Below are 144,179 nucleotides of genomic sequence, written 5' to 3' on the forward strand. Positions count from 1 at the left end.
CATCTATCGAGATATAGACAACTTTCATCGTGAAAAGGCATCCATTACATTTAGTGTCCATTGTCTGATATGAGCACAATATGCCTGTTCACTTTTGTGCTAAAGACAAATAAATGATTGCCCAGGTCTATTTGCTGGCGCTAGTTTATTTGCATTGTGTGATTTATCTAGTTAATAATAGTAAGTGAAAGTGACTGAGGAGAAATTGACCAAAAGCTGCCTTGATCAGTCCAATTATATTTCATTGTTCTGTCATGCACTGGCAATTTTTGAGTGCTTTATTGATTAAACACTTCAAGATTTTTCAAAGCCAACGTTATTAATAAATGGTGTGTTTATGCTAAGAATGTTAACAGTACAGTTGCGAAGCTTCAAGAGACAAGATGCTTTAAGTGTAAACTTCGCCAAAGCCTGCCAGTTTTTTGAGAAGTAGAACCGAGTCATACAACACGCGGCAAAAAAAGCATCTGGGAGATGAGGGGCACGATTCTCCCATCCCGCTGCACTAAAAAATTAGCGCAGTGGGCCAGGAGAATCCCATGGCGGCCGATTCGCAGGGTTTGCACGAGAGCTTGCTTCTTCCAGCGCCGGATTTCCGGTGGCATCTACTCCGCGCTGGAAATTGATGGGGAGGTACACAGACCATTTAAATGGTCATTTTAATATTATTTCAATATCATTAGCGGGCCCGGGACTGAAGTCGCCGGGCACGCTAGCGTCTTCTACCCTGCCAGAGTATTTCGCTCCAGTGGAGATTACACTAGCTCCCCATTTTCGAGGAGTTAGCAGCCCGACTCTGCTAAATTGAGGCCCGTCATGATGTGGAGATGCCAGCGTTGGACTGGGGTAAACACAGTAAGAGTTTTAACAACACCAGGTTAAAGTCCAACAGGTTTATTTGGTAGCAAATGTCATTAGCTTTCGGAGCGCTGCTCCTTCGTCAGATGGAATGGATATCTGCTCTCATGCCCTGTTTGAGAGCAGATATCCACTCCATCTGACGAAGGAGCAGCGCTCCGAAAGCTAATGGCATTTGCTACCAAATAAACCTGTTGGACTTTAACCTGTGTTGTTAAAACTCTTACTGAATTGAGGCCCCCCAAGGATCGGGCAGTGGGGGCTGGTGCCTCTTGGGCATTGGCACCCTGGCAGTGCTAGCCTGGGCCCCTGGCACTGACCAAGGGGCAAAGTGCTAATGTCCAGGAGGCACCTTGGCACTGCCCACTGGACATGGGGCTATGCCAAGGTGGCGGGGCATATGGGAGCAGGGCCTAGGGGGCAATCGGTGAGGGGTGGTAGTCCCGCTGCCACTCTGCAGTCAGGATTGGTGGGGAAAGGAGGAAGGCCAGTGATTGGGGCGGACTGGGGTCAGCCAGGGGGTAATGTGATAGATTATATATGGACATTTTGAAAGAATTCAACCCAGCGCCATATAAAAGGCTGATTAAGCAGATGGAAACTCATGGTATTAAGGGGAAAGTGGTAATAAGGATAAAAATAATCAGTTCAGTGATGTGTGTTGTATATTGATATAGAGACATAAATCACCCATAAGGGATTGGGTAAACATGCCATGGGTTCATTTATTTAGACTAGGCACATGAGCAGATAGATATGGATGGAAAAATTGAAGACATTAAAGCTGCAGAGTTGTGTATGTCCTGCTGAAGGCAAAAGCAAAACTAAAACTGGATCGCATGATAAACTTCCTTGCCAGTGATATCATGCCGCAATCTCTTAAAGGCAAATGATAACAAGTGACAGGAAGCAAAAGATGGATGGATGCATTACCAACTGGAAGGAAGTTTGAAGCGGTATTCCCCAACGATCTGTTTTTGGCCCCATTACTCTTTCTAATGTTTATAAATGACTTAGATTCGGGTTCAGGGAGCAGCATTATCAAGTTTCCAGATAAAACTTGGCAAAGCATAGAACCATAGAAAATTACAGCTCAGAAACAGGCCTTTTGGCCCTTCTTGTCTGTGCCGAACCATTTTATGCCTAGTCCCACTGACCTGTACTTGGACCATATCCCTCCACACCCCTCTCACCCATGAACCCGTCCAAGTTTTTCTTAAATGTTAAAAGTGACCCCACATTTACCACTTTATCCGGCAGCTCATTCCACACTCCCACCACTCTCTGCGTGAAGAAGCCCCCCCTAATATTCCCTTTAAACTTTTCTCCTTTCACCCTTAACCCATGCCCTCTGGTTTTTTTCTCCCCTAGCCTCAGCGGAAAAAGCCTGCTTGCATTCACTCTATCTATACCCATCAAAATCTTATACACCTCTACCAAATCTCCCCTCAATCTTCTACGCTCCAGGGAATAAAGTCCTAACCTATTCAATCTCTCTCTGTAACTCAGCTTCTCAAGTCCCAGCAACATCCTTGCGAACCTTCTCTGCACTCTTTCAATCTTATTTACATCCTTCCTGTAACTAGGTGACCAAAACTGTACACAATACTCCAAATTCGGCCTCACCAATGCCTTATATAACCTTGTAAGAAGTTTAACAACACCAGGTTAAAGTCCAACAGGTTTATTTGGTAGCAAAAGCCACACAACCTGTTGGACTTTAACCTGGTGTTGCTAAACTTCTTACTGTGTTTACCCCAGTCCAACGCCGGCATCTCCACATTATATAACCTTACCATAACACTCCAACTTTTATACTCGATACTCCGATTTATAAAGGCCAATGTACCAAAGGCACTCTTTACGACCCTATCCACCTGTGACATCACTTTTAGGGAATCCTGTACCTGTATTCCCAGATCCCTCTGTTCAACTGCACTCTTCAGAGTCCTACCATTTACCCTGTACGTTCTACTTTGATTTGTCCTTCCAAAGTGCAATATCTCACACTTGTCTGCGTTAAATTCCATTTGCCATTTTTCTAGTTGGTCCAAATCCCTCTGCAAGCTTTGAAAACCTTCCTCACTGTCCACTACACCTCCAATCTTTGTATCATCAGCAAACTTGCTGATCCAATTGATCCATAGATCATGATGAGGATAGGTACAGGCTTCAGAATGACACAGATAAGATGGTGAAATGGGCAGAAACATAGAAGATGGAAATCATTGCAGGGAAGTGTGAAGTGAAGGACTTTGGAAAGATTAATAAGAGACAATACACATCTCTTTAACCTGTGCTTAATGCTCCCTCCACTCACATTGACTGTATCTTTAAGACCTGGTTGGCTGTAGAGATTTGCATTCTAATCAGTATTCTGTAACTTGATTTTGCGTCTCTGTGCCCTGTTTGAGAGCAGATTTCCACTCCATCTGACCGAGGAGCAGCGCTCCGAAAGCTAATGGCATTTGCTACCAAATAAACCTGTTGGACTTTAACCTGGTGTTGTTAAAACTCTTATTGTGTTTACCCCAGTCCAACACCGGCATCTCCACATCAAGATTAATTATGGACAGACAGTATATAGGCAGGCAACTTTACAAAATTTGAGGTACAACAAATGGTACTTATGACGTTTAAAAATTGATACCGTTTTGGTGGCACAGTGGTTAGCACTGCTGCCTCACAGCTCCAGGGACCCGGGTTCAATTCCCGGCTTGGGTCACTGTCTGTTTGGAGTCTGCACGAGTTCTCCTCGTGTCTGCGTGGGTTTCCTCCGGGTGCTCCAGTTTCCTCCCACAGTCTGAAAGACGTGCTGGTTAGGGTGCATTGTAAGATGTTTAACAACACCAAGTTAAAGTCCAACAGGTTTATTTGGTAGCAAAAGCCACACAAGCTTTCGGAGCTCCAAGCCCCTTCTTCAGGTGAGTGGGAATTCTGTTCACAAACAGGGCATATAAAGCCACAGACTCAATTTACATGAATAATGGTTGGAATGCGAATATTTACAGCTAATCAAGTCTTTAAGATACAAACAACGTGAGTGGAGAGAGCATCAAGACAGGCTAAAAAGATGTGTATTGTCTCCAGACAGGACAGCCAGTGAAACGCTGCAGGTCCAGGCAGGCTGTGGGGATTACAAATGGTGTGACATGAACCCAATATCCGGGTTGAGGCCGTCCTCATGTGTGCGGAACTTGGCTATCAGTTTCTGCTCAGCGACTCTGCGCCGTTGTGTGTCGTGAAGGCCGCCTTGGAGAACGCTTACCCGAATATCAGAGGCTGAATGAACCGTGACCGCAGAAGTGCTCCCCAACAGGAAGAGAACAGTCTTGCTTGGTGATTGTCGAGCGGTGTTCATTCATCCGTTGTCGCAGCGTCTGCTATAACGGATGAATGAACACCGCTCAACAATCACCAGACAAGACTGTTCTCTTCCTGTTGGGGAGCACTTCAGCGGTCACGGTTCATTCGGCCTCTGATATTCGGGTAAGCGTTCTCCAAGGCGGCCTTCACGACACATGATGGCACAGAGTCGCTGAGCAGAAACTGATAGCCAAGTTCCGCACACATGAGGACGGCCTCAACCCGGATATTGGGTTCATGTCACACTATTTGTAATCCCCACAGCCTGCCTGGAACTGCAGCGTTTCACTGGCTGTCCTGTCTGGAGACAATACACATCTTTTTAGCCTGTCTTGATGCTCTCTCCACTCACGTTGTTTGTATCTTAAAGACTTGATTAGCTGTAAATATTCGCATTCCAACCATTATTCATGTAAATTGAATCTGTGTCTTTATATGCCCTGTTTGTGAACAGAATTCCCACTCACCTGAAGAAGGGGCTTGGAGCTCCGAAAGCTTGTGTGGCTTTTGCTACCAAATAAACCTGTTGGACTTTAACCTGGTGTTGTTAAACTTCTTACTGTGTTTACCCCAGTGCAACGCCGGCATCTCCACATCATAGGGTGCATTGGCCATGCTAAATTCTCCCTCAGTGTACCCGAACAGGCACCGGAGTGTGGCGACTAGGGGATTTTCACAGTAAATTCATTGCAGTGTTAATGTAAGCCTACTTATGACTAATAAATAAACTTAAACTTAGAATGTCGGTTTTGACTTTACAATGCTACGCAAACCCATCTTTTACATTTTTATATATATGATTCATAAATTTGATATATTTTGAACAATCCCAGGGGAGTTATGAAACTTCCTGCCAAAATGCCAGGCCTCCAGCACCCTGCACTCACTGTAACTCCAGACCCAGAGGTCGCTATGGGGAACAGTCACCGTGGCCCACCAGCAGCGTGCTGTCCAGCTAAGCCAGAGCCAGAAACCAGAAAACAGTTTCTGAAAACCGGGAAATGAGGCTGCAATTTGCCAGTAAAAATCCTGCCTCATCCCACTGGCTGATCTTCAGTTGATTACAATAGGATATTGCCTGAAGCCTTTTGCTCAGCCTTTTATGGGAACAGTCGCTGTGGCCCAACAGCAGAGGTCCGAAGCATCAGGACAAATATCTAAAGCCCACGCGGAATTAGGTCGCAATATGCTGGTAAAAATGCTTCCCAGTCCCGCTTACAGAACTAATTTTCCATTTTTAACATTGTTAAAATTGGGCGGCACGGTAGCACAGTGGTTAGCACTGCTGCTTCACAGCTCCAGGGTCCCGGGTTCGATTCCCGGCTCGGGTCACTGTCTGTGTGGAGTTTGCACATTCTCCTCGTGTCTGCGTGGGTTTCCTCCGGGTGCTCCAGTTTCCTCCCACAGTCCAAAGATGTGCGGGTTAGGTTGATTGGCCAGGTTAAAAATTGTCCCTTAGAGTCCTGGGATGCGTAGGTTAGAGGGATTAGCGGGTAAAAATATGTGGGGGTAGGGCCTGGGTGGGATTGTGGTCGGTGCAGACTCGATGGGCCGAATGGCCTCCTTCTGCACTGTAGGGTTTCTATGTTTCCTTTGGGGAAATTGGTTCTGAACCAGTTGTGTTGCAAGCCCATGGACTGCCTGTGCTATATTGGTACCATTTTGGAAGAATGCAGATGAGTAAAGAGAGACCTTGATATCCATATACACATATCAGTAAAGGTAGCAAGGCAAGCTGTTAAGGGGATTTAAAATTAAACATATGGGCTACTTGTATGTGTAAATAGACAAACAGAATATTATGATCGTGCACAAGACCCCCCCCCCCCCAAAGTTCACGACACGTCTGGTTAGGGTCCAGTGACTTTCTGTTTGAAATAGAGAAAGTTTGAGATCCAAGGTAGCTTCTCCATGGATAAAGCCACAAGATTCCTGAATAAACAAAATAAACTTTCTATAAAAAGTTTTAAAAATTACAATATCTATCTGATACCCTCACATTCAAAATTAACATGTGGTGAATCAACAGGCAAACTGTGGTCAAACATTCCACACTGCACAATAAATGGCAAATGCAACCAAGGCGGATCCCACAAATCTCTCAGCAACTCATCTGAAAGTGAATAAACACAAGGAGTCAACAAATCTCATTGAAACGAGGGATTCCAGATCGAACTTCGGAATTCTCTCCAAATGTTGCTCTGAGTCAGATACCTCAACAACTGTGAGGTTTCAATCTTTTCTCCCAAGACTCCGTTCCCCTGGATTCCCTGGTCTGCACTCCAGCCCCAACTCACAGGCACAATTCCAGCTTTTCAGCCATGCTGAGCAGAACCCCACTGCTCAAAAGGGTTGCCCCAACAGACCGCAGCATGGATTACTCAGGTCTCCAGGATTTCTCCTGAGCCTTCACTACTTGAAGCCCTCCAACGACAATCATTTTACCTTTAGGAACTTCTTTCTTTGCTCGTCTCCCTGGTTGTTCCTGCCAGTGGGCCCCTCCTTCCAATGTGTCCTTCACCAGTCTCTCTCCATGGATTCCCTCTTTGGGACCTTCCCCCTGTCCCAGGACTGCTCATTTATGGTCCCCCACTTCTGGATCTCATGGTGCAGTTTTCACGCCATTTCTCCCGACACAAGCTCAAAGGGCATTAATCCTGGCCTCAAGATCTCCAAACGTTGGAGTACACATGCACCAACCACTCCTGATCCACACACGTGCGAATTGCCCCCCTCCCCAAACATGCTGGGAATTGTAGTTCCCAGCAAATGCTCCGGAATCCAGTAGGGTGGGATTTAATGTGAAAACAAAGAGATGCTAAAACTGAGGCCTAGGCCTCAGTAGGAGCATTGTAGACAATCCTCAGCCCCACATCCAGAAATATGTAAAGGCCTTAGGAAGGGCACAGAGGAGATTTACCAGTGATGTAGAACTTAATAAGACATAAGTACTAGGAGCAGGAATAGGCCATTCAGCCTCTCAAGTCGGCTCTGCTATTCAATACGATCATGGCTGATCTCATCTTGGCCTCAACTCTTCCTGCCCATTCACCATAACCCTTCAACTTATTAATAATCTGTCTATCTCCTCCAATTTACTCAGTGTCCCAGCATCCACCGCACTCTGGGGTAGTGAATTCCACAGATTCACGGCCCTTTGGGAGAAGGAATTTCTCCTCATTTCTGTTTTAGATCTTCTACACCATATCCTAAAACTATGATCTCTCATTCTAGATTGCCCCGCAAGAGGAAATATTCTCTCTGCATCTATCCTGTCAAGCCCCTTTATCGTCTTATACACCTCAATTAGACCTCCCCTCATTCTTCTAAACTCTAAGAGAGGATAAGGCTAAACTGCTCAATTTCTCTTCATAAGTCAAACCCGTCATCTCTGGAATCAATCTAGTGAACCTCCTCTGAACCGCCTTCAATGCAACTACATCTTTCCTCAAATAAGAGGACCAAGCTTGTGCATAGTACTCCTGGTGTGATACAGTTGGAGCAACACTTCCCTACTTTTTAGAATCCCAGTATAAAAGGGTTATGAATCTGTGTAGCAATAAATGCCAAAATTCCATTTGCCTTCCTTGTTACCTGCTATACCTGCAAACTAGCTTTCTGCAAACTAACCTTGTGTATTAACCTTTTGTGTGGCACCTTATCAAATGCCTTCTGGAAGTCCAGATATACTACATCTACAGGATCCTCATTATCTACTTTGCTTGTTACATCTTCGAAGAACCCTAGCAAATTAGTCAAACACAATTTACCCTTCAGAAAACCATGCCATGATGAATTGCATTTTGACTTTCCAAATCTTCCATAATAATGGATTCTAACAATTTCCCAACACGGATGTTAAACTAACAGGTCTATAGTTTCCTACTTTCTGCCTCCCTCCCTTTTGGAATTGGGGCATTAAGTTAGCATTTTTCCAGTCTACTGGAACCGTAGCCACATCCAAGGAATTTTGGAATATTATAACAGTGGATCCATTATCTCCAATGCCACTTCCTTTAAGACCCAAGGATTTAGGCCATCAGGTCCTGGAGACTTGTCTGCCTTCAATCTTAATAATTTGCTCAGCATTTCCCCCACCCCCACCCCCACCCCACCTCACCCATCCCCACCCCATTGACGGCGATTGTTCTAAGTTCCTCCCTTTCTATAACCTCTGCATTACCTGTCACTATTGGGATGGTCCTGATGTCCTCCACTGTGAACACTGAGGCAAAATACTGATTGTGTCTCTGTCATTTCTGTGTTCTCCACTATTAACTCCCCAGTCTCATCCTCCAAAGGTCCAATATTCACTTTAGCTTCTCTCTTCCCTTTTATATACTTACGGAAGCATTTACTATCCTTTTTTAAATATATTGTGCTAGTTTTCTTTCATAATTTATCTTTGCTCTCTTTATTACTTTTTGATAACCCTTTATTGATCTTTAAAAGTTTCCCAATCTTCCTTAATTGGAGAGGTTGGAAAAAATAGGACTGTTCTCCTTGTAACAGAGAAGGTTAAGAGATGACTTAATGGAGGTTTTCAAGCCACAGAGAGATCTTGATAAATTGGATGGAGCAAACCTATTTCCTCTAGCAAGTAGACCAAAACTATTGGCAAAATGAACGAGAGAGGTAAGTTTTTCCTTGTGTTACTCAGAGAGCTATCAGCATCTGGAATGCTGAACGTGAATATGTGGTGGAAGCTGATTCCATGAATAATTTTGAGAAGAAGTTGGACCCATACTTGAAGATGAGAAACTTACAGGGCTACGGAGAAAAAGGTGTGTGGGACAAAGCGTTCGTGGGACATGGGTGTCGCTGGCTGGCCAGCATTTATGTGGAGATGCTGGCGCTAGACTGGGGTAAGCACAGTAAGTCTCACAACACCAGGTTAAAGTCCAATAGGTTAATCTGGTAGCACAAGCCACACATTTTCGGAGACCTGCCCTTTCATCAGATGAGTGGGAGTTCTGTTCACAAACAGGGCATTCCAACTATTATTTTGTAAATTGAGTTTGTGTCTTTATACGCCCTGTTTGTGAACAGAACTCCCACTCACCTGATGAAGAGGCAGCTCTCCGAAAGCTTGTGGCATGTGCTACCAAATAAACCTGTTGGACTTTAACCTGGCGTTGTGAGACTTCTTACAGCATTTATTGCCCATCCCCAGTTGCCCAAGGGCAGTTGAGAGTCAATCACATTGCTATGGCTGTGGAATCACATGTAGGCCAGACCGGGTAAGGATAGCAGATTTCCTTCCCTAAACGACATTAGTGAACCAGAGGGGTTTTTACAACAGTCGACAATGATTTCATGGTCATCAGTAGATACTTAATTCCATTTTTGTTTTATATGGAATTCAAATTCCACCATCTGCCTTGGCTGGATTCGAACTCAGGTCCCCAGAACATTAGGTGAGTTTCTGGGTTAATAGCCTGGCGATAATACCACGAGGCCATCACCTCCCAAAACACAATGAGTCAAATGGCCTCCTATATAAGTCTGTGTGATTTGGAGCAAAATCTTAGAAATACCGCTGGAATATTTATCCATAACTTTCAAAAGAGAAATGGTTCCATAAGAGAGGGTGAATGAGAGTAATGCAGTTGATGTAGCATTTATGGACTTTCAGATGACACTTGATAAAGTGTCACACAACAGGTTGGTCTGTAAAGTTAAAGCCCATAGGATAAAAGGAACATTAGCGGCATGGACCCAAAACAGAGGCTCGTGGTAAACAATTGTTATTGGGACAGGAAGAATAAATATTGTGGTGCTCCTCACAGGCAGCTGCTTTTCTTGATATGTATTACCGACCTAGACTTGGATGTGCAGGGTGTATTTGCAAAATTAGAGCATAACACAAAGTGTGAGTTGTGAGGAGGATAGTGGTAAACTCCACGAGGACTTAGAAAGGCTAGTGGAATGGGCGGACACATGACAAAAAAAATGTATACAGGATCCTGGGCTTTATAAATAGAGTAAGAAGTCTCACAACACCAGGTTAAAGTCCAACAGGTTTATTTGGTAGCAAATACCATAAGCTTTCGGAGCGCTGCTCCTTCATCAGATGGAGTGGATATCTGTTCTCCAACAGATTTATATCTATTTATAAATAGATGCACAGAGTATAAAAGCAAGGAAATGATAAGAATTTTTTTATCAAATCCTGGTTCAGCCTTGACTGGAGTAATGCACCCAATTCTAGGCACCACACTTTAGGAAGGGTGTGGAATCATTGGAGAGAGTGCAAGAAAGATTCATGAGAATGCTTCCAGGAATGAGGCACTCCAGTTCTGTGCAACAATTTGAGAAGTTGGAGTTGTTTGTTTTGGAGGAAGTTGAGAGGTGATTAGATCAGTGATTCCCAACCTTTTGATGTCATGGCACACCTTTATACTGTAAAAGAAAATCATGGCATACCTCCTATTTTCTGTCTTCCTCCCTTACTGGAACTTTGTTTTTAACTTCTCCCTGTTTCTCTCGTTTCTCCCAAGGGTTTTGTGCCTTTTTGTTTTTGCTGTTTGTTGGGTACATGGGCCCTTTGTCTTCAGCCCCGTGTCCCGCTGGTCATGCGCATAGGCCAAAAAATCTAAATCACGCTGTGTGGCTATTTCCCATGAGCGGGAAGCCCAAGATTCATCAGGTCTTGGAGATGCCAATCACAAAGCTGAAGACGAAGGTTAGTTTTAGTTTAATGACATGAACTTTGAATCTTTTTTTGCAGCACACTTGGAGGAGGGGGCTTTATGGCACACTAGTGCGCCATAAAAAGCAGCACAAGGAAATCCTTTTCCACACAGCAACTGGCTAGAATCTAGAATGCACTGCCAGACAGGCTGCTTATGGGTGATTCAATCATGGATTTCGAAAGGGTAATGGATAATTATCTGAAGAGAAAAAGATGTACAGGAGATTGGGACTAGCTAAATTGCTCTGGCATTAGCTTACAGGCAAATGGGCTCCTTCTACTTAATGATTGTACAATTCTATATACTTGAAGAGGAGAAAATTGCATAGAGAGAAAGAACAATGAAATAGGATAAATTTGGTCACTCTTTCAAAGGGCTGGCACAGGCAAAATGGAATCAATGGCCATCTGAGTTGTACAATTCCATGAATAATACCAATTCTCTGATTAGGCTACAGTGAATTTGCTGATATCTCAAGAGCTTCCAATTTAAATGGATTATTGTTTGAAGAAACCAGTTTGTCTCACTGAAATGCACTGAATAAATGATATTGTTTGTGAATGTCCCTCGAAGTTAATCTAACTGTTTGGGACTAGAGGAAACACAAACTTTCAGAGGTTGAAAGACATGGAAAAGCAAACACATGAGAGTAGAGATTGTACATTAATCACCATTATTTTTCTAGTTTTGTACTATCGGCTTGCTACTTCAAGTTGATATCCTGAATATAAACTTGAATCACTGCAAAGTTGTTTTGCCTATAAATCTGCCATTTACTCAAGCATTGCTTTAAGTACGTACTCCCTGCAGACAATACATTCATATCCAACTACCCACTTCGTTTATGCAGATTTTAGACACTGAACATTTTAAGTATTTTCTTTTTTTAATGCTTATCTCTGTAAGAAACAAAGTTTTAATTTAATTGCTGTGTTTCTGAGGCAGCTCTCAATTCACATGAACCTCCTACTCATTTTATATCAATTGAAATACAGCTTGAAAACACACTTCTAATTGGTCAGTAAGGCAATGTGGAGCAGTGGTTTCCAGCCAGTATCCTGTGGCACACTGTGAGCCGTGAAGACCCCAAGTGTGCTGCAAAGATAGATTCAAAATTCATGTAATTAAACTAAAACCTTCATCTTGAGCTCTGTGGTTGGCATCTCCAAGGCAGGATGAATCTTGAGCCTACGGCACATGCACGGCTGGAAAAGAGCCACACACGTGCAGTTTAGATTTTTTATGTTGGTCAGGCCCAACTTGGGACTTGGAGTTGAAGACAAAGGTCCCCACGCACCCACTCAAAAAGAGCACAAAATCCCTGGGGGGTGGGGGGGGGGGGGGGGGTGGTGGAAGTGAGAGATGATGTGGAGATACTGGCGTTGGACTGGGGTAAGCACAGTAAGAAGTCTCACAACACCAGGTTAAAGTCCAACAGGTTTATTTGGTAGCACAAGCCACATGCTTTTGGAGCGCTGCTCATCATGAAGGAGCAGCACTCCGAAAGCTTGTGGCTTGTGCTACCAAATAAACCTGTTGGACTTTAACCTGGTGTTGTGAGACTTCTTACTGGGAGTGAGAGAGACAGTTAACTAAACAGGCGACAGGACAGAGCGAAGGTAAAAATAGAGTTCCCAGTAAGGGAAGAAAACAGAAAAAATAGGAGGCGTGCCTCAAATTTTTTTTTTAAAGTATAGAGGTGTGCCAATGACATGTAAATAACTGGGAAACAGTGATTATAGACCAGCTCTCCCCCACCTCCCCTTTGATATTCATGTGTGTGTGAACAGAGCAGAACATGAGGATGATTCCTTCTTGCCAGACACTAAGACATTGCATCTTTTCTTAATTTTTATTTAATGTGGATAAAAGAAGCTTGCCAGACATTTTTTTTGCTGTTGTCATATCTTCTGACCACATATCTGCACTATTAAACTGTCCATTTCCACCTCCATTACATCATCCAACTCCATCTCAGCTCATCTGCTACTGAAATGTTCATTCATGGCTTCATTAATTCTAGAGTTCATTATTTCAATTTACTCCTGGCTGGCCTCCCCATGTTATATCCTCTATATACTCGACACAATTCTTCCTCAGTCTCAGGAAGTCTTCCTCAGTTCCAGAAAACTGGAGGATTGAAATTGTTCCATAAGGTGGGATCGTTGTCAGTGTGGACTCGATTGGCCAAATGGCCTCCTTTTGCTCTGTAGGGCTTCTATGAAGACAAGACCTGCAATGACAGGCCAGTCAGTTAATCTTTGGCCTCTTTAAAGGAGTAGGAAAACTTTTTGAAACAATAATTTAGGACAAAATTAATAGCCACATGGACAAACGCGGATAGCTAGCACAAATTTGGCCAGTGAAACAAGGTTTGATGAGGGCAATCCTGTACTTCCAAAAGATGCAACAGACTTGTGAGCAAAGTTAGAGCTCATGGAATAAACAAGAAAGTAGCAACATGGATACAAATTTGGCTGAGTGAAACAGAATAGTGATAAATGGATGTTGGAAAAAGGTTTGAGGATCCCCACTACAGGAGTCAGTGTTGGGATCCTTGCTCTTCCTGATATACATCACCACTGTAATGACCTAGGACTTGATGTCTAGGGCATAATTTCAAAATTTACAAATGATATGAAACTTGAAAGCATTGTGAACTGTGAAGAGGATAGTGTAGAACTTCAAAAGGACAAAAACAAGTTGGTGAAGGGGCAGACAAGTGGCAAACAAAATTCAATGCAGAGGAGTGAAACATTATTCATTTTGGTAGGAAGAACATATAAAATAAAGGGCATAATTCATAAGTGGCTGCAGGAACAAGTTGAGTGTGAGCCAATGTTGGGTTTGCACCCACATCCCCGTCCATTCTAGGGAAGGAATACCTCTCCAATCCCTCCCATTCCTTATAGAAGAGACAGTTGAATGGATTCTATGTCAAAACCGAACAGGGTCGGGTGGGGGGGGGGGGGGGGGGGGAGACATGAGAGACTGGAAATCGGCTGGCTATGAAATGACTAGGTTTTCGGCTTGGTACCAGCCTGCTTATAATCATGCCTTGCTTCCACCCTCCCTTACCGTCCCCTCGGATGATGTGCGAGGTTCCCTATGTTTTAGTAAATCAGGGAAAGGAAAGTTGATGGGAGAAAGTAAATGCAACCTTACAGCTGAGTGACAAGGACCAGTAGCAAACCTATCCAACCAGGGTATGTTTATTCTTGATTTGTCCGGAGTATGGAATATAACCTCTAACAGTTCGTGGGCACATACTTCCCCAATACCCTGGATGGCATTGGCTGATGATATTACGGCCTATAATGGAACATATTTTATATGTGGTACTAAAGCATACTCGTGGCTTCCTACCAATTGGATAAGATCCTGTTATCTGGGTTATGTCGTACCCTACATGCACCACCTAACCTCCCTTCAGCATCACCCCTCGCGAGCCAAAAGGACCATTAGCGGAACCGAACGGTTCCTTGTGATGGCCTTTCCACTGTATGGAAGGGGCAGGGCAGACAACGAACTGATTCTTATGGCCTCAGCATTGGAACAACTGACAAACGTAACAGCGGCAGAAGCCAGGGCAACTGGACAGGCACTGGCCAAGGTCTCGGCTGAGCTAGTGGCTGTCCGGACTGTGGCATTACAAAATCGACTGGCTTTGGACTACCTGTTAGCCTCACGGGAGGAACGTGCGCCATCGTAGGTCAGGAATGCTGTACTTATATCCCAGACGCCTCTGAAAATATCACCAACCTGGCCGACCATATTAAGAGACATGCTGATCAAATTCAAGAGGTTGGCCACGAATTTCATGATGGTTAGGATGGCTGGGTCACGGATTATTTAATTGGATCTTTAAGGCCTTCATGCTACTACTACTACTACTGCTATTGGGAATAGGATTGCTTGTGGTTGCTTGTGTAAATGCATCATTAATCAGGTCCTGGATATACCTATTTAATTAGTTGTCATGATATGACAAAAGGAGGGAATGTAGAATTGTACGAACTAAGCAGTAGCATGCTGGGAAAATTGGTCAACTCTCTGGTATAATGTAAGAACGCAGACCTAACTATTTCAAAAAGCCAGACCCCTGTAAGATCTGATAAAGCTGACTCCACATAACTTAAAGACATGAATAAGACCAGAGAAGGTCAAGCTTCCTGACCTCAAGCCCTGATAAGATTAACTAGGCCAGTACGACCAAGACCAGATAAGGTCAGAGATGAAGGAGTCACCGTCCTTCTTCTGTTACATCAAAGGACAAGATAAGGGTATGAATAATGGGACAACGTGTTCTGGGAGGTCAGCAAGTTAAAACCTGATTAATGATATTGCTCACGATTCTATTACTAATCGAATTCCTGAATATGCTCTGGTCACGAAAACTGATAATGATTATGTATAAATACTGAACTGTTTCTCTGTGTAATTGCAGACTTGTGGAAGAATCAGCAGTTGAACCAACTGCTCTCTGACCTCATGTTTCAGCCATATACTGCATGCAGTTATTCGTAAATAAATGCTTGTTATATTGACGAAACAAATTTTGTAGAGTCCATCTTTCACAGTCAAGAAGCAGGAAAAGTTTCCACTTCAACACTGGGTATATATGTGTACAAGCCACTGAAGGCGACAGAAAAGGTTGAGAAAGCAGTCAATAAAGCATACGGTATCCTAGGCTTTATTAATGGAGCATAAAGTACAAAAATAAGAAGGTTATGTTGAATTTGGATAAGACTCTAGTTTAGCTTCAACTAGCTACACTTTAGGGCAGATGTGAAGGCAAACAGTGTAGAGAAGATTTGGGAGATTATTCTAGGAATGAGGAACTCCAGTTACAAAGATAGATTGGAGAAGTTGAGACTGTTCTCCTTCGAGAAGACTGAGAGGAGTTTTGATAGAGGTGTTCAAAATCATGAGGGGTTTGGGCAGAGTTGATGGTGAGAAACTGTTCTCACTCGTGAAAGGATCATGAGGGTAGAGGTTTAAATTGTTAAAAGCAGCTCAGTGGTTGTGGTCGGGACTGCACTGCGAATGTAGCCAAGGCAGGTTCAATTGAGTTGAGTGGGGAATTAGACTGTTAATTGAAAGGAAGGATGTGCAGGGTTATGGGGGGAGGTGGAGAAATCGCACTAGGTGAATTGCTCAAAGAGCTGCAGCAGACAACATTCCGTGCTGTTACAATTCTATGATTGCTTCAGTCCTTTTCATCCATCAGGCCTCCGCTTGCTTGCTACACTGGCACCCAGATAAGCAACTCAAATTTAAAACACCCAACTTTGCTTTCAACTTCCTCCACAGCCCTTGCCTCTTCTTATTTCTGTCACCTTTTCCAGGTCCACAAACTTCTGTGATATCTGTGTTCCTTTAATTCTGTTCTCTTCAGCATCCCCAATTTTAATCACTCCACCATTGGTGGCTGTGCCTTCAGCTGCCGAGGACCTAAGCTCTGGAAGATCATTTGCAATTCTAATGTTGTTTGACTCTAAGTTTGTTTTTAAATCTCCTCTTGCCCCTTCCAATTTTGGTAACCTCCTTCAGCCCTGTACTCCTTCTGGATCTCAGCACTACCCCAATCCCAATCTTGTGCGTTCTAATTGCCTCACCACTGACCTTCCTAAATCTCTCTCTCCTCTTTGGTCATTAAAGGTTACTTCTTTGACCCCGTGTCCTAAAGGTTATTTTAGGTGGCTTAATGTCGATTTTTGTTTGATAGCCCTCCTCTGGTGGCTGAGTAGAGTTTACAGTGATGGAGGTGTGTGAAATAAATGTAAATTGTTGCTTGTTGAGAGCTGATTAATTAAAATTTCAGAGTGTAATGAGTGATTCCTGAGGTAGCTTCACTGAATTTTACATTGGGGAAGGGAGTATTCGGCCCATCGTGCACGCACTGGTCCTCCAATAGGTTTCCCCATGTCACACTTTTCTCAGATTCAGTTCACTGACATTTCAAAACAGAACCTGTAACAAATCTATCACATTTTCAAACAATCAATGCAATCGTTTGAGATCTTTGGAGTTTTTTTTTTAAACATCACTTAATAGTATCAGAGAGTCGTGGCTTCCACTTTAGAACAGAGACTTGCGAGTCAGAATCTCATTGACACCCAGAACATTCATATACAATGTCAAAAAATCCAAGAGGCAGAACTGGTACTGTGACAGAAAGATCAGCTGCCAGATCAATACAAAGTGGAAGTCTTGCCTCACTTGCATGAGAAGCAAGTTGAGTGGGTCACGGTTGACTGATCAGGCAGAAATAAAATGTAAAACACAGTTAGAAACTTCATGATACTAGATGTTCTGGTGCACAGTCACAGATTCCAAGGGATTTTGTCCGTGCTCAAGGAAGTTTTGGGCTCACCCTAAGCATTGTGAAAACTATGACAGTACATTAGCAGAATTTGTGAATACATCTGTAACTACTTATCTGTATTGTACAGCACAGACTGAATAAAATTCGAAGGTCTCAGCTGTTGGTGTCCAGACTGCTTGGTATAGTGGGCATTGTTTCCTGATGTAACACAAAGCCTAAGCAGCAGCATGATCAAGTAAATATGACGATTCTCTTCAATTAATAGCTTCCATAATAGCTGCATCAATAATTCCTGGGTCCAAGAGATGACAAACTCAAGTTGCACTGCATTGTTTACAGAAAATTTATTAGTAATTCCATTTTTGCCAAATATACAGCTATGTGATTTATCTAAATATCTTTTCATCATATTAAATTACAAAAGTAAGCAATCTTCATCAGTTAGTACTTTTGATTCCTCTGTAAAACAAGTAGCACCCATTACATATCAGCAGTTACCCCTGCACTCCATTCACAGCAAAACAAGTTATGCATACAAATTCATCACAATCAAAAGAAAGGTAACAATGCATTGTATGTTAGAAGACAGATAAGTCAGGCTATACCGAGATATGTTATGGATGATCGATTATAAATAACCACAGTAAATGAATGTGCATTTGCTGCTTTTCTGATATTTTCATACCAATTCCAGCATAATTTCCCATTATACTAAAGTGTCTGTGTGCACGCTCAATAACAAAAGGGGTAATGGTCCTCACTTGTTCCCAGCCAGGCTGCAGTTAAAATTGTACTTTATCCAAAATTAAGAGGACACATTTTCAAAATGCCCCTGTTAAAAGCAAGCCATGGTTTATCCAAAGTGCAGCCAGAATATGAGCGCTTTATAAATGAACTGTAAATTAAGGTGACTGATGAATTTTGCATTAACTTGTACCAAACTCTGTGTGCAGTGTTTTTAAAAATAGTCCAAAACTTATTCAAAAACCGATCCACCTAACAGGAATGACGAGTAGGTTGCTCTGTGTTCAAATTTAATACCCAACTTTTATAGGCCAGGGTTATATAAAAGGATGCTGACTCACTGTAAAAAAATAAGGAAAAGTAGGTTCATTTTGTGTGGCAGTAAATTTCTCACTTTGTTAGAAGTGCAGGGAGAATTGAAGCTTCTCGCAACTTGGCTCTCAATCCCACAGATCCCACCAAGGCCGCACACTGAATGCTGGACTCTTGTCGTTTGATTTGAATCAAAGCAATTTAAATTAACAATCTCGTTTCACAGCTCATTCTCGGGAACATGACAGCAAGCTTCCATCTGGGAGAAGTCAAGCTGAAATTAGATTGAGGTCTGGTGCATGCACCATTCTCTACTTGATGCCATGCTTCACCACAAACGACAACTGTGTGCTGATGCGAGGAGAGGCAACCCTTCTTCACCTCACTCCCCTTTCAATATAATGAATAGTGAACATGGTTTCAATCAATGTAAAACCCGTCACTGCTATAAAGTCAAGTTTGTACTCGGCATTGATTTAGGAAAATGAAAGGAAAAGTATTCGGTGCCACTTACATGGAACACTGCAATCTGTATTGAATAGTGACTAATTTAATCAAGATTACATCTGTGAAAATGTGGCCTATTGATAATTTTAGGTTAGTTTCAAAGTAAAAGGCAAGAAATTTGAAGGTACTTTTAATAGGAAACTGATCAATTTAAATATTCTGTAGTTTAGCCAGTCAGAACAAGCCATATATAAAATACATACACTGCATTAAAGGTATTCTTCACCTTTTTATACAGAGCATTTCAAAAGAGCAAATTTACATAACAGCATATATTATCCTTTTTACAAAACAAATGTATTTCATAATTGTAATTTATCAATAGCTCTGCCTGAAGGAATGCTGAATAATCTCACTCTGGGGGCATCACATTGAAAGACTCTTAAGGCCAGTCTGAGGGGGTTAATGCAGAAGCTTACACTTGATACTGAGGTGTAAAACTTCTGCCGTTTCACCAACTGGAGGTGATTTACGTCAAATGCAGAATTCCCGGTACCGTAGAAGACCACAGGTGGGCATAACTGGTCAAATGAAACTTATTCCAAATGCCTTTCAACGCATAAGCTCCAAAATGGGGACAGTCTGATAAATGGATGCTTTGCTCACCCATGGATTGATTCCAATAAGGAGGACTCTACTGTATCGAACCAATGTCTTTGACCTTGTAATAAAATGGGAGTCCAATGGACGTTCAAATGCTAACAAGTTTGTTCAGTGAAAGTATACCCAAATCTCTTCAGGCACGCGCTCACTAACCAATGTAGAACTGCAATGAAATCCTAATGAGGAGCCGCAACTGAATAATCTTCAAGAACGTTTTTGAAAGAATTAAGAACTAATACAGTTTACAGAACCTGCATCCATGTAAAATATATTCAGCAACACAGTAAAATTCCAGCAGTTGTTTGGTGGAATGAATCGTAATGGAGTTTTATAAAAATAATTTGAGGTTCCATTGTGTACATTGTTTTGCCAAAATTTACAGCACAAACAGCAAGGACTGAGAACAAAACAAATCTAATCCAAATTAGTGATTGCTGCGACTTCTCTTGCCAGCACTTGAATGCATATTTCCTATGTTAATGTAACTTGCATTAAACAGTGCGACCCTGAACAGCACAACACAAATACAGTGATATTACTTGTGTAATAGACATATGAGATGATATAAGATGAGATCTGAAATCCTCAAATAAATGGAATATATTCAAAAAGATGCAACGATAAAACAGAATGCCCAACTCCAACAGCTGACACGGGATAAGTCAACCATCCATTCAACCAGCCATCTCCTCAGTAATGTTAACATAAACAGCTGTAAATTCACTGCAAACCAAGACTCAATTTTGGATGACTGTAATTGGAAATGCCAAAGAAAGCTGCGGCCAGCACAATGATCAAATTTTAAACCTCTGAGGCTACTAAATGAAGGAATTTTGGCTCCTTTAAAATGGAAGTGAAAAGGCATTTTAAAATGTTTTGTTTTTAAAACCGCCCAGGCCTGTTTGACAGTCATTGAGAGTGGGACATCTTCACAACTTGCCAAGCTCTAGTCAAGCTTGCATCCAGCAAGAGGATCGACTTTCAACTCCAACATGGTGGATGAATTGGTTAGAACTGTGCAAATAGGGCAGTCTTAGGGGGAGAAATCGATTCAAAATTGGTAGACGAACGGGCAAAATTAAGTGAAACGGACAAGTAACAATAAGTAACATGCAAACTAAAGCCTGCTGGTATTCCCGATGTCAGTGGTTATTTAGCAGCATAATTTCTTTAGAATCCAACTGTTTAGGTAAAAGGCCAATTGAAATCTTGTTCTGTTTTTAATTAAAGCCATTCCCATCTGTCCCTTATGGTGCATGTAGCTGATCAGAGGAGACAAACTCTGACAGGTGACCAGGTAGAAAGTCATCAAGACCAAATCATCCTGATTTTTCAAGGATCAAAACAAGCAAATTTAAGTCATCACGAATAGTCAGTAGTACTGAGGGACAGGACGTGTGACGAACAGGTCGGGCCTATGAGGAATGTACAGCTGCACAATGTAAACCTCTGTTAACAAACATACAAAAAAGCATAGTTTACAATTAAAAAATATTTCAGAAATAACTTTTTTCTTTTTTTTTTAGAAAAAGCACACATTTGGTAAATACATTTAAACGACTAACAATCTTCACATGCATTGTTCACCAGAACTACTAGTTACTGCTCCATAACAGTTCCTGCCACAAAATTCACCTCTGAAGCCTGACAAAGTGATAGCAATGTGGAAATCATTTAAAACGCTATCAAAACATCAAAAGTACATTGATTTGTGCAAATGTAAACTGTAATGAAAGGAACCCAATATTCTGAAATCTAGTGCATTTTAAGAACAGCAAAAAAGGTTTTTGTATTAGTGCTTGCATGTCATTGTCAAATACACAACGTGACCAGTGCCAAGAATTTGGCCACTCTTTTGATACGAGGGTAAATAATGAAAATGAAAACAGCTACACAACTAGCAACAATAGGGGTTATCTTGCTGAAGTCACAAGTCAGTTATGGTGATATAAACATACTGTGCCAAGTGCAGATGCTTGTTTCACTCAGTATTCTAATAGTGAAGCCTACAAGGCCATTAGTAGTTGGTCTGAGAAGTTAGTTAGTGTTCAAGTACAGAGTATTCTTAGACATGGCCGTTCGAACACAGCAACAATTGTTTTTAGTGTGCCAGTCTTGTAAAGGCAAACCCAAACACATATCAGTCCAGAGGATAATGAGAGCAAATCAAATCGCCAACTTGTTGAAACTGGGTGTGCAAAAATTAACTTTGGAAGTTGTTACACAAGATATCACTACTAGTAGATGACCAAATGAGACATGTGAACAAATTAAAATCTCTGCAATTTTGGAAGTAAGCCAGTGTTAGGAAAGAATTTGCTTAAAGATTAATTAAAATCTAATGGAACATTTCAGTTGGAGGCTTCCTCCCCTCTCACCTCAGCTGCTGCAGATTCCAGCATACTCAAAAATTGAAGGAAAAAATAAAGTTTTTAAAAACGTGATGAGATGCATTTGTTGCCCTATCCTGTGGAAACTCTTCACCAGAAGGGCTCCAGGTGATGTGATGGCGATCTAATGCATTAGCTTTCATTAGGCTGATCAATGAACAAGCTATCGCGGGACTGAAATTCTCCCGGGGTTCTAGCTGAATGCATCAAAACATAGACAACCGACTACTTCTATTTTACAGTTGGGAGCAAACATTTCACACAAATTGCAGCAATTCAACTGTAAGTAAAGGCAAATAAAATACATGTGTCCAGAAAAGTGGCAGCAACATCCCCAAAACAATCTAAAGTCTGACTAACCTGGTCTTCACTGAAGATAGCATTAGTCCATAGGCACAAGTTCCATGCCTAGGATTGGCAGGCAGTTGGTTACATATCTGAAAAACCAATTACCATCATTGAAGTCTGCGGGTTTGTTACGAACAGTGGGAGCTCATAAATTTCCTTGTCAGCAGTTGTTAAGCTTCAGCTGCCCTCTGTAGGTTTTTGGAACTGTTTCAGTGGCTGTCAATGATGAGTTGGTAAATTTTCCTGAGCTATTATAAATATCAAATCAATCACCAGAGGTACCATACAATGAAAAGCACATACAATACACCTGGAATCACATTAGAAACACAAAATGATGCATCAGAACTTGTGCAGAAATCAATAAAATTGCTCCTTATTTATTTCCTTGCTCTCGATATCCCCAAAATTAAAAAAAATTAATCATCCAGCATATTTCGTAACACACTGATTAAATGTCTCAGCCCATAAATGTACTCCTCATCTTTTGTGTTGCTCGGGAACACATGTGCAAAGTCTATCATTCTTACATCAACCTCTGGAGGCTCCTGCAGCATGCTCGAGGTATGCACCAAATCCTTCTCCAATTGTTTTATTTCATTGCCATTTGGCTGTCCAGGTGAAACAAGAGTTAAGCATTTGCATATGCTGTGGTCTTGCTCTGCATTCTTCAGCTGTAGTGGGACCACGCTTTGGTGTGCCCTGGAACACCCCTTCCGGTGAAGTGCGTACATATTGGAGAGGCTCTGGCCAACTGAGGCCTCCATCATCCCATTCTCGCTGGAGCTCAATACGTGTACGTTATTGTTGTATTCCACTACTTCTCCAGTTCGCTTTATTCCCTTTGGTGCTACTGGTTTGTGGGATTCATCGCCGACGCCCATCGCTGTCAGCTGAGGCAATCCCTCATAAACAAACAGTAAGGAGCTTGCATAGAAACAGAGCTTGCTTTGATTCTCAAACCACTGCAGTATATTCTCAACCTCTCGAATACTCGAGGCGACAGCGTCCTTTCTCAAACAGCTTCCGTCATGGAAGAATCGAGACAGACCTGCAAAATAGAATCCTAATGAGAAAAACCATTGACCATCCACATCGGGACCTGATTTTACATTTAAAAAAAAATCTGTTTCTCTACTGAACAGCCCTGAAGACATTGTGACAGCACTGCAAACAGAAGAAAAATGTGTTACACATGGAGTGGGGAGACTGAGTAAACTTTTCAAAAGAATAACACTGTGTGTTTTTCAAGTGCCCTTCACAATCACAGGACCTCCCGGGGTGCTTTACAACCAATGAAGTACCTTTGTAATTTGGGAAACACAATAGCCAACTTGTGTACAGAAAGTCCCACATATAACAACCTGAAAATGAACAGTGAAACTGTTCAGTGACCTTGACGGAGGGATAAATATTGGCGAGGGTATTGGGCAGAACTCCCCTACTCTTCTTCAAATAGTGCCATGGGATCTCTACGTCCACTTGAGGGGGCAGATCCAGGGCCGTGGTTTAACATCTCTGAAAGGTGGCACCGCTGAAGGTGCAGCACTTCCCTCAGCACTGCACTGAAGTGTCAACCTCGATTACTTTCTCAAGTCTCCAGAGTAGGATTTAAACCTGCAACTTTCTCACTCGGGTGAGAATGGCTGAGCCACAGCTGACACCTACGGATAAGACCGAGGTTCCCTACGACGCAACTGGGTAGTGTAACCGCAGCAGCATGGCTCGATCCATTTAAAGTAAAGTAAAGTTTATTTATTAGTTACAAGTAAGACTTACATTAACACTGCAATGAAGTTACTGTGAAAATCCCCTAGCCGCCACACTCCAGCGCCTGTTCGGGTCAATGCACCTAGCCACCCTGTCACTTTTTACCCAGCTTCCGTGGCAGGAAACCGGAGCACCCAGAGGAAACCCATGCAGACACGGGGAGAACGTGCAAACTCCACACAGACAGTGACCCAAGCCGGGAATCGAACCCGGGTCCCTGGTGCTGTGAGGCAGCAGTGCTAACCACTGTGCCACCAAAGAGTCTGGACAAAGCAGAGGCGCAAATTAAACACAACACTTCCACGACTGCTCTGTCAAAGTATCAGTTTTGGAAAATGCAATGGAATATGCTGCCAGCTCGTTTAGGACCTATATAGCCTCCTATCAGCACTCACAAATAAATGTCTCCAGGCTGCCACTCAACGTACAGCAAATTAGTTAAACTTTGTTCACAGTAGAGTTCACAGCCAGATGTTTCTCAAGCTAAACAGTCCGCTTTTATTACCATCCTCATTATCAGTATCACTTTGGTTTAAGTTGTAAAGAGCATTTGCCAATGACAGTTAAAGCTGCATGCAAAAATTTATTGCTAGAAAAAGATATTAAATTCACTGCCTGTATATATTTAATTGCTCCATTTCACCACACAGATTAACTCTCATATAGTCACATTATGCAGTTTATAGAATACATCTCTAATACTTGATTTCCAGAACAAAAAGTGCCAATCTCTGTAATTATAACACTGAAGTTATTAAATGCAATAGGAAATTTACTAAACACATTCAAATCACTGAGCAATCTAAGTACAAAGCTAATATAATCGCAGGGTTAAATGCCTCCCCCTCAGGGAATGTGCATCTCATTACACCAATACAGAGGCACTTGTCCATATGCAGTTTTACTTCAGTTCGATAAGGGAAATGGTATTTTTATGGTTCCAGTTTCTCTGCATCTGTTTACAGTCGTTAACTTCGGTAAATCTGTTGTGTGGCTCATTGAGTGCCATTTGGCTTCTTACAATGCAGCATCACAGGAGGCCATTCGACCCATCGTGCCTTTAGCAGTTCATTGGTAGTGTTTTCTGATTAGTTCCACATTCTTGCTCTTTGACCATAACCCTGTCACTTTTTATCCTTTTGCATATCTGTCCAGTTGCCTTTTGCAAGTTCCTGTTGAATCTGCTTCAACCAACCTTTCAGGCAGTGCATAACAACTCACCATGTACCATATGGATGTTTCTTCACATTACCACTGGTTGCTTTGGCATACACCTTGCATTTGTGTCTGGTAACTGACTTTTCTGAACTTGAAATCGAGTAAATGAGAAGAAACCATCTAAACCGCTCCATAATGTTGAACATCTCGATTAAATCTCTTAAACGTTGCTATTCTAAGAAAAAACACAACTACCCCAATCTCTCCACTAATTTGATTTTATTCTTCATGGGATGCGGCATCATTAGCAAGGCCAGCAATTATTGCCAACCGAGAAATGCCCTTGAGGAAGTGATGGTGTGCCATCTTCTTCCATCGCCACAGTCAGTGTGCCATAGACACACTTCAGTGCTGTCAGCTAGGGAATTCTGAAATTTTAACCCAGCAACAATGAAGGAATGACAATATATTTCAAGTTAGAATGGTGCATGAGTTGGAGGGGAAGCTGCAAGTGTTCCCATACACTCTGCTGCCCTTGTCCTTCCAAGCAGCAAAGGCCATGGGCTTGAAAGGTACTGTTGAAGGAACTTTGATGAGCTGCTGCAGTGCATCTTGCAGAGGATATATACCAGCCACCGTGTGCCAGTGATGGAGGGAGTGAATGTGGTAGAAAGGGTACCAATCAAGCAGGCTGCTGTGCCCTGGGTGGTGCTGAGTTCTTTTGAGTGTTGAAGCAGCAGTCATCCAGGCAGCTGGAGAGCATGCTATCACACTCCCAACCCCGTGCCTTGTAGAAAGGCTGTGGGGAGTGAGTTATTCACCACAAAATACCCAGCCTCAGACCTGTTCCTTTAACCACAGTATTTATGCCACTGGTCCAGTTAAGTTTCTGGTCAACCTCCCCTCAAGTTGATGGTGGGTCATTCAGTGACAGAAATCTTGTTGAATGTCAAAGGGAATTGGCTGGATGGTTACCACCTGGCACTTATGTGGCACCAAGGCTCCTTATCATTTATCAAGTCTGAATGTTGTCCAAGTCTTGCCATAAGTAGGCAGCGACTGTTTAACTATCTGAGGAGTTGCGAGTGGAACTGAACACTGTGCAACCATAGAATCCCCACAGTGCAGAAGGAGGCCATTCGGCCCATCGAGTCTGCACTGACCACAATCCCAATCAAGGCCCTATTCCCACATATTTATCCTGCTAATCCCCCTGACACCAGGGTCAATTTAGAATGACCAATCCACCTAACCCGCACATCTTTGGACTGTGGGAGGAAACCGGAGCACCCGGAGGAAACCCACGCAGACAATGGGGAGAATGTGTGAACTCCACACAGACAGTGATCCAAGCCGGGAATCGAACCCGGGTCCCTGGTGCGGTGAGGCAGCAATGCTAACCACTGTGCTACCGTGCCGCCCATCAGCGAACATCCCCACTTCTGACCTTATGATAGACGGAAGGTCGTTGAAGATTCTTGGGCCTAGGACACAACACTGAGCGACTCCTGCAGTAATTATCTCGAGACATATTTCTACAGCGGGGAAAGGAAGGGCATCAGATATACAGCTCCCTGGATGATTAAAGATACTGAGATGAAATCATGATAAAAAAAGACAACAAATATGAGGTTCATTGGTTAGGTGAAAAATCACTGAAGGAGTGAACAGTGTACAACAGAGTTCATATCGTGCCTGCAGCAATACAGTTTAAGTTTTAAAGTTCATTATTGTCACAAGTAGGCTTACATTAACACTGTAATGAAGTTTCTGTGAAAAACCCCTCGTCGCACACCCTAGCGCCTGTTCGGGTAAACTGAGGGAGAATTTAGCATGGCCAATGCACCTAAGCAGCACATCTTTCGGGCTGTGCGAGGAAACCGGAGCACCCAGAGGAAACTCACACAGACACGGGGAGAATGTGCAGACTCCACACAGACAGTAAGAAGCACTCATTCATTAAAATGGGCAAATAGCAAGTTATCCTCTACTTGTAAATGAAATACCAAAATGTTTTATTACTAGATTTTGTTTTCATTCTCAGGATGCAGGTTCACCTGGCAAAGCTATATTTACTGCTCATTTTCTGTTGCCATGCCAGGTTGCAGGAGGGCATATTAGAGTTACCCAGAGTGTGGGATTAAGAGTCATATGGCTGGAACAGGCAGGGGTGCAAAGTTTCCTGCCGAACATTAATGAAGCTGTTGAATTTTTACAAAGATCCAGCAGCGTTCCATGACTAATTACCAAACATGTTGAGTTCAAGTTCACAACTTGTCGTGGTGGGGTTTAAACTCACATCCTGTAGGCTATTACTCCAGTAACATATGCACGGGAGCTACCATTCCAAAATCATATCAGGTTAAAGTCCAACAGGTTTATTTGGAATCAGGTGAGTGGAGAGGTAAGTTTCACAAACACGGCATATATAGACAAAGACACAATTGCAAGATAATGGTTTTAATGCGAGTCTTTACAGGTACAGACAGTGTGAGTGGAGAGAGGGATAATCACAGGTTAAAGAGGTGTGAATTGCCAGGACAGTTAGGAGGATTTTGCAAGCTCAGGCAGTATAGTGGGGATGACATGTAGTGTGACATGAGCCCAAGATCCAGGCTGAGGCCATCCTCATGCATGCGGAACTTGGCTATCAGCTTCTGCTCGGCGATTCTGCATTGTCGTGTGTCTTGCAATTGTGCCTTTATCTATATATACCGTGTTTGTGAAACCTACCTCTCCACTCACCGGATGAAGGAGCAGCGCTCCGAAAACTCGTGATTCCAAATAAACCTGTTGGTCCTTAACCTGGTGATGTGAGACTTCTTACTGTGCCCATCCCAGTCCAACGCCAGCATCTCCACATCAAAATCAAATCAGCCAAGGAAATGTCCAGGGTGCTCTCATTGGTCGCCATGTTCCTTGGCTGAGAACAAAATCTAAAAGCAGCGATAGTCCCCAATCCGGCTGAAAAATGAAAATGTGTGATCAGGTAGGAAGGATAAGGCTCCTTTGCAATGTTTCTCATAATCAAATGTCCTACAAACAAATCATCATCTAGGGTCAGCCTGGTCACTTGAGCTGAAGGTCCTTAGAAAGAAAGCCCTCAGGAATGGACAAGATTGGGAGAGGCGGGAAGACCCTTGCTCAAAAAACGCAAAAGACAATTTGGACAGTATTAGATTGAGTCTTGTACGTATATATCTTAAAGTGATTCAATTAGAAATAAGTGTGAGGGATAAATTGGAGCTTCGGAGAAATCCGTGTGCAGGCAGGGAACCCTGGGATTGCAGAGTACCCATGGTTTCTTCAAGCTTCACAATCTAGTCCGTTGCTACAGCACCCGCTGCTTTCACTGAAGCCGCTCCAGGATGCTCCATGCTGGCAAAACTTTGCAAGGCACTGATCCGAATTTGAATCTGACTTTGGCAAAAAAAAAACAGGAATTGATTTTGACTTATCAAGTTTTCTGATCATGGGCACCATCGGGAAAATGCAAAAAATCTTCAAGATTTAATCAACAACCAAGGCTCTGCGGCTTCTGAATATCGGTCAAAACAGCCAGAAGAAGATTTATAAGAGTCTTCCTCACTCTTGGGCGAGTTGAGAAATCTACCCTATTTATTGGGATAAGGTAGCGTGCATGTGTGCGTGTCTGCGCACACGTGTGGCTTGTGTGTGCAGTGTGGGCACAGTTTGTGTGTGTGTGGACGAGGGGAGGGGGTATGTGCATGAGGGGAGGGGAGGAGAGGGTGCTGTTGTGGCAATCTTCCCTTCTAAAAACAGAAGGATCAGGTTCTGAAGACTTGGAGCAATATTGTGTGATACAATGAACTTTCACCAGAAGCAATTTCACCTGCAAGAATCCTGCGCAGAGAGCAGAGAAGTCAGCGAATTAATAAAATATTAATGAGTACTACACTGATGAGACAACTAGAATGTTTCTGATGAGCAGGTTGGCCATCAAAGACAATGTTACTAAACTCAATCAGCTCCAAATCCCATTTAAATTCCACATGTCTTCAGGCCATTATTCAACTATAACCCCACATCTAAAAAAGATCTCTTATCCTAAAATGGTTTATATTCCACTCATATTTTCAGGTAAAAATGTATTCAGTTAACTTAGAGGAAAGAGAGACAAAGTAAATTATATTAGTTCAATCCACCCCTCCCCCCGCCCATTTAGAATCATAGAATCACAGAATCTCTACAGTGAAGGAGGCCATATGCGGGTTAGGTTGATTGGCCATGTAAAATTGCCCCTCCGTGTCCTAAGATGTGTAGGTTAGGGGGATTGGCCATTCTAAATTGCCCCTTAGTGTCCCAAGATATATAGGTTAGGGGGATTAGCGGGCTAAATACGTTGGGTTACGGGGTAAGCCTGGATGTGAGTCATGCAGATTTGATGGGCCAAATGGCCTCCTTCTGCACTGTAGGGGTTCTATGAAGTGCAGCTGCTCCTTTGAAACTAGGATTCAACACATTGTAGGTTAAACACAGAAGGGATTTCACATCACATCTTGCAATTGCGTAGTGACGTGGTAGGCAAAGACTCATTAATTTCTGAGAAGTTACATCCTTCACTTCAATGAACATTTTACAAGATCAACTCTCTGAGGCAATTGGCTGTGCCATCTGTATTCTGCACCATCCCCAGCTTTGTGCACTGTCTTGCACACATGACTCTTTGCCCATTGCAGTGTCTGATCACTTTAGTGTTGCAGGTTCAAACAAGGAGTGGGCTTTGAAAGATCTTAAAACCTCCCAAAATACTCACAACTCCAGCTTCTTCATACAGCAGCTAGCAATAAGTGGTAGCTAAGTGTCTTGACACATAGGTAGGCACAAAAAAATACCAATTATCCTTTGTTCTCTCCCTAGAAGACACTGCAGAAGCTACGAGGGAAATGTAATGATACATCGCAATGTAGGAATTAGAACTGGAGGACACTGTGCCCTGGTCAGTTGAAGTGGATGTTAAACACAGCTTGACAATGGTAACCATCATTGAAGCAGGAATTCAAACTGGGCAGCAGTTGAGAATCCATTTCAGGACAGCAAACGTCAGACACGCAAGCATAAATCCTCAGATTTTGCCTCAAACAGTAAAACATTAAGACTAAGTACCAGCAGCCACTGTTGGTTTCTATATGTTTCTATATGGTACAAAGCAAGTGAAGAATACCCCAAGTGTTGTACCCTGCAAGTTACCCTCTACAACAGATTTGGGGCAGATTGCTGCATTGTACCAAGTGACCTTGTACTCGATCCTCATTTGCTCCAAGTCCTTAAGACCTTTTTAGATGCAGAGTAGAATGTCAGTAATGTGCATTGTTCCATTTCGCTTGTCTCACTGAATACCTTAAAATAACCAGAAAATTTTGACAGAAGTCATTTATCAGAAACATTAGAATGGTTGGTATTAATATGTTACATTATAAAATTATATATATATATCTGTTTAATGTCTGGCATCCCGAATCACCCAGCAACTCTATACAAAGTGGGCCCTGCAGAGTTCATGTTAGAACCCATAGCTCATAGATATTTCTAAAGGTTATGGGAATGCTTCTTAAATGAACCTGGAAAATGCAAACTTATTTCTTCCTTGAAGTTATTGCCCTTTTAGATTAGAGAGGTGTAAGGGGCGACTTAATAGATGCATGCAAAATTGAAGGTTTTCGACAAGAGTAGATAGGGAGAAAATGGCTCCATGAGCTCAAGTACCAGTAACCAGGGAACACAGATCTAAGATCATCGGCAAGATGTCGGAGAAGGAACTGGAGATGTTTTTACGCTGCAAACTCTACTGACCTGGAATGCACTGCCTGAAAGGATGGCAAAAGTAGATTCAAAAATAACGTCCAGAAGAAAATTGAAGAACTGTTTGAAAAGGAAACAAATTGTGGGGGTTATGGGGAAAGAGCACAGGAATGAAACTAATTGGACAGCCCTTTCAGTAGCGAGCCAGCACAAATAGGATGAATCAAATTACCACCTCCTGTATCAGATGATTCATTTCTATGGAGGCATTGTCAGCAGATGCTAATTAAAAAGGCAAGATATTTATAACGTAATAAAGTGTCCCAAGTCGCCTTGAAGGAGCATTATAAAAGAAAATGACAACAAGGCACAGGAGGAGATATCAGGGAAGACAAAGAGGTAGCCTTTAAGGGTGGTCTCAAAGGTGGAAAGCAAGGTGGAGAGATGCTGGATTATAGGAAGGAATTCGAGATTTTATTGCCTTGGCAATAGAATCATAGAATCCCTACAGTGCAGAAGGAGGTCATTCGGTCTAAATGGGAAATGCAAACTTATTTCTTCCTTGAAGTTATTGCCCCTTTAGGGCATGACCACCAATGGCGGATTAATTAAAATTGGGGTGCTCAGGACGCCAGAGTTAGAGGAGCGCCAATATCTGAGAAGGTCACGGGGTTGGAGGAGATTACAGAGATAGTGAGGTCATGGAGAGATTCCAAAACAAGGACATGGTTCGACCGGGAGCCAATATAGGTCAGTCAGCACAGGAGAAATAGGTGAATGGGACTTGGTGCGAGTTAAGACACAAATAGTAGAGTTTTGGATACCTCAGAAATGTGAAAGACCAACCAGGAATAGAACCATAGAACATTACAGCACAGAAACAGGCCTTTTGGCCCTTCTTGGCTGTGCCGAACCATTTTTCTGCCTAGTCCCACTGACCTGCACCTGGACCATATCCCTCCACATCCCTCTCATCCATGTACCTGTCCAAGTTTTTCTTAAATGTTAAAAGTGAGTTCGCATTCACCACTCCATCTGTCAGCTCATTCCACACTCCCACCACACTCTGTGTGAAGAAGCCCCCCCCCAATATTCCCTTTAAACTTTTCCCCCTTCACCCTTAACCCAAGTCCTCTAGTTTTTTTCTCCCCTAGCCTCAGTGGAAAATGCATGCTTGCATTCACTCTATCTATACATAGAAACATAGAAAACTACAGCACAAAACAGGCCCTTCGGCCCCACAAGTTGTGCCGAACATATCCCTACCTTTTAGGCCTACCTATAACCCTCCATCCTATTAAGTCCCATGTACTCATCCAGGAGTCTCTTAAAAGACCCTATTGAGTTTGCCTCCACCACCACTGACGGCAGCCGATTCCACTCGCCCACCACCCTCTGTGTGAAAAACTTCCCCCTAACATTTCCCCTCTACCTACCCCCCAGCACCTTAAACCTGGGTCCTCTCGTGGCAGCCATTTCCACCCTGGGAAAAAGCCTCAGAGTCCACCCGATCTATGCCTCTCAACATCTTATATACCTCTATTAGGTCTCCTCTCATCCTACGTCTCTCCAAGGAGAAAAGACCAAGCTCCCTCAGCCTATCCTCATAAGGCATGCCACTTAATCCAGGCAACATCCTTGTAAATCTCCTCTGCACCCTTTCAATATTTTCCACATCCTTCCTGTAATGAGGCGACCAGAACTGAGCACAGAACTCCAAGTGGGGTCTGATGAGGGTCTTATATAGCTGCATCATTATCCCCGGACTCCTAAACTCAATCCCTCGATTGATAAAGGCCAGCACACCATACGCCTTCTTAACCACCTCCTCCACCTGCGGGGCCGATTTTTGAGTCCTATGGACCCGGACCCCAAGGTCCTTCTGATCCTCTACAGTACTAAGAGTCTTTCCCTTTATATTGTACTCCTTCATCCCATTCGACCCGCCAAAATGGAACACGACGCATTTATCTGGGTTGAAGTCCATCTGCCACTTCTTCGCCCAGTCTTGCATCCTATCTATGTCCCTCTGTAACTTCTGACATCCCTCCAGACTATCCACAACCCCACCAACCTTTGTGTCGTCAGCAAACTTACCAACCCATCCCTCCACTTCCTCATCCAGGTCATTTATGAAAATGACAAACAGCAAGGGTCCCAGAACAGATCCCTGGGGCACACCACTGGTGACCGACCTCCAATTAGAAAAAGACCCATCTATACCCACTCTCTGCCTCCTTTGGGCAAGCCAGTTCTGGATCCACCGGGCAGCAGCCCCTTGGATCCCATGCCCTCTCACTTTTTCGAGAAGCCTTGCATGGGAGACCTTATCGAACGCCTTGCTAAAATCCATATAAACCACATCTACCGCATTCCCTTCGTCAATGTGTTTAGTCACATTTTCGAAGAACTCCACCAGGCTCGTAAGGCACGATCTGCCTTTGACAAAGCCATGCTGAGTATTCTTGAGCATACTAAACCTCTCTAAATGCCCATAAATCTTGTCCCTCAGGATCTTCTCCATCAGCTTACCAACCACTAAGGTTAGAGTCACCGGTCGGTAATTTCCTGGGCTATCTCTATTCCCCTTCTTGAAAATAGGAACCACATCCGCAATCCTCCCATCCTCCGACACCCATCATAATTTTATACACCTCTGTCAAATCTCCCCTCATTCTTCTACGCTCCAAGGAATAAAGTCCTAACCTATTCAACCTTTCTCTGCAACTCAGTTTCTCAAGTCCCGGCAACATCCTTGTAAATCTTCTCTGCATTCTTTCAACCTTATTAATATCCTTCCTGTAATTAGGTGACCAAAACTGCACACAATACTCTAAATTCGGCCTCACCAATGTCTAATACAACCTCACCATAACATTCCAACTCTTATACTCAATACTTTGATTTATAAAAGCCAATGTACCAAAAGCACTCTTTACGACCCTATCTACCTGTGACGCCACTTTTAGGGAATTATGTATCTGTATTCCCAGGTCCCTCTGTTCTACTGCACTCTTCAGTGTCCTACCATTTACCTTGTTTCTACCTTGGTTTGTCCTTCCAAAGTGCAATACCTCACACTTGTCTGCATTAAACTTCATCTGCCATTTTTCAGCCCATTTTTCTAGTTGGTCCAAATCCCTCTGCAAGCTTTGAAAACCTTCCTCACTGTCCACTACACCTCTAATCTTTGTATCATCAGCAAATTTGCTGATCCAATTTACCACATCATCATCCAGATCATTGATATAGATGGCAAACAACAATGGACCCAGCACTGACCCCTGTGGCACACCACTAGTCACAGGCCTCCACTCAGAGAAGCAATCCTCCACTACCACTCTCTGGCTTCTTGCATTGAAAGAAGTTTAACAACACCAGGTTAAAGTCCAACAGGTTTATTTGGTAGCAAAAGCCACACAAGCTTTCGGAGCTGCAAGCCCCTTCTTCAGGTGAGTGAGTTTAACCTGGTGTTGTTAAACTTCTTACTGTGTTTACCCCAGTCCAACGCCGGCATCTCCACATCATTGAGCCAATGTCTAATCCAATTTACTACCTCTCCATGTATACCTAGCGACTGAACCTTCCTAACTAACCTCCAATGCGGAACCTTGTCAAAGGCCTTACTGAAGTCCATGTAGACAACATCCACTGCCTTCCCTGGTAACCTCCTCGAAAAACTCTAATAGATTGGTTAAACATGACCTACCATGCACAAAGCCATGTTGACTCTCCCTAATAAGTCCCTGTCTATCCAAATATTTGTAGATCCTATCTCTTAGTACTCCTTCCAATAATTTACCTACTACTGACGTCAAACTTACCGGCCTAAAATTTCCCGCATTACTTTTTGAGCCTTTTTTAAACAACAGAACAACATGAGCTATCCTCCAATCATCCGGCACCTCACCCGTGGATACCCACATTTTAAATATATCTGCCAGGGCCCCTGCAATTTCAACACTAGTCTCCTTCAAGGTCCGAGGGAATACCCTGTCTGGTCCTGGGGATTTATCTACTGATTTGCCTCAAGACAGCAAGCACCTCCTCCCCTTTAATCTGTATAGGTTCCATGACCTCCCTACTTGTTTGTCTTATTTCCATAGACTCCATGCCAGTTTCCTTAGTAAATACGGATGCAAAAAACCCATTTAATATCTCCCCCATTTCTTTTGGTTCCATACATAGCCGACCACTCTGATCTTCAAGAGGACCAATTTTATCCCTTACTATCCTTTTGCTCTTAATATACCTGTAGAGGCTCTTAGGATTATCCTTCACCTTGTCTGCCAAAGCAACCTCATGTCTTCTTTTAGCCCTCCTGATTTCTTTCTTAAGTAGTTTCTTGCACTTTTTATACTCCTCAAGCATCTTATTTGCTCCCTGTTGCCTATACATGTCATACATCTCTCTCTTCTTCTTTATCAGAGTTCCAATATCCCTCCATAACAGCACTGTGCGTGTGGTTTAAGTTTTAAAGTCTATTTATTAGTGTCACAAGTAGGCTTATATTAACACTGCAATGAAGTTACTGTGAAAATCCCCTATATCCACACCTCAGGGGCTGCAGTGGCTCAAGAAGTCAGCTCGTCACCACCTTTTCAAGGGCAACTAGGGATGGACAATAAATGCTGGCCTAGTCAGTGACACCCACATCCTGCAAAAAAATTCTCCTGCAAAAGAATTACAAAAATGGCTGCCTCAGTTCTACAATGGACTACACTTAAAACAAAATATACAAAAGCAAAATAATGCAGATTCTTTGAAACCGAAATAAAAACAGAAAATGTTGGAAATAAGCAACAAGTCGAACAGCATCTGAAGGGAGAAACAATCAAAGTTTCAGACCAATGAACCTTTGCAGAACGGGATAAGAGCAGAGACATACCATCATCCTCTTTGTCACTTAATCGCTTCTGACTTCCACTTTATCTCAGAACTCTAATTCCCATCTTTTCCCACCTCAGTAGTTGTTTAAAAACATCTCAAACCAATGGTCACCCATCAGAATCGTTAACTCAGCTTTCTCCCTCTACAGTTGAATTTGATGGAAAATAAAGTACTTTATTGGTTGTAAAGAGCTTTGCGAACATCCTTGGGTCATGGAAGGTGCAATATAAACACAAGTCATTCTTTACTTTTGTCCCTCTTCTCATGGTAATCTGCATGTAAAACAAATTGAGGATTTTTCAGGAGCTAAAATTAGGAACAGAATGTTTCGGCTGGTTGTGAAAACTCGAAAGATTCCACTCATTCCTGAGTTAAATCTAAGCAAACACTGTATTCTTTGGGCGCAGCGGTCACGTTATTTTGCAAGTCTCTCAGAAAGACATCTCTGCTTTGTGGAATGTTAGTCTGCATTAGACTGCCACCAGGACACTATGTCTGTCTGGAAAATACATCAAGCATCTGGGTACTAAATGCCAGCAATCCAGGCTCAATCTGCTTGGTAGATATGATTGATTTTAAAAAAAGTTTTTTTTGCTGTTAGATTCTGGGACTTCTTCAAAGGGAATTGACTAATGAGCCAGTTGTATGGCTCAAATCCAACTGTGAGGGGGGCTTGGTACCTTCAGTTCACGTGGAAGCCACAGGGCACCGTGGACAAGGAGCAACTCCTTGGTACATGCAGCCAATGCCCTGCTTTATCTGAAATTCTGGAGGCAGGGTGGCAATGAGAAAGGAATTTTAGAAATATTTCAAATTATAAAGCAAGAGAAAGGATTAGGTATTGAAAGTCAGCCACCAACTTAACTCGCTCCCGTGTCCATCCCCAGCTGGACAGGCTGACACTGTGACCCTAACCACCTACCCCCAGACAATGGCATTAGCAGTACAGCTACAACTTGCATTTTAAAGCACCTTTATTGTAACATTCCATGATGCTGCACAGGAGCTTTATCACACAACACGTCACACCGAGTAACACAAGGCGATATTAGGGCAGGTGCCCACAAGTCTGGTCAATGAGGCAGGTTTTAAGAAGCACCTTTAAGGAGCAGAGAGGGATGAGGAAGTGGAGGAGGTTTGTTGGGGAGGGAATTCCAGAACTTAGGGCCCCGAGGACTGAGGGAATGACCACCCTGGAATGGAGTGATTAAAACTTGGGGTGCTCAAGAGGCCAGAAATCTGATCCCATAGAATGACATGTGCTTCTGTTCATGAGAGCTGACAGCTGAAGTGGGCAACAGTGAGACAGTATTGGCAAAGCTGTCTGAATTGGAACAGAGATTATTCTCTTTGAAATGGTCATGAAAAATTCCCATTGTTATTTTATGTCTACTGCCCTTTAATAGGTTGCACTTGATCGGCTACTGCCCAAATTAGTCTGCATTCAACATCCACTTAGCAACATGGAGCAGTAAAGTTTAGGCAGTTAATAGCTTAAACGAGGAGCATTGTTCGCTGAATTGTCCCCATTATAAATGCCATAAAGGAAATAATATCCACAGTTACCAGCCTGAACTCTTTTCAGTGTCGACATTCCATCGTGTAGCTTGCTGATATTCAGCGGCCGTGCTATTCAGTCATTCACTTACAGCACTGATTAGAATATAAGCGTTGCAGTCTCCTATTTATCATGGGAACACAATATCTGCCTCCTCATCCTTTTCCATTTCAGGAAATGCAACAATTTTGAAAACAAATTCGACAACAGAGGTTGGCATTGGGAGCGGGTGGTGAAGAGGGTGTCTGGAGGGTTCTCAAACAAACTGGGGTGAAGCAGGCAGGAGAAAGAGAGAGAAACCCATCTTCAGATTGAAACCAAGCAATTAAAGAAATCTGCAGCTGCAGAACTTGTGGGGTATGAATATCCAACTTGCACAAATCCAGAAAGATCATGCGCATGGCTAAGGAACCTCCACAGGACTACTGCTGGAATGAGATCAGCTAAAAGCACAGTTGTAAAGAGCACTGATAATCTTTCTGCTGTTTGCCTAACTGCTGTTTGGTGGCACGATGGGACAATGGTTAGCACTGCTGCCTCACAGCGCCAGGGACCCGGGTTCGATTTTGGCCTTGGGTCACTGTTCGTGTGTAGTTTGCTCATTCTCCCTGTGTCTGTGTGGGTTTCCTCCGGGTGCTCCGGTTTCCTGCCATTGTCCAAAGATATGCTGGTTAGGTGGATTGGCCATGCTAAATTGACCCTTAGTGTCAGGGGGATTAGCAGAGTGAATACGTGGGGTTATGGAAATAGTGCTTGGGTGGAATTGTGGTTGGCGAAGACTTGATGGGCTGAATGGCCTCTTTCTGCACTGTAGGGATTCTATGATTCTAACTGGATCCATTGTTTAAAGCATTAGCTTGCAGGGCTATCAGGAACTGGGTAGAAAGAATCAGGGTTCCATTTGAACCAGAAAGACTGGGCAATCACCAACAGTCCCTTGTAGGATTACTAAGTCTGCTAAAAAGTGTTGATCGCAATGTTCCCTTGAAAGTTTCTTTGGACCAAACGGGTTACCGACTCTGAGCATTCCATTTTCTTGTCCGTGGGCGGATTGCAATCTAACAGTCACTGAACTTTCACGACTTTGTAAGCAGCCTGTTTAGTGGGTGGTACATTCCAGGTCACTACACAGCCATGCATGCTCACACCTTAGAGAGAACATTGACTCACTCAACTTTAAACTCCCTTCATCAGGCAAATCAACTTCAAGTCAGCTCAACTCCAAAAGGATCATTTTTACTTTTCTTTTTCCCTTCATTATACCCTCTCCTCAAAGACGGTTACTAATTCAACATTAGGCAGCTTACCAGTAGGGGGATCTTTAAAGCTAATAAGAAATGTTCCAGGCACATCTATATGCCAATATTTGAAATATATATTATACCCTTAAGTCTCTCCTGGCTAGACTGGGAAAGGAAAGGCACTCTCTTTTTACTATACATAGCTCTCTCTGGTCTCGGCTGCGCTCCCTCCCATCCATTTATAGCTATCTCCAGTCTCGCTGTCTCTCTCCCAACCGTTCATTTATAACTCTTAGTGCCTTGCTATCACTCTCCCTCCCAGCCCATTCCTTTATAACTCTCTCTCGTCCTGCTGTCTCTTTCCCATCTCGCTCCTTTTTGCCTCTCTTCAATCTCACTGTCTTTCTCCCTTTCCATTCCTTTATGACTCTCTCCCGTCTAACTGCCTCTCTCCCATCTTTCTAATTAACAATGGTCATTTTTCTGCTACCTGACGCAGAAAGTTAGAATTAATTTGCAAGTTAATCTCATATTGAAATGTAACATGTAACCAAGCTAAGTGAGTCTCGATTTCATTTGTTCATTGTCTTCACTTTTTCTTTGCTGCTTTTGGGTTGTGTTTTCCATTTACTTAGTCAACAAACCAACCAAACACCAATTTAATAGACCATTAGTGGCAGTCCCAATGCTAGACGAAGTAACACAGATGTAAACAACTTGATGTAAAAAAATCAGTATCTGCTGCACACTGGGAAAGCAGTGACTTGCAAACTAGTTGGAGTTGAACTTCATTTTTGCTTCTGAGCAGTCGTGTCTCACACTGTCGGTTACAGACAGCACAGAATTAGTTATTGACACAATCAAGCTAATCCGTCTCCTCCCAGGGCAGTGCTGGATTCTCTTTTAATATCTTTTTAATATGTCAACATTAAACCTCATTTTTCTTAATTTGATGCTTTATCTTTTTGCTGTGGGCAAGAACATTCACTCTGAAAATCAGATCAAAGAAACCAGGAAATGGGGGGGGGGGGGTGTAAATGGTGAAGGAATTACGCTTGAAATCATTTGGCTTCCAATTTATAGACACAACTGGTTTTAAATAAAATATATTCTCATATGTCAACAGATTTTATTTTTCACATTGTTCAGAGCAAGGTGGCAGGCAACACATTAAATATTAAGCTTGGAAGCCTGCGAAAACCCTTGCAAATTGCGCATTTACAAAGTTAGACCACAGCACCACCTGATGGTTAATATAACCAAAAGCAGCCCTTTAAAATTGCAGCTTGCAGCAATCTGGAGTAAACAAATCTCTTCCAGAAAGGACAAGCCTCAATTTCTGTCATACTTTGTATTAGGATAATAGATGGGCGATTACTTGTCTCGGCCCCACCAGTCCTAAGCAGAGATTTTAAGAGTTTCTCTCACTTTCGCTATAACGGAGTTCCAATGATGTGTTGATACTTTGGTTTGACTTATTGTCACATGTGAGCGCTATACGGACAAAACATACCATTCATAGAGAAGGAAACGAGAGAGTGCAGAATATAGTGTTACAGTCATAGCTCGGATGTAGAGAAAGATCAACTTAATGTAAGGCAAATCCATTCAAAAGTCTGACAGCAGCAGGGAAGCTGCTGTTCTTGAGTCGGTTGGTACGTGACCTCAGGCTTTTGTATCTTTTTCCTGAAGGAAGAAGGTGGAAGAGAGAATGTCCCGGGTGCATGGGGTCCTTAATTATGCTGGCTGCTTTGCCAAGACAGTGGGAAGTGTAGACAGAGTCAATGGATGGGAGGCTGGTTTGCGTGATGGATTGGGCTACATTCACGACCTTTCATAATTCCTTGTGGTCTTGGGCAGAGCAGGAGCCATACCAAGCTGTGATACAACCAGAAAGAATGCTTTCTGTGGTGCATCTGTAAAAGTTGGTGAGAGTTGTAGCTGACATGCCAAATTTCCTAAGTCTTCTGAGAAAGTAGAGGCGTTGGTAGGCATTCTTAACTATAGTGTCAGCATGGGTGGGGGGGGGGGACCAGGGCAGGTTGTTGGTGATTTGGACACTTAAAAATTTGAAGCTCTCGACCCTTTCTATACTTCGACCCCGTTGATGTAGACAGGGGCATGTTCTCCTTTACGCTTCCTGATGTCAATGACAAACTCCTTCATTTTGTTGACATTGAGGGAGAGATTATTGTTGCCGCACCAGTTCACCACATTCTCTATCTCATTCCTGTACTCTGTCTCGTCATTGTTTGAGATCCAACTCACTATGGTGGTGTCATCAGCAAACTTGAAAATCGAATTGGAGGGGAATTTGGCCACACAGTCATAAGGAGTATAGTAGGGGGCTGAGAACACAGCCTTGTGGGGCACTGGTGTTAAGGATGATCGTGGAGAAGGTGTTGTTGCTTATCCTTACTGATTGTGGTCTGAGAGTTAGGAAGTTCAGGATTCAGTCACAGATGGAGGTGCCAAGGCCCAGGAGTTTGGAGATGGGTTTCGTGGAAATAATGGTGTTGAAAGCTGAGCTGTGGTCAACAAATAGGAGTCTGACATAGGTGTCCTTGTTATCTAGGTGTTCCACAGTTGAGTGCAGGGCCAGGGAAATGGTGTCTGCTGTGGACCTGTTGCGGCGATAGGCAAACTGTAGTGGATCCAGGTAGTCCGGGAGGCTGGAATTGATTCATGCCACGACTAGCCTTTCGAAGCACTTCATAATGGTGGATGTCAGAGCCACCAGCCGATAGTCATTAAGGCACGCTAGTTGGCTTTTCTTAGGTACCGGGCTGATGGTCATCTTCTTGAAGCAGATAGGGGCCTCAGATTGTTGTAAAGAGAGGTTGAAGATGTCTGCGAATACCTCTGCCAGCTGATCCGTGCAGGATCTGATTGCACGTCCGGGTACCCCATCCGGGCCAGTTGTTTTCTATGGGTTGACCTTCAAGAAAGCTGCTCTGACATCTGCAATGGTGATCCCAGATACAGGTTCATCCAGGGCTTCCAGGGTGGAGGGCATGCTCTCACTGACCTCTTGCTCAAAACAGGCATAGAATGCATTGAGCTCATCAGGGAGGGGTGCGTTGGAGCTGGCGATTTTACATGCCTTCATCTTGTAGCCTATTATGTCTTGCAGACCTTGCCATAGTTGGCGGGGGTCGGTATGGCTAGCCTGGGACTCTAGCTTGGTACAACAGGAAGGAGACGGAATCAGATGCTGAGGAGAAAATCCTCCTTTGCAAGAATTTCCGATTGAAGAGGTTCTCAGTAAAGATCTCCAGTGTCATAATTTATACAGGGTTCTCAGTAAACCCTCAGCAAAGGGTGGCACAGTAGCATAGTGGTTAGCAGTGCTGCCTCACAGAGCAGGGACCTGGGTTCAATTCTGACTTGGGTCATTGGCTGTGTGGAGTTTGCACTTTCTCCCCGTGTCAGCATGGGTTTCCTCCAGGTGCTCCAGTTTCCTCCCACAGTCTAAAGATGTGCGAGTTAAGTTGATTAAATTAACCCTAGTGTCAGGGGATTAGCTGGATAAATATATGGGGTTACGGGAACAGGGCCTAGGTGGGATTGTGGTCAGTGTAGACTCAATGGGTAAATGGCCTCCTTCTGCACTGTAGCGATTCTATGATAAACATTTCCAGGGTCATCCTTTAAATAGGATTCTCAGTAAACATCTCCTGAGTCATGATTTGTATTTTGTTAAAACCACCAATAATGGCTCGGAGACACAGCGCCTTTTCATCCCTCTGGCAGTTTGAGTGTTTATCGAGGCATGCAGCAGGAAACTACTCAAAGTATGGCACAAGTCAGCAGTCTTGGAAAGGTCAATTGGTGAGTTGAGTTGGGAGGATTCATCCAAGGTGGGAGAAACTCATGATCCAGTTATGAAAAGAGGGTTGTGGAGTTGAATTAGTTTGCACTGGAACAAAGGTTTATTGCTGGAGGATGGGACATGATCTTCAAAATGCAACAGGCAAATGTTATGTCACTTTAAGGGCTTTCGGACTTGTGCTCCTTTCATATTTTGCATAGAATCCCTACTGTTCAGAAAGAGGTTATTCAGTACATCAATGTCTGCACCGACTTCCCGAAAGAGCATCTCACCCAGGCCCTCCCCTTTGCATCATCCCCATAACCCCACACATTTACCATGGCTAATCCACCTAACATACCATTTTTGGACACTGAGGGGCAATTTAGCATGGCCAATGCAACTAACCTTTGGACTGTGGGAGGAAATCAGAGTAAATTCACGCGGACACGAGGAGAACGTGCAAACTCTGCACAGACAGTCACTGAAGGCCTGAATCAAACCCGGGTGCCTGCTGTGAGGCAGCAGTGCTAACCACTGCATCACTGTGCCACTCCTGCTCTGCCACCCCATTCTATGTTTAAGTTTGGATGAAGTGGTCTCGATGAGCCAGCTCCCAGTGTTCATGCCATGGGCTCCTATAACCCAATATCAGACTGACTGACCGATGAACAATTAGTTATCCACCAGGTTAGGAAAGTCAGAAGCCAGATGTAGCAGTACGTAAACAGTGGGAGACCCCGATTCAATGCAAATCTCATGAAATTGTAACAAAAAGAGCAACTTGCGTGGAGGATAGACAGGTATAACATTTATAAAAATGCCCTGGTAGACTTCGGTCAGGAGAAATGCTCCAGGTCTCCCTATTCCCAAGCAGTCAATGCATGGAACTCATTCCCAACAAAACCCATTGATGCCACTTGGATTAACGCATTTACAAAGATAAATATTGGACTGTGGAATGTAGCGATTATATAATGGGTGTAGGTGGGAATGTGAAATTGAGACACAATCAGATCAGTCATGAACTAACCGAATGGCAGAGCAGGCTCAAGTGGCTAAAATGGTTTACTCTTGCTCCTAATACATACGTTCATATGTAAATTAACTGGGGATTTCAACAGCAACTTACATTTATATAACTCCTTTAGAATTGCAAAATGTCCTAAGGCACTTGACAACAGTGTGATCAATAAATACTTAATACCAAGCTACTGAACGAGGTATCAAGACAGATGACCAAAAGCTTGAATAGAGAAGTAGGATAAAAGGTGGAGGAGAGAAGGATAGAGGCAGAGAGGTTTAGGGAAGGAATTCCAGAGCACAGGTCCTAGACAGCTGACATCACAGTCGCCAATGGCAGAACGACCAAAATTGGGGGATGGACAAGATGCCAGAATTGCAAGAGCACTGGGATCTTGAAGGAGGAGGTTATAAAGATTAAGAGGAGCAAGGTCGCTGAAGGGTTTGAAAACCAGGAAGGATTTAAAATTGATGTCTGTTGCCAGACTGGGAGCCAGCTGCAAGTCAACAAGCAAAAAGGTAATGGTTGAGTGGGACTGAGTATGAAAAAGAGATAGATACTCACTTCAAAAGTTAATATTACAGGATAAAGAAAAAGTGCAGAAGAAATTGAGATTAAACAGATAGAGCTGCCATGGCTAATAAAATGATTCAATAGGCTTGAGAATTCTATTCCTGTCACTTCTCAGAAGCACTGACATTGGGGGTGGGGAAGATAAAAACACTTAAAAGGAGCACAACAGATAGTCAGTAAAAAAAAGAGCTTACACTGACATCCATGTTCCCCTATCAGATTAATTCCCAGGGTTCACATACTTCACTCTGTTACATCAACAGGATGCACAAAATCAAAAGTGAGGAGGAGCAAGGCCATGGAGTGATTTGGAAACAAGAATAGGGAATTTAAAAGTCAATCATTGAAAAACAATTGCCTTTCCATAGATGTTGCCAAGCCCTTGAATATTTCCAGCACTTTTCATTTTTATTTCAATGTCTAGCAACCATAGAATTGTGATTTTATAAGACGCGCACAAACACTAGTTAGGGAACATGCTCAAGAACCCACATTAGAGCCTTAGGAGTTAATTGGGAAAAATTTACATTGGATAATGAGTAGCTACTAGCTAATTCAGACAAGTACCGCAGGTCACACATTTCTTTTTCAAGGTTTTGTGCAACTTCAAATAAATCTCAAAGTATTATACTAATGAATTAACCATCCAAGCAAATGTTGGAGTTTGTATCATTTGTGTAAGAATTTAGCAAGGCAAAGCAGTTTCCCTCCTCTATAAGTACAAGAAACTGCATTTACTTCTGCAACTAATGTTGCATTGTTTCCATGGGGAATGGTCCTCCGGCATCTCCTGAAAGCAGCACTAAGGTTTCTTTGTTGAACCAGCATAGATACAATATTCTGTATTCAAAGCAAATCATCAGATTAACAGGTACAATTAATTAGGAGTAAATCAAAATATCCATAAACCATTATACAACACCTTTGCCTTCTTACCATTGTGCTTCCATTCAGAAGAAGCTTACCGTTGTGACACTGATAAAAGCTCTTCACAAAAATTCAATAGAAAGTAGATTACTCTATTTGCTGTATTTTGCTTTTGTATTGGTTGTTCAGCAGATAGGTTTCAACCATTGTTTGCATACATTTCATAAACGGCAGACCCTCAGAACCACCGGCATCGGAAACACATCTAGCTGATAATCCACTGTGAACTGTTGTGTGAACTAGTCGAAGGACAACATGCCACAGACTATCGGGGTTTTCTCTCAGGTAATCGGTGAAATAGGATTCAGCAGAGCAGACAAAAAAAGAACTGAAGCGAAACATGGGCAGTTCTGCCTGTCAACAAGTCTTTCAGATTGCATTCAATGCCGCATTGGTAAGATATTTATAATGATTAATAATTCGATAACCACATTCTGACGGGTGGTGGTGGGGGGGGGGGGGGGGCGGTGGTGGGAAGGTTAAATAAATTAGACTATTCGCAATTATGTGCAATGACTTTACAAGCCGTTTGATGTTGCTTGAGGACATGACTGGGCTCTGCTATCATGTGGATCAATTTGCCATCTGCACTCACCGCGTAGGCTTATGCTTGAAAGATGATCAAATGAGTGAGGTCATGTAGGGTGAGTGTGTGAGCTACCAGAGGGGGGGGGTTTCTAGATGTCCATGGTATTTTCTGACACTTTCGGAGACATAACTATAGCTTCTTTGTTGGGGGTTGAACGGCGAGCACAGATTTGAAAAATATGAACTCTTCCTTGGCTGTCTTTTGCCTTTTTTACGTACGTACATATTGCTCTCATGGGCAGGAGATTTTTGACCACCTATCACTTTTCAGTAATGAATGCTAAGCATGAGAATGGGAGGCAATAGCATCAGAGTTAAATATGGCTTCCATTGTAGTCCCAGATTACATGACGGAATATCAGAACAACATGCAATCTTGTAAGAATTTAATCTCACCGTCTTTCAAAGTTTCCTTTGTTAAACCTCTTCCGTAGCGCTGATCATATGTCATGTAGCTATCAGATGAGAACTGGTAGACCTGGGTAGAAAAATTTTCATTAGAATCAAGCGTCAGCATTCCTTTCATTTAAAATATCTGCTGGATACTACCATTCATTGAGAATAGCTAAACACAATTAAAAGTTTTTAAAGTTTATTTATTAGTGTCACAAGTAGGTTTATGTTAACACTGCAATGAAGTTACTGTGAAAATCAGTTAAATGGAATGAGCAGAATTTATCTGCAGAAAATATCCCAAAGTTCAAATGCCCACACAAAAAGATGGGAGAGGAGGAAAGTTGGTGGTGGGGGATGTGTTTAGAAATCCTTCAGTGTGCAATAGATCAATGCGGATATGGTGTCAGTGCAATCAGAACCTTACATTATTACCCAATTAGTTGCACAGTTATGCAACATAGGCAATCATAAAAATCCATTGCTTTGGAGCATTGTTAGGGCCCCACCGAGTCTCTTGGACCATTCTGATTCCGATGCTACTCACTGGGTGTCATTTAAACCTGGGCCCCTTGCCTGGGACACACATCTTAGTGCAATGAAAATAGCTGGTCCGCTCCATTGCTCCAAATTCACTTGCAGGGAGACAATCACAGCTCCAGACAAAATCCCGTCCGTTCCAAAAAACCCTGCAAATGAACGTTATTGAAGGGGGGGGGGAACGGCGGGACGGGACGGAGAGATGGCGGGGGGGACTGGATGGTGGGAGGGGGGGGGGGGAGATGGCGGGGGAGGGGGAACGGCGGGGGGGGGGGGGGGGGTGGGGGGACGAAGTGGACAAAGAACAAAGAACAGTACAGCACAGGAAACAGGCCCTTCGGCCCTCCAAGCCTGTGCCGCTCATTGATCCAACTAGACCATTCATTTGTATCCCTCGATTCCCAGACTGCTCATGTGACTATCCAGGTAAGTCTCAAACGATGCCAGCGTGTCTGCCTCCACCACCCTACTTGGCAGCGCATTCCAGGCCCCCACCACTCTCTGTGTAAGAAACGTCCCTCTGATATCTGAGTTATACCTCGCTCCTCTCACCTTGAGCCCGTGACCCCTCGTGATCGTCACCTCCGACCTGGGAAAACGCTTCCCACTGTTCATCCTATCTATACCCTTCATAATTTTGTACACCTCTATTGGGTCTCCCCTCATTCTCTGTCTTTCCAGGGAGAACAAGCCCAGTTTACCCAATCTCTCCTCATAGCTAAGACCCTCCATACCAGGCAACATCCTGGTAAACCTTCTCTGCACTCTCTCCAAAGCCTCCACGTCCTTCTGGTAGTGCGGCGACCAGAACTGGACGCAGTACTCCAAATGTGGCCTGACCAGCGTTCTATACAGCTGCAACATCAGACTCCAGCTTTTATACTCTATACCCCGTCCTATAATGACAAGCATACCATATGCCTTCTTCACCACCTTCTCCATCTGTGCTGCCACCTTCAAGGATTTGTGGACTTGCACACCTAGGTCCCTCTGTGTTTCTATACTCTTGATGGCTCTGCCATTTATTGTATAACTCCCCCCTACATTAGTTCTTCCAAAATGCATCACTTCGCATTTATCTGGATTAAATTCCATCTGCCATTTCTCCGCCCAATTTTCCAGCCTATCTATATCCTACTGTATTGTCCGACAATGTTCATCGCTATCCGCAAGTCCAGCCATCTTCGTGTCATCCGCAAACTTGCTGATAACACCAGTTACACCTTCTTCCAAATCATTTATATATATCACAAATAGCAGAGGTCCCAGTACAGAGCCCTGCGGAACACCACTGGTCACAGACCTCCAGCCGGAAAAAGACCCTTCGACTGCTACCCTCTGTCTCCTGTGGCCAAGCCAGTTTTCTCCCCATCTAGCCACCTCTCCTGTATCCCATGAGCCTTAACCTTCTTAACCAACCTGCCATGAGGGACTTTGTCAAATGCCTTACTGAAATCCATATAGACGACATCCACGGCCCTTCCTTCGTCAACCGTTTTTGTCACTTCCTCAAAAAACTCCACCAAATTTGTAAGGCACGACCTCCCTCTTACAAAGCCATGCTGTCTGTCACTAATGAGATTGTTCCATTCCAAATGCGCATACATCCTGTCTCTAAGAATCCTCTCCAACAACTTCCCTACCACGGATGTCAAGCTCACTGGCCTATAATTATCCGGGTTATCCCTGCTACCCTTCTTAAATAATGGTACCACATTTGCTATCCTCCAATCCTCAGGGACCTCACCTGTGTCCAATGAAGAGACAAAGATTTCCGTCAGAGGCCCAGCAATTACATCTCTTGTCTCCCTGAGCAGTCTAGGATAGATGCCATCAGGCCCTGGGGATTTGTCAGTTTTAATGTTCCCTAAAAAACCTAACACTTCCTCCCTTGTAATGGAGATTCGCTCTAACGGGTCAACACCTCCCTCTGAGACACTCCCAGTCAACAAGTCCCTCTCCTTTGTGAATGCCGATGCAAAGTATTCATTTAGGATCTCCCCTATTCCCTTGGGTTCTAAGCATAATTTCCCTCCTTTGTCCCCGAGAGGTCCGACTTTTTCCCTGACAACTCTTTTGTTCCTAACATATGAATAAAATGCCTTAGGATTCTCCTTAATCCTGTCTGCCAAGAACATTTCGTGACCTCTTTTTGCCCTTCTAACTCCCCGTTTGAGTTATTTCCTACTCTCTCTGTATTCCTCCAGAGCTCCATCTGTTTTCAGTTGCCCAGACCTAACGTACGCCTCTCTTTTCTTTTTGATCAGATCATCAATTTCCCTGGTTATCCATGGCTCTCGAATCCGAACGGGACGGTGGGGGGGGGGGACGATGGGGAATGGTGGGGGGACACAAGGGGGGACACGAGGGGGGGGGGGGACGACGAGGGGGGGGGACGACGAGGGGGGGGGGACGACGACGGGGGGGGGGGGGGGGACGGGGGGGGGGACGACGGGGGGGGGGGGACGACGGGGGGGGGGACGACGGGGGGGACGACGACGAGGGGGGGGGACGACGAGGGGGGGGACGACGAGGGGGGGGACGACGAGGGGGGGGACGACGAGGGGGGGGACGACGAGGGGGGGACGACGAGGGGGGGGACGACGAGGGGGGGGACGACGAGGGGGGGGACGACGAGGGGGGGGACGACGAGGGGGGGGACGACGAGGGGGGGGACGACGAGGGGGGGGACGACGAGGGGGGACACGAGGGGGGGGACGAGAGGGGGGAACGACGAGGGGGGGAACGACGAGGGGGGGGACGACGACGGGGGGACGACGACGGGGGGACGACGACGAGGGGGGGACGACGAGGGGGGGACGACGAGGGGGGGACGACGAGGGGGGGGACGACGAGGGGGGGGACGACGAGGGGGGGGACGACGAGGGGGGGGACGACGGGGGGGGGACGACGGGGGGGGGGGACGACGGGGGGGGGGGACGACGAGGGGGGGACGGCGAGGGGGGGACGGCGAGGGGGGGACGGCGAGGGGGGGACGGCGAGGGGGGGACGGCGAGGGGGGGACGGCGAGGGGGGGACGGCGAGGGGGGGACGGCGAGGGGGGGACGGCGAGGGGGGGACGGCGAGGGGGGGACGGCGAGGGGGGGACGGCGAGGGGGGGACGGCGAGGGGGGGACGGCGAGGGGGGGACGGCGAGGGGGGGACGGCGAGGGGGGGACGGCGAGGGGGGGACGGCGAGGGGGGGACGACGAGGGGGGGACGACGAGGGGGGGACGACGAGGGGGGGACGACGAGGGGGGGACGACGAGGGGGGGACGACGAGGGGGGGACGACGAGGGGGGGACGACGAGGGGGGGACGACGAGGGGGGGACGACGAGGGGGGGACGACGAGGGGGGGACGACGAGGGGGGGACGACGAGGGGGGGACGACGAGGGGGGGACGACGAGGGGGGGACGACGAGGGGGGGACGACGAGGGGGGGACGACGAGGGGGGGACGACGAGGGGGGGACGACGAGGGGGGGACGACGAGGGGGGGACGACGAGGGGGGACGACGAGGGGGGGACGACGAGGGGGGGACGACGAGGGGGGGACGACGAGGGGGGGGACGACGAGGGGGGGGACGACGAGGGGGGGGACGACGAGGGGGACGACGACGAGGGGGACGACGACGAGGGGGGGACGACGAGGGGGGGACGACGAGGGGGGGACGACGAGGGGGGGACGACGAGGGGGACGACGACGAGGGGGGGGACGACGACGAGGGGGGGACGACGAGGGGGGGGACGACGAGGGGGGAGGGGGACGACGAGGGGGGAGGGGGACGACGAGGGGGGAGGGGGACGACGAAGGGGGGGGGACGACGAGGGGGGAGGGGGACGACGAGGGGGGAGGGGACGACGAGGAGGGAGGGGGACGACGAGGGGGGGAGGGGGACGACGAGGGGGGGAGGGGGACGAGGGGGGAGGGGGACGAGGGGGGAGGGGGACGAGGGGGGAGGGGGACGAGGGGGGAGGGGGACGAGGGGGGAGGGGGACGAGGGGGGAGGGGGACGAGGGGGGAGGGGGACGAGGGGGGAGGGGGACGAGGGGGGAGGGGGACGAGGGGGGAGGGGGACGAGGGGGGAGGGGGACGAGGGGGGAGGGGGACGAGGGGGGAGGGGGACGAGGGGGAGGGGGACGAGGGGGACGAGGGGGGAGGGGGACGAGGGGGGAGGGGGAGGAGGGGACGAGGGGACGAGGGGGGAGGGGACGAGGGGGGAGGGGACGAGGGGGGAGGGGACGAGGGGGGAGGGGACGAGGGGGGAGGGGACGAGGGGGGAGGGGGACGAGGGGGGAGGGGGACGAGGGGGGAGGGGGACGAGGGGGGAGGGGGACGAGGGGGGAGGGGGACGAGGGGGGAGGGGGACGAGGGGGGAGGGGGACGAGGGGGGAGGGGGACGAGGGGGGAGGGGGACGAGGGGGGAGGGGGACGAGGGGGGAGGGGGACGAGGGGGGAGGGGGACGAGGGGGGAGGGGGACGAGGGGGGAGGGGGACGAGGGGGGAGGGGGACGAGGGGGGAGGGGGACGAGGGGGGAGGGGGACGAGGGGGGAGGGGGACGAGGGGGGAGGGGGACGAGGGGGGAGGGGGACGAGGGGGGAGGGGGACGAGGGGGGAGGGGGACGAGGGGGGAGGGACGGGGGACGAGGGGGGAGGGGGACGAGGGACGAGGGGGACGAGGGACGAGGGGGACGAGGGGGACGAAGGACGAGGGGGACGAGGGGGGAGGGGGACGAGGGGGGAGGGGGACGAGGGGGGAGGGGGACGAGGGGGGAGGGGGACGAGGGGGAAGGGGGACGATGGGGGAGGGGGACGAGGGGGGAGGGGGACGAGGGGGGAGGGGGACGAGGTGGGGGACGACGAGGGGGGGACGACGAGGGGGGGGACGACGAGGGGGGGGACGACGAGGGGGGACGACGAGGGGGGGGACGACGAGGGGGGGACGACGAGGGGGGGACGACGAGGGGGGGGGACGACGAGGGGGGGGACGACGAGGGGGGGACGACGAGGGGGGGGACGACGAGGGGGGGGGACGACGAGGGGGGGGGACGACGAGGGGGGGGACGACGAGGGGGGGGACGACGAGGGGGGGGACGACGAGGGGGGGGACGACGAGGGGGGGGGGGACGAGGGGGGGGACGACGAGGGGGGGACGACGAGGGGCGGGACGACGAGGGGGGGGACGACGAGGGGGGGGAAGACGAGGGGGGGGACGACGAGGGGGGGGACGACGAAGGGGGGGACGACGAGGGGGGGGACGACGAGGGGGGGGACGACGAGGGGGGGGACGACGAGGGGGGGGACGACGAGGGGGGGACGACGAGGGGGGGGACGACGAGGGGGGGACGACGAGGGGGGGGACGACGAGGGGGGGGACGACGAGGGGGGGGACGACGAGGGGGGGGACGACGAGGGGGGGACGACGAGGGCGGGACGACGAGGGGGGGACGACGAGGGGGACGACGAGGGGGGACGAGGGGGGGACGACGAGGGGGGGGACGACGAGGGGGGAGGGGGACGACGAAGGGGGGGGACGACGAGGGGGGAGGGGGACGACGAGGGGGGAGGGGGACGACGAGGGGGGAGGGGGACGACGAGGGGGGGAGGGGGACGACGAGGGGGGGAGGGGGACGACGAGGGGGGGAGGGGGACGACGAGGGGGGGAGGGGGACGAGGGGGGAGGGGGACGAGGGGGGAGGGGGACGAGGGGGGAGGGGGACGAGGGGGGAGGGGGACGAGGGGGGAGGGGGACGAGGGGGGAGGGGGACGAGGGGGAGGGGGACGAGGGGGAGGGGGACGAGGGGGGAGGGGGACGAGGGGGGAGGGGGACGAGGGGGGAGGGGGACGAGGGGGAAGGGGGACGAGGGGGGAGGGGGACGAGGGGGACGAGGGGGGAGGGGGACGAGGGGGGAGGGGGAGGGGGGGACGAGGGGGGAGGGGGAGGAGGGGACGAGGGGACGAGGGGACGAGGGGGGAGGGGACGAGGGGGGAGGGGACGAGGGGGGTGGGGACGAGGGGGGAGGGGACGAGGGGGGAGGGGGAGGAGGGGACGAGGGGACGAGGGGACGAGGGGGGAGGGGACGAGGGGGGAGGGGACGAGGGGGGAGGGGACGAGGGGGGAGGGGACGAGGGGGGAGGGGACGAGGGGGGAGGGGACGAGGGGGGAGGGGACGAGGGGGGAGGGGACGAGGGGGACGAGGGGGGAGGGGGACGAGGGGGGAGGGGGACGAGGGGGGAGGGGGACGAGGGGGGAGGGGGACGAGGGGGGAGGGGGACGAGGGGGGAGGGGACGAGGGGGGAGGGGGACGAGGGGGGAGGGGGACGAGGGGGGAGGGGGACGAGGGGGGAGGGGGACGAGGGGGGAGGGGGACGAGGGGGGAGGGGGACGAGGGGGGAGGGGGACGAGGGGGGAGGGGGACGAGGGGGGAGGGGGACGAGGGGGGAGGGGGACGAGGGGGGAGGGGGACGAGGGGGACGAGGGGGGAGGGGGACGAGGGGGGAGGGGGACGAGGGGGGAGGGGGACGAGGGGGGAGGGGGACGAGGGGGGAGGGGGACGAGGGGGGAGGGGGACGAGGGGGGAGGGGGACGAGGGGGGAGGGGGACGAGGGGGGAGGGGGACGAGGGACGAGGGACGAGGGGGACGGGGGACGAGGGGGACGAAGGACGAGGGGGACGAGGGGGGAGGGGGACGAGGGGGGAGGGGGACGAGGGGGGAGGGGGACGAGGGGGGAGGGGGACGAGGGGGGAGGGGGACGAGGGGGGAGGGGGACGAGGGGGGAGGGGGACGAGGGGGGAGGGGGACGAGGGGGGAGGGGGACGAGGGGGGAGGGGGACGAGGGGGGAGGGGGACGAGGGGGGAGGGGGACGAGGGGGGAGGGGGACGAGGGGGGAGGGGGACGAGGGGGGAGGGGGACGAGGGGGGAGGGGGACGAGGGGGGAGGGGGACGAGGGGGGAGGGGGACGAGGGGGGAGGGGGACGAGGGGACGAGGGACGAGGGGGACGAGGGACGAGGGGGACGAGGGGGACGAGGGACGAGGGGGACGAGGGACGAGGGGGACGAGGGACGAGGGGGACGAGGGACGAGGGGGACGAGGGACGAGGGACGAGGGGGACGAGGGACGAGGGGGACGAGGGACGAGGGGGACGAGGGGGGAGGGGGACGAGGGGGGAGGGGGACGAGGGGGGAGGGGGACGAGGGGGGAGGGGGACGAGGGGGGGAGGGGGACGAGGGGGGAGGGGGACGAGGGGGGAGGGGGACGAGGGGGGAGGGGGACGAGGGGGGAGGGGGACGAGGGGGGAGGGGGACGAGGGGGGAGTGGGACGAGGTGGGAGGGGGACGAGGGGGGAGGGGGACGAGGGGGGAGGGGGACGAGGGAGGGGGGGGAGGGGGGGAGGGGAGAGGGGACGAAGGGGCGGACACGAGGAGGGGGGGACGAGGGGGGGGCGAGGGGACGACACGAGGGAGGGACGAGGGGGGGACGACGATGGGGGGGGGACGAGGGGGGGGACGAGGGGGATGACGACGAGGGGAGGGACGACGAGGGGGGGACGAGGGGGGGTGACGGGGGGGATGGGGGGGAACGGTGGGGGGGACGAGGGGGGGTGAATGAAGAAATTTGGGGATGGAATGCTAGATAAAAGGATGGGTTGAAAATGTTACAGGAACATGAAAAGATATGTATAGCATGCGGATTTGTGGTGACTATTCTGTACACAACAGAGTTATGAAAGGAAGCATTACAAGAGGAACAAACAAGATCCCTACAGGGAGAAATAACGAGAACCTTCTGGAGTTTGAGTGACCGTGAACCACACTGCGGAATGATCATGGAATTAAGAATTACATTGAGCCATGTCTAAGAGCAACTGACAAACCCGTCCTTCTGCTCAGCCTGAAGTCCAACAGGTTTATTTGGTAGCACAAGCCGCAAGCTTTCGGAGTGCTGCCCCTTCATCAGGTGACTCACCAAATAAACCTGTTGGACTTTAACCTGGTGTTGTGAGACTTCTTACTGTGCTTCTGGCCAGGGTACACATTTAGACAGGGAAATAATGAGCAAGTAAATCAGTAACATGCTCAGTCTGAGGAGAGGACAGGTTTCAAACTGCGATCCGTTGTCACACTGTGCCAGAGGAATCCATTTTCTGCTCTTGCAAATCTGAGGCTGTTAAATCTATAATAAAAATACCTCAGCTGGATACCGACAACGGAACAAATAATCACAAAAAACACTGCAACATTTGTAGTATCAGTACAATTACAAAAATAAATTGACCTGACAAACCTACAGAACTACATGTAAACCTGTGGTAAACACTGGCATTAATTACAATCTTTACAACTTCGGGCTAGGAAACACACTCAAATCTGGATCCTTAAAGCCATGCATGATTAACTTCAGTCCTTTGCAATGCAATAGAGTCAGTCAACAATGGCTACTGAAATGTCAGTGTATCATATTGGCCAAATCTTCAAAGCTGCTGAATGTTATTTGCAGAACTTACCAACTAAAGGAATTATTTCCATCCATCAGCATTCGTAAATACTTTTGTCTCAGTTATCCGTGTTGAAATAAATGTCAGAAATACTGGACAGCGAGTAGATCCTCCTATCCAGTGTATCTCAGTTACCCGGACACCATTTTAATAGATGAGCGGTTATAAACCAGGTCATCTACTAGCCGTCTAATCAGGTGCAAATTTCACTCCAAGAGATTAGCGTGTCATCTCATCTAACACTTCAGTACAGTACTGAGGGAGTGCCGCACTGTTTTTCAAACAAGATGTTAAATCGGGATTTTTAAAACCCATGGTACTATTCTATGAGAATCAGGGGGAAGTTCTACTGGTCTTGGCCAACATTCATCCTTCAACCGACATCATGAGAAAGGATCAGCTGTACTTCATTGTCGTTTGTAAGATTTTACTGTGTACCGACTGACAGGCACACTCTGATAAATTACAACAGCAACGGCACATAGGCTGGGAAGTGCTTCAAGGCATCCTGAGATCATGCAATATACAAGTCTTCCTTTTTTTAAATTTTCAAACATTTTTGGGAATCTAATGTACCTTTCAGATGTGCATTAAGTCAGGAACTCCCCTACCGCTCTTCCTCAGTTGAGGAATCAGTGCTCCTCCATTTTGAACATAAATTATTAGAAGTACTATTCCCCACATCATCAAGAGATGACTGAGCATGCTGAATACAGCCGAGGTTGCAGCGTCCGACAACATCCCAGCTATAGTGCTAAAAACCTGCGTTCCAAAACTGGCCATTGATCTAGCCAAGCTGTTCTCATACAGCAGTGGTTCCCAAACTTTTTTCACTGGGCTGCAGTTTCGGAATAAAAATTTGCTCGCGCCACACCGAATTTTTTATTGATAAGAAATACACTCAAAAACAAAAAAAAACAACTCCTAGCAGTGTTTGATTCATAACATAGAACACGACTACTTTATAATATGATCATGGGACATCCAGAAAGTATAAAACAATCACTTCGGAAAAATATCTAATCCATGTTTAAATGTTTCTTTGATTGTCCTTGAATCTTTCCGCCACACTTGCCATCCTCTCTCGCCGCACCAGCGTGGCGCGCCGCACCCTTTGGGAACCACTGTCATACAGTAACAACACTGGCACCTACCAATGTGGAAAATTGCCCAGGTTCAGCTGCTTCTCAAGGGCAATTAGGGATGGGCAATAAATCCTGGTTTGCCAGCTTGGCCCACATCCCATAACTCAAACAAAAACTCACTATAAAATCTTCAGTTGCCTGCTGCTAATTATTGCTGTGCTGGTTTAAATATTCCATCAACTTCAAATGCAACATGTCCCTTGGGAGGTAAGCAAGCCAGTAGTTCAAACTGATCGTTTTCATGCACAAAAATATGCTTTACAGAAGTCAGCAGAACCAATGGCAGGCTGAAGTGAATTGTATGAGAAGATGGATGTGGATGCAGCAGCACAAAACAAGAAATCACTGCGAAGAGCCTTGTGTAATTCAATGGTCACAGGTTCCAAATCTCAAAGGAAGGCTTACCTTATCGACCATAATAGGAAAGAGCCAAATGTAAATTTGTTAACAGATTTCTTCAGAAGTTGAGTCGGCAAGATCCACGCTTTATAAATTGGTTGAAATTATTGATGTATATGCTTTATTTGCTAAAGTTTTATGCTGTAAAAACTTTTGCTGCCTAAAGTGATTTGTGAATTCAAGGACGATGTCTGGTGTGCATACTAATCGCTCCCCCGCACCTTCTGGTACTCGGGGTGCTTCTCTCGGACAGAATCATTTGGGAAATTTTGGAGACTCTCAGTGAAAAATCAAAACACGAAAACATCTTCCAAAAATGATAATCATGCACGCCAGCATCTTGCTAACTGACAGCTCTTGATAATTTATCAATTCTGAAAAGGTTTGTGTCTAAATTGTGCAGCAATTTCGTGCGACAGTAGCTCTACCCTTAGGCTGTCAGACTATTCCTGGGACTAATCTGATTTGCATGAATGAATCTCATACTAATTTCTTGTGGGTCAGACCTTTTGAGTCACAAGCTTGCTGTGTATACAACTTCTTTTGAGAGGAGGATCCACAATGGGTCATTTCGCTAATGTTTGCATAAGACTTCTTTTGCAAAATTAATACCTGGGGGGTGCTCCAGCAGCTTTGTAAATCATTCCAAATCTAAACAGATCATCAGGGCAATATACCAGACTTAAACAGTGGTGTTGTCAAAGTGAAAGAGGTATTAGATCAGTAAAATAATTTTACAAAACTACTTTAAAAAACTGCTAAAAAGATTGTCTAAACATCTTATTGACTGACATGTTAGAGTACAACACGTTTAAAATGTCTGCAATTTAAAAAAAAAAGAAAACTTCAAATCAGATATTGCATTTTATAAGCACTCAGTATTCACTAATTCAACACTACAATTTGCACATTGACAGCCTTAGTGATAAAGCAAGCAGAAATCATTACAATCCTGTAAGCCATACCTTAATGTCCATTTTAACCCTTAATGTTTAGACGAATAAAACAGCACAATCTACAAATATATATAAAAGTCTGCAAGAGGTTCTTTTAAAAAAAACTAAAAATGTAGCCAGAGCAAAGTTGTGACATCTTACGTTGTGTGAAAGGCATTACATAAAGGGTGGTACAGCTGTGAGGTAGGTGTAGTGGTCAGACACACTTGAAGCCTCTTGTGTTAAGCACAGACTAAACCTTAGACAACATTCATTGCTAAACAGGAACTACACATGCCAAGTGATGCATCTTCTGGTGTTTGTATGTGAAGTGGCACTTTTGGATTAGCATTACTTGTAAGTGGATACATGGTAATCTTAACATACCTGGCATTTATTGGTCAGAAATGCATTTTACCCATAAAAACAATACTTTCCTTTACTGCCTTTATCGATAGGAAGATGCAACCTAGAGAAGGATGAAGCAAACTAACTGTCAAAATGTTACCTACAGCCTTTCATACTTACCCAGACATCCTGCGGTAGGCTTTAGTTTGCTTTCAAACTAAGCAACAAATGAAAATCTGGTTTAACAAGCAGTATACATTCTAAGTTCCACAATTTTAATTTCATTATTCTGAACATAATATTTTTATGTGTAAAGCACTTAAGCCACAGCTTAAAAAAAATGGTTTATATATAAAAATAGGACTGAGAATGAAAGCCTTCCACACAGTGCCATGTCCCTGCTCCTTTTCCCTTCTAAACTCATTAGCATGGCTCATGGAACGGAGTTTATAAACAAGCCTTCCGGACGGAACTGTCCTATGTTGTATCACTAGCTTGCATGCAAGTAAGGTCACATTAACCATGACTGGGGACAGATTGTTGGAATTGGCGTCAGCGTCCTGGGTTAGGGAGGGGAAGACTGGCCAGGAGCCCAGCTCCCATTTAGGATCCTTTTCCAAAGGACACCAGTGTGGACCAATGAATGTGACTTGACTGTAGTACTCTCCATTGACTCATCAGTCTGTCAACTCCGTCAAGCTTATGTAGGAACAATGGCTACCTGGGTGAGATACCCCAGAACACCTGGCAACCTGTGAAACCACATACTAGCCTTCCAGGTAAGTCTGAGGGGGAAAAAAAAGCAACTCCAGATTAATTATTCCAGTTAAACGTTGCAAAATATTGGGAGTCTCATTATATATAAAACTTCACTTAACCTTTATCCTTTTAAAATACCTTGGTTGATAAAAAATAACTATTAGATAGATAAAAAGGAATTATTAACCACACCAAGTCCTAAGAAAAGAGACTCTGAAACCAAGACAGTTCAGTATTGTTTTAGAGTTTCTATGTTGAGGATCTGCAAAAACATAAAACTTGCTTAAACTGTGCAAATTAAATAAAATATAGTCAATACTGGTCACTATTCGACACGAATATATCACCGATGGGAAAAAAATTCCAATACTGGATTCAGACTATTATATTCACTACCTCGACTCCAACGTTTTTTAGTCTGTAATTTCATGGGGGTTTTTTTGTACATCAGTGCTTAAGGACGTTAACCTCAAATACCCATGAATCTGGACTGTTACAGCAAATCTGAAGTAAAGATTCAGAAAAACAAAGGGTGGCAAATGAAATGCCTCCCGCTTGAAGTGCCACTTAAAACTGGTCACCTATTAATCACCATGTCATCAGTTCACCATGACCTGTAAATGTTCAAACCTTGACATTAACATCACTCATCTTGGTTGTCGAAAGGTTATCTATGATACCAAGGTACGGCCAGGGAAACCATTGATTTTCAGCGCTGATTATTCCAAAGGCAATCAGGGCTGTAATTTTCCACATGCAACACACACTGAAGTTTGCTCCCACTTTGTATTATAGATGTGTGAGAAATACAGCAGAATTTTATAGTGGCCACTGATAACACTACCCCACAATGTAAACAAAAGCTGCTCAAAAATTTAACCCTTGGCTATTTGCAAGAGATCAATTTATTGGTTGGCTGGCATTCTGTACTGCATTCTCACAATTCAAACAATCATCATGCTTTTGCATCTACAAACCTGACGTAGGAAATAAGAGTAGGCCATTCAGCCCCTCAAGCCTATTCCACCATTCAATTAAATCATGGTTCATCTACCTCAACGCCATTTTCCTTGACTTTCCCATAATCCTTAATATGTCTTTACGAACGAGAAAGTCATCAATCTCAAACATATTCAATGACTGAGCATCCACAGGGGTAGAGAATTCCAAAGATTCACCACGCTCTGACTGAAGGAATTCCTCCTCATCTTCTCATCTACATAGTCTGTCACTTTTTGTTTGACTGTGTCCCCTGGTTCTACACCTACACACACACCTACTCACACACCTCCCCGCGCGCCCCCCCCCCCCCCCCCCCTCTTTCATGGCAAATAAGCTTCGCTACATTCACCATGTCAAGCCCTGTGAGAATTTTGAACCCGGGTCCCTGGCGCTGTGAGGCAGCAGTGCTAACCACTGTACCACCCAAATCCTGATTCCTGCATTAGCGTAATTGTCTCGTGAAAGCTCTCCAAATTCTTCCACAAGCAGCTGTGCTCCAGGTTCACTTTGCCAGTTCTGTGCTGAGGAGCTGTTCTCAGTCAGGGCAGCATTAGGGACACGGCAATTGGGACTCTCCGCCGCCCAAGTTAATACAGACTGAATGGCCAGGGTTCCCACTCCTCACCACTACTGTGCAGCTTCTGCTGCAGGTGCCAGTCATAGAGTCGTGACGGTGCAGGAAAAGTCCATACAGCCCATCAACTCCATGCTGGTCATGGCAGTTTGGTCACTGGGTGGGAGCAAGGTTGACTCAGCTGCGATAACCTGATGATCAAATAGCCCACCGTAAAAGGCTGACACAAGAACATTAGAAAAATACTTCAAGGACGCACAAAGAGTCTGAAGAGGAGACGGGAAAATGAGCGAGAGAAAAATAAATTCTTCAGCAAAAAGTTAAAATACCTTAAACTGAAAACCACATCCCTAAAAGCAAAGTGGATTTGTTTATGTCCCTGGATAATTCTGAATAATGTAAACTAGCTGTAACCACTTTACCCTCTCAGATTTCCGATCCTTGATCACTGCGTAAACAGTGCTAGTCAAAGACAGTCTGGAAGCAAGTGTTTGCTTTGGATTTTTACTTTCATTTATAAATTACAAAAATGAAGGTTCTACATAGAGTGCCTGCTCCTCATCTATTAAAAGCAGCATTGAATATACAGTAGAAGGACAACAGACAGCAGCAACAAGTACAACACATTCCTTCACAACATGCAGGATAATGTCTCAGTTTAGAAAACTGTCCTGCCCTCCAATGATAGTGTTGTGAATTATGGCACAGGCAACAGCTAAAGATGGGGAGCACGGTCAGTTCACAGCCTTATCGGGTGGGCCTGGCACACAAGAGGAATGCCTGTCACATATCTCCCTCCCCAATGAAAATGGGACACCATTTTTTTCTTTATTCATTCATGGGACATGGGTGTCACTGGCTGGCCAGCATTTATTGTCCACCCCCATTTTGGCCCGCGGGCAGTTGAGAGTCAACCACATTGCTGTGGCTCTGGAGTCACACGTAGGCCAGACCAGGGGAAGACTGCAGATTTCCTTCCCCGAAGGACATTAGTGAACCAGATGGGCTTTTACAACAATCGACAATGGTTTCATGGTCATCAGTAGATTCTTAATTCCAGATTTTTAAAAATTGAAATCAAATTCCACCATCTGCCGTGGGGGGTGATTCGAACTCAGGTCCTCAGAATTTTAGCTGAGTTTCTGGATTAATAGTCTAGCGATAATACCACTCGGCCATAGTCTCTCCCAAAAATGGTTTTGTTGGATGAGACAGATTTGAGTCTCCATCATGCTTATAATCTGAGGATGATAATCCTTTCGGGATTCAAATTTTAGTGATAATTTTGAAGAAGCGCACAGGTACCTTTTGCACCTTCACTCCACTGTTAACGCCCTCACCTCTAATAACCATGATGGGGAATTTACATTCTCTTAATTAGAACTGGTGCTCATCGCTCTTTTCATTAGAGGAAAAAAACATGTGAACTCCCAATGATTAAAAATATTGCTGAATTGTTATTTTCCATTGTAAGAGATTTGGTTATTCTTACATGTAGAAGTACAGAAGTGCGGAAGTTAACAAAAAGATTTTTATTGCTCCAACAAAACGTAAAATGTGAATATTGAACAGAATTATTCTTACAATTTGGAGGCATTTCCAAGTTTGCAAACACTGACTTTATCCAAAACACATCTTGGAAAGTTTTTAAATATTAAGTTAGCCTATAAAAATGGTGCAATTTTTGTTTTGTCACTTAAAGGAGTAAGGAAGGCTGGGAAGTATTTCTCAATCTCTTAATTTTAATAAGTATTGAGATTTTGTAACCAGTTCGAAGGTATTCTGCATTCAGTAGCACATTCTCAACTTCATGGCGGCATGGGTGGCACAGTGGTTAGCACTGATGCCCCACAGCGCCAGGGACCCAGCCTTGGGTTACTGTCTGAATGGAGTTTACCCGTCGTCCCCCCCGCCCCCCAGGGATTGGGCAGGGGAGAGGGCCTGTTAAGGGAGTCAGTGGTACCTTGATGGGCCGAAAGGCCTCCTCTGCACAGATGGGATTCTATGATACATGATTCACGAAGACAGGGCCATTGTGGCCCATTTTTCCAAGGGAACCTTTTGCAATGGGACCTTGAACTGTGGAATAGAAATTTTAAAAAACTGTGGAATAGACTGGGAATAATCTAGAGGGCACCTAACTGCAGGAAAAATCAGTACTGCTGTATGATGCATTTCTTTCAGCAATGGAACAAGACTCAAAATGGTGAACCTTCACAGTGAGGATCACTCCTAACACTTAGATGGTTCAATTTGTTCTTGGAAGACCAGGAAACTGAGTGAGATGGTATTTTGCACGGTATGTACTCACCCAAAATTTCCCTTATTATTGGCTCCTTACAGACTGCTTCTGACAAATGCTGGTTTGGCCCATGTTACCCTCTTCCCTCTATTCTTCTCCACCTATACCCTGAAAACAACTAAACCCCGCAGGTATATATCTTTTGTGCAGCAGCAGCAGTTCAATGCAATACATTTCAAAGGCAGTGTTTAAATACTGGAGCTTTGAATAATCAGTCATTTAGTGCTGCTAGTAGCTGATGCATCATGCTCTGCATAACCAACATTGATATTGATTAGGGCTTTGTCTCACTTGCCACTGTCAGAATTTGTTGTGTTACAAAACCGGCTTTCATTATAAATGAGACAGCTACGGCAAATTACAGAAGTGACTCAGCCTTTTCAAAGGCAGGCAATCTTCAAACTATAAAGTGAGACTGAAACCTTTAAGTAGTCCTGATCAGCTGTTTGTAAACATTTGGAATTAAAATGAGTAAACATTTATGAAATGAAAATTGTCAAGGCTGCATCAATCACTGTATTTTGGAACAGCCATTTGATCCTTCAAATAGCGCCAGAGACGAGGAACTTCAGTTATGAAGATCGACTGGAGAAGTTAGGGCTGTCTTCCTTGAAGAGAAGGCGGAGAGAAGATGTGATAGAGGTGTTCAAAAATCATGAGAAGTCTGGACAGAGTAGATAGGGAGAAACTGTTCCCGCTCGTAAAAGGATCAAGAACGAGGAGGCACAGATTGAAAGCAATTTGTACAAGGAGTAAGAGACATGAGAAAAATAAATTTCACACACAGACAGTTCAGATCTGGAATGCACTGCCTGAGAGGGTGATGGAGGGCAGGCTCAATTGAGGCTTTCAAAAGGTAATTAGGCTGTTATGTGAACAACGAATGTGTAGGATTATGAGGAGGTGGGGGAATGGCACTAAGTGCATTGCTCTTCCGTTGAGCCAGAGCAGACATGATGGGCCGGGTGGCCTCCTTCTGCACCATTACGATCCTATGATTCTGTGAAACTGCCTACCATATGGCAGACTTCTACGTCACGGAATAAACAAGTATTTAAAGATAAATGGCATAAGCAAGAATTGACTCAATGGTTGGATTCAAAACTTAACACCATAGTTTCTTTCCATGTCTACTTTTTATATTGTCTTAGATTAAATCTCGAGGGATAAAAACAAAGTGGCTTATTAAGCCCAACCTTTTCATTTGTCAATTCCACAGGTCGATAAAGCAGGAGTAAGTCAGTTAGCCCCATAATTGTGATCTGCAATTCAATTAGACAATGACTGGTCTTTCCATCATCTCCATTTACTCACCATAGCTCCATATCCCATGGTACGTAAAGTTAAGTTTATTTATTAGTCACCAGTAAGGCTTAAATTAATATTGCAGTGAAGTTACTGTGAAATTCCCCTAGTCGCCACACTCCGGTGCCTGTTCGGGTCAATGCACCTAACCGGCACATCTTTCAGACAGTGGGAGGAAACCGGAGCACCCGGAGGAAACCCACGCAGATATGGGGAGAAAGTGCAAACTCCATACAGACGGTGACCCAAGCCGGGAATCAAACCCGGGTCCCTGGCGCTGTGAGGCAGCAGTGCTAACCACTGTACCACCATGCCGCCCATTGTACCCCTGTCTAACAAAAATCTATCAATCCCAACGTCTATAATCATTTGGGGGAGAGAATGCCAAATCTCGACTGCACTCAGTGGATGAAAAATGCTTCCTAATTTTGATGGAAAGCTTAAAATTTATGTTCCTTTGTTCTCAATTCTCCCACCAGAGAAAATAATTGCTCTGGAGTTATCCTATCAAATCCTTTTTAATATTTTAAACACTTCAATCAGATCACTTCTCAGATCTGCCACTCTCAGGGGAATGCAAGCCGAGTTTACACAAGCTATCCGCTTCATTTAGTGCTCTAAGCTTCATCTGCCCATCTTTTCATTATACCTTCCATCCCTTTTCTCTTGAAACCATTTATACTCTCTGTATTGAAGGGCTTGTCACAGCCAATGGCACTCTGGCTGGAACTTTGACAAACATGGGATTTCACAAGTCAAATACACCAGCTGTTGCTGTAATACTGTGGCTGATAAACCAATTAAAGCTCAACCCATGCAACAACCAGGGTAATTCCACCATTTCCCACTGAGGGCTCTTCAAATTTTCCTTAAAACCTCGAGAACAAGCAGTCTGGCAGTCAAAGACAATTCATCAGAACAATGTCACAGTGCCATTAGAAAGGTTCATGAAGGCAACTCAACGCCACCTTCTCGAGAGAAATTATGAGGTGGATTATAAATACTGGCCTAGCCAGTGACACCCACATCTCATGAAAATAATTTTTAAAAATGTTAATGGAATTTAAGGTTCTTATATTTACGTCACCAAAAAATTACCAAAGCTTTACTGCAACAGCCCAAGTGGTTAACTATCCATACTCCACAACATATGTAAATATCTTTAAAGACAAACCTAAAGCTAGATTCTTATATAGAAAGAAAAACAATTTACACCAAATCACCAAAGTACTGCATACGAGAAGATTCAAGAGAAAGCACATCAGTCATATCACTGCTTTGATAGGATGTTCTGAATCCCTGACGATAAACTAAAATTGCAATACTCAATTCGCTGATGGATATGATCCAATTAATTACATGCAGGCATCTTTTTAGGACAGCCATGAAGTATCGAACTCCAAAACAGTCCAAGTGCTACAATCGGAACGGTATACTCCCCATGTATTAAAGCCAGTATCCCATTCAGCTTCGAAAGGACATCAGCCAAAGGCCAATCAGAGTATTTTATTAAAGGTGAGAGAATGGTGCACAAATCACTAAAACCTAGTGTCCATTTACAAAAAGTAATCAAAATGGTCAGTGGAAAGATGGCCTTTACCGCAAGGGAAATGCAATGCACAAGTGAGCAAGTAATGCCACAATTGTAAAGCACCTTGGACAGACCCACTCTGAGGTACTGTGTTCAGTTTTGGGCATCATACCCCAGTAAGGATATAATGGTCTCGGGAGGGGGCACTGTGCAGATCCACTTAAATGACACTGGGGTTTTATGAGGTTAGGTTGGATAATGGTGGCTTCCATTCCCCTTAGTTTAGAAGCCTGAGGGGTGATAAGAATACGAGATTCAAAAAGGTGGTTGAGAGAGAAAGCATTTCCTCTGGCGAGGCCAACTGGAGCTAAAATTAGAGCAAAGCCATTTATGATTGAAATCAGGAAGCACTTTATCACACAAAGGGAAATTTAAGTCTGGAACACGCGCTCCCAAAAAGTTAAGCTAAAATAGATTTTCAACACTGAGATTACTAGATTTCTGTGATGTTTCAAGGTAGGTTGATTTAAGTTGGGGTTGAGGTGCACTTGACCATGCTTTAACAGAATGACGTAACAGGCTTGAAGGGGCAGAAGGCCCACTTCTACTCCAGTGTCACTCAGAAACAGCAGTAACAACCTAAAGAGTAGGGTCCTGCCCAAGAAAACAAGCCGGAAAAGGCCTGGGGCTTAAGCAGGGCCATTGAGACATTTCAGATGAGCAAAAGTAATCGCATTTAACACATCACTATCTATTAGATCATTACCTACAGTAACCAGGTTTTAAAAAGTGATGTTTCTGCTAAAAAAAAAAAGACATGCTGCATGTCTGCTTTTCAGCAATAAGTCGCTAAAGTCCCAGATGAGCATAGGCTGCTCCCCCCTTTTGAAGGGAAGAGCTGCTGGCTGGTGGTAATTTAACCTGAGGATCATCACACCTTAGGCAAGGGGCAAGGCTGAGATGGTGGACCTTTCCAGCAATACTCACGTTCTGTACTACCTGAATGACTATGAGGAAATGTTTAGTGCGATATTAATGTTAATAATATAGATGGTATCTTTTGGCGATTTATCTCAAAAGTAGGAACAAATCGGTTTTCAATAAAGAAAACATTTTGGAACATTTAATTTGTAAATTAACAGAAAGACGACAATTCCATGAAACTGCACCGTCAACTGATAGCCTCGTTTATCCAGGAGGGAATATTGGCAGTTCAGCCGCACACGGCCAAGAACAAGTAGCTGTAAAAGCTTGGACAGAGTGCACTCAGATTTACGAATACCAATAAGGATCTCAACTACTGGCCCCATAAAATTCTAACTCTCGGTTTCTTTTCAACAATTACTACTGCATTCGTTTTTTTTCTTTCAACTGTGTGGGCCAAGGAATCGATTTGCGTAGGTTTGCAACATATTACTTAGCCCTCACAGTTTAAGTGCTGCTACTCCAAGTAAATCACAAAGACCATGTAATTGATCATGTGGGAATCTTATATATTCCCTTCATTTAGTTGCAGGAGGTGGCGTAGTGATATTGTCGCTGGACTAGTCATCCAGAGACGCAGGATAATGCTCTGGGGTGGTGGGTTTGAATTCCACCATGGCAAATTGTGGAATTTAAAGGTGACACAATGATTCGCATTGCTGCCTCACAGCGCCAAGGACTCGGGTCGGAGTCCGGTTTCCGTGGGTTCCCTCCGGGTGCTCCAGTTTCCTCCTACAGTCCAAAAAATGTCAGTTCCTCATTAGTATAGCGGTTAGTATCCCTGCCTGTCACGCGAGAGACCAGGGTTCAATTCCCCGATGGGGAGATTGTTTCCTTTGCCATTCACCTGGTGACCTGGTGATTCATTTTTGAGTGTTTTGCCCGCCACGGCCTGTGTTCGATTCCTGGTCAGGGAAGCAGATTTAATAATTTACATGATTAGGCCTACGCCTGCTGTCATAACGGTGAATGACACTCTAATCAATAACAATGACTACATCAGGAACCCATCATCTTTAGAAACTTAACAGCTCATCTTTACTAAACAATATATAAAAACAAACACATTAAAACTTGTGGTTCTTGGATTTGAGATCAAATTTCTCTTACCCTCATGCCAAGTACCAAGAAACCAATTTCTTCCATCAGTGGATATTTACTGATCTGTTGCTGTATCTTTTCAGCTGATGCGTCCGGGTCATAACTTTTCTTCCCTATTTTTACATCCATGATGCACGGTTTGTTGAACTTCCGTGTCACATCTTCCAGTTTAAGGTACAACTCTGAACTCGGAGGTTAAAGAGCAAACCCTCAGTGTAATACCTTGAAACAATTTCCAGTGTCTCATTTTGTTTCTTTACTCGACTATTACCTTCAAGGTGAAAATATCAAACCTCATTTACTTACCAAAGTTTCATGCTGATCATGATATTTAACAGTCCCTTCCTTCCAGCCATGTACGTAAGATTCACCTCTTGCTCCCTCGACTCTATCTCCACAAAACAGCTAACCACAGAGTTTCCCTCCTAGTCCTGGTGTCAGCCAATATTGTTAAAGATCCCATCTCTTCAGGTGTTGCCCCTCTTGCCTTGCTTACACCATCCTCCTCCAATGCTTCTCCAGTTTTGTAACCTGTGTGGCTCTGCTCTTGCTTGGTTCCATTCTTATCTATCTAACCTTATGACTTGCAATGGCTCCTCTTCCTGCTCCCACACTGTTACCTTTGGGCTTCCCAAAGGATCTATCCTTGGCCGTTTCTATTTCTCAGCTACATGCTGACCCTTGGTGACATCAACTGAAAGTTGAATTTAGTGAGCTCTATCTCACACCACCACCTCTCTGGAATCCTCCGTGGTTGCTAAATTATCAGACTGTTCTTTCAACATCCAGTACTGGAGAGGCAGAAATTTCCTCCAGTTAAATACTAGGAAGGCTGACATCATAGAATCCCTACAGTGCAGAAGGAGGCCATTCGGCCCATCGAGTCTGCACCAACAACAAACCCACCATGGCCCTATCCCTGTAACCCCACATATTTACCCCGCTAATCCCTCTAACCTACGCCTCCCGGAACACTAAGGGGCAATTTAGGACCAATGCACTTAACCTGCACATCTTTGGACTGTGGGAGGAAACCGGAGCACCTGGAGGAAACCCACCCAGACACAGAGAATGTGCAAACTCCACACAGACAGTGATCCAAGCCGGGAATCAAACCCAGGTCCCTGGAGCTGTGAGGCAGCAGTGCTAACCACTGTGCCACCATGCCACCCACAAGTCATTGCTTTTGGTCCATTTCAAACTCTGTTCCCTAGCCAGCGACTCCATCTCTCTCCCCTTAAACCTGTCTGAGAATAAACCAGATTGTATGCAAAGTTGGTGGCACATCTGACCCTGAAATGAGCAACCAACAACTATGTCTGTGTCATTACCAAGACCACCTATTGCTATTTCAGTATCACCTGACATTCCCCCCAGCCTCAACTCATCTGTTGCTGAAACACTCACTCATCCTTTTATTACCACCGGACTTAACTATCCCGATGCACCCCTGGCTGGTTTCCAATGCACCCCTGGCTGGTTTCCAATGCACCCCTGGCTGGTTTCCAATGCACCCCTGGCTGGTTTCCAATGCACCCCTGGCTGGTTTCCAATGCACCCCTGGCTGGTTTCCAATGCACCCCTGGCTGGTTTCCAATGCACCCCTGGCTGGTTTCCAATGCACCCCTGGCTGGTTTCCAATGCACCCCTGGCTGGTTTCCAATGCACCCCTGGCTGGTTTCCAATGCACCCCTGGCTGGTTTCCAATGCACCCCTGGCTGGTTTCCAATGCACCCCTGGCTGGTTTCCAACACTCTGCCCCCTGGAAACTGGAGGTCACCCAAAACTCTGCCCCCTTATTCTAACTCGCACTAGTCACGTTCACCTGACCTAGACCACCTCCGGGTCAAAGCAATGGTTTGACTTTAAAATTCTCGTTCTCAAAACCCTCCCATGGTCAAAACCCTCCCAACCTTCGTAATCTTTTCCAGCCTCAAAACTGTTTGTGATGTCTGCACACATCTGATTCAGGTCCCTTGACCTATGGTGACCTCGCTTTCAGAGGTGGCACAGTGGTTAGCACTGCTGCCTCACAGCGCCAGGGACCCGGGTCCGATTCCCAGCTTTGGGTCACTGTCTGTGTTGAGCTTGCACGTTCTCCCCGCGTCTGCGTGGGTGCTCCAGTTTCCTCCCAAAGATGTGTTGGTTAGGTGGACTGGCCATGCTAAATTGTCCCTTAGCATCAAGGGGAACTAGCTAAGGTAGATGCATCGGCTCATGGGGATAGGGCCTGGGTGGGAATCGTGGTCGGTGCAGATTCGATGGGCCGAATGGCCTCCTTCTGCACTGTATGATTCTATGAATCATAAAATCCCTACAGTGCACAAAGAGGCCATTCAACCTTTCGAGGCTGCATCGAAGCTTGGGAATTCCCTGCCTAAACCTCTCCATCGTGCTTCTTTTCCTGTCAGGCACATCTATCCTGGAACTGGCTTTTGGTCATCTCCTCACTGTCACACTTTGTTTTAAACCCTCCTGTAAAGTGCTTCCTGTCATTAAAGATGCCAGACAACACTGGCCAATTAATGATCATTAAAAATTTAAATGAGTAGATACGGAATGCAACTTTTCCAGATTCATCTTTAAAATAAAATTCGTTGAAATATCACGAGGGCAGAGGAACAACAGGTTTCAGAAATAAAAACTGAACAATGTGTTTCTATGTGGTACGAGGTAGTCAGGTTTACTCAAATCGGATTTTTTTTTTAAAAACAAGGACACACACAAACCCGAGATTTTTGTCTTTGCGTGAACGATTAACTAATATTGGGGAAAGAACATAAAATAGAAACTCTGGTCTATTATTTGGTTACTCAGCACTGATCAACAGTTGGGAGATTTTGTCTCTGTTGATCACAGATGGCACCAGCAGCTGTTGTGTAGGAAGCGGTGGTCAGGAATGTGTTTGCAGACCAATTAAGTGTGTGTCAGTATACGGTTATTGCAATGCAGCCTAAGCAGTGATTAATTATTGTGAGCATTACTGCCGGAATGATCACACTAACTGAATTCAATACGACGGCTAGGTTTACTCTCAGAGGGATACAAGCATTTCCAACATAAACAAAATAGCCACATAACTTTAAAAAAAAACAATCAAACGGTCCTTTTCCAAATTTTGAAGGCACGGGTTACCTAAACAATTGTCCGCACAACAGAAGGAGGGGAGGGAAAAAATCTTTTTTCCGAAGCATATACAGTGCCTCAGCTCAATTAGTATATTGCAATGAATGGAAATGACAAATACTGCCCACATAAACCTTTGCTGAAGAGGGTGGGAATACCCAGGGAATGGCAGGGCACAATCATCACAAGGCACTTCACAGGAAGATTCTGGCACCAAGCCGCATGAGCAAATACCTCAGGTGGCCAACAGCTTGGTGAAAGAGCTTGGTGAAAGAGATAGGGATTAGGTGGGCAGATCAAGGCATTTCATGCGTCGGTGCAGACTCGATGGGCCGAAGGGCCTCTTCTGCACTGTAGTATTCCGTGATTCTGTTTTTAAGGAGCTTCCTAAAGGGGGAAAGCGAGGTAGAACAAAGAGAACATAGGACAAAGTACAGCACAGGAACAGGCCCTTCGGCCCTAACTAAACAAAACCTTCTGCCCTTACTCGGTCCGTATCCCTCTATTCCCTCCCTATTCATGTACCCATTCAGATGCTTCTTAAATGTTGCTAATGTGCCCGCTTCCACCATCCCCTCTGGCAGCGCGTACCAGTCACCCACTGCACTCTGCGTGGAAAATCCTCCCCCACACATCTCCCTTAAACTTTCCCCCCTCCCACCTTAAACCTGTGCTCCCTTGTAATTGACACTTCCGCCCTGGGAAAAAAGCCTCTGTCTATCCAGGGCCGGGAGGATATTCCAGGACTTGGTACCGAGACAACTGGAGGCACAGCCACCAACGCAGCAGTTAAAACTGGGGATGCTCAAGAAGCCGGAATTGGAGGAGTGCAGAGATCTGAGATGATTGTGCGATTGGAGCAGATTACAAAGATCAGGAGGGGGCAAAGACCTGGAGAGATTAGAAAACAAGGATGAGAATTTTAAAATCAAGACGTTGCTTGACTAGAAGCCATGGTCAGTGAACGCAGAATAATAAGGGAAAGGGACTTGGGGGAGTGAAGTCTCAGGCACCAGTTTTGGATGAGCTTGAGATTACAGAGGATAGAATGTGGGAGAGCAGCCAGGAGTGCACTGGAATATTCGGGTCTGAAGGAAACAAAGGGATAAATGAGGGTTTCAACAGCCAGTGAGCTAAGACCGGGACAGGAAATGTTATGGAAGGAGAAATAGGCAGTCTTATAGAACCATAGAATCCCTACAGTGCAGGAGGCAGCCATTTGGCCCATCGAGTCTGCACCGACCACAATCCCACCCAGGCCCTATCCCCATACATTTACCCTAGCTAGTCCCCCCGACACTAAGGGGAATTTAGCATAGCCAATCCACCTAACCCGCACATCTTTGAACTGTGGGAGGAAACCGGAGCACCCACAGGAAACTCACGCAGATGCGGGGAGAACATACAGACTCCACACAGAGAGTGACCTAAGCCGGAATCAAACCCGGGTCCCTGGCGCTGTGAGGCAGCAGTGCTAACCACTATGCCACCCACAACCACTGTGCCACCACGAGTCTTAGTGGATTGGAGGTTGGAAACTCATGTCAAGATCAAATATGACACCAAGACTGTGAACAGGCTGGCTTAATCTCAGATTGCTGCAGGGAAAGGGTTAGAATCAGTAGCTCGGGGAGAAAATTTGGAGTGGAAACTAAAAACAATGGCTTCAATCTTCCCAATATTTAACTGGAGGAAATTTCTGCTCATCCAATTCTGGATGTCTGACAAGCAGTCTGATAACTTAGCAACAGAAAGGTGGTCCTAAGTATTAGAACTGGGCATTGTCAGCGTACAAGTGAATGGTGGTGTTGCCAAGGGGCAGCAGGTAGCTGAGAAACAGGAGGGGGCTAAGGAAAGATCCACCAAGGGAACGCCAGAGGCAATGGAGTGGGAAGAGAAGACATTACAAGTGATCCTCTGATGGTGGTTAAATAGATAAGAATGGAACCAGAAAGCAGCAGTCTCACCCAGCTCCACACCATTAGCTTTGGAGGATGGTGTGGTCACCCGTGTCACAGGCTGCTGACAGGCCGAGAAAGATCAGGAGGAAATGTTGATCTTTGCGCAGTTGAATAGGATGCGGGTTGTGACTTTGACAAGAGCTGTCTCAGTACCTTGGGTAGGGCAAAAACCTGATTCAAAGGATTCAAACAAGTTCTAGGAAAGATGGGAACAATTCAGAATGTGTTCAGGATTTCAGAGAGGGAAAGGACGCTGGAGATGGAATGTTAGTTTGCAAGGATAATGGGGTCAAGTATTGTTGTTTTGAGGAGAGGGAAGACTTACAGGAGACAAAGGCAACAACTAAAGGGGAAGATAAAGTTGCATGATTAGCAGTTTAATGGGAATAAATTTGAGGGGAACAGAAGCTGGGTCTCATGGGAAAGATGTGCTTAGGGAAGGGAGATGAGAAAAAATTAGATTTGTACAGCAGTATCAAGGTAAGAATTGTCAGGGTACCAGCTCATACTGTACACAATATTACAGTGCAGTGCAAAGGATACCATTCGGTGCAGTAGTCGGTGTCCAGGTGCCAAGGAATTTAGGCAGGAACTTTCGTAGTTCTAAGAAGACATGCTCATGACACGATGAACCAAACACCTGAAAACAGAGAAAAGTCTATTGAGAACCAATATTTGAACATCAGAACTACAGCAAAGCTTTTTTGTCTATAGAAGTTTCTCAGGGTATTTTTTAGGGACTGTGGTTTAAAGAAATGTTGTAATTCAGGAAGCTTAGAAATATCTTTCAGTCGTCAATTGTAGTTAATAGTAGTTAACTGCATTTCAACCTGATCGTACATATAGTCTTTATTTCACAGCCTTTTGGCCCACAGCTCATTGTCCAACATTTAAAAGCTCAGAAATTGTTTAAATTTCACCACATTACCAAATCTGAGGGAAGGTGATGGCCTAGTGGTATTATTGACAGACTATTAACCCAGAAACTCAGTGTGGCACAGCGGTTAGCACTGCTGCCTCACAGCGCCAGGGACCTGGGTTCGATTTCCGGCTTGGGTCACTGTGTGGAGTTTGCACGTTCTCCTTGTGTCTGTGTGGGTTTCCTCCGGGTGCTCTGGTTTCCTACCACAGTCCAAAGATGTGCTGGTTAGGTGGATTGGCCATGCTAAATTCTCCCTCAGGCGCCGGTGTGTGACGACTAGGAGATTTTCACAGTAACTTCATTGCAATGTTAATGTGACTAATAAAATAAACTTTAATGTTCCGGGGACCCGGGTTCGAATCCTGCCATGGCAGCTGGTGGAATTTGAATTTAATAAATAGATCTGGAATTAAGAGTCTGCTGATGACCATGAAACCTTTGCCGATTGTTGGAAAAACCCATCTGGTTCACTAATGTCCTTTAGGGAAGGAAATCTGCCGTCCCTACCCAGTCTGGCCTTCATGTGACTCCAGAGCCACAGCAACGTGGTTGACTCTCAACTGCTCTCAGGCAACTGGGGATGGACAATAAATGTTGGCCGGCTAGCGATGCCCATGTCCCACGAATGAATTAAAAAAATTAAACCTTCCCAATACAGAGCTAATGCCTGCAGGAAAAATGATTAGATCATTTGTGTATAAAACCAAGGTCCTGCATGCAACAGCTGTAACCGTGCTCCAATTTCTACCAGTGTGTCTGGAATGAACACTGATGAGTTGTATGCATCATTGCACTGATAGCATAGAATCACATCCCAAAACAAAAGCAGAAAACACTGGTGAATAGTAAGGTTAAGGTTTCAGGTCAATGGCCTCGCGTTGTCTGACATGCAGAAGTGATTCCAGTATTTTCTGTTTTTGTTTCAGGTTTCCAGTATCTGCAGTATTCTGCTCAATGCCCATGGAAACCAATAATCTAAAATAGCCAAACTTGCCAAACGAGTGGCACAGTGCCTCACAGCACCAGGGACCCGGGTTCGAGTCCGGTTTCCTCCCACACTCCAAAGATGTGCACTTTAAATTGATTGGCCATGTTAAATTGCCCCTTTAGTGTCCAAAGATGTGTATGTTTGGGGGGATTAATGGGATAAACATGTGGGGTTACAGGGATAGGGCAAGGGGGGATGGACCTGAGTAATGTGCTCTGTCAGAGAATCAGTGCAGACTCGATGGGCCGAATGGCCTCCTTCTGCCCTGTCGGGATTCTTTGATTCTAAGCAAAGAAATTGATGAACAAGATTTCGCCTTTTGTAACGTTTACTTTAACAATCGAGTCAAAATTAACGTAAATTAACCACTAATTAACAAGCAAACTGCATTCAGTAGGAACTATAAATTACACGTTAAATAGCCGCCACAACAAAGATAGATCTCTTGGATTTTGTGGCAGTTGCCTAATGGCACCACGTACAGCACAAGGTCTGTCACAATTCTCCTTCCGCAGAGAGTGTTTAAGTCTTTTTCTTCATGCAGGATTTGGCCAGTCTCTCCGAGAGAAGCTTTACGCCATCAGAATTCCACAGATATAGTTATCACCAAAAAATGGTGCAGACTTTGGTCCAAATGGCCTCCTTCTGCACTGTAAAGATTCTGTGAACGGTGAACCTCATTTCCTTGGCTCACGAGTGTTCAGATTCCAGTCTTTTCAGACGTCTCGCACACAGCACTCTTCACAGCCTGCCTGTTTTGACCTCTTGTTAAAATCTGATCTCGGAGAGCTTTGTGCGTGTGTATTTTTACCTTCCTGAGCAGCTTCAATTTCCTTCACAACCGGAGGCCGGCCACAGCCTGATTTCCCAGAAGTCTGATGCCACAGCCAGGAACCCAAAAGGTACCATACCCACCAATCGCAGAAATTGAAGTTTCTGAGTTTCTCCTTTCAGTCAGGGCCTGCCGTGAAGAAATGCAGGCTTTGAAACCAAAGTCAGCATAGATAACAGTTCACATACACTTCCCTGCTGGTCTGGCAAACAGCAGATTTCATCATGCTGAAACGATCCTTTATTTAACTCCTGTTTCTGCAGAAAATTCGATCCACACTGCGGAGCTGCTTCTTCAGACAGACAGATTTATATTAACATTTCTACATTTAGCAGCACCCCAATGTTTGAGGAGGGCAGATATTGCCAAGAACAGGAAAACTGATAAGAAAGAGAAGTGGAGAGAGGTGAATTCTGAGCTCACTAGCTGAAGGTAGGCCATTCCCAGACTAAAACCGTTTGGTGGTACTAACTGCCTCCAGCGGCCTTGAATGATTTGCATTTACACGGCTGGCTTGCTTCCAACTCGAAATCTGCTGCCTGTGGCAATCCAGCAGTGTGAAATTATTAGAAAATGCAAGAAGCAGTGCGTTGTTATTTATAGCTTCTTATCTTTTCATAGAATCATAAATCCCTATCGCGCAGGAGGCCACTATTTGGCCCATCGAGTCTGCACCAACCACAATCCCACCCAGGCCCTATCCTCATAACCCCACACGTCTACCCTGCTAATCCCCTGACACTAGGGTTTAGCATGGCCAATCTACCTAACCCACACATCTTTGGACTGTGGGACGAAACCGGAGCACCCGGAGGAAACCCACGCAGACACGGGGAGAACGTGCAAGCTCCACACAGTCAGTGACCCGAGGCTGGAATTGAACCCGGGTCCCAGACACTGTGAGGCAGCAGTGCTAACCACTGTGCCACCCTCTTTTCCTCTTTGAAAACCATGTTTTCTCTGTTTAACCTCAACCCATTGACCTACCGAGGTTAGTTTGAAATTAGTTTGTATCTTGTCCTCACTCTAGAACAGGAAAAATTAGAATGAGCAGTGGAATTCGAGAAGGTAGTTCTTTCAAAAAAAGCCAGCACAAGCTGAATGTCCTTTTCCTGTGTTCTATTAACCTATGGAGGGAAGGCCTACCAATGTCAGCAACTGGTATTTTGGATGAAAACAGAAAACGTTGGATAAACTCAGCTGGTCTTGGAGAAAAAGAGAGTTAACATTAGAAGGATGTGGAGAAGGGTCATTTAGATTCAAAACGTTAACTCTGTTTCTCTCTCCACAGTTGCTGCCAGACCTGCTGAGCTTATCCAGCATTATTCTGTTTTTATATTAGATTTTCAGCATCTGCAGTCATTTTGGGCAGGAAATAAAGATCAGCCCACTCTGAGCCAGGGCAGGATGAAGGCCCATGGGACAGCCGCAACTGCCACAGAGCAAAACTCCTACCACCAAGGGCTGATATCAATGCCAGGGCATTCACATTTGTTATGACCACATACCCCCTCAGATGAGGTTCCCAAAGTTGTTGATCCTGGCAAGACCCCTCAATTTGATTTGATTTGTCACATTAGCATACAGTGAAAAGTATTGTTTCTTGCACGCTATACAGACAAAGCATACTGTTCATAGAGAAGGAAAGGAGACTGACCTCACCCCTCGGAAGGAGTTTGATTTAATTTATTGTCACGTATTGGGATACAGTGTAAAGTATTGTTTCTTGCATGCTGTACAGACAAAACATACCATTCATAGAGTACATATGGGAGAAGGAATGAACTGGCTCCCTGTTTATACAACCCCCATTGTGAGCAGCAACAAGGCTTAATCTAAAAAGGATCACTTTTCGCGGTTACCATTTTCCAGATCCAATATTTATTTTTTAAAATGAACCAATTCAACTAGGCTTTCTTGAGTTGAAGATAGAGAGAGTTTATTATCTGCTAAAAGGACAAGGAGAAAAATGGTAAAACACTTGCATATATATTCAGACAGATTTGAAGTGAGAATTGAACCCAAAGCAGGTAAATCTAAATAAAACGGTATATGGAACAGTCCTGGACTCGCGAGGAGTAAATGATGAAGCATACTGCCATTACAATTCAAGATTCCCGTAGAGTTGACTTCAGTCGGTGAAAAGCTGCTTCTTTGATACAAGTGTTCTGTAGTCTGGCAGAGGAATTCTCAAGTTCTCTTAATAGCTGTAATCCTTTTGCTGGCTGGGGCTGACTTCTACAGTCTTAGAGAGAGATACAAGATATACCTGCAAAAATGGCTATTTTGCAGGGGCCCTGCTGGCTGCTTCTGTGACCACGTCAGGTACTTTCAGTGTGAAAAACTTCCAACTGCTTATCCTCACAGAGCTCACAGACAGACTGGAACAGCTCCCTTTGCTGGCTTTAAACCCATTTGTTGTATGTTCCAAGTGGATGGTGAATCCACAATTGTATCTCGGCATTACTCACAGGATCTCTCGAGATGCAATGACCATTATTGTCTTTTTGTCTTTCCTGGAAATGATCATCCATCACTGGATGCTTGCCTGGAAACAGAAGGATCCGATTGTTCCTTCGAGAAATACCCTGCAGTACAAGCCAGTACATTCTCAGCCACCTTTGGGTTTATATCCATTTTTAAAAAAGTAAAACTCAAGACTTTTTTTTTTAGAAGTTCAACATTTTGTTTGAAATTCTGCCTTTTTCCCTTCCATCATCATGACATTTTAAAATGCAAGATTCCAACAGAATTATAACCTAAATTAACCTTGTAACACAAATGAAATATTATCCTTCTTCTCCCCTGTTGCAGGCCTCAGAATGCCCTGTGCAAATTAAACTGATCACCAGTTCTGAAAAGCTGTAGAAATCCCTTTCCTTCAGCTAAGGATAATACATTTGTCTCATCTAGGATTTGGTCCAGCTCATCCCTCCCTCAACTCTTATCTGATATAACTCAACATCCCTCTTCTGTGTCCTTAGTGATTGCAGTATGGCATGAAGTATTAAAAAAACACAACAAAATAATTCAATAAAATATTTAAACTGTGTGAAAGAAATACACAGTCAACCACCTGTCTGTAACATGGACATGTAATGACACACTCAGTAATCCTCTCAGTTAAGTACTGGAATGCCCTTGCAGGGACCTCTCCAACTCCATACACAGTTTAATTTGAAAGTACGGCTCTTGAGATTTTCTGCAACTGAATCCCATCTGCACTTACAAGAAGAATAAATCACTTGGATTAAACTGTTCAGACAATTTTCATTCCTGTTTATCAAATGTTATTTTAGTTCACATTACTGAATTCAAACTTGCCTTCCAGTGTCGAGGGAAACACCTAATAAAGATGATCTTTCACAGCTCTTTATGCCATGATGTCCTTATTAGGGTTGAACAAGGAGTGTGTTTGGAGCTTCTCTGATGGTTCAATAATTGACTGGGCCATGGGAGGGAGGAATCCATTCAAAAAGTACAAGAAGCCAAAGCAGATAGGTCCCAGCTTTGTACCCAACCTTTTTTTCCTTTGTTCATGGGATATGGGCATTGCTGGGCCAGCATTTATTGCCCATCCCTGAAGGCATTTAAGAGTCAACCACATTGTTGTGGATCTGGAGTCACATGTAGGCCAGACCAGGTAAGGATGGCAGATTTCCTTCCCTAAAGGGCATTAATGAGCCAGATAGGCTTTTAAAACAATCAACAATGATTTCATGGTCACTTTTAATTCCAGATTTCTACTGAATTCAAATTTCACCATCTGCCATGGTGGGATTCGAACCTGGGTCTCCAGAGAATTACCCTGGGTCTCTGGATTACTAGTCTAGTGACAATACCGCTGCGCCACCGCCTCCCTGATTAATTGAGTTGCTCAATCTTAGCTAAGATGTCAGTTGGGCGGCACGGTAGCACAGTGGTTAGCACTGCTGCTTCACAGCTCCAGGGTCCCGGGTTCGATTTCCGGCTCGGGTCACTGTCTGTGTGGAGTTTGCACATTCTCCTCATGTCTGCGTGGGTTTCCTCCGGGTGCTCCGGTTTCCTCCCACAGTCCAAAGATGTGCGGGTTAGGTTGATTGGCCAGGTTAAAAATTGCCCCTTAGAGTCCTGAGATGCATAGGTTAGAGGGATTAGCAGGTAAAATATGTGGGGTAGGGCCTGGGTGGGATTGTGGTTGGTGCAGACTCGATGGGCCGAATGGCCTCCTTCTGCACTGTAGGGTTTCTATGATTTCTATGAAGGCACTAAAATCTGGCCTAAGAGATTAATCACCAGACTGGAAATGGTAATCACTGAGCAATATCCAGCAATTCCCACCCAAAAGGTGTATAACTGAACATCAGGCTTGCGTGCCGGGTTAGTTAGTTAGCCAACACAGACTGGAAAATCACATGAAGAATGGCACGTTGAGGGAAGATAACTGAATATATGGGACCAAATCCAGTACAGCAAAGAAAAAAAAACTAATATAGTGATTACTCAGTACGGCAATAGCTTCACATTGCAGGGAGGAAGCATCAGAAGAGCATTTTAAAGTAGATCAGAGTAAGTACCAAACTAAGGAGGCCACGATATTGTTTAATTTCCAGGAACTCAATGTAGGTGGCTCAAAATCAGAAATCTTGCTAAAAGACTTGTGTTAATTATTAAAAGTACCTTTGATGATATGGGAGAACATAGAAAATAGGAGCAGCACAAGGTCATTTGGCCCAACCTGTTCCGCAATTTAATATTATCTCAACTGCATACTCCCACACTCCTTGATGCCTTTAGGGTCTAGAAATCTATTTGTTTCCTTCTAAAATATATTCAGTGACTTGGCCTCCACAGCCTTCTGTGCTAGAGCATATCACAGGCCCACAACCCTTTGAGTGAACAAGTTTCTCCTCACCTTAGTCCGAAATATCCTATATCCTGAAATTATGATCTCTTGTTCTAGATCCCGTAGCCAGAGGAAACAATATCCCTGCATCCAATCTGTCCAAATCTGTTAGAATTTTATACATTTCAATTAGGTCCCCCCTCATTCTCCTAAACTCCAGTGAATACAGGCCCAGTCAACCCAATTTCTCCTCATACAACAAGTCTGCGATCCCAGGAATCAGTCTGGGGAATCTTTGATACACTCCCTTTTGGCAATTGTATCCTTGGGTAAAGAGACCAAAACTGCACACAACGTTCCAGGTGTGATCTCACCTAGGCCCTGTACAGCTGCAGTAAAACATCCTTGCTCCTGTACTCAAGTCCTCTTGCAACGAAGGCCAGCATGCCATTTGTCTTCCTAACTGCTTGCTGCATCCGCGTGTTGTTTTCAGTGACTGGTGTCCAAGGACACCCAAGTTCCTTTGTACGTCAACATTTCCCAATCTATCACCGTTCATATAATACTCTGCCATTCTGGTTCTCCATCCAACTTCACATTTGTCCACGTTATACTGCATCTACCATGTATTTGCCCACTCACTCAACTTGTCTAAATCACATTTAAGCTTCTGAACAGCCGTCTCAGCACATTCATTCCTACCAAGTTTTGTTTCCAGTCATCAACAAAGTTGGAAACTATTTTGTTCCCTCCAAATCATTAATGCATATTGTGAATAGCTGGGGCCAAAGCTCTAATCCCGGAGTGACCACACTAGTCATTGCTTGCCATTTTGAAAAAAAAAACATTTATTCCTTCTGTTTCCTGTCTGCTAACCAATTCTTAATCCATGCCAATATATTACTCCCAATCCCAAATACTTTAACTTTGCACACTAACTTCTTATGTGGGACTTTATCTGAAAATCCAATACAACACATCCACTAGTTCATCCTTTTCGATTCTACCACTAATTACATTTTCAAAAATCTCCAGTAGGTTTGTCAAATATTATTTCCCTTTCATAAATCCATGTTGACTTTGTCTAAACCCATTGATATTTTCTAAGTGTTCTGTTATCACATTATTTAGACTCCAGCATTTTCCCTATTACTGATGTTCGCTAACTAGTCTGTAATTCCCTGTTTTCTCCCTCCAGCCTCTTTAAATAACGGGGTTACATTTGCCACCCTCTAATCTGCCAGGACTGTTCCAGAATCTACAGAATTTTCAAAGATGACAACCAATGCATCCACTATTTCTACGCCCACCTTTAGTACCCGAGGATGTAGATTTTCAGTGACATGGCACATTTCAAATGAGGCAAACAATTCCACGGCATACCCACTTTGTTTAAGCTGAATCAATCACTATAAACGTCACATTTGCTGTGGTTACGATCTTACTGGAGAGGTTTGCAGCACACATTTGAAATTCAATGGATCAGAGCAAAACGCAGAGTTGAATAAACAGCAACATGCCAGGTTAGTGGAAAATCTGGGAGACCCTTGTTCAGAAGAAACTTAGTTGGAGGAACCTCCTGTTTGAAGGGACACAACTCTTCGAGAAGACTCGACAAAGAATGTACGAAAAAGGAGCCCGAGAAAGGAATACCAATGGTCTCGAGTCAAAGGGCAATTCCACCTCCCGCAAACACCTGCCAAATGTGGAGTTGAAGATACGGCTCTGGGCTCGGGCTCATCAGCCATGCAAGGACCCACAGAATTTATGACCAGTGACACGGAGTTTCTTAGGTGGACAATCATACTCGTTAGCGAGTGATTGCTGAAGAGGTATATGTAGTCTTTGCATGGAAAGCGACAGAAAGGCTGCCCCGAATTTGGCAATTCACAGTTTCCCAAACTGGTGAGCACGACAACACTGCCAGCAATGTGAACAGGAGAGACCTGGGCAGATCTCACAGCACACGCGAGGCTAGCCCTACCTATTGTTTCAAGTCGTGGTGTTGCTGCCTTCCTCTCAACCAGGTGAAGCTCACATTCACTTCACTAACAAACATCTCATTCGATTAGCGAGGCTTCCCGGATTCAAAAGCAGTCTGTTCCTTGACTTAGTATTTCAGAAAGCAAATACACAGATAAGGTTAAATTGGTCTTCTTTGTGCAGTGTGGTTATGCATATGAAGATTATTGCTGAATGACTCCATCAATTGCACGTTTATTTGAAAATAATCGAGCAGAGTTGAAGCAATATAGGGGGTTCACATTCGGCTGGCGGTCAGATCATTCAGCTCTTAAGGCCAGCTTCAGTCCAGAGGCATGAACATAGAACAATATATTGGCAAGTACAATTCACAATGACAGATTTTACATATGTTTACAAACTCAGTGGCCCTGACACGAAACAGACCTTTGAAGTAGTTGTCCACTCAACTCACTCACAAAGCATTTAAGGAATCGTGTGAACTTGAGATTTCCAAGAACAACAGGACAATCTGTGTGGGCTTGATGGGTTTTTTTGTGTGTTAGAAACTTGACATCGTATAGTTAATATTCGAAAGCATCCCAAATGGTGCATTGGAGTACATTTAATTTGCAGCTCACAAACAGCTGCGAATTCTCGTGAGTCAAATCGGAAAAAGTTCCATAACCTTCCTGTCGAAAGCCATATAAAAGTGGAACTTGTATTTCACAATATTTCTCTGTAAGATATGAGAAAATTCGATTCTCCCATTCAACTTTATTGAACAGGAGGACACAGATGTATCACTTGGAACGAGAATTATCTGGGGCTGTTCCAGCAGACGAGTGAATTGTATCTGTATCATGTGGATGTGTTGATATTTTTTTTATTCATTTGTGGGACATGGGCGTCGCTGGCTGACCAGCATTTATTGTCCATCCCTAGTTCCCTGAAGAAGGTGGTGGTGAGCTGCCTTCTTGAATCGCTGCAGTCCACGTGCTGTGGGTTGACCCACAATGCCGTTAGAGAGGGAATTCCAGGATTTTGACCCAGCGACTACGAAGGAACGGCGATATATTTCCAAGTCAGGACGGTGAGTGGCTTGGAGGGGAACTTGCAGGTGGTGATAGTCCCATGTATCTGCTGTCCTTGTCCTTCTAGATGTAAGTGGTCGTGGGTTTGGAAGGTGCTGTCTAAGGGTCTTTAGTGATTTTGAGCAGATGTATCCTGCACTGCATTCAAACAGGTCAAACTAATTTTCCCTCCATGTACTGGCCGGTAAAACCCCATGCATACCTCAGACAGCAGGGTCACCTCGCTGTGGATCCTGTGATGAACTGGCAGCGAAGAGCAACAAGATAAACCCAAGTCACAAGCCAGAATGGGAAACAGCCGCTCCTTTGTGTGTCTATGTCGGGTGCTTCCCCCTCTGAAAGATATGATTGAAGCCATTCCTATACTTGGAATAGGTAAAGGGCGGCCCTGGTATGGGTGGGTTAGTATCTGGGGGGACCTGATTGAGGTGCACAAAATGATGAGGGACATAGACAGGAAGAAACTTTTCCCTTTAGTAGAGGGGTCAATAATCAGGGGCATAGAATTAAGGTCGGGGCAGGAGATTTAGAGGGGATTTGAGGAGAAACTTTTTCACCCAGAGGGTGGTGGGAATCTGGAACTCACTGCCTGAAAGGATGGTAGAGGTGGGAACCCTCGCAACATTTAAGAAGCATTTGGATGGGCACTTGAAACGCCATAGCATTTAGGGACAAAGTGTTGGAAAATGGGATTAGAATAGATAGGTGCTTGATGCCCAGCACAGACACGATGGGCTGAAGGGCCTCTTACTGTGCTGTAAAACTCTAAGGGCCTTACTGGTGGAGGAGTTTAATTAGAGCCTTACTAGTGGAGGAAACAGACAATTAACACTTGCAGGCGGTGGGTGAGTTGGAGGGATTTGGTGTACAAGTGCAGACATGGTTCAATAGTCAAATGGCATCCAGCATTAGTTTCAAACAGTTTTAGTGTGGACGTTACAGCGAGGGAGAGTGATCTGGCAGAAGGCAAAGGAAACACTAAGCCTAGACTCGCAGTTGTCTCCTCAATGCAATTCTCAAACCTGAAGCACTCAGAAGGTCTTCCTGAGGACAGTGGCTAGCCAAGATATGCAGGGATGGAAAGGTGTAGCAGAGAGCGTAAAAAAACTTGTGCTGGCTAAACATACCAGCCTGGCTACACTACTAAATGAGATCAATAATGTGATTCACGCTATCAAGGACAGCCACCATACTGCACATAAGATTATGCTAGTGGCCTTCAATAAAAAGATTAATTGTGAAGGCCCGGGAGATGCCCAGGTGTCCGCATTGGCTGCCAGAAGGGTGTTAGCCTCTTTGGGAAGGCGCTTATGAGCCATTGTTCCCCAGGCTCAGATGATAGCCCAGGGATGTCGCAGAGTGGCAAAGCTGGAGCTGCCAGAACCTCCTGAAGTTGGGGTTCAGAGTCTTCCCACAGCTACGGCATACTTGCATAGTCGCGCAGTATACTGGTTGAAAACCACTGGGGTAGAGATTGAGGGATCTGGGAGGCGGTGCACAAAGATCTTTGAAGATGGCAGAGCATATTGGGAGCTTGGTTAGCAAAGCTTTTGGGATCCGAGGCTTCAAGGAAGTATCGACTACAAAATCAGGGAAGTTATGCTATACCTTTATATGGTTAGGCCACACCAACAGTACTGCATTCAGTTCTGCTCACCACATTTTAGGATCTGAAAGTCTTTGACAGAACGCCAAGGTGGTGAAAGGGTTACAGGGATAGTGTGAGAGATTGGGACTGACTGGTTTATTCTACAAAAAATTAGCACTGACTCATTGGGTTGAATGACCTCCTTTGGTGCCGTAAATGACACGATTTATGCAGCAAGTATTTGACTCGGGGTGGATTTTTTAAGATTTAAACTGCACTGCAATGTGCCCTTTTGCATGTTTTCAAAATGACAGGATCACCAAATCCCGAGGAATGAAAATGAAAACATCATTTTTTCCTATTTAGGTGATAAACATCTGAATGCAATCAGTATCTCAGAAACAAACACACACACAAGCACACACGCGCATGCATGCACACACACAATCAGTTATTTCAAAATGCCTAAAGGAGATCGGGGATCTCAAGTGCTAAACAGGCTGTACAAAGAGTCAAGTTTAAACTTCTTCAAATTGGCGTTTAGTTATGCCTCCTTGTTAATCACGTGACAATGGTCTGTCTTTATATCAAACGCATTTTTAAAATTACACAGTATTTAAACATTAAAATTAGGGTCCAGGATTGTGTGTAATGTACTAACGGTGACATCTATATGTTTTAACCATAAAAGACACTGCTAAGGTCAAACAATACGCACAAGGGCGGAACTGACTGGATCATCATTTAACTCAAAGTACTCCCACATCAGTATCCGTTTAGTTTGGATTGTAGAAACACAACCCCCTCATTTATGTTACTAAAACAGGCTTTCCTTAAACGGATGAAAGAATGGTGGCCCAAAGCTATTGGGATAAGATACAGTTGGAGTTTATAAGTGCATTAATATTTAAATCCCCAACAAAACAGGTTTGAGAATCACAGCAGCTGAAGTCAACACAACAGCAAAACTGAATTGACAGGATTACTGTACATGCTTTGAATTGGTAGCTTTTATACTCCATAAAGTATGGACACAGTTGCTAAAGTCCTGCATCAATTCTTGTACTGTGTTGGTATAATAGCATACGAATGCTGAAAATCCATCTTGGGAGCAGTGCAAAACACGAAGTGGTGAATTGGCAAACAGTATCACACTGAGAGAAAGTGTGGCATGTGAAACAAGTTGTCATTTCACTACCAACTGGTGTGCCACCATTCCAGATCAATTTCACCTCAAATTTCTTACAGGTGAAAAATTACCATGTGCAGAAAGATTGCTGTTTTACCACATCAGACTCTGAACGCCACCTATGGCGTTTTCTCATTCACCTGCAATCTCCTTGTTGTGTTTCTTTTTAACATTGTTCTCATTTAAAATACTTTTTAAAGATATGTATGCTTCATATACTTTTGAGATTTCTTCAAGTGCATTAGCTGCTCTCTTCCTGTCCTAACTTAAAGTGAATTGAAGTGCCTTGTCACATCAAGGCATTACCCCCGGCAATTTAACCCACCTTTCCTCACTGCATTTATAATTCTGCCTTCCTCTTTACGATGTAGCAGTCACAACTGTGTAACAAATAACATTCACACAAGTGCTGGACAATGACCATCTCGAACGAGAGAGAATCTAACCATCTCCCCATGACATTCAATGCCATTACCATCACTGAATCCCTCACTATCAACTTCCTTCCTGCAGGTTATCATTGAGCAGAAGCTAAACTGGACTAGCCATATAAATACTGTGGCTACAAGAGCAAGTCAAAAGACTAGTAATTCTGAGGCGACTAACTCACCTCCTGACTCGCTAAAGCCTGTCCACCATCTACAAACCACAAGTCAGGAGTGTGATGGAATACTCTTCACTCCAACAACAATCGAGAAACATGACACCATCCAGGACAAAGCAATCTGCTTGACTGGTATCCCAACCAACACTTTCAACAACTCCCTCCACCACCAGCGCACCGTGGCAGCAGTGTCTACCATCTACAAGATGGACTACAGCAACTCACCAAGGCTCCATTGACAGCACTTTCCAAATCCGCGATCTCTACCACCTAGATGGACAAGTTATCTACAAGTTTCTCTTCCAAGCCACACCATCCTGACTTGGAACTATACCACTGCTCCTTCATTGTCACTGGGTCAAAATGCTGGAACTCCCCCCCCCCCCCTCTAACTGCACTGTGGATGTACCCACATCACATGGACGGTTCAAGAAGGCTGCTCAAAACCACCTTCTCAAGGGCAATAAAAATGTTGGTCCAGCCAGCGATGCTTGTATCCCATTAAATAAAAAAAGACTTAATCTTTGAGAGTGGCTGCAGAGGTTTAAAAAATAATTTTCATATTCTTGTGGATTAAACCAATGCAGAGATGGTTTGCTTGCCTTTTTCCTGGGATGAAGGGATTATTGCATGAAGAAAGGTTGACAGGTTGGGTCTGCATCCAATGGAGTTTAGAGGAATGAGGAGTGATCATAATGAAACATACAAGATCCTGAGGGGACTCTGCATGGGGGCTCCCCTTGTGGGTGAGTCGAGAACTTGGGGACACAGTTTAAAAATAATGGGCCTCCATTTAAACAGAGATGAGGAGAATATTTTTTCTCAGAAGATCATTTGTCTGCGGAATTCTAATCCCGAGAGAGCAGTGGATACTGGATCATTGAGTAATTTTAAGGTTGTGCAGATTCTGGGCTTGACAACAGAATCAAAGGGGGTAGACAGGAAAGATCAGCCATGATCTTATCAATTAGTAGTGGGGGGGGCCAAATGGTGCTCCTAATCCTGCTACTAATTCACATGACATATGCAAGTCTGTCCCTAAATGTTCAACATGGAGAGAGAAAAAAAATCTGATTTGTACGAGTCAGTTTATCTTCTCCAACTTGATCACAGAATTCCTACAGTGCACAAAAGGCTATTCAGCCCATCAAGTCTTCAGCAACTCTCTCAGAGTATGTTACCCAGGCCTCTCCCTGCCCTATCCTTGTAACCCCACACATTTACCATGGCTAATCCATCTAACCTACACATCTTGAGAAACTAAAGGACAATTTAGCATGGCCAATCCACCTGTGGGTGAAAACTGGAGAACCCAGAGGAATCCCACACAGACACGGGGAGAATGTGCAAACTCCACACAGACAGTTACCCAAGACCGGAATTGAACCCTGGTCCGTGGAGCTATGAGTCGGCAGTGCTAACCACTGTGCTTCCCACAAATTTCACCATCTGCCTTGGTGGGACTTGAACTCAGGTCCTCAAAGCATTACCCTGGGTCTGTGGATTACTAGTCCATTGACAATACCACTACACCAACGCCTCCTCTAATGATACTAAGGAACTTGAAAATATTCAAGTAGCATCCTCATTTTTTTGGTATCAATGGTGTTTAGAAATTAACCCGACAATATTTAGGATACACAAATATAATAATCTTATTCTATTACATATCGGCTGCAAGACAACATGCACATGTAGCTAAAGTTTCATCTCTGTGATTACCACATGGTAAATTCCCATCTCACGCCAGTCACCAGAAATGCAACATACTTATCAAAGTTGGCTATACGTAGATAGAGGCCTGGAAGAAGATGGACTGAATGCTAAGTCAATAAGGCTCTGGCAAGGGGTCAGTCATCACAAAGCGAAGTTAATGTCAACTGCTGTGCTCTTATTAAACTTTAATTCTGAGTTTAGACAACTTTGGTACAAGTTTATTCTGTTAAATTAGTGGTACAAGTCAAGACATATCCTTCAAGGTAGACTATTCCAATTCTAATATTTCCGACAGATATGCAACTCTAACACATCATATCCCAGTTTAAAGCAGATGATAGTGTAACTTCAATAGTGTCAAGCAGTTACCTTGATAATTCTTTCAGGGAAGCTTAAAACTGAATTGGAACAATCTGTAAGTGTTTTGCTGTTACATCTGAATGAAACGCTCTCCCACCAAACCAGAAAATGGAGGGAGCCAAGTGGACACAGGGACATGGCCAGTGGACATTCCAGCCAACAATGCTGAGCGTATGCACCTACCCATGTGAAGAACTCTGCCATGTACCGCAGCTCACCCGCAATTTTTCATCCAAAACAACACTTTGCAATTTTATCGGGGCGAGGAAAGTGTTCCACTATTGTTCCACACAGGCAGAGCTAGAGCTTGTGTATAGCTGCTCACTTAGCCAAGTGGCTGCAGAGTACTTTCAGACAGGCTAAATTATAAACTTCCTCTGGTACAAGCACACAATGCAACCTGGTGTGTGAGCACTGGGCAATCAAATGGATGGCTGAGCACCTCAAACATTGACAAAACTTGCGAGGAAGCTGCATCAGCAGCAAACTAACAGCAATTCTACCCACCACACAGCTGCCTCCCAAATGCTTCCTGGAAAGTCTTTGGTTGACAATATATGCAAGGTTATCAACACAGCAATTGTCACACATTTACTAAAGAACTCAATTTAGCTGCAGTACAGAACATCCTGATCAGTCAAAGAATGTATAACCCAGTGGGAGGTTCTGTTCCCCATTGTAGTGCCTTGCTCTTGAACTGCTATCATCCACTCCAATCCTATTTTCCTATTCTTTCTCAGCTTTTTATGTACTCCCTTACAAATGCTTCAAGTTCTCTTATTTGAAGCTACAGTCTCTACTTTAACCACAATTGTGGTAAAGTATTTCATGCTCCAAGCCAGGCATGAGATGTTCTAATTTTTATTATGCTCTGTTTAGCCATCTTTGAATCAAGTGAAAAATGCATTTATAAGCCTTTATCAAGAACTATAATCTCTCATTCCTGGCAAAACTCTAATGAATCTTCCTTCAGCTATTTTACACAGGCCTCATGTCCTACCTTGGGTTAACACAGTAAGAGTTTTAACAGCACCAGGTTAAAGTCCAACAGGTTTATTTGGTAGCAAATACCATTAGCTTTCGGAGCGCTGTTCCTTCGTCAGATGAAGTGGAAATGTGGTATTTGCTACCAAATAAACCTGTTGGACTTTAACCTGGTGCTGTTAAAACCCTTACTGTGTTCACCCCAGTCCAACGCCGGCATCGCCACATCATGACTACCTTGGGTTCCCAGGACTGCAAGCAATACTCCAAACATTACTCAGCCAATTTCCTGTACAAATTTAACACCAATGCCTAGATTCAGCATTCCATATAAAGCTCAGAATCCCATTTTCCTTTTTTTTTAAAACCGGCTAGGTTCCCCCCTCGAGGATGCAGCCTGCACCTTCCATTCATTGCCTAATTGTCCACCATGACTGGATTCACGCCCGGATGCGGCAGGGCTGCAGAGCTTTGGTCTGCTCCATCAGTTGAGGGGTCACTCAGCTGATTATGACATGCTGCCCCTAATGTTCAGAATGCATCTGACATGCCACAGCTTCACCTGGTTGGCACCTCATTTTTAGATATACCTGGTGCTTCCACCGACATCTTCACTGAACCAGAGTTATTTCCTAGCTTAATGGTAATAGCAGATCGAGGACTATGCAGGGCCACGAAGTCACTGGTTATGGTGGGATACAATATTTGTGGACATTACAATCACGACACATTGATGCTGGAGGAATTTGAGTACGACCATCTCAGGCTGCTACTTGACTGGTGTCCAGAACAGCTCTTCCAACTTTAGCACCTAGATGTTGTGAGGAGGACTTTATTGTGGCAACTAAGCTTGGTGTGCCTTCATTGTTGCCCTGTTCAATGCCTAGGTTTATAAGCCTAGTTTAATCTCTCTTATTCTTTGTAGCAGTTTGACAGAACTGAATGGCTTGCTGGGCAATCTCAGAAAAGAAAGATTTGGAGCACCTTTCATCATTTCAGGATGTTCAAAAGTGCTTCACTTTGGGACATGTGTTTCCTATATTGCAGCAGTATAGTCAGTCACTGCTGCAATATAGGAAACAAAGCAGCCAATTTTCACACAGCAAGGTCCCATAAACAGCAATGTTCCATCCTGACCAATATTAGTTGACAGATAAATTATGGCCAGATGTATGTTGGCCAGAACACTGGGAGATCTCCACTGCTATTTAAAACATTCCCTTTCACATCACCTGACAGCAGATGGAGACCAAATTTAACAGTCATCTCAAAGACATCACCTTCGACAGTGTACTCACTCAGTCCTGCACTGGAGGGTCAGTCTTGACTTTATGCTCAAGTCGCTAGAGCTAATCTCGAACCTACAGACTTCTGACTAAAACACAAGGGTACTACGCAGTGAGCCACAGCTAACAATGTACAACGTAGGGCAGTTAACTGTCAACCACATTGATGTGGGATGGAGTGACACATAGACTTGACTAGATAAGACTAGCAAGATAGTTTCAAATCAATAGGAAGGTGGAAAAGCATGGGCTGCATTATCATGAACAGATCATTGTGCAGCATCACAGACTATTTTGCAGAACCTATTACGACAGACATTATTGCAATAGCCTGTGGATGAGGCACAATCATTCAAATAACAAGTAAACACTGCTTCTCTTTTCTAAAACAAACTGCTTTTATAAGGCGTGACCAAGCCCAACATTCACTCATGGGAATGGAACAAGAAAACGTTCAAATGGAAGAAAACTTTTTTTTTAATGTGTCCAAAATTCCCTGATGAACTATAGGATAATTAGTATGATGGCTTCATATTTAAACTATGAAAACAGCACTGCATTAATGTGTGCCATGATCTTCTGGCAGAGTAGAATGAACTAACTGGGTATCTAATGGTTTTCTGACTTATTGAGTAACTGCTGTGGAATTGAAATCTAGCAAGAGGTTTAATTTCTGAATTATTCACTACACTGAAGTGTCTGTTAAAGGTTTATTAGAACGATACAGGTCACTGCTCTGACCCACTACAAAATTGCACTATATTCTGACAAGCAACATGACTTCAAACTGAGTAAAATACTTGGTGTGTAATTGTAACTGGAATGGTTGGGAAACAAAGATTTAACTGAACATCAAAATCTTTTCAGTGTAGTAATCAGGCCTTAGAAAATTGTGAAGGGGGTTAAGAAGAGAAGGAGAAAGAGCACTATGGACAGTTTAACCAGCACAAACCAACATTTTTCCACTTGAAAGCAGGGTTGCAAGTTTTACTGGGCTTTCCTTGGTGCCATAGTCAGCCAAATGCTGCATGATTTCAAGAGCAGTCACTCTCTCCTCGCCTCCAGAACTCAACTTTTTTGGTCCATGTTTGGACCAAGGCTGCAAGGAGGTCTTGAGCCGAGTGGCCCTGGCAGAACCTAAACTGAGCACTGATGAGCACACTGTTGCTGACTAAATGCTGCTTGATGTCATTTTTGTTATGAAGATGTATTATATACATGGCTGTAAATTGGGAGAGGGGAGTGTGCAGCGGGACCTGGGTGTCCTTGTGCACCAGTCACTGAAGGTAAGCACGCAGGTGCAGCAGGCGCTAAAGAAGGCAAATGGCATGTTGGCCTTCATTGCGAGAGATTTTGGGTACAGGAGCAGGGATGTGTTGTTGCAATTATACATGGCCTTGGTGAGGCCACACCTGGAGTATTGTGTGCAGTTTTGGTCTCCTTTTCTGAGGAAGGATGTTCTTGCTCTCGAGAGAGTGCAGCTAAGGTTTACCAGGCTGATTCCAGGGATGGCGGGACTGATGTATGAGGAGAGATTAACTAGGTTAGGATTGTTTTCACTGGAGTTCAGAATGAGGGAGGATCTCATTGAGACTTATAAAATTCTAACAGGACTAGACAGGGTAGATGCAGGGAGGATGTTCCCAATGGTGGGGGAGTCCAGAACTAGGGGTCACAGTCTGAGAATTCAAGAAAGACCATTTAGGACGGAGGTGAGGAGACATTTGTTCACCCAAAGAGTGGTGAGCCTGTGGAATTCATTGCCACAGGAAGTAGTTGATGCCAAAACATTGAATGTATTCAAGAGGTGGCTGGATATAGCACTTGGGGCAAATGGTATCAAAGGTTATGGGGAAAAAGCAGGATTAGGCTATTGAGATGGATGATCAGCCATGATTCTAATGAATGGCAGAGCAGGCTCGAAAGGCCAAATGGCCTCCTCCTGCTCCTATCTTCTATGTTTCTATACAATATTAATTTACAATGTCATCAGCTGGACATAGAACTTTTTTTGAAAATAAAACTTTTCCTAAGCAAAGGACTGTCTTACAGGAGGCTACAATGTTGTATTTATGAAGGACAAGATGATTTTATGAAGACTGTGTCTATGGAGCATTCAAAGGTCACATGATCCAACTCACTAATGTAAAAAAGATACTGGATTTTTGGATAGTCAGATGCTGCAGGGACAATCCAAAAATGTGTGGGTTAGGTTTATTGGCCATGCTAAATTGCCCCTTAGTGTCCGCGGGACTAGCTAGGGTAAATACATGGGGTGATGGGGAGGGGGCCTGGGTGGGATTGTGGTCAGTGCAGACTCGATGGGCTGAATGGCCTCCTTCTGCACTGTCGGGATTCTATGATTTCTATGACAACAGCCTACCCCATATCTCTCTTTCTTCTGAAACCTCTCTCATCAAAGCTGAGGTGCTTGTGAGGTGAAAAAAAAAACCCACTCGAAGATTTAATTGCTGCAAACCAAGAGTTGTTAAAGGAGAACTCTGAATTAACTAACCATGACTGAAGACCAACTGATCCACTGTGGTAAGGGACCATACAGTGATAAACAGGCCTCTAGAAAACGTTTTTAAAACTTTACTTGTTTCTTGGCCAAGTTTTTGAAGACCTGAAACTCAGAACTTTGCTTTTTTTGCATGCCTGGGAGGATTTTGTGGGTGTTGTATTGGTGGACTTATGGTAACATTTCAAATCTTTTATTAATAATTTCTGCGTCTTTATCGAAGTGCATTATAGCAATAAAACCAACCCTTTACTTGTTAACTTATGAAATCTGGTTGACTTAGTTCTTGCACCAAGCTATACACAGTTAAATATATATTAAATTGGCAATATCACCCTCCCCCACCTTTAAATTCAAACGCTGTTATAACCAACTCAGGAATGGGACAGAGACAGGAGTCAGTTCATCTCTGCTAGCCTCCTCTTAACACTGCTGCCAACATCTTACATCACTTTGCTTATGACTGAGAGTACGTTAATGGAGCTTTAATTGGCCAAATCGAATTTGTCTTGCTTTTACGGCAAGGAGAACCATAATGACACACAGAAGTACACTTCGGAGGTTAAACAACAACCAAATGATATTTTAGTTGTGAATGTTCATCATGACTATGAATTCCACCATATTGGAACAAGTACCAGAGAGATTCACTGGGTGATAAATGTATTTTGCTCATGGACAATTTAATATCCTTGTGTACGCGCACTGTATTCTTCCTGACTTCCCAGAGGAATACTCATCGGCCATCTCCGAGTAATAAACACACTATCCAAATGTTATCACTGCAAAACTTCACTTTGGAGCAATGCAGACATAAATACAAGACTGAAAAACACGTGCTGCGTCTGGGTGCAATACTGACTATTTTGTTGGCTTGAATCTACACAGACATAGAAAACAATAAATGTTTTTGAATAAAATTAGCATATTTTAACAACTTTGCACACATCAGGATTAAATTGGAAAGATGGAAAGTAATACTTATATATCCATAGTTATAAGAAAATAAGGAATCGGACTCGTTTGTTTGTAATTACAGAATCTAGCCCACAGATTTTGATATATCCCTAAAAAGAAATGGCAATATATTTTGTCAGGATGCTGTGTGACTTGGAGGAACTTAGACACATGGATTCCATGCTCTTGTACTCTTGTTCTTAACATTGGAGATGAAAGATCTGGGAGGTAGAGTTAACAGAAGCTTAGCGAGTTGCTGCAATGCATCCTCAATAGTATATATGGCAATCACTGTTGGGAGTAAGAGGGGAGATGAATATTGAGTGCAATGGCAAGTTGGCTGATCAAGCAACTCCTCGAGCTGAGATCCATTGCATGCAGTTCCAACTGTATCCAACCCAGGATATGCTTAAGTTTATTTATTAGTGCCACAAGTAGGCTTACATTAACAGTGCAATGAAGGTACTGTGAAAATCCCCTATTCGCCACACTCCTGCGCCTGTTCAGGTACACCGAGGAGGAATTTAGCATGGCCAATGCATCTAATCAGCACATCTTTTGGACGGTGGGAGGAAACTAGAGCACCCAGAGGAAACCCATACAGACACGGGGAGAATGTGCAGACTCCGGACAGACAGAGACCCAAGCCGGGAATCGAACCCGGGTCCCTGGCACTGAGGCAGCAGTGCTGACCACTGTGCCACCGTGCTGCCCATATGGGTACATTGTGTCACATTCCAGAAGGCTCCAGCCTGTGCCCTGCTCTTGTAGCTGTACTTTGATGTGGATGGTCATTGGTGACCTCCAAAATGGGGGATTACTGTAATGCTATTGAAGGTTATGGGAAGGTGACAGGGGCCTGACTTGTTGGAGATGGTCTACATGCAGTCAGGCTAGATTTACTCTGCATTACATTGTGCTCTGGTTGGAAGCTGTTCTTTTAGTTGTTACACAAGCAAGTCTCCAAGGTATTTAAAACCATCTGGAATGAGAATGAGCAGATACAGAGTGATAACTGCCTCTGGATGGGAATCTGGAACAAAGCCACAAGGCCGTCCTTTTCAGAGCAAAATCAGGAAGCTTTTTTTTTAGAAAAATCCAAAAAACTCTACCAAAAGATTGTGATTATTGAAATACTTAAGACCAAGATAATTGTTAGCCAAGAGTATCAAGGGATATACTGCACAGGTAATAGTTCAGTCATGATCTAACAATGATGGGGTAGACTCCAGGGTTTGAATTGCTCACTCTTGTCCCTATAGTTCCCCCACCACATATAAAGTGATTCACATTTTAGAGCACTCAGTAAACAGAGGGAGTTAAGCACAGGGATAAAGAGAGAGAAGCGTTTGCCTTTTCAGAAAGCCACAACACTCCAGCTTCTGCAATCAAGATACCTAAACATGAGCAAAGTAACTATACGAAAGTAACTCATTACATTTTCATGCAAATATTCCAGTCAGTAGCTGCCCATATAATTTCTGGTTCAGTTACATCATTCTAATGATCACTTAAGTTAACCAAATTGGTTTAATATTTTATTGCACAATGTGAATTGCGAGCAATTACTGTGGACTTTGTTTGAAACAATTAAATATTAATGAGAAACTAAGCATTCAGATAGAACTTAAGATGATGAAAAACTAATCTCGGTCAAGAGGGAGTCAGCCACCTCACTTGACGGAAGAAGTGTTAGAGAAGAGTGGGTAGAATAAAAATCCATAGAAAAAACTTGCCGATGGTTCAGCTGCACATCTGTAAGCAACAAGTTCAGAACGGGCTTTTAGAGTCATTGCTGGCAGTCATTGCTGGAGTTCTAATGGACACAGCATCTAGTCGGTTGAGGAAGCAACCAGTGCAAACTGGATCCTTATTGCAAGCAAACATGCCTGCTGTTCAGTAAAGCAGTCAGATGCTGAACTAAAACTCAGTGAAGCATTTGCTAAAGCCATCATGTGTTACATGACATGCTTAGCTGAACAATACAGGTATTGACAAAAGACCCAAGCACAGGTCATCAATCTGCCATCAAGAGGTCTGGAACTTGTGTAGTGTGGCACAGGACAGGGAATTGAAAATGCTGCTCAACCGAAGGAAAGGTATACACCCAGGGGAATGATTACATACGGTTTCACATATTCATCAGCAAAAGGGAGTGGAATAAACTGTTGCTGATGAACTAACAGAATTCATTGATAATACGTGGATGCACACTACTGACAGGCAGAAAATATTCAAAGCAGGAAGCGGCCAGCAAAGATAGGTGGCAGGGCATTCCAAATTAATGTATTGAATTCATTACTCTTCCTTGTCCATATTTTTCACTCACAAGTAGCTACAACATGGCATGAAGCAAAGCTTTCCAGCACAAGCTACTATCACAGAATCCTACTGCCCAGGTTTTCAGCCTGTCGCATGTGTGCTCACCTCCAAGAGAACAAAGAAAATTACAGCACAGGAACAGGCCCTTCGGCCCTCCAAGCCTGCACCGACCATGCTGCCCGACTGAACTAAAACCCCCTACCCTTCCGGGGACCATATCCCTCCATTCCCATCCTATTCATGTATTTGTCCAAACGCCCCTTAAAACTCACTATCGTATCTGCTTCCACTACCTCCCCCGGCAGCGAGTTCCAGGCACCCACCACCCTTTGTATAAAGAAGAGCTATTCATTTAGTCCCCTTCTACCGCCCTTATAATCCTTCCACAATTCAACCTTTCTCAGCTATTTCATCGACTTCCATTTTAACAGCTATTATGGATGCTGCATCTACCACAATTTCTGCATTTCAATTCTAACATAATTCCTTCTAACTTGTTTGCAAATTAATCCTCTTGTAATGGAGCTAAGACCTCACACTGCATTTTTATAATCTATATATATATATATATATATATATATATATATATATATCCTCATGGCTAATTTATAAAATATTAAAAACTGGAGAAAGGTTTTAAAATGACTCAAGTCCTGGCTGGTTGTGACTTTCAAACAAAAGGAGCTTTCTGGGATTACCAGAGAAGATGACAACTCGTTACCTCTGAAGACATGTTAATGACCCAGTGAGCCGCAGAAATTAAGTTCAAAGGGGAATTATACAAAGGCCATCTACATTTCCTCAGCCAAGGCTAGCCAGCAGAGACTACTAGTTGACTGAGGCATAAGACCCTACACAACCTCCTTTCAAATTCTTAACGGTTAAAATATTAACAATCTCCAGAATCCAGACAAAAAGTGGAGAGCTGTGAGTCTCATGCACCCCGCCCCCCCCCCCCCCCCCCCCCACCCCGCCCGCCTCCTCAAGCTGGGAGAACAAGTTACTCTTGCTGTACTGCCTCTGTCATCTAACAAGCTGGAGGTCAGACCAAGGGCTCAGTCCATGTGAAGGCCAGGCCCTCATCTACACTGTTTGTTTCTATTGGGACTTCTGGACGTTTATACACCATCGTCGACAAAACAAATTTGTCTCAAGTGCCTCTCCCATCGTAGAAGTTATCTCTACTGAAGTGACTTATCTGACATCAGCCTTAGTAAACCTTAGTAAAAGAACACACCATTGGACATGGATTTTGGACTCTGGACTTGGATGAATTAATAAGTCTTTATTCTGTGGCCTTTGCCTTGCAAATCTTTCTTTTCCTAGCCCTCCCCTCTTTTATTGCCTTAATGAAAAAAGGGCTAGACTGTGCCCCTCCTCTTACCTTTGAATGTGTGTGAATGAACTACTACTAGGAGTTCACCCTACTGCAAATTTGCTGTGGGGTTATTAATAGAAATTGGATCACCCCAAAACCTAGGGGTTGGGAAATACACCAATGCTTATGAAGTGGAAGGAAGGAGCAAAATCAAAATCAAAACACCTGTTTACGTGTAGGTAGTGAGAAGAGAAATCAGGGCTGTTTAAATTAAACCCCTCCTGTTGTAACACTCCTGAGTCGCCAACACACTGAGCACCCAAATAGATTTGCCCTGTTTACATTGTCCAGTACACCACTGTTTCAAACACCATCATTCACAACATAGCCTTACAAAGAAAGACCACTCTCTCAAACTCTCACATTCTTCATACCATCTACGTGAATCTTTTGATCCACCTCCATGGACTTTCTTCCTAAAGGAGAGTGCTCAAAATGTGATCAGAGGCTTAATCAATATTTCTTTATGTTTAATTGGACCTTTGTGCTCAATACCCTTACTTATAAAACCTATAAAAATGACTTTATAAAGAAGAAAATAAAAAATGTGTATCTGAGCCTCTCAACCTTCCGTTCCACTAACCCTTTATAAGGTCCTCAGCAATTCATGCACTTTTCTCTTTTCCATGTTTTCCAACTTGTAAAGTGTTACACTTCTTCTCATTAAGTTTCATGTGACATCTGACTAGACAATTACTAGCCTGAGGTAACCAAGAGATTAGTTGGAGAATACTGAAGAGTCAAATCACGCTATCTTACTTGGAAAAATACAACAGATCACTGCCCTTTTGAATAAGATGGTCAATGCATTCTGATTTCTAATGGGAAACGGAGACTGTGCACATTTAGTGGCTGAATTAGAAAAATGCTCCATTTAATGGAATCTAATGACTGTTAAATGGAATCATGAGCAAAAAATATAATACAATGCTCTCGAGTGAAAAGTGCCAGTGTAGATGTGCAGTGAGCACAGAGTTAGGTTCAGAAAGAGTTCATAGTTAAATACCCTGGTAATGCTGATAATGAAGGGTGAATGAGGTACCCATGGAATTGAACCCCACCATGAATGGTGTGAAAAGCAGATCAAAACATACTGCAAATTACATTTGAAGAGAGAGGACAAGATAGAGAGAATAATTTCCTGCTGTCTTTATATTCAGTGTGCGGGACAAAGGAGGATGAAAAATCAATAACTATTTATTTCTTGCATTGGAAGTTGCTTAAATGTGTGACTGGGGGGGCACAGTGGTTAGCGCTGCTGCCTCACAGCGCCAGGGACCCAGGTTCGATTTCCAGCTTGGGTCACTGTCTGTGTGGAGTCTGCACGTTCTCCCCGTGTCTGCATGGGTTTCCTCTAGGTGCTCCCATTTCCTCCCACAGTCTGAAAGACATGTTGGTTGAGTGCATTGACCCGAACTGGCGCCGGAATGTGGCGACTCGGGGAATTTCACAGTAACTTCATTACAGTGTTAATGTCAGCCTTACTTGTGACTAATAAATAAACTTTACTTTACTCAGTGCTGCTGTTTTGCACCAACAAGAAAGTTTAAGTCTTTGCCAGAGTTAATTCAGTCACATCGTGAAAATAACTTGTCTCGAAGAAACACTGCACATTTACTCAACAAAAATATTCAGCTTCCTTCTCCCAAGTCTGTGAGATGACACGCAGAGAAGCTGGGGAGAATTAACTGCTGCTGATAAAGATGATTTGGCATTAGCAATGTGCATCATAGGATTCTACAGAGTAAGGACTGCATAAGGCAATTTACTAAACCTAAATATCATTTAATATTTTGAGTCTACAGGGTCCTGTTGGAAGACTTTGAACCTGGCCAGTAGAGTCTCCACATCCGAAACAATTCATTCGTACATAGTGATTCATCATTCACACCATTCCTTCACAACCACCTTCCCCCAAGAGCTTCCTGTATTATTAAATTAATACTTCATATCTCTGTGAAAAGCCAAACATTCTGGCAAGAAGATTAGAAGCTATGATTACTACAAAAACCTTGCATTTCAGACCTTATCGCAAATCCCCAAGCTGTGGCAGAAGCTGGCAAGAATTTTACACATGTTTTTCAAACCAGAACTCCTCCTGCAGATGTCACAAGATATCTAATAGTGCCTCCCTTTGTTCGGGATTTTCACAGCAACTTCATTGCAGTGTTAATGTAAGCTAGCTTATGACGCTAATAAAAATAAATAATTTGTTCGGAAGGAGCACAACACAAGGGACACCAGCTGGTACTGTAGTTTAATGAAATCATCCAATAGAATGTACATTTAGTGGAAGAGTGTTTTAAAAAATAGAAATAATTTTAAGGTTACAGAAAGTGATACATACAGACTGCAAAACATTCTTCTCCTGAACTTGACATGGAAGAATATTTTAAAAGCAGAATACCACACTCAGTTTCACAGAAGCAAAGTAAATCACCAAGGGGCAAACTAATTCACTCCAACTTGTGAAAATAAATGTTTAAATAAATGTTTAAAGGTTTGGAATTAACATTTTCAGCAACTTTTGCACCATCAGAATTTCTATATGGACTTCTTGTCAGTATATACCCTAGCAAGGTCACTGTGCAAAGAGTGAGACCCCACACAGCTGCGTAGCTTGCCTGGGACATCTACTCAGGGCTGGAGAGGAACTTGCAGTGGGAGGGGGAGGATCCAGAAGTTGTGATTCACCGAGATACCAATGATATTTGTAGAAGTAGGAAAGGTGTTCTGATTAGAGAGTATGAGGAACTAGACACCAAATTAAATGTAGAATCTCTGGATTATTACTCGAGCCATGTGCAAATTGGCATCGGGTGCATAAATTCAGAGGGGTGAGTACGTGGCTCAAAGATTGGTGTGGGAGAGTGGATTCCGGTTTGTGCGGCACTGGCATCAGTCCTGGGGAAAATGGGAGCTATACCGATGGGACAGTTTACATCTGTACCGTGCTGGGACAAGTGTTCCTCAGAACTGCATAACTCAAGGAGGGAAGAGGATTTTAAACTAAGCAGTTGGGAAAGGGATCAAATGGGGAATGATATGGTACATCAAAGAGACAAGGTAACAGAGAAAAACAGTAAATGGGAAATTAGGGTGAAAGAATGGCAGGAAGGATATATGTTACAAAATTAACAAAAAGACAAAACCAAAAGCTCTGTATCTAAATGTGCATAGTATTCATAACAAAGTCAATGAATTGATAGCACACACTGAAGTAAATAAATATAATCTGATAGCACACAGTGACAAACTTAGCAAAGATGGCGGCAGAGCTGTGCCCAGCGTACCCTCTAATTCTATCTTTTACCCTCATTCTATGCTTTTAAAACTCTATTCTAAAACTTTTCACTACATTCTGCATCCTCTCCTTTCCTTCTCTATGTGCGGTATGCTTTTTCTGTATGGTGCGTAAGAAACAATACTTTTCACTGTATCCCAATACATGTGACAATAATAAATCAAATCAAAATATTGTCTGAAGTAAATAAAAGTGATCTGATTGCAGGATTGAGTCCTGAATATTGAGGAGGATGTGATATTCACAAAGAACAGGAAGTTAAGTAAAGGGGGAGGGGCAGCCAAGTTAATCAACTATGGTGTTTGTGCAAGTTGGAGATGGCATTATCTCATATTGTAATCCATCTGCCAGAATTTGCCCACTCACTCCATCTACATGCATCAGTCTACAAACTCCTTATGTCTTCTTCACAACATACTTTCCTAACTATCTTTGTATCATCTGTAAATTTAGGTACCATGCCTTTGCTCCCCTCATCCAAGCCATTGATTTAAATTGTAAAAGTTTGAGGCCCCAGTACAGACCCTTGCGGGTCTCCACTTGTAAATTCCTGCCAATCAGAAAAAGACCCATTGATGCATACTCCAGTTGGCTTGCAGAAAACAATATTTTATCCAGAATAATATGCTATCCCCTAAACATGAGCTTTGATTGTAGCATCTTATCTAATGCCTTCTATAAATTCAAGTACGGGACATCTCAGGCTCATCTTTATCCGCAGCACGTTACTCCTTCAAAAACACTAACAAATTGGTTAAACATGATTTTCCTTTCACAAAACCATGCTGACTCTTCCCGATTACCTTGATCTTTACTGAGTGCCCTGCTATAACCTGTTTAATGATCAACTCCTTAAGACAGACACCAAGCTAACTTGCCTATCGTTTTCTGCCTCCCTCCCTTCTTGAATAGAGGAGTTACATTGCTGCTTTTCAGGCTGATGGAGCCTTTCCGGAATCTAGGGAAATTTGGAAAATTAGCAGCAATCCATCGACCACCCCGTTTAAAACCCAAGGAGGAAATCTGGACCCGGATGGTTATCAGCCCACACACAGCTCCATCAGTTTGCTCAGTACTGCTTTCCCAGTGATTGTAATTTCATCAGGTTCCTCTCCCCCCTCCACCTTCTGATTTACAGCGATTACTGGAATGCTCATGTACCCTCACGGAGGCAAAATATTTGTTCATGAAGGGCCTATCTGGAGTAAATGGAGAAGATATTTCAGTGCTGATAATGAAGGGGCACAGATTTAAGGAGATTTGGAATAAAGTCAGAGAGAAAACCAGGGAGAGGTTTGTTACTCAACAAACCAGCAATTTGGAAAGCTGTGCCTTTTTGAACTTGCTGGACACGATCCAACTTAACCCACGTCTCAACTCATCTGCTGCTGAAACTCTCGTAATGCCTATAACCCTGGACTCAGCTATTCAAACTCACTCCTGGTTAATCTCCCACATTCTATCCACTTTAAACAGGAAGTCATCAGAAACTCTGTTCCCCGTCTCCAAATGCACAACAAGTCTCATTCGCTCATCCCCTGTGCTCACTGAACTACACTGGCTCCGATAAAAAAGCAACTCGATTTCAAAGTCACAACTTTGTTTTAGAATCCCTGTGTTTTCTCCACTCTCTATCTTTATGATCTCCAGTCCCAGAGTACTCCAAGGGGCAGCAGGGTGGCACAGTGGTTAGCACTTCTGCCTCACAGCGCCAGGAACCTGGGTTCGTATCCCGGCTTGGGTCACCGTCTGTGTGGAGTTTGCACATTCTCCCTATGTCTGTGTGGGTTTCCTCCGGGTGCTCCGGTTTCCTCCCACAGTCCAAAGATGCGCAGGTTAGGTTGATTGGCCATGCTAAATTAACCCTAGCGTCAGGGAGGATTGGCAGGGTGAATATGGGGGTTTGCGGGAGTGGGGCCTGGGTGGGATTGTGGTCATTGCGGACTCGATGGGCTGGAATGGCCTCCTTCTGCACTGTAGGGATTATATGATTCGAAGATCTCTGCACTCATCTAATTCTGGCTTGTTCAGGATCACTAATGCTAATTACTTTTTCATCAATGCCTTCAGCTGCCTCAGCGCACTGCCCAGAAATGCCCCTCCTGACATCTCTTCACCTCGCTACCTCACTTTCCCTCCTCTAAGACACCACTTAAAACCTGAAAGAACTCAGCTGGTCTGGCAGTATCTTTGGAGAGAGAAGCAGAGTTAACACGTCGAGCGCCAATAGGACTCTTCTTCAGAACATTCAAGTCCTGCAGAAGAGTAATATTGAACTCAAAACGATAATTGTTTGTCTCTCCATAGATGCTGCTAGCCCTGCTGAACTTTTCCACCACATTCTGTTTTTATTTGAGATTTTCAGCATTCACGGTATTTTGCTTCATATCATTTAAAACTTACCTCTTTGACCAAACGTTTGCAAATCTGACCAAATATCTTCCCATTCAGCACAGCATCATATTTTGCTTTATAACACTCCTGTGAAGCACTTTGGGACATTTTACCATGTTCAAGATGCTATACAGATACGAGCTGCTGTTGTTGGCCAGGTTGTGGATACAAGTTCAATAGTGGCCTTTCAATGGGCACTCCATAATTGTTTGAAGAAAATAATTGCAGGGATACGAGGACAAAAGCAGTGGGCTGGAACAAACAAACTGGATTTCTCTTCAAAAGAGTTGGCATCGGCTGAATGGGCCAAACATCTACAGTACTATTCCATAACTCCAATATTTAAAAAGCTCAAAGTTGCGAAGGTCTCACATTGAAAGAGGTTTTTAAACATACATTTCTCACAAAATAACAATTACAGAGCTCAGAATCAGAGAATGCACAAACAGAAATTATTTGTAACTACTTATTTTTCTGTGCTCGAGGGCCAACAGTGAAAATACTTAAGATAGGAATTAACCATCAGTACCAGAGAAACTGACATTTCTGTTCAGGGTCACCAAGCCAAAAAGATCCAACAAATGTGGGTCGTAAACAACTAGAACATTGCCAAGAAGTGCACACGATGATGGGGCACTAGGAACATAACAAATACATTGCTGAGTTAATAACCCATAAAAATTGCTTTCAATTCCCAGCTAATTAATTTCAGCTGATTACAACTCTAAATCCCTTCAGAATACTTTTTAATTTGATACAAATTTAATTTGATCACAATTGTTTACGAGTTTCGCCTCTCTCTTCATACTTTCCTACCCAACATTTGTCAGCCCTTCCTAACATTCAAACTGGATGACTTTGATTTTTCTATTCTCTCACCACACCCCACAAAAAAAAATTCCTATTTCACAACCAAGTTGGCCGATGATTTGCTCACAAATTTTTGGCGGGGCAATTCTAAGCTTGCATGAAGGGGCCTCATGGTAGCAGTATCAGTGGGCTCACTCGCCGCCAGGCATCCCAGCGCAGCTGGGATATGGCAACTGTGTCACAAACCACGAGCTACATCACATCTGCCAGAGTGCAACTCGGTAGTGCAGATCACTGTGCTGCAACTCCTATGTTAGCTTCAGTACAGTAACACTGCAGGTCAATTCATCCTTAAATCATGTCCCACCAAAACAGTAATTACCATGTTGTAGAAATTCAACTCCCTGGGACCACGTGGAGGAGGTTGCAACTGCTTCAAGACTGTGCCATCTGGATGCTGCAACATACCTGGAAAGAAGACCAAAGAATAACCTATGAAATCATGGTTTCACATTTCCAGCGCTATTGTCTTCACATGTTCACCTTTACTTCAGAGTCAAACTCCTTCAAATGTTAATCATCTTCTGAACATCAGGCCATTGTGACCACTCACTAGAAGACATGAAACATCCCAGCACCCCTCATCCGGAAAGGGTAGGAAAAAGCAGCATCAGATTTTAAGTACAATACCTTTATCAATGCCAGGACATTTTTGAGATTAAAAAATTAGCAAGCCAAATGCCTTAAGCTTTTTTTTCTTGATTAAATACTCATTTGTAACATCACATTATGTTTCATGAATACACTAAAATTTATTCTTTTACATTTGAGAAATGCAAAGGAGCAGTTAGGGCTCCAAACTTGGTCACTAGACCAGAGAATGTGTGTTGTTAGGTAACACAGCAAAGTGGCGCTTTCAGTTGCATCAGCTCAGCTTGGTCAGTGGCTCAGGAATGGGACAGAACCATTTGTTATTAGGACAAGAATAACCTAAATACAAAATGGGACCAGAACTGAGAGATTAGAATGACTGGGAAAGACTGAACTAGTTGGGGCCATTTATCTTTAGGAAAGGTGATAGGCTTTAAAATTATAATGGCTTTAAAATTATAAATTATTTGGGTAGGGTAGATGTGGAGAGTCCAGAAGTAGTAATACAAATACAAGATAATGACTCATAAACTGTATGGTTAGGCTCTGAATGCACTGCTTGAGAGTGTGATGGAGGCAGATTTAACTGTGGCTTTCAAAAGGGAATTGGATTATGTATAGGGAGAAAATGTGCAGGGGGTGAAGGGGGAAAGGTGGAAAGTGGGGCGGGTCCTTGCTCTTACAAGAAATCAGCATGGGCACAACAGACCAATGGTTTCCTTCTGTTGTGTAATCATGCTACAATTCTATGCAACACCAACATTGAACAGTGCTATTGTCGTTACATGTTCACCTTCACTTCAAAGTCAAACTCCTTAGAAAGTTGGTGCTGTTCGCATCAAGGTCACGGGCTGGGCGGCACAATGGCCGAATGGGTAGCAATGCTGCCTCACAGTGCCAGGGACCCAGGTTCGATTACCAGCTTGGGTCACTGTCTGTGTGGAGTTTTCACATTCTCCCCATGTCTGCGTGGGTTTCCTCCGGGTACTCCGGTTTCCTCCCATGCTCCAAAGTTGTGCAGGTTAGGTTGATTGGCCATGCTAAATTGACCCTTTGTGTCAGGGGGACTAACAGGGTAAATAGGTGGGACGAAGTGGATAGGCCCTGGGTGGGATTGCGGTCAGGGCAGACTCGATGAGCCAAATGGTCTCCTCTTGCATTGTAGGGATTCTATTCTATGAACAGTCTGTCATCATTTTAAAAAATATTCAGCCTTTCTCATCCTTCTGAATTCCTCTCCCCCCCCCATTATTATGCTCTATCCCCTCATCTCAGTCATCATTATAAGTAACTGAAGGCCCAGCACTGATCCTTACAGCAACCCGCAAAATCCATTGTCAACCTGAAAATTATTCATTTATTCCTGTTCTGTTTGTTGCCTTTAACGGATCCAAAATTCCAGCTAATATATTACCCCCAACCCCAGAAGCCATTCTCCAACGGAACAACCTTTTTTGCAGCATTTTATCAAATGCCTTCTGAAAATCCATTTACTGATTCCTCTTTATTCGCCCCAGCAGTTTCAATCCTCAAAAAAAGCTCTAACTGATTTATCAAACACAAGTTCCCTTTCATAAAACCATGCTGACTCTGCCTAATTATGTGGTTTTCGAGTGCTCTGTACCACTTACTGAGTTATATATTTTGCATTGCTCTTACAACTGATGTCAAGTCAACCTTTTCCCCTCCTTTCTCTACTACGCTGGTGTCACCAGATCCAAACTCTTGAATCTCATACGTCCAACAGAAAGCCAAAATGAGGGGAGCGGCAGAGAAGCCTTGTTTTTTTTAAAAAAGTAGTAGTTCATCTGGCTGGCAGCCTCAACAAATCCAGGAAGTTAATTCTGTGGGTGGTGCCAGTTGTAAAATGCCCAACGCACCAGCAGCCATCAGCATGACACCCAAAACCGACACACAGGCAGGCTGAGACTGACTGTGCTGTACTTGACCTCAACACCAACACCGAATGCAAAAGCCAGTTATGTGTGGCTGAGTGAGTTCCAATCCCTTGTGCACACACATGCCTTATCTTGTTCAGTAGTAAAATTCACTAAAGCAGAAAACACAGTTTATCGCCTCACATGGCCTGGAGCTTATCACTCTGTTCCGTGGACTTGGCAGAAATTTGAACACTTCTAAAATTTGCTTTGTTTTTTTTACAACAATCAAAATCCAAATTCAGCTGAAACCCAGTTCACATTTAAAGGAGACAAACAGCTGATTAACATAACTAAAAGTAGCACTGTACGACAGTTTGGACACCGTTTCTGAATAATAATTGCTGCGATAAGCCTGCTTCATATTTACAATGAGCGCAAAATGGGAATTTAGTTCCTCAAAGTAAACCCCAGAATAATCCCAAAATTATCGGGAATTGTACCGACTGCACCTCACTCCAATTAAAATCTTGCTGATCATTTGGGAACATAACTTTCAGAAAATAAGTCACTTTTTTGACAGCTTCCATATATACAAAGGCATGTCAGAAAATTAATTAAATTGTGGATTTTGTAACCTTAGGATATCCCAAAGCACTTTATTAACACGTTTGAAGTGTTGCAGGAAACGCAACAGCCAATTTGCCTACAGCAAGGTCCCTCAACCAGCAATACTGGGAATGACCAATTCATACTTCTTGCTTTTAAGTGACACAAGGGACAAATATTGCATTGGCCACCTTAATAACTTCCCCAATTCTCCAAAAGGACCAGGTAATCTTTCACATACATCCAGGAGACAAAACAGCACTGCCTCAGTCCTACACTCACTTTTTGTTTAATTTTTTTTTGGGTGGCACGGTGGCATAGTGGTTAGCACTGCAGCCTCACAGCGCCAGGGGCCTGGGCTCGATTCCCGGTCTCGGTCACTGCCTGTGTGGAGTTTGCACATTCTCCCCGTGTCTATGCGGGTTTCCTCCGGGTATTCCGGTTTCCTCCCACAGTCCAAAGATGTATGGGTTAGGTGGATTGGCCATGCTAAATTGAGCCTTAGTGATAGGGTAAACTAGCTGGACTAAATGCCTGGGGTGATGGGGATAGGGCCTGGGTGGGATTGTGGTCGGTGCAGACTCGATGGACCGAATAGCCTCCCTTCTGCACTGTAGGATTCTATGACTCTATGATACATTGGATTGTCAGCTTTGTGCTCCAGCCTCGGGGAGTGAGAGCTTCCGATTTAAAGCCAGGAGTGCGACACAGTGAGCCACAACTAACACCCAAGATTTGGATTACTAGAGCTGATTGATCATTGAAACACACCAAATCTACATAAGCTTTAGTTTGCTGCACCCAGCACCTGATTACAGACAGAGTTTCACACATCTACTGAGTGCTTTCTGACTCCCAAAGTTCTATAATAAACCAGTCAAGGACTAATACACTGCCCAGCTTAAAATTCTTAAAGAACAATAGAAAGCAGTCCAACCACACCCAGCACACCATCGTGTTAACCCTGTTAGAAAAGCAGGCCACCAGCTGACATCTGAGTGTAAAATGTAAGAGCAGTCATCCCATCCCCAGGTTCAATGTCATTTTTCACAGAAAGCTGCAGATTGAGAAACTGCTCAGATTTTTCACACCAGTGCCTTGGTTATCATAAAATGACTAATGCAAAATGGACAGCTCATGTAGAAAAGCTAAAAGCAAGTGGTCTTGTCACTATCACTATAAGTTGTCTGGGACATACGGCATGGGAGGGATAGATTTACATGGACAAGTCTATTGCTTATTTTATATATGTGATGGCAACTTGTTGGAAGCAATCAAAGTGTGCATCATGTCTTTGAATCACTATTCCTGGGACCTCATGGACCTCGGTACTGGTGCTTCAGGATCCTGGAGATGGCCCCAGCTCTGTGGGTGCGGCAGAAATTACGTGAAACCCTACCAGTAAGTACCGATAGCTCAGCAAGTCTACCCAGCAGGAGGCTGAGGCACTCAGCCCAGATTTAACCATGGTCTGTGCTGAGCTACCTGATACAGCAACAACCTGCATTTACACCGCACCTTTAACGTGGTAAAACATTCCAAAGCACTGCACAGCAGCATCATCAAATACAATTTGACACCAAGTCTCAAAAGAGATATTTAGGCAGCTAAACAAAAGCTTAGTCATGGAGTCAGGTGTTAAGGAGCTTCTCAATCCTCTAACCTGCACATCTTTGGACTGTGGGAGGAAACCGGAGCACCAGAGGAAACTCACATAGACACGGGAGAGCGTGCACACTCCACACAGTCAGTCACCCAAGCAGGAAATTGAACCCAGATCCCTGGCGCTGTGAGACAGCAGTGCTAACCACTGTGCCACCGTGCCACCCATATGGGTACATTCTGTCACATTGCTGATTATGACATACCAGTGGTGACTGTTTAATTATCAGACTGAATTCAAACAGATGCATCATATAATCCTTTTGATAACATACGGTAGAGATGCTATCCTGGAATGCAGTCAAGGACACCTGCATGATTACAGTTAATATGCTCCAACAACACAACAAAGTAACTATCTGGGCTCATACATGACGAGCAGCCCCTTAAGTTTAAATTTATTTACTGGTGTCACAAGTAGGCTTACAGTAACCCTGCGATGAGGTTACTGCGAAAATCCCCTAGTCGCCACACTCCGGCGCCTGTTCAGGTACACTGAGGGAAAATTTAGCATGGCCAATGCACCTAACCAGCACGTCTTTCGGACTGTGGGAGGAAACCCACGCAGACACGGGGAGAACGTGTAGACTCCACACAGACAGTGACCCAAGCCGGGTCCCTGGCGCTGTGAGGCAACAGTGCTAGCCATTGTGCAACTGTGCTTAGACAGGAGTGTGCGCAAAAGCACAATCCAGGGCACAGCCAACACCTTCAAACCGATAGGAGTGATAAACTGTAGAAAAATCCTCCCACCATGCTAGCAAATAAAGATGAGCCACCCCAGACTGGCAGGATGCAGGCCAGTAACTAAAACATTCTTCATGGAAAAAGAAACTGGGTTCCCTTTGCTTAGGAGGAGAATCATTGACGAGTGCAGCATTTGCAAAACCAGTTCATCAGCCTTTTGGTTCCTTTACTTCACTGATTACCCTTCTCCCTTTGGCTTCTGTACCACAAAACCTTTTGTTATTTAGTCTCTCCTGTCATCCCTCATCACACATCATTCCCCTCTCCCCTTTCACTTGGTCAAAAACGATTACATTTCTCTCTTCCCTCAGTCCTGAAGGGTGATCAATCTGAAACGTTAACTCAAGTTTCTCTCTCCACAGGTGCTGCTGGATCGGATGAGTATTTCCAGCGTTTTCCTTTTTTCCCTTTCATCAGCTCATCCTTCATCTGGAAATCCCTGTTACTCAAATAAGGCCCGGGTGCCATAATCTGAAACAAAACCTTGTCAGTAACCCTACCCTGCACCCCACCCTGCCAATCCCTGGATTATTCTAATAAATTTCCTCTGCACCCTCTCAAGTTTACTCATCTTTCCTGGATTGTGGTGGCCAGAACTGAACACAATGCTCGATTTCCTCTTGACCGGAAGCTCAACCAATAAACCAATTTTGACACTGTCTACTTTCAACAGAAAGAAAGTTATCCCCCCAAATCATACAACAACCTATATTTATATTAAAGCATCTATCATGTAATTAAGGTGTTTCACGGGGGCATTTTCAGATGAAATCTGACAAGGAGCCATGTAAATCTCAGGACAAATAACCTGAAACCTGGTCAAAGAGATCAACTTTAAGGAACAGAGAGAGGTAGAGACGTGAAGAGCGTTAGGAAGGGAGGTTGTGGGTTTGGGAACTCGACAGATAAAGGTATATTCTTCTTCTGAGGCAGTCCCTCAGAATGGAGGGCAGTTTGCTTCCACTCCAGTTTGATGGGTTCTGAGATGGTGGGCAAATCCAGTGTGTGAACTGCAGACTGAGAGGCACGAGGAGCAGGCGGTGCTTGAAGATTTGGAGGTTTGTGCGCTCCCCTCCAACATCTTGACTTCATCCTTGCACTCTCCTGATGAACTCTCTCATGTGGCCTTTCCCAATGAGCTTTCTCCACAAGCCAAGGTTTCCCATGAGCCAGTGATGATGTTTGACCTTTTCTCAGGGATGTTTTGAGGACATCCCTAAAGCGATCCCGCTGTCCTCCTGGGAGTCTCCTGCCGCACCGGTGTTCCAAGCAGAGGAGTTCCTTCAGGAGCCTGGTGTCAGGTGTATGAACAACATGGGAGAGAATACTTCGAAGAACTCCACAACTGAGACACTCTTTTCTGATAGAACATCCTTGATCCCATTCCTCAACACTCTGCCCGCCTCAGTCTTGGCACTGGCCCAGTCCAGAGCAAAGCTGGGAATGGCCATTCAATAATTGAAAAATAACATCCGCAAACTCGCCAGCTCAAAGTGGGGTGCAAAAAAACCATAGTCCATCGTATTTCTGCCATAGCTCTGGTCTTCTTGGCAGCCAAGTACCAGATGAGCCACAAGTCATCACATCAAACTCACTGACACAACCTCATTCAGTAATGAGACTAATCCCTGGAGCTCAGAGTAGTTACTCATTCTCTTAAATGTCATCCCGCCCTCTCATTTGACGGGACGCAGCAACACGCAGAGAAACAACTCTTATCAGCAGCAACTTAAGAACCCCCAGCTTGCCACATGGCTCTACGAATCCCCCTCTGGACGCAAATCGAGGATCTCCAACTTCATAACACTGATAAAAAACCTGGAGGAAAGCTTGGGCAGAGAACACCCCGCCAAATAAACACAGTCTCTGACCTAACATTTCAATGGCCAGGTTTCAATCTCCACTGGAGTGTGTGGACAACCCTCAACAGAATACTGACTGGGCCTAGCCCCTACGGCCACCTGATATACACACAGCACTGCAAAACTGGTTGCCACTACGGAACCCCTGACCAAACCACAGAGCACATCATAACCATCTTGCCCCACCTCACGTTTGAGGATGACACCTTGGGAGTTCCAGTTGCTCTCCAGTAGGGCATTGGACATGTTCGGAAACTTGACATCAAAACTGTGACAACAGTTTCTGCCCCTGAAGCCATCTGAAAGGATAACTGGTCCCTGCCATGCCTGATTGACATGGAAGGATTTATTTTGTTTTTCTGAAGGAGGGAGGAGGATGTTTAGGTTTTAGAATCATAGAATCCCTACAGTGCAGAATGAGGCCATTCAACCCATCGAGCCTGCACCGACAACAATCCCACCCAGGTCCTATCCCCGCAACCTATACATTTACTCTGCTGATCCCTCGAACCTACGCATCCCAGGACACTAAGGGGCAATTTATCATGGCCAATGCACCTAACCCGCACATCTTTGGACTGTGGGAGGAAACCGGAGCACCCGGAGGAAACCCACGCAGACACGGAGAGAACATGTAAACTACACACAGACAGTGACCCAAGCCGGGAATCGAACCCAGGTCCCTGGAGCTGTGAGTCAGCAGAGCTAACCACTGTGCTACCGTGCATCATTAAAAAACACAGAATTTCTGTCCTGCTCATAGGCATGTTTGGAGGCATGAGCACAAACCTCCAAATAACTCATCTCACCAACACTCCAACATCACCTGCCCTGCATGTGGCAGTCTTCACATCACGTATTTGACTTATCAACCATCGGAAAGACCCCCCCCACCCCCACGCCAATCTGGAGTACGAGAAAGTCATCCCTGATCCTGGGGCCCTGCTCAAGGAAGATGCTGTATAAACATTGATGGTAGCTTTTGACTGTAACAGTCCCACCGACCACTTTGTCCACATCCCCACAGCATTACATAGAAATAGAACATAGAAAAGTTACAGCACAAACAGGCCCTTCGTCCCACAAGTTGCGCCGAATATGTCCCTACCTACTAGGCTTACCTATAACCCTCTATCTTACTAACTTCCATGAACTTATCCAAAAGTCGCTTAAAAGACCCTATCGAATCCGCCTCCACCACCACTACCGGCAGCTGATTCCATGCACCCACCACCCTCTGAGTGAAAAACTAACATCCTAAAACTTACCCCTAACATCTCCTCTGTACCTACTCCCCAGCACCCTAAACCTGTGACCTCTTGTGGCAAGAGGTGGGGAGTACAGCCGGGGGCGGGGGGAGTACAGCCCGGGGGGGGGGGGGGGGGGGGGGGGGGAGTACAGCCGGGGGGGGGGGGGGGGGAGTACAGCCAGGGGGGGGGGGGGGGGGGGGAAGTACAGCCGGGGGGGGGGGGAGTACGGCAAGGGGGGGGGGGGGGGGAGAGTACGGCCGGGGGGGGGGGAGTACGGCCGGGGGGGGGGGGGGGGGGGGACTACGGCCGGGGGGGGGGGGGGGGGGGGACTACGGCCGGGGGGGGGGGGGGGGGTACGGCCGGGGGGGGGGGGGGGGGGGGGGAGTACGGCCGGGGGGGGGGGGGGGGGGAGTACGGCCAAGGGGAGGGGGGGGTACGGCCAAGGGGAGGGGGGGGTACGGCCAAGGGGAGGGGGGGGTACGGCCAAGGGGAGGGGGGGGTACGGCCAAGGGGAGGGGGGGGGTACGGCCAAGGGGAGGGGGGGGTACGGCCAAGGGGAGGGGGGGGGTACGGCCAAGGGGAGGGGGGGATACGGCCAAGGGGAGGGGGGGGTACGGCCAAGGGGAGGGGGGGGTACGGCCAAGGGGAGGGGGGGGTACGGCCAAGGGGAGGGGGGGGTACGGCCAAGGGGAGGGGGGGGGTACGGCCAAGGGGAGGGGGGGGTACGGCCAAGGGGAGGGGGGGGTATGGCCAAGGGGAGGGGGGGGTACGGCCAAGGGGGGGGGGGGGGGGTACGGCCAAGGGGGGGGGGGGGGGTACGGCCGGGGGGGGGGGTACGGCCAACGGGTGGGGGGGGTACGGCCAACGGGTGGGGTGGTGTACGGCCAAGGGGTGGGGGGTTACGGCCAAGGGGTGGGGGGGGGGTACGGCCAAGGGGTGGGGGGGGGGGTACGGCCAAGGGGTGGGGGGGGGGGTACGGCCAAGGGGTGGGGGGGGGGTACGGCCAAGGGCTGGGGGGGGGTACGGCCAAGGGGTGGGGGGGGGTACGGCCAAGGGGTGGGGGGGGGGGGTACGGCCAAGGGGTGGGGGGGGGGTACGGCCAAGGGGTGGGGGGGTACGGCCAAGGGGTGGGGGGGTACGGCCAAGGGGTGGGGGGGCTGGGATGGCCGGGGGGGGGGGGGACGACGACCGGGGGGGGGGGGGGGGGGGGCTACGGCCAAGGGGGGGGGGGTACGGCCAAGGGGGGGGTATGGCCAAGGGGGGGGGGGGTACGGCAAGGGGGTGGGGGGTACGGCCAAGGAGGTGGGGGGTACGGCCAAGGAGGTGAGGGGGTACGGCCAAGAGGGGGGGGTATGGCCAAGAGGGGGGGGGGGTACGGCCAAGAGGTGGGGGGTACGGCCAAGAGGGGGGGTACGGACAAGAGGGAGGGGGGTAAGGCCGAGGAGGGGGGGGGGGGGGTAAGGGAGGAGGGGGGGGGTAAGGGTGAAGGGGGGGGGGGTAAGGGTGAAGGGGGGGGGGTAAGGGTGAAGGGGGGGGGGGTAAGGGTGAAGGGGGGGGTAAGGGTGAAGGGGGGGGGGTAAGGGTGAAGGGGGGGGGGTAAGGGTGAAGGGGGGGGTAAGGGTGAAGGGGGGGGTAAGGGTGAAGGGGGGGGGTAAGGGTGAAGGGGGGGGGGTAAGGGTGAAGGGGGGGGGGTAAGGGTGAAGGGGGGGGGGTAAGGGTGAAGGGGGGGTATGGGTGAAGGGGGGGGGTAAGGGTGGAGGGGGGGTATGGGTGGAGGGGGGGAACGGCCAAGGAGGAGGGGGTGGTGTTGTTGTCCCCCCCTCCCCCCCGACACTCACCTAGCTCCGATTTCCCGTACTTGTGTCCAGCCACCTGGTGGCTCAGGGGGGTGCAGCCGTGCGGGAAGCGGTGGAGGCCGAGTCCGAGGCCCGGGCCCAGGCTGCGGGCCGGCCCCGCCGAGCTCAGGCCGCTCTCCATCGGCCGCACCGAGCAGGCCGCTCCTAGCCGCCCAGAGCGCCCGGAGCCCGGGACAGGCCGGCAACGCGGGGCCGGGGGCAGCGCCTCAAATCCATGGAGCCTCCGGCACCGAGAGGGGGAGAGCGGGGCAGAGAGTGGGCGGCAGCCCGGGGACCGAAGCTCTGGCTGCCTCCCCCTCACTCACACACACTGCCTTCCGCCTCCCTCCCGCCCGGAACTGACGGCAACGCGCAGCAAATACACCGTGTACACACGCCGGGACACAGAGTGCACACACCCCGGGATAGAGAGTGCACACACCCCGGGACACAGAGTGCACACACCCCGGGATAGAGAGTGCACACACCCCGGGACACAGAGTGCACACATCCCGGGACACAGAGTGCACACACCCCGGGATAGAGAGTGCACACACCCCGGGACACAGAGTGCACACACCCCGGGATAGAGAGTGCACACACCCCGGGACACAGAGTGCACACATCCCGGGACACAGAGTGCACACACCCCGGGACACAGAGTGCACACACCCCGGGATAGAGAGTGTACACACCCCGGGACAGAGTGCACACACCCCGGGACAGAGTGCACACACTCCGGGACAGAGAGTATACACACCCCGGGATAGAGAGAGTACACACTGGGATAGAGAGTGTACACACCCCGGGATAGAGATTGTACACACCCGGGGATAGAGAGTGTACACACCCCGAGATAGAGAGTATACACACCCCGGGATAGAGAGTGTACACACCCCGGGATAGAGAGTACACACTGTGATAGAGAGTGTACACACCCTGGGACAGAGTGCACACACCCCGGGACAGAGAGTGTACACACCCCGGGACACAGAGTGTACACACCCCGGGACACAGAGTGTACACACCCCGGGACATAGAGTATACACACCCCGGGATAGAGAGAGTACACACTGGGATAGAGAGTGTACACACCCCGGGATACAGAGTACACACACCCGGGGATAGAGAGTGTACACACCCCGGGATAGAGAGTGTACACACCCGAGGACAGAGAGTGTACACACCCCGGGACACAGAGTGTACACACCCCGGGACACAGAGTGTACACACCCCGGGACACAGAGTGTACACACCCCGGGCCAGAGAGTGTACACACCCCGGGATAGAGAGTACACACTGTGATAGAGAGTGTACACATCCCGGGACAGAGAGTGTACACACCCCGGGACAGAGAGTGTACACACCCCGGGACAGAGAGTGTACACACCCCGGGACAGAGAGTGTACACACCCCGGGACAGAGAGTGTACACACCCCGGGACAGAGAGTGTACACACCCTGGAACAGAGAGTATACACACCCCGGGATAGAGAGAGTACACATTGGGATAGAGAGTGTACACACCCCGGGATAGAGAGTGGACACACCCCGGGATAGAGAGTGCACACACCCCAGGACAGAGAGTATACACACCCCGGGATAGAGAGTGTACACACCCCGGGACAGAGAGTGGACACACCCCGGGACAGAGAGTGTATACACCCCGGGATAGAGAGAGTATACACTGGGATAGAGAGAGTACACACTGTGATAGAGAGTGTACACAACCCGGGACAGAGAGTGTACACACCCTGGGATAGAGAGTATACACACCCCGGGATAGAGAGAGTACACATTGGGATAGAGAGTGTACACACCCCGGGATAGAGAGTGTACACACCCCGGGACAGAGAGTGTACACACCCCGGGATAGAGAGTATACACACCCCGGGACAGAGAGTGTACACATCCCGGGATAGAGAGAGTACACACTGGGATAGAGAGTGTACACACCCCGGGACAGAGAGTGTACACACCTCGGGATAGAGAGAGTACACACTGGGATAGAGAGTGTACACACCCTGGGATAGTGAGTGTACACACCCCGGGACAGAGAGTGTACACACCCCGGGATAGAGAGAGTACACACTGGGATAGAGAGTATACACACCCCGGGATAGAGAGTGTACACACCCCGGGACAGAGAGTGTACACACCCCGGGATAGAGAGAGTACACCCTGGGATAGAGAGTATACACACCCCGGGATAGAGAGTGTACACACCCCGGGACAGAGAGTGTACACACCCCGGGACAGAGAGTGTACACACCCCGGGACAGAGAGTGTACACACCCCGGGACAGAGAGTGTACACACCCCGGGATAGAGAGTGTACACACCCCGGGATAGAGAGTGTACACACCCCGGGACAGAGAGTGTACACACCCCGGGATAGAGAGAGTATACACTGGGATAGAGAGTGTACACACCCCGGGATAGAGAGTATACACACCCCAGGATAGAGAGAGTACACATTGGGATAGAGAGTGTACACACCCCGGGATAGAGAGTGTACACACCCCGGGACAGAGAGTGTATACACCCCGGGATAGAGAGAGTACACACTGTGATAGAGAGTGTACACAACCCGGGACAGAGAGTGTACACACCCCGGGATAGAGAGTATACACACCCCGGGATAGAGAGAGTACACATTGGGATAGAGAGTGTACACACCCCGGGATAGAGAGTGTACACACCCCGGGATAGAGAGTGTACACACCCCGGGATAGAGAGTATACACACCCCGGGACAGAGAGTGTACACACCCCGGGACAGAGAGTGTACACACCCCGGGATAGAGAGAGTACACACTGGGATAGAGAGTGTACACACCCCGGGATAGAGAGTGTACACACCCCGGGACAGAGAGTGTACACACCCCGGGATAGAGAGAGTACACACTGGGATAGAGAGTGTACACACCCTGGGATAGTGAGTGAACACACCCCGGGACAGAGAGTGTACACACCCCGGGATAGAGAGAGTACACACCCCGGGACAGAGAGTGAACACACCCCGGGATAGAGAGTATACACACCCTGGGACAGAGAGTGTTCACACCCCGGGATAGAGAGAGTACACACTGGGATAGAGAGTGTACACACCCCGGGATAGAGAATGTACACAGCCCGGGACAGAGTGTACACAGCCCGGGATAGAGAGTGTACACACCCCGGGACAGAGAGTGTACACACCCCGAGACACAGAGTGTACACACTGGGATAGAGAGTGTATACACCCCGGAACAGAGAGAGTACACACCCCGGGACAGAGAGAGTACACACCCCGGGACACAGAGTGTACACACCCCGGGACACAGAGTGTACACACTGGGATAGAGAGTGTACACACCCCGGAACAGAGAGAGTACACACCCCGGGACAGAGAGAGTACACACCCTGGGACAGAGAGTGTACACACTGGGATAGAGAGTGTACACACCCCGGAACAGAGAGAGTACACACCCCGGGACAGAGAGAGTACACACCCCGGGATAGAGAGAGTACACACTGGGATAGAGAGAGTACACACCCCAGTACAGAGAGTGTACACACCCCGGGAGAGAGAGTGTACACACCCCGGGATACAGAGAGTGTACACACCCCGGGATAGAGAGAGTACACACTGGGATAGAGAGTGTACACACCCCGGGATAGAGAGAGTACACACCCCGGGATAGAGAGTGTACATAGACCGGCATAGAGAGTGTACACACCCCGGGATAGAGAGTGTACACACCCCGGGATAGTGAGTGTACTCACCCTGGGATAGAGAGTGTACACACTGGGATAGAGAGAGTACACACCCCAGTACAGAGAGTGTACACACCCCGGGACAGAGAGTGTACACACCCCGGGACAGAGAGTGTACACACTGGGATAGAGAGAGTACACACCCCAGTACAGAGAGTGTACACAACCTGGGACAGAGAGTGTACACACCCCGGGACAGAGAGTGTACACACCCCGGGATACAGAGAGTGTACACACCCTGGGGTACAGAGAGTGAACACACCCCGGGACACAGAGAATGTACACACCCCGGGATACAGAGAGTGTACACACCCCGGGATAGAGAGCGTATACAGCCCGGGATAGAGAGTGTACACACCCCGGGATACAGAGTGTACACAGACGGGACAGAGAGTGTACACACCCCGTGATAGAGAGAGTACACACCCCGGGATAGAGAGAGTACACACCCCGGGATAGAGAGTGTACACACCCCGGGATAGAGAGTGTACACACCCTGGGATAGAGAGTGTACACAGCCCGGAACAGAGTGTACACAGCCCGGGATAGAGAGTGTCCACACCCCGGGACACAGAGTGTACACACCCTGGGACACAGAGTGTACACACTGGGATAGAGAGTGTACACACCCCGGAACAGAGAGAGTACACACCCCGGGACAGAGAGAGGACACACCCTGAGACAGAGAGTGTACACACTGGGATAGAGAGTGTACACACCCCGGGACAGAGAGTGTACACACCCCGGGACAGAGAGTGTACACACCCCGGGGATAGAGAGTGTACACACCCCGGGGTAGAGAGAGTACACACCCCAGGACAGAGAGTGTACACACTGGGATAGAGAAAGTACACAACCCCAGTACAGAGAGTGTACACAACCCGGGACAGAGAGTGTACACACCCCGGGACAGAGAGTGTACACACTGGGATAGAGAGAGTACACACCCCAGTACAGAGAGTGTACACACCCCGGGACAGAGAGTGTACACACCCCGGGACAGACAGTGTACACACTGGGATAGAGAGAGTACACACCCCAGTACAGAGAGTGTGGACAACCTGGGACAGAGAGTGTACACACCCCGGGACAGAGAGTGTACACACCCCGGGATACAGAGAGTGTACACACCCCGGGATACAGAGAGTGTACACAACCTGGGATACAGAGAGTGTACACACCCCGGGACACAGAGAGTGTACACACCCCGGGATACAGAGAGTGTACACACCCCGGGATACAGAGAGTGTACACACCCCGGGATACAGAGAGTGTACACACCCCGGGGATAGAGAGTGTACACACCCCAGGATTCAGAGTGTACACACCCTGGGACACAGCGTGTACACACTGGGATAGTGAGTGTACACACCCCGGAACAGAGAGTGTACACACCCCGGGATAGGGAGTGTACACACCCCGGGACAGAGAGTGTACACACCCCGGGACAGAAAGTGTACACACCCCGGGCCAGAGAGTGTACACACCCCGGGATAGAGAGAGTACACACTGTGATAGAGAGTATACACACCCCGGGACAGAGAGTGTACACACCCTGGGATAGAGAGAGTACACACTGGGATAGAGAGTGTACACACCCCGGGATAGAGAGAGTACACACTGGGATAGACAGTGTACACACCCCGGGATAGAGAGTGTACACACCCCGGAACAGAGAGAGTACACACCCCGGGACAGAGAGAGTACACACCCTGGGACAGAGAGTGTACACACTGGGATAGAGAGTGTACACACTCCGGAACAGAGAGATTACACACCCCGGGACGGAGAGAGTACACACCCCGGGACACAGAGTGTACACACTGGGTAGAGAGTGTACACACCCCGGGACAGAGAGTGTACACACCCCGGGGATAGTGAGTGTACACACCCCGGGACAGAGAGTGTACACACCCCGGGATAGAGAGAGGACACACTGGGATAGAGAGTGTACACACCCCGGGACAGAGAGTGTACACACCCCGGGACAGAGAGTGTACACACCCCGGGATAGAGAGTGTACACACCCCGGGATAGAGAGTGTACACACCCCGGGACAGAGAGTGTACACACCCCGGGATAGAGAGAGTATACACTGGGATAGAGAGTGTACACACCCCGGGATAGAGAGAGTACACACTGTGATAGAGAGTGTGCACACACCGGGACAGAGACTGTACACACCCTGGGATAGAGAGTATACACACCCCGGGATAGAGAGAGTACACATTGGGATAGAGAGTGTACACACCCCGGGATAGAGAGTGTACACACCCCGGGACAGAGAGTGTACACACCCCGGGATAGAGAGTATACACACCCCGGGACAGAGAGTGTTCACACCCTGGGATAGAGAGAGTACACACTGGGATAGAGAGTGTACACACCCTGGGATAGAGAATGTACACAGCCCGGGACAGAGTGTACACAGCCTGGGATAGAGAGTGTACACACCCCGGGACAGAGAGGGTACACACCCCGGGACACAGAGTGTACACACTGGGATAGAGAGTGTATACACCCCGGAACAGAGAGAGTACACACCCCGGGACAGAGAGAGTACACACCCCGGGACACAGAGTGTACACACCCCGGGACACAGAGCGTACACACTGGGATAGAGAGTGTACACACCCCGGAACAGAGAGAGTACACACCCCGGGACAGAGAGAGTACACACCCTGGGACAGAGAGTGCACACACTGGGATAGAGAGTGTACACACCCCGGAACAGAGAGAGTACACACCCCGGGACAGAGAGAGTACACACCCCGGGATAGAGAGAGTACACACTGGGATAGAGAGAGTACACACCCCAGTACAGAGAGTGTACACACCCCAGTACAGAGAGTGTACACACCCCGGGACAGAGAGTGTACACACCCCGGGATACAGAGAGTGTACACACCCCGGGATAGAGAGAGTACACACTGGGATAGAGAGTGTACACACCCCGGGATAGAGAGAGTACACACCCCGGGATAGAGAGTGTACATAGACCGGCATAGAGAGTGTACACACCCCGGGATAGAGAGTGTACACACCCCGGGATAGTGAGTGTACACACCCTGGGATAGAGAGTATACACACTGGGATAGAGAGAGTACACACCCCAGTACAGAGAGTGTACACACCCCGGGACAGAGAGTGTACACACCCCGGGACAGAGAGTGTACACACTGGGATAGAGAGAGTACACACCCCAGTACAGAGAGTGTACACAACCTGGGACAGAGAGTGTACACACCCCAGGACAGAGAGTGTACACACCCCGGGATACAGAGAGTGTACACACCCTGGGGTACAGAGAGTGAACACACCCCGGGACACAGAGAATGTACACACCCCGGGATACAGAGAGTGTACACACCCCGGGATAGAGAGTGTACACAGCCCGGGATCGAGAGTGTACACACCCCGGGATAGAGAGTGTACACACCCCGGGATAGTGAGTGTACACACCCCGGGATAGAGAGTGTACACACCCCGGGATACAGAGTGTACACAGACGGGACAGAGAGTGTACACACCCCGGGATAGAGAGAGTACACACCCCGGGATAGAGAGAGTACACACCCCGGGATAGAGAGTGTACACACCCCGGGATAGAGAGTGTACACACCCTGGGATAGAGAGTGTACACAGCCCGGGACAGAGTGTACACAGCCCGGGACACAGAGTGTACACACCCTGGGACACAGAGTGTACACACTGGGATAGAGAGTGTACACACCCCGGAACAGAGAGAGTCCACACCCCGGGACAGAGAGAGGACACACCCTGGGACAGAGAGTGTACACATCCCGGGACAGAGAGTGTACACACCCCGGGGATAGAGAGTGTACACACCCCGGGGTAGAGAGAGTACACACCCCGGGACAGAGAGTGTACACACTGGGATAGAGAAAGTACACAACCCCAGTACAGAGAGTGTACACAACCCGGGACAGAGAGTGTACACACTGGGATAGAGAGAGTACACACCCCAGTACAGAGAGTGTAGACAACCTGGGACAGAGAGTGTACACACCCCAGGACAGAGAGTGTACACACCCCGGGATACAGAGAGTGTACACACCCCGGGATACAGAGAGTGTACACAACCTGGGATACAGAGAGTGTACACACCCCGGGACACAGAGAGTGTACACACCCCGGGATACAGAGAGTGTACACACCCCGGGATACAGAGAGTGTACACACCCCGGGATACAGAGAGTGTACACACCCCGGGGATAGAGAGTGTACACACCCCAGGATTCAGAGTGTACACACCCTGGGACACAGCGTGTACACACTGGGATAGTGAGTGTACACACCCCGGAACAGAGAGTGTACACACCCCGGGATAGAGAGTGTACACACCCCGGGACAGAGAGTGTACACACCCCGGGACAGAAAGTGTACACACCCTGGGCCAGAGAGTGTACACACCCCGGGATAGAGAGAGTACACACTGTGATAGAGAGTATACACACCCCGGGACAGAGAGTGTACACACCCTGGGATAGAGAGAGTACACACTGGGATAGAGAGTGTACACACCCCGGGATAGAGAGAGTACACACTGGGATAGAGAGTGTACACACCCCGGGACAGAGAGTGTACACACCCCGGGACAGAGAGTGTACACACCCTGGGATAGAGAGAGTACACCCCGGGACAGAGAGTGTACACACCCCGGGACAGAGAGTGTACACACTGGGATAGAGAGAGTACACACACCAGTAGAGAGAGTGTACGCACCCTGGGACAGAGAGTGTACACACCCCGGGACAGAGTGTGTACACACTGGGATAGAGAGAGTACAGACCCCAGTACAGAGAGTGTAGACAACCTGGGACAGAGAGTGTACACACCCCGGGACAGAGAGTGTACACACCCCGGGATGCAGAGAGTGTACACACCCCAGGATACAGAGAGTGTACACACCCTGGGATACAGAGAGTGTACACACCGCGGGACACAGAGAGTGTACACACCCCGGGAAACAGAGAGTGTACACACCCCGGGATACAGAGAGTGTACACACCCCGGGATACAGAGAGTGTACACACCCCGGGGATAGAGAGTGTACACACCCCAGGATTCAGAGTGTACACACCCCGGGACACAGCGTGTACACACTGGGATAGTGAGTGTACACACCCCGGAACAGAGAGTGTACACACCCCGGGACAGAGAGTGTACACACCCCGGGACAGAGAGTGTACACACTGGGATAGAGAGAGTACACACCCCAGTACAGAGAGTGTACACAACCTGGGACAGAGAGTGTACACACCCCGGGACAGAGAGTGTACACACCCCGGGATACAGAGAGTGTACACACCCTGGGGTACAGAGAGTGTACACACCCCGGGACACAGAGAATGTACACACCCCGGGATACAGAGAGTGTACACACCCCAGGATAGAGAGTGTACACAGCCCGGGATAGAGAGTGTACACACCCCGGGACAGAGAGTGTACACACCCCGGGATAGTGAGTGAACACACCCTGGGATAGAGAGTGTACACACCCCGGGATACAGAGTGTACACAGCCCGGGACAGAGAGTGTACACACCCCGGGATAGAGAGAGTACACACCCCGGGATAGAGAGGGTACACACCCCGGGACAGAGAGTGTACACACCCCGGGATAGAGAGTGTACACACCCCGGGATACAGAGTGTACACAGCCCGGGACAGAGTGTACACAGCCCGGGATAGAGAGTGTACACACCCCGGGACACAGAGTGTACACACCCTGGGGCACAGAGTGTACACACTGGGATAGAGCGTGTACACACCCCGGAACAGAGAGAGTACACACCCCGGGACAGAGAGAGTACACACCCTGGGACACAGAGTGTACACACTGGGATAGAGAGTGTACACACCCCGGAACAGAGAGAGTACACACCCCGGGACAGAGAGAGGACACACCCTGGGACAGAGAGTGAACACACTGGGATAGAGAGTGTACACACCCCGGGACAGAGAGTGTACACACCCCGGGACAGAGAGTGTACACACCCCGGGATACAGAGAGTGTACACAACCTGGGACAGAGAGTGTACACACTCCGGGACAGAGACTGTACACACCCCGGGATACAGAGAGTGTACACACTGGGATAGAGAGAGTACACACCCCAGTACAGAGAGTGTACACACCCCGGGATACAGAGAGTGTACACACCCTGGGATACAGAGAGTGTACACACCCCGGGACACAGAGAGTGTACACACCCCGGGATACAGAGAGTGTACACACCCCGGGATACAGAGAGTGTACACACCACGGGACAGAGTGTACACACCCCAGGGATAGAGAGTGTACACACCCCAGGATTCAGAGTGTACACACCCCGGGACACAGCGTGTACACACTGGGATAGTGAGTGTACACACCCCGGAACAGAGAGTGTACACATCCCAGGACAGAGAGAGTACACACCCCGGGACAGAGAGAGGACACACCCTGGGACAGAGAGTGTACACACTGGGATAGAGAGTGTACACACCCCGGAACAGAGAGTGTACACACCCCGGGACAGAGAGTGTACACACCCTGGGGATAGAGAGTGTACACACCCCGGGGTAGAGAGAGTACACACCCCGGGACAGAGAGTGTACACACTGGGATAGAGAAAGTACACAACCCCAGTACAGAGAGTGTACACACCCCGGGACAGAGAGTGTTCACACCCCGGGACAGAGAGTGTACACACTGGGATAGAGAGAGTACACACCCCAGTACAGAGAGTGTACACACCCCGGGACAGAGAGTGTACACACCCCGGGACAGAGAGTGTACACACTGGGATAGAGAGAGTACACACCCCAGTAGAGAGAGTGTACACACCCCGGGACAGAGAGTGTACACACCCCGGGACAGACAGTGTACACACTGGGATAGAGAGAGTACACACCCCAGTACAGAGAGTGTACACAACCTGGGACAGAGAGTGTACACACCCCGGGACAGAGAGTGTACACACCCTGGGATACAGAGAGTGTACACACCCCGGGATACAGAGAGTGTACACACCCTGGCATACGGAGAGTGTACACACCCCGGGACACAGAGAGTGTACACACCCCGGGATACAGAGAGTGTACACACCCCGGGATACAGAGAGTGTATACACCCCGGGACAGAGTGTACACACCACGGGGATAGAGAGTGTACACACCCCAGGATTCAGAGTGTACACACCCCGGGACACAGCGTGTACACACCTGGATAGTGAGTGTACACACCCCGGAACAGAGAGTGTACACACCCCGGGACAGAGAGTGTACACACCCCGGGACAGAGAGTGTACACACTGGGATAGAGAGAGTACCCACCCCAGTACAGAGAGTGTACACAACCTGGGACAGAGGGTGTACACACCCCGGGACAGAGAGTGTACACACCCCGGGATACAGAGAGTGTACACACCCTGGGGTACAGAGAGTGTACACACCCCGGGACACAGAGAATGTACACACCCCGGGATACAGAGAGTGTACACACCCCGGGATAGAGAGTGTACACAGCCCGGGATACAGAGTGTACACACCCCGGGACAGAGAGTGTACACACCCCGGGATAGTGAGTGTACACACCCCGGGATAGAGAGTGTACACACCCCGGGATACAGAGTGTACACAGCCCGGGACAGAGAGTGTACACACCCCGGCATAGAGAGAGTACACACCCCGGGATAGAGAGAGTACACACCCCGGGATAGAGTGTGTACACACCCCGGGATAGAGAGTGTACACACCCCGGGATAGAGAGTGTACACACCCCGGGACAGAGTGTACACACCCCGGGGATGGAGAGTGTACACACCCCAGGATTCAGAGTGTACACACCCCGGGACACAGCGTGTACACACTGGGATAGTGAGTGTACACACCCCGGAACAGAGAGTGTACACACCCCGGGACAGAGAGAGTACACACCCCGGGACAGAGAGAGTACACACCCTGGGACACAGAGTGTACACACTGGGATAGAGAGTGTACACACCCCGGAACAGAGAGAGTACACACCCCGGGACAGAGAGAGGACACACCCTGGGACAGAGAGTGTACACACTGGGATAGAGAGTGTACACACCCCGGGACAGAGAGTGTACACACCCCGGGACAGAGAGTGTAAACACTGGGATAGAGAGAGTACACACCCCAGTACAGAGAGTGTACACAACCTGGGACAGAGAGTGTACACACTCCGGGACAGAGAGTGTACACACCCCGGGATACAGAGAGTGTACACACTGGGATAGAGAGAGTACACACCCCAGTACAGAGAGTGTACACACCCCGGGACAGAGAGTATACACACCCCGGGACAGAGAGTGTACTCACTGGGATAGAGAGAGTACACACCCCAGTACAGAGAGTGTACACAACCTGGGACAGAGAGTGTACACACCCCGGGATACAGAGAGTGTACACACCCTGGGATACAGAGAGTGTACACACCCCGGGACACAGAGAGTGTACACACCCCGGGATACAGAGAGTGTACACACCCCGGGATACAGAGAGTGTACACACCACGGGACAGAGTGTACACACCCCAGGGATAGAGAGTGTACACACCCCAGGATTCAGAGTGTACACACCCCGGGACACAGCGTGTACACACTGGGATAGTGAGTGTACACACCCCGGAACAGAGAGTGTACACATCCCAGGACAGAGAGAGTTCCCACCCCGGGACAGAGAGGACACACCCTGGGACAGAGAGTGTACACACTGGGATAGAGAGTGTACACACCCCGGAACAGAGAGTGTACACACCCCGGGACAGAGAGTGTACACACCCTGGGGATAGAGAGTGTACACACCCCGGGGTAGAGAGAGTACACACCCCGGGACAGAGAGTGTACACACTGGGATAGAGAAAGTACACAACCCCAGTACAGAGAGTGTACACACCCCGGGACAGAGAGTGTTCACACCCCGGGACAGAGAGTGTACACACTGGGATAGAGAGAGTACACACCCCAGTACAGAGAGTGTACACACCCCGGGACAGAGAGTGTACACACCCCGGGACAGAGAGTGTACACACTGGGATAGAGAGAGTACACACCCCAGTACAGAGAGTGTACACACCCCGGGACAGACAGTGTACACACCCCGGGACAGACAGTGTACACACTGGGATAGAGAGAATACACACCCCAGTACAGAGAGTGGACACAACCTGGGACAGAGAGTGTACACACCCCGGGACAGAGAGTGTACACACCCTGGGATACAGAGAGTGTACACACCCCGGGATACAGAGAGTGTACACACCCTGGCATACAGAGAGTGTACACACCCCGGGACACAGAGAGTGTACACACCCCGGGATACAGAGAGTGTACACACCCCGGGATACAGAGAGTGTATACACCCCGGGACAGAGTGTACACACCACGGGGATAGAGAGTGTACACACCCCAGGATTCAGAGTGTACACACCCCGGGACACAGCGTGTACACACTGGGATAGTGAGTGTACACACCCCGGAACAGAGAGTGTACACACCCCGGGACAGAGAGTGTACACACCCCGGGACAGAGAGTGTACACACTGGGATAGAGAGAGTACCCACCCCAGTACAGAGAGTGTACACAACCTGGGACAGAGGGTGTACACACCCCGGGACAGAGAGTGTACACACCCCGGGATACAGAGAGTGTACACACCCTGGGGTACAGAGAGTGTACACACCCTGGGACACAGAGAATGTACACACCCCGGGATACAGAGAGTGTACACACCCCGGGATAGAGAGTGTACACAGCCCGGGATACAGAGTGCACACACCCCGGGACAGAGAGTGTACACATCCCGGGATAGTGAGTGTACACACCCCGGGATTGAGAGTGTACACACCCCGGGATACAGAGTGTACACAGCCCGGGACAGAGAGTGTACACACCCCGGGATAGAGAGAGTACACACCCCGGGATAGAGAGAGTACACACCCCGGGATAGAGTGTCTACACACCCCGGGATAGAGAGTGTACACACCCCGGGATAGAGAGTGTACACACCCCGGGACAGAGTGTACACACCCCGGGGATAGAGAGTGTACACACCCCAGGATTCAGAGTGTACACACCCCGGGACACAGCGTGTACACACTGGGATAGTGAGTGTACACACCCCGGAACAGAGAGTGGACACACCCCGGGACAGAGAGTGTACACACCCCGGGACAGAGAGTGTACACACTGGGATAGAGAGAGTACACACCCCAGTACAGAGAGTGTACACAACCTGGGACAGAGAATGTACACACCCCGGGACAGAGAGAATGTACACACCCCGGGATACAGAGAGTATACACACCCTGGGGTACAGAGAGTGTACACACCCCGGGACACAGAGAATGTACGCACCCCGGGATACAGAGAGTGTACACACCCCGGGATAGAGAGTGTACACAGCCCGGGATAGAGAGTGTACACACCCCGGGACAGAGAGTGTACACACCCCGGGATAGTGAGTGTACACACCCCGGGATAGAGAGTGTACACACCCCGGGATACAGAGTGTACACAGCCCGGGACACAGAGTGTACACACCCTGGGACACAGAGTGTACACACTGGGATAGAGAGTGTACACACCCCGGAACTGAGAGAGTACACACCCTAGGACAGAGAGAGTACACAACCCGGGACACAGAGTGTACACACTGGGATCGAGTGTACACACCCCGGAACAGAGAGAGTACACACCCCGGGACAGAGAGAGGACACACCCTGGGACCGAGAGTGTACACACTGGGATAGAGAGTGTACACACCCCGGGACAGAGAGTGTACACACCCCGGGACAGAGAGTGTACACACCCCGGGGATAGAGAGTGTACACACCCCGGGATAGAGAGTGTACACACCCCGGGACAGAGTGTACACACCCCGGGGATAGAGAGTGTACACACCCCAGGATTCAGAGTGTACACACCCCGGGACACAGCGTGTACACACTGGGATAGTGAGTGTACACACCCCGGAACAGAGAGTGGACACACCCCGGGACAGAGAGTGTACACACCCCGGGACAGAGAGTGTACACACTGGGATAGAGAGAGTACACACCCCAGTACAGAGAGTGTACACAACCTGGGACAGAGAATGTACACACCCCGGGACAGAGAGAATGTACACACCCCGGGATACAGAGAGTGTACACACCCTGGGGTACAGAGAGTGTACACACCCCGGGACACAGAGAATGTACACACCCCGGGATACAGAGAGTGTACACACCCCGGGATAGAGAGTGTACACAGCCCGGGATAGAGAGTGTACACACCCCGGGACAGAGAGTGTACACACCCCGGGATAGTGAGTGTACACACCCCGGGATAGAGAGTGTACACACCCCGGGATACAGAGTGTACACAGCCCGGGACACAGAGTGTACACACCCTGGGACACAGAGTGTACACACTGGGATAGAGAGTGTACACACCCCGGAACTGAGAGAGTACACACCCTAGGACAGAGAGAGTACACACCCCGGGACACAGAGTGTACACACTGGGATAGAGTGTACACACCCCGGAACAGAGAGAGTACACACCCCGGGACAGAGAGAGGACACACCCTGGGACAGAGAGTGTACACCCTGGGACAGAGAGTGTACACACTGGGATAGAGAGTGTACACACCCCGGGACAGAGAGTGTACACACCCCGGGACAGAGAGTGTACACACCCCGGGGATAGAGAGTGTACACACCCCGGGGTAGAGAGAGCACACACCCCGGGGCAGAGAGTGTACACACTGGGATAGAGAAAGTACACAACCCCAGTACAGAGAGTGTACACAACCCGGGACAGAGAGTGTACACACCCCGGGACAGAGAGTGTACACACTGGGATAGAGAGAGTACACACCCCAGTACAGAGAGTGTACACACCCCGGGACAGAGAGTGTACACACCCCGGGACAGACAGTGTACACACTGGGATAGAGAGAGTACACACCCCAGTACAGAGAGTGTAGACAACCTGGGACAGAGAGTGTACACACCCCGGAACAGAGAGTGTACACACCCCGGGATACAGAGAGTGTACACACCCCGGGATACAGAGAGTGTACACACCCTGGGATACAGAGAGTGTACACACCCCGGGACACAGAGAGTGTACACACCCCGGGATAGAGAGAGTGTACACACCCCGGGATTCAGAGAGTGTACACACCCCGGGACAGAGTGTACACACCCCGGGACACAGCGTGTACACACTGGGATAGTGAGTGTACACATCCTGGAACAGAGAGTGTACACATCTCGGGACAGAGAGTGTACACACTGGGATAGAGAGTGTACACACCCCGGAACAGAGAGAGTACACACCCCGGGACAGAGAGAGGACACACCCTGGGACAGAGAGTGTACACACTGGGACAGAGAGTGTACACACCCCGGGACAGAGAGTGTACACACCCCGGGACAGAGAGTGTACACACCCCGGGATACAGAGAGTGTACACACCCCGGGATACAGAGAGTGTACACACCCCGGGATACAGAGAGTGTACACACCCCGGGACACAGAGAGTGTACACACCCCGGGATACAGAGAGTGTACACACCCCGGGATACAGAGAGTGTACAAACCCCGGGATACAGAGAGTGTACACACCCCGGGGATAGAGAGTGTACACACCCCAGGATTCAGAGTGTACACACCCCGGGACACAGCGTGTACACACTGGGATAGTGAGTGTACACACCCCGGAACAGAGAGTGTACACACCCCGGGACAGAGAGTGTACACACCCCGGGACAGAGAGTGTACACACTGGGATAGAGAGAGTACACACCCCAGTACAGAGAGTGTACACAACCTGGGACAGAGAGTGTACACACCCCGGGACAGAGAGTGTACACACCCCGGGATACAGAGAGTGTACACACCCTGGGGTACAGAGAGTGTACACACCCCGGGACACAGAGAATGTACACACCCTGGGATACAGAGAGTGTACACACCCCGGGACAGAGAGAGGACACACCCTGGGACAGAGAGTGTACACACTGGGATAGAGAGTGTACACACCCCGGGACAGAGAGTGTACACACCCCGGGACAGAGAGTGTAAACACTGGGATAGAGAGAGTACACACCCCAGTACAGAGAGTGTACACAACCTGGGACAGAGAGTGTACACACTCCGGGACAGAGAGTGTACACACCCCGGGATACAGAGAGTGTACACACTGGGATAGAGAGAGTACACACCCCAGTACAGAGAGTGTACACACCCCGGGACAGAGAGTATACACACCCCGGGACAGAGAGTGTACTCACTGGGATAGAGAGAGTACACACCCCAGTACAGAGAGTGTACACAACCTGGGACAGAGAGTGTACACACCCCGGGATACAGAGAGTGTACACACCCTGGGATACAGAGAGTGTACACACCCCGGGACACAGAGAGTGTACACACCCCGGGATACAGAGAGTGTACACACCCCGGGATACAGAGAGTGTACACACCACGGGACAGAGTGTACACACCCCAGGGATAGAGAGTGTACACACCCCAGGATTCAGAGTGTACACACCCCGGGACACAGCGTGTACACACTGGGATAGTGAGTGTACACACCCCGGAACAGAGAGTGTACACATCCCAGGACAGAGAGAGTTCCCACCCCGGGACAGAGAGGACACACCCTGGGACAGAGAGTGTACACACTGGGACAGAGAGTGTACACACCCCGGAACAGAGAGTGTACACACCCCGGGACAGAGAGTGTACACACCCTGGGGATAGAGAGTGTACACACCCCGGGGTAGAGAGAGTACACACCCCGGGACAGAGAGTGTACACACTGGGATAGAGAAAGTACACAACCCCAGTACAGAGAGTGTACACACCCCGGGACAGAGAGTGTTCACACCCCGGGACAGAGAGTGTACACACTGGGATAGAGAGAGTACACACCCCAGTACAGAGAGTGTACACACCCCGGGACAGAGAGTGTACACACCCCGGGACAGAGAGTGTACACACTGGGATAGAGAGAGTACACACCCCAGTACAGAGAGTGTACACACCCCGGGACAGACAGTGTACACACCCCGGGACAGACAGTGTACACACTGGGATAGAGAGAATACACACCCCAGTACAGAGAGTGGACACAACCTGGGACAGAGAGTGTACACACCCCGGGACAGAGAGTGTACACACCCTGGGATACAGAGAGTGTACACACCCCGGGATACAGAGAGTGTACACACCCTGGCATACAGAGAGTGTACACACCCCGGGACACAGAGAGTGTACACACCCTGGGATACAGAGAGTGTACACACCCCGGGATACAGAGAGTGTATACACCCCGGGACAGAGTGTACACACCACGGGGATAGAGAGTGTACACACCCCAGGATTCAGAGTGTACACACCCCGGGACACAGCGTGTACACACTGGGATAGTGAGTGTACACACCCCGGAACAGAGAGTGTACACACCCCGGGACAGAGAGTGTACACACCCCGGGACAGAGAGTGTACACACTGGGATAGAGAGAGTACCCACCCCAGTACAGAGAGTGTACACAACCTGGGACAGAGGGTGTACACACCCCGGGACAGAGAGTGTACACACCCCGGGATACAGAGAGTGTACACACCCTGGGGTACAGAGAGTGTACACACCCTGGGACACAGAGAATGTACACACCCCGGGATACAGAGAGTGTACACACCCCGGGATAGAGAGTGTACACAGCCCGGGATACAGAGTGCACACACCCCGGGACAGAGAGTGTACACATCCCGGGATAGTGAGTGTACACACCCCGGGATTGAGAGTGTACACACCCCGGGATACAGAGTGTACACAGCCCGGGACAGAGAGTGTACACACCCCGGGATAGAGAGAGTACACACCCCGGGATAGAGAGAGTACACACCCCGGGATAGAGTGTCTACACACCCCGGGATAGAGAGTGTACACACCCCGGGATAGAGAGTGTACACACCCCGGGACAGAGTGTACACACCCCGGGGATAGAGAGTGTACACACCCCAGGATTCAGAGTGTACACACCCCGGGACACAGCGTGTACACACTGGGATAGTGAGTGTACACACCCCGGAACAGAGAGTGGACACACCCCGGGACAGAGAGTGTACACACCCCGGGACAGAGAGTGTACACACTGGGATAGAGAGAGTACACACCCCAGTACAGAGAGTGTACACAACCTGGGACAGAGAATGTACACACCCCGGGACAGAGAGAATGTACACACCCCGGGATACAGAGAGTGTACACACCCTGGGGTACAGAGAGTGTACACACCCCGGGACACAGAGAATGTACGCACCCCGGGATACAGAGAGTGTACACACCCCGGGATAGAGAGTGTACACAGCCCGGGATAGAGAGTGTACACACCCCGGGACAGAGAGTGTACACACCCCGGGATAGTGAGTGTACACACCCCGGGATAGAGAGTGTACACACCCCGGGATACAGAGTGTACACAGCCCGGGACACAGAGTGTACACACCCTGGGACACAGAGTGTACACACTGGGATAGAGAGTGTACACACCCCGGAACTGAGAGAGTACACACCCTAGGACAGAGAGAGTACACAACCCGGGACACAGAGTGTACACACTGGGATCGAGTGTACACACCCCGGAACAGAGAGAGTACACACCCCGGGACAGAGAGAGGACACACCCTGGGACCGAGAGTGTACACACTGGGATAGAGAGTGTACACACCCCGGGACAGAGAGTGTACACACCCCGGGACAGAGAGTGTACACACCCCGGGGATAGAGAGTGTACACACCCCGGGATAGAGAGTGTACACACCCCGGGACAGAGTGTACACACCCCGGGGATAGAGAGTGTACACACCCCAGGATTCAGAGTGTACACACCCCGGGACACAGCGTGTACACACTGGGATAGTGAGTGTACACACCCCGGAACAGAGAGTGGACACACCCCGGGACAGAGAGTGTACACACCCCGGGACAGAGAGTGTACACACTGGGATAGAGAGAGTACACACCCCAGTACAGAGAGTGTACACAACCTGGGACAGAGAATGTACACACCCCGGGACAGAGAGAATGTACACACCCCGGGATACAGAGAGTGTACACACCCTGGGGTACAGAGAGTGTACACACCCCGGGACACAGAGAATGTACACACCCCGGGATACAGAGAGTGTACACACCCCGGGATAGAGAGTGTACACAGCCCGGGATAGAGAGTGTACACACCCCGGGACAGAGAGTGTACACACCCCGGGATAGTGAGTGTACACACCCCGGGATAGAGAGTGTACACACCCCGGGATACAGAGTGTACACAGCCCGGGACACAGAGTGTACACACCCTGGGACACAGAGTGTACACACTGGGATAGAGAGTGTACACACCCCGGAACTGAGAGAGTACACACCCTAGGACAGAGAGAGTACACACCCCGGGACACAGAGTGTACACACTGGGATAGAGTGTACACACCCCGGAACAGAGAGAGTACACACCCCGGGACAGAGAGAGGACACACCCTGGGACAGAGAGTGTACACACTGGGATAGAGAGTGTACACACCCCGGGACAGAGAGTGTACACACCCCGGGACAGAGAGTGTACACACCCCGGGGATAGAGAGTGTACACACCCCGGGGTAGAGAGAGCACACACCCCGGGGCAGAGAGTGTACACACTGGGATAGAGAAAGTACACAACCCCAGTACAGAGAGTGTACACAACCCGGGACAGAGAGTGTACACACCCCGGGACAGAGAGTGTACACACTGGGATAGAGAGAGTACACACCCCAGTACAGAGAGTGTACACACCCCGGGACAGAGAGTGTACACACCCCGGGACAGACAGTGTACACACTGGGATAGAGAGAGTACACACCCCAGTACAGAGAGTGTAGACAACCTGGGACAGAGAGTGTACACACCCCGGAACAGAGAGTGTACACACCCCGGGATACAGAGAGTGTACACACCCCGGGATACAGAGAGTGTACACACCCTGGGATACAGAGAGTGTACACACCCCGGGACACAGAGAGTGTACACACCCCGGGATAGAGAGAGTGTACACACCCCGGGATTCAGAGAGTGTACACACCCCGGGACAGAGTGTACACACCCCGGGACACAGCGTGTACACACTGGGATAGTGAGTGTACACATCCTGGAACAGAGAGTGTACACATCTCGGGACAGAGAGTGTACACACTGGGATAGAGAGTGTACACACCCCGGAACAGAGAGAGTACACACCCCGGGACAGAGAGAGGACACACCCTGGGACAGAGAGTGTACACACTGGGACAGAGAGTGTACACACCCCGGGACAGAGAGTGTACACACCCCGGGACAGAGAGTGTACACACCCCGGGATACAGAGAGTGTACACACCCCGGGATACAGAGAGTGTACACACCCCGGGATACAGAGAGTGTACACACCCCGGGACACAGAGAGTGTACACACCCCGGGATACAGAGAGTGTACACACCCCAGGATACAGAGAGTGTACAAACCCCGGGACAGAGTGTACACACCCCGGGGATAGAGAGTGTACACACCCCAGGATTCAGAGTGTACACACCCCGGGACACAGCGTGTACACACTGGGATAGTGAGTGTACACACCCCGGAACAGAGAGTGTACACACCCCGGGACAGAGAGTGTACACACCCCGGGACAGAGAGTGTACACACTGGGATAGAGAGAGTACACACCCCAGTACAGAGAGTGTACACAACCTGGGACAGAGAGTGTACACACCCCGGGACAGAGAGTGTACACACCCCGGGATACAGAGAGTGTACACACCCTGGGGTACAGAGAGTGTACACACCCCGGGACACAGAGAATGTACACACCCTGGGATACAGAGAGTGTACACACCCCGGGATAGAGAGTGTACACACCCCGGGACAGAGAGTGTACACACCCCGGGATAGTGAGTGTACACACCCCGGGATAGTGAGTGTACACACCCCGGGATAGAGAGTGTACACACCCCGGGATGCAGAGTGTACACAGCCCGGGACAGAGAGTGTACACACCCCGGGATAGAGAGAGTACACACCCCGGGATAGAGAGAGTACACACCCCGGGATAGAGAGTGTACACACCCCGGGATAGAGAGTGTACACACCCCGGGATAGAGAGTGTACACAGCCCGGGACAGAGTGTACACAGCCCGGGATAGAGAGTGTACACACCCCGGGCCACAGAGTGTACACACCCTGGGACACAGAGTGTACACACTGGGATAGAGAGTGTACAGACCCCGGAACAGAGAGAGTACACACCCCGGGACAGAGAGAGTACACACCCCGGGACACAGAGTGTACACACTGGGATAGAGAGTGTACACACCCCGGAACAGAGAGAGTACACACCCCGGGACAGAGAGAGGACACACCCTGGGACAGAGAGTGTACACACTGGGATGGAGAGTGTACACACCCCGGGACAGAGAGTGTACACACCCCGGGACAGACAGTGTACACACTGGGATAGAGAGAGTACACACCCCAGTACAGAGAGTGTACACAACCTGGGACAGAGAGTGTACACCCCGGTACAGAGAGTGTACACACCCCGGGATACAGAGAGTGTACACACCCCGGGATACAGAGAGTGTACACACCCTGGGATACAGAGAGTGTACACACCACGGGACACAGAGAGTGTACACACCCCGGGATACAGAGAGTGTACACACCCCGGGATACAGAGAGTGTACACACCCCGGGACAGAGTGTACACACCCCGGGGATAGAGAGTGTACACACCCCAGGATTCAGAGTGTACACACCCCGGGATACAGCGTGTACACACTGGGATAGTGAGTGTGCACACCCCGGAACAGAGAGTGTACACACCCCGGGACAGAGAGTGTACATACCCCGGGACTGAGAGTGTACACACCCCGGTACAGAGAGTGTACACACCCCAGTACAGAAAGTGTACACACCCCGGTACAGAGAATGTACACAACCCGGTACAGAGAGTGTACACACCCCGGGACAGAGAGTGTACACACCCCGGGACAGAGAATGTACACACCCCGGGACAGAGAGTGTACACACCCCGGGATAGAGAGGGTACACAACCCGGGACAGAGAGTGTACACACCCCGGGACAGAGAGTGTACACACCCCGGGATAGAGAGTGTACACACCCCGGAACAGAGAGTGTACACACCCCGGGATAGAGAGTGTAAACACCCGGGATAGAGAGTGTACACACTGGGATAGAGAGTGTACACACCCCGGGACAGAGAGTGTACACACCCCTGGATAGAGAGTGTACACATCCTGGGATAGAGAGTGTACCCACCCTGGCGATAGAGAGTATACACACACTGAGATAGAGTGCACACACCCTGGGATAAAGAGTGGACACACCCTGGAATAGATAGTGTACACACCCTGGAGTTGGGGTGTGTACACACACTGAGATAGAGAGTGTACACTCCCTGGAGATAGAGAGTGTACGCACCCTGGGATAGAGAGTGTACACACCCTGGAGTAGCAGGTTTACACACACTGGAATAGACAGTGTACACACCCTGGGATGGAGAGTGTACACACCCTAGAGTTAGAGTGTGGACACACCCTGGGATAGAGAGTAAACACACCCTGGAGATAGAGAGTGTACACACCCTGGTGATAGAGAGTGTGCACACGCTGGAGATAGAGAGTGTACATACCCCAACTCCAGGGTGTGTACACTATCTATCCCAGGGTGTGTACACTCTTTATCCCAGGGTGTGTGCACTCTCTATCTCCAGGGTGTGTACACTCTCTATCCCAGGGTGTGTACACTCTCTATCCCGGGGCGTGTACACTCTCTGTGTGAAGATAGAGGGTTTACACACCTGGAGTTAGAGTATATACACACACTGGGATAGACAGTGTACACACCCTGGGATGGAGAGTGTACATACTGAGATAGAGAGTGTACACACTCTGGGTTAGAGAGTGTACACACTGGGATCAAGAGTGTCCACCCTGGGATAGAGAGTGTGCACACCCTGAAGATAGAGAATGTACACACCCTGGGAGATGGAGAGTGCACACACCCTGGAGATGGAGAGTGTACACACCCTGCGATAGACAGTGTGCACACCATGGGATAGAGAGTGTACACACCCTGGATTAGAGAGTAAAAACCCTGGGATAGTGTGTGCACATCCTGGGATAGAGAGTATACACACCCTGGGATAGAGAGTGTACACACCCTGGGATAGAAAGTGTGCACACTGGGATAGAGAGTGTACATACCCCGAAGATAGAGAGTGTACACACCGTGGAGATAGAGAGTGTACACACCCTGGGATGGAGAGTGTACACACTCTGGAGGTAGAGAGTTTACACACCATGGAGTTAGAGTGTGCACACTCTAGGGATAGAAAGTGTACACACCCTGGGATAGAGAGTGTACACACCCTGGGATAGACAGTGTGCACATCATGGAATAGAGAGTGTACACATGCTGGAGATAGAGAGTGTACACACCCTGGATTAGAGAGTAAAAACCCTGGGATAGAGTGTGCACATCCTGGGATAGAGAGTATACACACCCTTGGATAGAGAGTGTACACTCGCTGGGATAGAAAGTGTACACACTGGGATAGAGAGTGTACATACCCCGAAGATAGAGAGTGTACACACCGTGGAGATAGAGAGTGCACACACCCTGGGATAGAGAGTTTACACTCCATGGAGTTAGAGTGTGCACACTCTGGGATAGAAAGTGTAAACACCCTGGGATAGAGAGTGTACACACCCTGGGATAGAGAGTGTACACACCCTGGGATAGAAAGTGTGTACACCCTGGGATAGAGTGTACACCCTGGAAACAGAGCGTGTACGCACCCTGAGACAGTGAATGTACACACCCTGGGATAGAGAGTGTGCACACTGGGATAGAGAGTGTACACACTGGGATAGAGAGTGTCTACACCCTGGGATATAAAGTGTACGCACCCTGGAGATAGAGAGTGTACACACCCTGGGATAGAGAGTGTACACTCCCTGGAGATAGTGAGTGTACGCACCCTGAGACAGTGAATGTACACACCCTGGGATAGAGAGTGTACACACTGGGATAGAGAGTGTGCACACCCTGGGATAGAGAGTGTACACACCCTGGAGATAGAGAGTGTACACATCCTGGGATAGAAAGTGTACACACCCTGAGACAGAGAGTGTACAGTCCCTGGAGATACAGAATGTACACACTGAGATAGAAAGTGTACACACCCTGGGATAGAGAGTGTACACACTGGGATAGAGAGTGTACACTCCCTGGAGATAGAGAGTGCACACACCCTGGGATAGAGAGTGTACACACCCTGGAGATAGAGAGTGTACACTCCCTGGAGATAGAGAGTGTATGCACTGGGATAGAGAGTGTACACACCCTGGGATAAAGAGTGTACACACTGGGATAGAAAGTGTACACACTGGGATAGAGAGTGTACACACCCTGGAGATAGAGAGTGTACACACCCTGGGATAGAGAGTGTACACACCCTGGGATAGAGAGTGTACACTCCCTGGAGATACAGCGTGTATACACTCTCGGATAGAGTGTACACACCCTGGAGATAGAGAGTGTACACAGCCTGGGATAGAAAGTGTACACACCCTGGGACAGAGAGTGTACAGTCCCTGGAGATACAGAGTGTACACACTGAGATACAAAGTGTACACACCCTGGGATAGAGAGTGTACACACTCGGATAGAGAGTGTACACACCCTGGAGATAGAGAGTGTACACACCCTGGGATAGAGAGTGTGCACACCCTGGGATAGAGAGTGTACACACCCTGGAGATAGAGAATGTACATACCCTGGAGATGGAGAGTGTACACACCCTGGGATAGAGAGTGTTCACACCCTGGGATAGAGAATGTACACACTGGGATAGCAAGTGTACAGTCCCTGGAGCTACAGAGTGTACACACTGCGATCGAGAGTGTACATACCCTGGGATAGAGAGTGTACACACTGGGATAGAGAGTGTACACTCCCTGGAGATAGAGAGTGCACACACCCTGGGATAGAGAGTGTGCACACCCTGGAGATAGAGAGTGTATATGCCCTGGGATAGGGAGTGTGTGCACTGTGGAGATAGAGAGTGTACACACCCTGGGATAGAGAGTGTACACACCCTGGGATAGAGAGTGTGCAAACCCTGGGATAGAGAGTGTACACTCCCTGGAGATAGAGAGTGTATGCACTGGGATAGAGAGTGTACACACCCTGGGATAGAGAGTGTACACACCCTGGGAGAGAGAGTATACACACCCTGGAGGTAGAGAGTGTACACACCCTGGGATAGAGGGTGTACACACCCTAAGATAGAGAGTGTACACACCCTGGAGATAGAGAGTGCACACACCCTGGGATAGAAAGTGTACACACCCTGGAGATAGAGAATCTATATACCCTGGGATAGGGAGTGTGTGCACTGTGGAGACAGAGATTGTACACACCGTGGGATAGAGAGTGTACACACCCTGGAGATAGAGAGTGTACACACCGTGGAGATAGAGAATGTACACTCCCTGGAGATAAGTGAGTGTATGCACTGGGATAGAGAATGTACACGCCCTAAGATAGAGAGTGTACACACCCTGGGATAGAGTGTATACAGCCTGGGATACAGAGTGTGCATGCCCTGGGATAGAGAATGTACACACCCTGGGATAGAGAGTATACACACCCGAGATATAGTGCGTACACACCCTGGGATACACAGTGTGCACACCCTGGGATACAGAGTGTGCACATCCTGGGATAGAGAGTGTACACACCCTGGGATAGAGAGTGTACACACTCTGGAGATAGAGTGTGCACACCCTGGGATAGAGAGAGTGCAAACCCTGGGATAGAGAGTGTGCACACCCTGGGATAGAGAGTGTGCACACCCTGGGATAGAGAATGTGCACACCCTGGGATACAGAGTGTACAGATCCTGGGATAGAAAGTGTACACCCTGGAGACAGAGAGTGTACACACCCTGAGACACAGAGTGTCACACACCCTGGGATAGAGAGTGTACACACAAAGGGATAGAGGGTGTACACACTGGGATAGAGAGTGTACATACACTGGGATAGAGAGTGTACACACTGGGATAGAGAGTGAACACACTGGGGTAGAGAGTGTACACACCCTGGAATAGAGAGTGTACACACTCTGGGATAGAGAGTGTACACACCCTGGGATAGAGCATGTACACACCCTGGGATAGAGTGTGTACACACCATGGAGATAGAGTGTTCACACCCTGGGATAGAGAGAGTGCACACCCTGGGACAGAGAGTGTGCACACCCTGGAACAGAGAGTGTACACACACTGGGATAGATAGTGTACATACCCTGGAGATAGAGTGTACACACCCTAGGATAGAGTGTACACACCCTCAGGTAGAGAGTGCACACAGCATGGGATAGAGAGTGTACACACCTTGGGATAGAGAGTGTATGCTGGGATAGAGAGTGTGCACACCCTGGGATAGAGGATGTGCGCACCCTGGTATAGAGAGTGTACACACACTGGGGATAGAGTAATGCAAAATAGACAGGGAGTGTACACCCACTGGAGATAGAGCAATGCAGAATTGACAGGGAATGTACTCACACTGGGGATAGAGCAATGCGGAATAGACGGAGTGTACACACACTGGGGATAGAGCAATGCAGAATAGACAAGCAGTGTACACACACTGGGGATAGAGTAATGGCAGAATAGACACACATTATGGGTAGTGAAATGCAAAGTAGACATAGTGTACACACATTGGGGATAGAGCAAAGCAGAATACACAGGGAATGTACTCATAGTGTGGATAGAGCAATGCAGAATACACAGGGAGTGTACACACACTGCGGATAGAGCAATGCAGAATACACAGGGAGTGTACACACACTGGGGATAGAATAATGCAGCCTATGCAAGGAGTGTACATGAGTCATCACAGGTTGGGGATGGAGCTATGCTATTTGTTCAGTGTGCTCTACATGCAAGCTGTCGGTGCTGTGCATGGGTCATTGTTGTGTAGGGGTGGAATTGGACCAATGCTGCCACAATAAAATGCTGGAGTAAAGACTGCAATGTTCAGGAGAGAGAACTTTGACCCCCAGGAAATTTCAGTGCTTCCCAAACTATTATCCAAACTGCTAGCATTTTAATGCTTGAAGATTGATGTGACCCCCAGATGCCAATTCTGATAATCCCCACAAGGTCCATGGAGAATCACTGATTGACCTCCCTGTGGGGCTCATTGAGAATGAGTTCCCCTGGTAACAGGCAGTGGCCTACCCAGCTGGAACTCATTCCCTGAGCCTTTCATAAGGCAGGCCCAGGACTGGGCTTGCTGAACGGTATTCCCAGGCAGAGACTTTCTGTTCTCGTTGGGCCCCACAGGGATTGGGGTGTATTATTGACCCCTTTAATCACCTTTTGGTTTATTGCTTTGTTTCCTTTACACTTTATTTTTTGTGTTGGGTGGTTCCCCCCTCCCCCCCACCCCACCTCCTTTAAGGAGCTGCACCGTTACTTCCTCCCTCAGTTTCTTTAATTTAGTTTAATAATTTTGCCAAAAAGAATGATAGGGACTAGTGTGTGTACAACATGGTACCGGCTTTACTTTGCATTCTGTAATAAACTATGTTCCTTTCCAGTCATGCTTCCTGAGTCATTACACAAATAGACAGAAAAGAACAATAAAGAAACATTCAACATATAATCATTTGTATCTGATAGATCAACATAAAATACATCATCCAAATATGAAAATATTTGTAAAAATGTTAATCCATACACTTATGTAGGTTTCCATAAGACCATAAGACATAGGAGCAGAATTAGGCCACTCGGCCCATCGAGTCTGCTCCACCATTCAATCATGGCTGATTTTTTTCTCATCCCCATTCTCCTGCCTTTTCCCCATAACCCCTGATCCCCTTATTAATCAAGGACCTATCTATCTCTGTCTTAAAGACACTCAATGACCTGGCCTCCACAGCCTTCTGCGGCAAAGAGTTCCACATATTCACCACTCTCTGGCTGAAGAAATTCCTCCTCATCTCTGTTTTAAAGGATCGTCCCTTTAGCCTGAGGTTGTGCCCTCTGGTTCTAGTTTTTCCTAGCAGTGGAAACATCCTCTCCACGTCCACTCTATCCAGGCCTTGCAGTATTCTGTAAATTTCAATAAGATCCCCCCCTCATCCTTCTAAACTCCAATGAGTACAGACACAGAGTCCTGAACCGTTCCTCATATGACACGCTCTTCATTCCAGGGATCATTCTTGTGAACCTCCCCTGGACCCTTTCCAAGGCCAGCACATCCTTCCTTAGATATGGGGCCCAAAACTGCTCACAATACTCCAAATGGGGTCTGACCAGAGCCTTAGACAGCCTCAGAAGTACATCCCTGCTCTTGTATTCTAGCCCTCTCGACATGAATGCTAACATTGCAT

The 144,179-nt window shown here is 47.2% G+C and overlaps 1 protein-coding gene across 1 annotated transcript; it reads right to left on the reverse strand.

Moving 5' to 3' along the window:
- Nucleotides 1-17,574: 17,574 nt before the first annotated feature.
- Nucleotides 17,575-115,455, reverse strand: ipmkb (inositol polyphosphate multikinase b). Its single transcript, XM_078223610.1, has 6 exons — nt 114,892-115,455; nt 104,778-104,863; nt 72,903-72,999; nt 67,282-67,454; nt 45,851-45,932; nt 17,575-23,202 (listed from the first exon to the last, which is right to left on the reverse strand). The coding sequence occupies exons 1-6, from the start codon at nt 115,028-115,030 to the stop codon at nt 22,571-22,573; spliced, it is 1,209 nt and encodes a 402-aa protein (XP_078079736.1). The 5' UTR covers nt 115,031-115,455; the 3' UTR covers nt 17,575-22,570.
- Between the last annotated feature and the right edge of the window lie 28,724 nt (nt 115,456-144,179).

Source organism: Mustelus asterias, chromosome 11 (assembly GCF_964213995.1).
Source record: "Mustelus asterias chromosome 11, sMusAst1.hap1.1, whole genome shotgun sequence".
NCBI classification, from domain to species: domain Eukaryota; kingdom Metazoa; phylum Chordata; class Chondrichthyes; order Carcharhiniformes; family Triakidae; genus Mustelus; species Mustelus asterias.

What these genes read in the sequence shown, in the direction of transcription:
- ipmkb (XM_078223610.1), bottom strand. Translation starts at nt 115,030, where the DNA reads ATGGAGAGCGGCCTGAGCTCGGCGGGGCCGGCCCGCAGCCTGGGCCCG. An exon ending in ACCGACTACTGCACCGAATG is followed by an intron (nt 67,455 to 72,902) that starts GTATCCTTTGCA and finishes CTCCGAGTTCAG; the next exon opens with AGTTGTACCTTAAACTGGAA. An exon ending in AAAGGAAACTTTGAAAGACG is followed by an intron (nt 23,203 to 45,850) that starts GTGAGATTAAAT and finishes TCTATTTTGCAG; the next exon opens with GTCTGTCTCGATTCTTCCAT.